At 37.7% G+C, this 118,008-nt stretch overlaps 1 pseudogene; it reads right to left on the bottom strand.

The window, feature by feature from the left end:
* Positions 1 to 2,219: 2,219 nt before the first annotated feature.
* LOC115414771 (synaptosomal-associated protein 25-A-like) lies at positions 2,220 to 105,349 on the bottom strand (annotated as a pseudogene).
* Positions 105,350 to 118,008: the final 12,659 nt, after the last annotated feature.

The raw sequence follows: 118,008 nt of genomic DNA, 5'->3' as shown, positions 1-118,008 counted from the left end.
TATTTACTGTGGATGACAACTGGGCTGAATGTGGAACCTGAACTAAAACAACTACGACACCTTTGACTCTTTGTAACTTTAGTATAGTTTTTACACTTTCCAAATTCATACTGTGGGACAAATTAGAAGCTTATATTTTCCACTGCTGTAGTGTGTCTGTGGACGGGTCCGTCCTGGTGTTATATGGGGGTGCGTTCAGTGTCATACGTTAGTGATGTGAAGCAGGTTACTCATGGGTCGGGTTGGGGCGGGTCAAAAGAATGCAAGGTTATTTGCGGGGCGGGTAGGTTTGGGTCAGAGAAGTCCACAAAAACCCCGCGGGTTGAAAAAAAACAGACTCGTGTATCACAATCAGACCTCAGAATGAGTACAAGCGCAGAGTGAACGTGAAATTTTACCGGTTCCTCTAAGCCTCCCACTGTTGTGCAGGTGTTTCCTACCTCCAGAAACTTTGAGGGGGCAGGATGTTTGCCCCCCACCACCCACCCACACCTCACTTCCTGGATCTCGTGACTAAATCTGATCCGATCTTCTAAAAAAATGCCAGATCATCAGGCGATACCAATCTGTAAATTAGATCAGGACATCCCTACTAATAACCTATAAATACTCACAACTCCAATTTTTTCTCTTTGTAAGTGTAAACATTTTCAATTCATTTTCCTGTATTTATGCTAAAACAAACCATCATTTCACGAAAAATGCAAATGCCCTGAAATGCCTTAACAGAAGTATAAGTGTGAGTTCCAGGCCGTTTTTTGAGCCTGTAAGTCACGACTTCAAACCACAACTCATGACTTTGTAACGTTCCAGGCAAGCCTCACCAAACTACCTGAGTGCAAGGAATTGTGGGAGCTAGATGTAAACCAACCAGCATGGTGGACCGTACGTTATGTTCATTTACAATCATTTCTATTGCCCAAAGGTGCTTCCTCCTTGCTTATTTAAAGGAAACAGAGGAGTAAAAAGGCAAGAGAAGCTGTTCTACCTTGATGTTGTATATTTGGATTCGTATTTGGTTTTAATTTATTCTTGCACTCATTGGACTAAAACTAGCTAACACTAGAGCAGCTGCTGATTCTGCAGAACATTTGCAGGTAAATAATGTTAGAGCAATACATTTTTTTAATAAGTAATTTGCATAAACACGGCATCCACGGGGGGGGGCGCCATTGCTACGTGACGTCAGAGCACGGAACTGGGAGAACATGGATCTAGTACGAGTTCATGGGTGGAAGTCACAGGTTTGAACATTCCAGTGCATTTTCACCAGTAGAAGGATGGAAAAACATGAGTTACAGGTTGCCTGGAACGCAGCATAATGGTACCAATATTCTGCCAGTTATTAAATGTTTATATATTTGTAGATCCACTAGTTTGTACGCACATGTGTAAATGATAAACTGAAGCATAATATTGTTCAAATTGTACTTATTTTATTAGGAATTTAGGTTTTTCATGTTTTTCACATTGTTTGACAGGATCGTTTGTAGATGTAAGCAGGAAAGTTTGGAGCTGAAATTATTTATATTACTGTTATCATTTTACTGATCCAGCCCACTTCAGACCAAATTTGGCCCTTAAGTGAAGTGAGTTTGACACCCATGCTCTAAATCTTACACCTGTTTGACTGTCAGTGAATAAAGCATGTTTTTTTTTTTAACTTTCATATTCAGAGCAGGTTAAAAATGTGACTTTGGGTGCCACATCAGAGGTCATCTCCATGTACAGACACACAGCGAGTGGGTGTTTTCAGTAAAAATCACCTGGACTGGACTGAGAAGAGCAATAAAGACAGACACGGGGACCACTAGGGTTTATTACTTTTAATCAATTCAGCTAGCTACAAAATGTCCACCACTTCACACACTGACAGGATACAGAGAGGGAGTCTTTAATATTACATGCGTTGAGGACATCAATCTCACAGTTTAACTTATTGTGTCATTCAGGTTTTAGGTATTTACTCACCTTACTCTAACTACTCGACATTTTGGCGATTTGGTGTGCATAGCTCTAAAGTACAGAAGCAACAAAAAACCCCTTTTGTATGTATTTTTTGTTTCAGAGTATAGTTATTGTTATTAATATTGTCAGTATTTTTTACCAATAACAAACCACACGAGGAGAAAAACTTACAGATACAGTCTTCTTATAAAAGTAAGGTCTCTCAGAAATATGCGTCTTTGCTTTACATTGCAAACGTTTATTTATTTTTATTTTTCAGAGCATCCAAAACCTATGTTACAGTACACAACCAGTCCTCATCTTTCAGCACATAGTCAACATCTTCATCACTGAACTGCATAATCATTTAGAAAACAGGTCATTTTTCATTTTTTGCAATACAACCCCGAGTCCTCATATGTTTTCATCTTCGTCTCACTTTTTTGATCCCTTTTGCATTATTTTACAACGAGATGGTCACAGTCGGTAAATATATCGAGACAGAAAGAGTGGCACTATTGCAAACTTGCAGGAGTATGGAACGATCAACTGTGTCCTAATACTGAGCATGCGTTGTGTCAATTTTGCTACTGACATGTTATCATTTTTTATATATTTTTCAGACAGGTTTTATTTAGAAGACTAAAATCTACCATTTGTCATGCAGAGAACGCACAATTCACATCACTTGGAATGCAATGTCTAATACAGCTACAGAGAGTCTAGTTGCACATTGTCTAAACAGTAACTCAGTATGATTGCGATGAAGGAAAATGTACCAACGACTGCCTTTTGATTGTAAGTGCTCTTTGTGATCCCTTTCATCTGTACCGTCGCTTAGTAAACCTTTACTTGGCCAGTCTTGTCTGTTTTATTGTGACAACACCAAAATAAGGAGCATGACAGTAGCCTAAATGGAATGACACAGTTTTACTAAGACGATACTGAGATACTGAAAAGGAAAAAGAATCCAAACAAACAGCTTGTATAGCATTCCTATTATATACTTGTCATCCAGAGCAGTGTACTTTTATATATATATATATTATATGATATATAATATATGATATATATATATTATATTGATAAAGAGAATAAAAACTTCACAGGTGAGCTAGAGAGCCATCAAGTCAGCACTATATACAACCTTTGGAAAGAATGATAGACGGAGTATAAGTATAAAATCATCATTTTACGAGGACAATCATCTTGAAAAAGCTCGACAGACGACACACAGAACAACATTTACAATGGGGAGGGGAGGTGATATGTGCATGTGTGCAAACCTAGAAGGTCAATACCATGATGAAAGCATGTCAGCGCCTGTCGATGTGCGGCGCGGGACGCCGGGGGGTCACGCTCTGGGCTAGGGGCGTTTAGCCACGCCCAGCATCTTTGTGGCGCGCTGGTTGGCCTCATCAATCCGGGTCTTGTTGGAATCAGCCTGAGCGAAGGAAAACAGGGAAAGAAGAGTGAGTTTTCTGGTACGGCATCAAACCATGTTTTAGAAGACAGCATGAGCTCATTTTGGGTCGTCTCATCTTTACAAACACTGTACAGGAGGCGTTTATAGTAGTGATGTCTAGGGCTGTGTGTTGGCAAGAATCTGGCGATACGATACAAATCACAACATTAGGATCACAATACGATATATCGCAATATATCATGAAACTGTTATAAAGGCAATTTTTGTTCGTTTCTTTTTTTAAATGATTATTTCTTTGAAGAATTGAATTACACCAGAATATACACAAATATTAAACCCATTTTTATTTGATCAGAACAGGATCTAACGCTATATCACTAAATTTTCCTGAATTAAAACTGAAATTCTGTTTTACAGACATTACAGTTTCAGATCCTGTTCAAATGTTCATATTCTATTATTTCATAACTAATATCAAAACATTATTTTTGTGCGATACCAAAAAGGTACGAACATTATTTGATAAGAGTGTTAATAATAAATAAAATAAAACAAAAGGATAAACACAAAACAAAAATGAACCTCCACAATATCTACATTTGAATTACTTAAAAATAGCGATACAGTACTTTTTAATATCAATATAGTATTGTGAAATGAAATATCACGATATATGCTGAACCGATATTTTCTTACACCCCTAGTGATGTCACCATCTGGATTTTTTTGCTTCCGATCTGATTTTTTTAGGATTAGTTTTGCTGATACTGATCTGATACGGAAATAATAAGGAAATATATGTGGTTATGAATTTGACACTGAAAGTAAGGAAGGGGCAGGACTAGATAAGCCTTTGCTTCTGTCTGTCCCTTCTCAAACTGTTTTGAGTTGATTCATATGTACACTTATCTTAACTTTATTGTATTTTGGATTTTTTGTTTAATGATCACTGGTGGGTGCATATGTAATTGACTTCTTGATTTTATTGTTTATTTAGTTTGTTTTTAATTTTTATTTCAAAGTTTGAGACAAATAAATAAACAAACAAATAAATACTGATCTTCCCGAGGTCTCCTCCCGGTGGGACATGCCCGGAACACCTCCCCTGGGAGGCGTCCAGGAGGCATCGAAACAGATGCCGAGCCACCTCAGCTGGCCCTCTCGACGCGGAGGAGCAGCGGCTCTACTCCGAGCTCCTCCCTGGTGACTGAGCTCCTCCCCCTATCCCTAAGGGTGCGCCCAGCCACCCTGAAGAGGAAACTCATTTGGACCGCTTGTATCCGGGATCTTGTCCTTTCGGTCCTGACCCAAAGCTCATGACCATAGGTGAGGGTAGGAACGTAGACTGACCGGTAAATCGAGAGCTTCGCCTCTCGGCCCAGCTCCTTCTTTACCACAACCGACCGGTACAGCGACTGCATCACTGCAGACGCTGCACCGATCCGTCTGTCAATCTCACGCTCCATCCTTCCCTCACTCGTGAACAAGACCCCAAGATACTTAAACTCCTCCACTTGGGGCAAAGACTCCCCACCGACCCGGAGAGGGCAGACCACCTTTTTCCGGGAGGAGACCTCGGGGAAGACCCAGGACACGTTGGAGAGACTATGTCTCTGGCTGGCCTGGGAACCTCGGGGTCCCCCCGGAAGAGCTGGAGGAGGAGTCTGGGGAGAGGGAAGTCTGGGCATCCCTGGTTAGACTGTTACCCCCGTGACCCGGCCCCGGATAAGCGGTGGACAATGGATGGATGGATGGATAAATACTGATTTTACAATGAAATTTTGATTTAAATTTAGAGTCATTATTTACAGATTATTATTCTATTATTTTACTGAAGATCACAAATGGGCTGAATGTGGAACCTGAACTAAAACAACTATGACACCTTTGACTCTTAATAACTTTAGTATAATTTTTGCACTTTCCAAATTCATACTGTGGGACACATTAGAACCTTTGACGGGCTGGTTTTGGGCTGTGGGCTGTATGTTTGTCACTGCTGTAGTACGTCTGTGGACAGATCTGTTCGGGTGTTACAAGGGGGTGTGTTCTGCGCCGTACGTTAGTGATGCAGGGGTGGGGTGGGGGCGGGTCAAATACTTCAACAAAGGCCTCCGGATTGAAAAAACCTGACGCGTGCATCACTACTGTACGTACCTCAGAATAAATACGCACAGACCATAAAGTGAAAGTCAAACATAGAGCCTTTACTCATTCGTCTAAGCCTCCTGCTGATGTGCAGCTCAGTTTCCTTTGTCCTACCTTCGGAAATTTTAATTTGAGGGGCAGGACATTTGTTTACCCCCCCCCCCTTCAAACTGGGCCCGGATTGGCCTAATTTTGTGACTAAATCTGATCCAATCTTCTAAAAAATGCCAGATCAGTATCGGGACATCCCTAGTTTATAGTAAAGTATGAAACTGGAAGACTTTTAAACAGTAGACCTTGACTAAGTCTTGCCTCCAGCATGTCACTGTATGGAGGTTTCAACATATGCACTGCAGGAAATAAACACATATGTACTGTGTACACCTCTGGAATATCAGAGACAAATGAACCAAATGGACTGCAAGAGCTGTTTTACAATATAGTCTTAATTTAATAATCAGTAATGCTTGGTTTCCTCCGGTGTAAGAAAACCAACATCAAACTGAATATAACAGGTGATAACATGACAGGTTTAGCTGGACTCATACACTGTTCACACTGTTAAATGGATGTTTACTTGGTTTGCACTGCTGCATGACTACTTTCAGTATTCTTTACCCTTCATTTAGTATATCTATTATTTGCAAATATTTCAGTTGCACATTACTTTATATGTTCTATTTCCTAATATGTCTGTATTTTATTGTGTTGTTATTTAGATGTAAGTGCACTGTGGCTGGAAGAGACCACCTGCAATTTTGTAGCACAACGGTGTAATGACAATTAGAGCTGCAACCGATTAATTGACTCAAAGTGATCCAAAAAATCATTCAACCTCAATTCTCCTGAATCAAAGCTTTGTTTCCTTCATTTCTCTGCTGTTAAACGTTGGTTCCACTGTTGTGTTTCACACGGACGCTTATTGTGACGCACAAAGAAGCTTTAGTTCAGGAAAACTGCAATAGAATATTTCCCTTCAATCAATTCGAGTCGATTAATCAAATCGGGAATTTTGCATTGGCTTCAAGCACCTAGTCGATTAATCGGTTGCAGCTGTAATGACTATTCTATTCTATTCTATTCTATTCTATTCTATTCTATTCTATTCTATCTATATGCAGATATTGACTAGCAGAGGACAGACCAATGGATTTGAGGAAAAAAAACAAACTTTTTTTTTGGTTTACCAAAATGGTGTCGGCTCAGTTTAGTCACAACAGAGCCATACATTCCATACATTTCAGTTGATGTGAATATGAGTGAATATTGTGAATATAAGCTTTGCAAACATTCTTGTTTACACAGAATTATTAGCAAAAATACATTTAACCTTAAGTGAGAAGTGACTTGTATAATGTGACTTAACATCATGGTGCAGCATTATGTTCATATAATATGCACACAAATGAAGGTCAACAGCAGTCAGATGTTTATCTTTGTCGACTACTGTTTGCTAAGCTAGCTAACATTTGTGTCTTACACTGAAGCACACAAAGCCGTTTTACTGATCAAATTAGTGTTATATTGAAAATGTAGCTCTAAAATACATGTTGTTGTCCTTTGTTTCTACTTCTCTCTGAAGTTTCTTGGCAGATTGTTTTTGCTTGAATTAAGCAAAAAAAAAAAAAAAAAAAAAAAAAATCTGCCAATAGAACGAGTGAAAATGATCTTGGTAAGATTTCTTGAAATCAGATTTTCCGGATCTATTGTCTATAAATCAGTTCTTATAAAAAGTTCCTCTTTAGGTGATTCTGTCTTTTAAGTGCGGTGAGATATTTGGACTAGAAATGAAAAAAAGACACTTGTTCAGATTTGGATTTTTTTTCCAGTGTACAGCTCAACTTTTGTTTTACTGTGAATAAAGATTCATTGATGCTCATTCTTTTACTTGCTGCTACACAGACCCTCTTTTGTATTTGCTGTGTACTTTCATCTGCAGATCATGACTGAACTACCTATCTTATACATCGCTGACGGTTGCTACTGAATGTCTACTGCAGAAACACAGTTTTGGTGTTCTACTCTGACCGAATCCGGACTCACCTTCTCCATGATCCTGTCGATCTGGCGGTTCTGGGTGTCGATCTCGTTGCCCATGTCCAGGGCCATGTGGCGCAGGTTACCGATGATGCCGCCCACCTGCTCCAGGTTCTCGTCCATCTCATTTTCCCGGGCATCGTCTGTTACCCTGAACACACACACGCAGACCCGGGTCAGGTGGAGACAGTAGGATGTTATTAATAATAAACAGCAGGTCACGCACTGGCTCGGTGACCGGGTTCATGTGGGCATCTGGGCCTCTGCTCCAGACTTCACCTCTCAGTCTGGGTCTGACCTCAGACCAGCTTTCTGCGCACAACAGTCGTGGACACTGCATAACTGTTACTAACAGTATCTGCAAGATATGAATACTGTATTTCACTGCTGAACTGAATTTTGTTCTGTTTGTTTTAAAAATGGCCTGCGAGTAAACTTATTTAAATGTACATGTTTGCAGTCACTCCTCACCCCCCAGTTACATATGAGCAGTGACGGTTTCTGGCATGTGCATTATGTGCAGCTGACAAAAAAAAATGACTATGTGAAATGGTTTTCTATGCCCCACTAGCCCCCCCCCCCCCCCCCCCCCCCAAAAAAAAAAAAAAAGTGTGTGTGTGGGGGGGGTGCAGTACGTTAATGGAAAGTGCCACGATTGACCTGTATGTGGACGACGTCACCTCCCAAAGATAAATTGGGGGGGGGGCACAAAGGGGTGTCTGCATAGGGTGCTATTAAAGCTACCACCCCCACTGCATCTGTTTTATACAAGCCAAGTGGCCTCTGTGTGTGTGTGTGTGTGTGTGTGTGTGTGTGTGTGTGTGTGTGTGCAGTCGTCCTCAAACTTCTGTCTTTTTGCTCAATGAACAGACTAGTGAAAACAGTCAGTTGATAGGACCAATATTTTGGGAGATAGTAGTAATTTTTAATACAATAGCCTTACAATCACGTTGCTATGGCCACAATGCTTTGGCGGTGACTGCTGGACAAATGTGGTACAGCAGTACGAATACACAACAGCAGAAAAACGACCACATCTAGAACCTGTGGATCCACACGGGTCAATGCATTATATAGTTACTAGTTAGATTGTTTTCATCAGTTATTATTTATTTAAAACCTTGTCCTTATTTAAAACCATGGTCTAGAGCTGCACCTATCATTATTTTTGAAATCTACTAATCCATCGATTATTTTCTTCAATTTGATTTGATTAAACAATTATTTGCATGGACAAAAAAAGAAAAGTAAAAATATGAAGAAGAGATATCTGAAAACCCAAACCCCTAGTCCTTTATTCCAGAACCAGCTGAAACAACAACCACAAAATCTAAAAGTAAAAGGATGAAGAAAAAAACCTATAATGAATAACAACAATAACATATGGTGTTAAGGCCGCATAAAAAAATACAAACACCTGTCACTACGAGAATAGAGTTGTAAAATATCGAGATAAAACCCGTAATTTTATGAGAATAAAGTCAAATACAAAAAGTCCAAATTTTATGAGAAGGAAGTGGTAATATTATGAGAATACTGTCGTCATATTCTGAGAATAAAGCCGTTAGTATTATGAGAATGTCATAATTTAAAAACAAGTGGGGAAAATCTAATAAATAAAGTCATGGTATAACCACCGCTAGCTCTGCAGTCGACCACTTCCAGTCAGTTCCTCCTCCACAAAAGAGACAATTTACTCCAAATCTGTTCAGTTCGTATGACAAAACAAACCCCAAATGTGTGCGAACGGTCTTCAAAGTCCTTCGACTAATGCTAATGTGTTATGGTGGGCGGGGCTAATAGGCTCAGTATTTGTCCTTGTGTGTGTAAACGCCAAATGAAAGTAGAACCTCACAAATGTTCACAGTTCTACATATAGGACCAGTGGGTATGCCTTTATTCTTGTAATTATATTTTTCTTGCCTGTTTTTACATTAATAATAATAATAATAATAATAATAATAAATAATAGTAATAATAGTAATGGATTAGATTTATATAGCGCTTTTCTGTGAACGCATACTCAAAGCACCCACAGTGGATTGCAAAAAATAACAGTAAATTATGGAAATACTTACATTTCCAAACCTATCCTGTAACAATAAAATATGAACAACCTGAAATGTCTAAAGAAAATTCAGCTCAATTTGAACTATTTTCTGTCTGTTCCTCAGTGTTTAGTGTCTTTGTAGATAATAATTACGACATTATTCGTGTAATATTATGGCTTATTCTCGAAATATGACAACATTAGTCTCATAATATTATGACTCTTTTTGTATCGACAGTATTCTCATAAAATTACAGATTTTATCTTGATATTTTACCACTTTATTCTCATAGTGACAAGTGTTTTTTATTCCTTATGTGGCCCTAATACGCCGTCGTAGATTTTCACTTGTTAACTGACAAAGACCAATTCATGTACACTGAAGATGATTTTCATTTGAAATACAGCGTCTTTTTCAGGTGTTAAAAGTACAACCATTATTTATAGAGGCTGTCGAAGGTATGAAGAATGGCCTTTTAACTGATTTTTTTAAAAAATATCCGCCAACAAAATATCTCATAACTATCTGTATTTACCTGTTTATTTAACCTGCAGATCAGTCTACACACCAGTGACAGTACTAAAAACCATCTAAAAGTGCAACATAAAGCTAATTATCTTAATTATAAAACATTAGAAATTTGAACCTAATAAAATGACTGATAAACTATAAAAATAAACTGACTGAAATGACCTGATCCTCCTCTGTGTGACTTCTTTTAGCTTCAAACTTTTAGCCCCGCCCCCTTTCCCCCACTCGCGTCCTCACCCTCTTACCTGCGGATGAAGCCGCCGCTGATGGCCATCTGTTCGCGTTCGTCCACGACGCGGGCGGGCTGGCTGGCCAACCACCCCGTCCTGGTTGTTCCCCCAGGCCTTGCTGGCTCCGCTCTTCATCCTGACCGCCGGCGGTGGTGATGTAGAGGAGGAAGACGAGGAGGGACAGTTACTGGACAGCTTAGACCAGCCCGCTCAGACATTTACCTCAACCAGGCTGCCTTCCAATAGTCATGTCTACAAAGAGAGCCTTGGATTTGAGGTATTTAGCAAACTGCGTATAAATATAAATCAGTATATGTAGGTGATCAGCTGACACAAAGGTGTTACTTGGTATCATGCATTCAGCACATAAATATATGGTGGGGACTAGACTAAGTCAAGCAAAGCATAGCAGGCATGGGCTGGTTGGTAGGTACAGGCTCATTCTGTTCAGATTAAAGTGTGTGATGTTATATCTGGTATAACATACTGATCAGAGTCAGGCAGGTTTGGGACGCTAAGTCACATTCCTCCAATCATGTCTGTTGGTGTCGTTAAAGCATGCAGCTATTAGCTTCCACATGTAGGATGACTCAGTGTGTCAGTACAGCCCCTCCCCCCCCCCCCCCTCCCATCCCATCTCTTTTTTTTTTTTTTTCCTTTTAAAAGAACTGACTAGCGCTACCCACCCCCCCAAAGCCCACCCTCCCACACCCACACCCACTCCCACAGTCAAATGTCCCACAGAAAACAGAGAATAGACAAGCTTTTGGCAGACACACAACACAGAGTGGTACAGGACTGTCACATTATCAGGAGGGACGAAGACTGAATGCAGAGAACAAACTGCCAAACGACAAAAGGAAACAGAACAAAACAAAACCAAAAAACAAAAAAACGGAGGAAGTTAACAGAGAATAACACCATGGTTGTTGTTGACTGTTCCTAGATCCCCAACTCCACCCACGCTCCTTTGTGTTTTTAAAATGTCACCGCTTTCTTTCTCCAGGTTGGAGCTCGGGACGTGCACTGGCAGAGGAGTGAAGAGCATGATGAGGATTTGGAGTCAGAGTTTTAGTCTCTTTCTGTATCTGCTTCTGCCTAACGAAACTGAAGTGCACTAATACAGAGGTACTTCTATGAAACTGGTCCTAAAAACAGGACGTGGGGCTAAAAATTCAAACCAGATGTAGACGAATGTATGAAGCACGTTTGGGTCTATTTAAAAAAATATTTACTGAGGTAAAAGAGAAGCTATTTTTCAGATAAAATACATTTTTATATTATTTTACATTATATTTAATACAAAAGTCCACATGTAACATGGTCAAAAGGACACAAGAATTACATATTACTATTTTTTTTTTAATATCTCTTTATTCTCTCACAGGTGCATTTTGGGAATTGAACTAATTATTGAAGGCAGGGACCACTGTTGCAAAAGCATTCGCAATTTATATGCGTTTAACTGGGCAGGTTCTGTATGTAACACCAGTGGACACGATGGGTTCCACACCAAACCTGTAATAAGACTGAGATTGATGAAAAACCACTAGGATGGACACATTGAACACAGTGTCTTTATTTAGAGTCTATAGAAGAGCATTTACACACGTTTTCACATCTAATGCACTGACACCGAGGGAGATTTAACGTCCATATTTGCAATAGAAAAAGTCTGAATCTGACCAAGTGTATCTTTCTCATTCCTAGTCCAAATATCTCATCACACTTAAAATAAGACACATTACCTAAAGAGGAACTTTTCCTGTCGTCACTTTTCCATTGATCCTCAAATTGCACGAATGTAACTTACGCATAAAAATGTACCTAATGGAAAAACGACAATTTCGCCCAAACTTTTCGATTAAAAGTTTTTTTCGCTCGCAAGACATAGTTTTTCGGGTGTAGCTCAATTGCTATATCATGCAGAACTGCAATGGAAAGACCTTTTTATGCAACTACAGTCACGTGAATTAAAACAAAAAGCAAATGTTGACGACGTTACAACAAGCAAAGAAGAAGAGTTTTAAAAGAAACATGGTGCGGTATGTGTGGACACACCAGGAAACTGAATCATTTTTTAATTTAGCACGAGATAGAGGGGTAATATATAATAATAATAATGAATATATCTGTAATCAACACCATATTTATGTTTGTCGCCATGTTTTTGGAATGACTTTGGAATGACAAATCATCGCATTTGTGATTTAATGGAAAAACCGACATTACGCACTTCTGTTTTTTCAACATTTAGTAAATATTGGTAAAGTTTTGCACAGATGTCCAATGGAAAAGCGAATAGAGAGATATAAGAATTATTTTCAGACAACAGATCTTGAAAATCTTATTTCAAGAAATCTTACTAAGATAATTTTCACTTGTTCCATTGGCAGATTTTTTTTTTTTTGTTGCCTAATTCAAGCAGAAATATCTTGTATAAATTGTTTTAAACTGGTTTTTAGAGGGGCATTTTTTTCTAGTGTGGGTCCTGTTATTGGCCCCAAAATTTGATTAAAAATGCATTAATTATGGGATGGCTCTGAACAAGAGTATAATTTTTTTTGCATTTATCTGAGGTCATCATTAAGTCCATTCTGGGGGGAAATCTGTCTACATTTACCTTTTACTATTGGGTCTAAAAAGCTGGAAAAGTAACGATACCAAATTGTCCCCAGTTTCATAGAAGCCCCCACATACAGCTGCGCTAACATCACAGCTCTGTTAGCTGTGTAGCTTTAGAAATGTCACCTTGCTCTGCTTGTCGAACTTCACACGTTGTTGCGTCGTGCGTCTGTTTTTGGCACAGAGGAGTCAAAGATGGAAGCACAGAAAGCTCTAGTTCACTGTTCAGCTGTGGTTTAGTGTCTGTGTTGCAGGAAAGTGGACTCATTTATGTTTAAGCATTTCATCTTCAGTCTTAAGCAGCTGATTGCGAAGGTGAATTGAAGCGTCTTTATTTTCTGTATTCATTCAACCACACTGTGTTCTGCGTTTGCTTGTATGGTTTGGTGTGCGGCTGAGTTTGGTATAACCTTGGAGTTGTGTGTGGATGATTCCTCGCTGCATCGGGGATGGCGCTGGCTCAGCCTCAGCCTCCTACATTGCTTTTATTAATAGAAATGGACTGAGGCAAGGCTTGGCTTTAGCTGCCCGTCCCTGCTGACACACACCAGCGTGGTTAACACACACTCTACCCTCGTCTGAGTCCTTTCTTTTTCTCCTTTCTTCTTTGTTTCTCCACCTCTTTTTCCTCTCCTACCATCACTTCCCTTCTCTTTTAAACTTCCATCTCCTGCATTTCTGCTTTCCAAAAACAGAGATCATGCATTCCTCTAATCAGCTTTACTGTGATTGAACTGAGATGATCTGATTAAATCATATGAGTCTGGCAGATCCACTGGTAAAGAGAACTCATTCTGTATAATTCATTCCCTGAGTGACCTGCAAGTTGAGCGAAGCGCTAATTAAAATAAAGAAACGGCGAAAATCTGCACTAAAAAACAGGCATCGACCACCGATATTCTGACAGGCTGCACGTGAGGGGATTAACACCTAAAGCAGTCCCGTAATCAGCATGTAAATGGACGAAATGCTATGTAGCATGAAAAAGAAGAACAACTGTTTCTTTTTTAGCTGCGTGCGTGTGGGGTTCAGTTGGACTTCAGTTCCCAGCAGGCTATCATGCCACTATCTGATATGGCTGACCTACATGTGGGCGAGTTCCCGCGGTGGAGGGAGCTTAGCGGACGGTAATGTTTGAGCAGCCAGAGCAGGATAAAGGCTAATTTAGCACAGCGCTCTGCAGGAGAGGTGGCGCCGCAGAGAAACTGCAGCAGAACCAGAGGGGACAAAAGGCAGCAGCGTGCCGGATCGCCACAGCGAGTCGTGTCAAGACAAGGGAAGCGACAGACACAAGTACACCCAGAGAAACACGCAGTGCGCAGGCTCTGAACCCACCAGCAGCTCTGCTCTGGTGATTTTCTCTTCCCTTCTCTAATGTGGCATAATGCCATTCTTTCTAGCATTTGGCATTTTTATCATGCGGTGTTACTAGGGGTGTGTATCGGCAAGAATCTGGCGATATGACACAAATCACAATATTAGGATCACGATACGATATATCGCGATATATCATGATACTGTTAAAAAGGCAGTTTTTTGTTAATTTTTTTTCTTTTTTTTTTTTCTTCAGATTATTTCCTGGGAGAATTGAATTACACCAGAAACATCTAAAAATACTAAACACTTTCTTATTTGATCAGAACAGGATCTAATGTTATATCACAAAATTAGTTTGTAAAGGAACTGCCATCTGCCTCTCAGACAGTAAAAAGTTTTTTTTTTAGGATGCTTCAAATAACCATTATTTAATAAAAGTGTTAAATAATTATAAATAAAATATAAACAATAAAGAAAACCAAAAAACAAAAATGAACCTCCACCATATCTGCATTTGAATAAATACCTAAAAATATTAATACAGTACTTTTTAATATTGATACACTATTGTGAAATGAAATATCGCGATATATTGCAGAACTGATATTTTCTAACACCCCTAGTGTTTCCATCTTCCCATTTTACCTTCTTTCCTCAGATCAACAGGGAATCAGTTTACAGTGTGTCTGTAGTTTATTTCATTACAACCAATTGAAAAATCAACAAATTACTTTTGCAGTCATCTGGAGGATGACATGAAGTCAGCTTCACATACCCTCGCAAAGCCTCATTTTTTCATTATAGTGACACTGTGACATAATTTAGCATTAACCTCCTCAGACTCAGCTATGGGTTTTCTGTCCACATTTGTGGACAAGAGTTTCACAACTTTATACAAAAAAAAAAAAAAGAAAACTGTCCACCACAAAGGACATTCCATAAAAATGTAAAAAACTGCATCTGAAAAAACTGTTACATCATGATATTTCCAATATAGGCACTTATTTAATAAAAAACAAATAAACTGGTACTTTGCTGACATTTCCTGGGTCTGAGGAGGTTAAAAAGCACTAAATCCCTGTATCTACAGACAAAAGGATCCCTTCAACAGTTTTTTGTTGTTTTTTTTTGTAAAAATGTACCGGTTTGAACCTGAACTGCTTCTACGTCTTCTGTCCCCGTTGCTTTTGTTCTTGGAATCCAAACCATAACACTTTATTTAGATAGTCCACCTACAGTTAACAGTGTCACATTTCAGCTGCTTATGCTTAGTATCTAATATTCATAATATTTAATTAGGCGACTTGAATTTGGATTTTGCTGGGCAAGATTCAAACTGTAAAAAATCTTTTCTCTAAACTTTATAAACTTTTTTTTTTTTTTTTTTTAATATATGATTTATATTGTCAACTCCCAAATAGTACATTTTTGATCTACCTCTTGGCCTTTTTTGGGAACCATGTGTTCATTTCTAATTTCTTTTTGACTGCAGTACTTATATTGTATTTTTCATGTTTGCTTCTCTACCCTTTCTTATTTTCTGTGAACTCAAACTGAACTGGTCTGTGCGTAGGTGGTGTCCACCTATCTACTGATCACCCTGGTCTACAGTTGTTTTTGACATGATCTGCCTCAGAGATTAAATGTGCTAAATGTTACGTATTTTAATCAGACTAATTGTTAAACTAATGACCAAAGTGCTGGTTTGCTGATGTTTTCCAGGTATATGATGGCGTGTTCTTCCACATATATGTTTATGTCCATTTATCCAATAGATGTATAAATGTTCCGCTGATAGAACCTGTAAAGTGAATGTATTATCATGTGCAGACAGTGTTTTGAAGTAGATCTGACACTAATATTCCTTTGGAGTTAAACCCATTCTATCGTTAACCTCCTCAGACTCAGCTCTGGGTTTTCTGTCCACATTTATGGACAAGAGTTTCACAACTTTATACAAAAAAAAAGAAAAGAAAACTGTCCACCACAAAGGACATTCCATAAAAATTTAAAAAACCACATCTGAGAAAACTGTTGCATCATGATGTTTCCAATTTAGGCACTGATTTAATTAAAAACAAAAAAAGCTGGTACTTTGCTGACATTTCCTGGGTCTTAGGAGGTGAAGTCTTGAATTTTACATTTTGAGCCCAGACTGTATCTGTGAAACTTCAGCCAACCAGCATTTAGGACTGGATTAGACTGGATCAGAGACTCACATGCGGTAACATTTCACTACTTTTATTGTGAAAGTATTTGACCTGTAGACCAGTGTCATCTAAAAGACCCTCATTTGCCCTCTAGGCTTTATACTGTTCACTGTAAATGACACCCAAAAGGATTTCTCACGTCCATCATCATCACCCTCATCATCATCATCAGTACCATCTTGATCTTAGTATCATCATGTGTAGCATTGCTGTTATGAGTTGCATCATCATGCATGCATGAGCATTCAAAGGGTCATGCTCGCGAGTCATTCCATGTCATTGGCGTTTAGTGGTTTAATAAATGGTGGTGGTGGTGGTGGCAGGGAAGGGGGTGGGGGGTGTTCAGAGAGGGGGAAACAAAAAAGTTTCGTTTCCTGCAAAAAAAGGTGAGGATCTGCTATAGATGTTAGAGCAGTGCGGTGGCAGAGATCATGCAGATGAGGAGAAGTGTCAAACAGTCCTGGACCAGGCTGACCAAAGGCATTTTGGGACCAAGATCCCTGAAGCTCCAGCTCCAGTCAACACATGTAGAGGATCTGAGTGCCAAGATGCTTTGGGAGCCCCAGCCCTGCTCTGGTTGAATCCAAGTAGTTCTACATTTGGCAACAGCGAAGGTGACGTCAGTGTAGAAGTCCTCATCTACGACTCTACAGGTAGGACTTCTACAACGGCTTCACCTGCATGTACGTGTCTCCCATTAGGAAAGTGGCAGCTTAGAGAATAGGGCACTTGGTAGAAGAGTGTTAGGAGAGGCACTTATTGGTGACCCAAGGCCTAGGCTGAGTGGAGGAGAGCTTATGTGGAGGACTGGCCTGTTTCTGCTCGGCGGCGTCTCTGATGGGCCTCACATACGTGGTTGGAGTAGGTGGAAACTGGACTTAAAAAGGGCATTATTTTGAGGCCTGGATGGGATGATTTTTTCTACATGGTGGCATTGGAAAGCTCAGTAGTACTCATAAGTAATGTGGTTACCTGGATGGGCCGTTAAAGTTTCACTGTGATGTTCTGACTTGGGAAGCACATCTTCCAGAAGAGACAGACATGGAAATAAGGTATTTACAGTCAGAAAAAAAATGACTAGACCACCCTTGTTTTCTTTAATTTCTTGTAAATTTTAATGCCTGCACTGTAAAAAAACAACAAACAAAAAACAAAACCTAAAACAACAGTAATATTCTGGCAGTAGGGACGCCGAAAAAATACTGTTAAATAACGGGAAATAACCATCTCATAAAAATACGGTAATTTTCCATAATTAAAATACAGTTTTTTGCTCTAACTTTACATGAGATTTTGCATATTTTTTTTGTTAGTTTTTAATGTTTAGTAAAGAATATTTACATGTATTAAAACAATCAAATTACACACATATATATATATATATATATATATATATATATATATATATATATATATATATATATATATATATATATATATATAATTTTCAGTGAGACTCAGTTGTCCAATCCACTGATTAAAACTGTATTTGGACAGTTTATCAGTGCTTATACATGTTATACATTCACAAAACTCATTTATTCAACATTTTCGTTGTGAAAACTCCTGTAATTACACAAGATATTTGTCAATTAACAAACAAGTCTGGTTCAACTGACAGAACAAATACTTCTGTTACAGTTAATTGTTAGTGTTTTTTTTCTCATTTTATTATTTTTTTTTTTACAGCATTAAACTTTTTTTTAAAAAAGTTAACAGTTTAATCTCATAAATAGAAAAGAAATATTTGTGAAATTACGATACATTTGCAAATGTATTTTAACTGTATTTTGCTGTGAAAAAAGAAAAAAAAAAATCTTTTAAAAAATGGAAATTTTATGGGTATTCACAGTTACAGTTTTTTCGTGTTATTTTACATTTAACATGTAAAATCACAGTCTGTTTTTGTCTTTTCATTGATATTTTCCTGTATCTTAAAAATGCAGGAAAAATCTGTAAAATAAACAGTGAAAATTCTGTTAAATTACAGGTTTTTTTTACAGTGTGGTCCAACTAAAGGTCCATTTGTTTGGACAAATACAATAATACCAACAAAAATAGCTCATAGTAGTTAAATTTCAGAGCTGATATCTATCCATTTAACATGTTTTCTTGATAAAAACCAAAATCACTTCAGTTCTTCCCTCAGTATCTGTGTCATTTTACTGATAAAAACAGTGCTTTTAGACATTCCATGTTTTCTTTTCTGTCTGTTTTAGTCACATGACACACACAGGAGTTAGGACTGGATTACATGACTGTTGTTTGTAATGACTTTGGATGGTCCAAGGTTATAACAGTTTGGGATTTTTCATTATAGTTTAGTTTTATTTAGCTTTGACTTTTTTTTTTCTCTAATTCAGTTCTTTTTAATTAGTTATTAGAGCAGGTTTGCTAGTTTTTATTAGTTTTTGTTATTTTCTAAATGCTTAGTTTTAGTATTAATTTTACTTTTTTTTTTAATATCTTTTCTTTCCTCGTCGTATTCAAATAAATCCCAGACAGGACTCTGCTGCTTTAGTCTCCATGTTTCCAGGTAGAGTGGGGACCAGAAGACGACTGGAAACCACAAGTGATGGACCGTTAAATATCATTTGGTGCCAGCAGCTAAAATTACTTGAGGGAAATAAATCGATTTCATATCAATCGACGTTGACAAAGACGAAAATGAAGGGAATTTTATCCATAATTTTTATCTGTTTTAGTTTTATAAACACAATACAGTTTCAGTTAGTTCTCGTTTTTTTCTTTTAATTATAGTTTTTATTTATTTCAGTTAACAAAAATATTTTTACAATTCTAGTTTTCGTCATTTCGTTAGTTTTCGTTAACGATAATAACCTTGGGATGGTCTAATAATTTTTTTCCACGACTGTATGTGTCATCTAGTATTTTTCAGTAAATACAAGTTGTGTAATAACTAAGGCTGTCAAAATAAGACTTACTTCAATGTATCGAGGAAAAAAAATAATCCAACAACATTCTTGGTAAGAGCATTGTACCATGCAATTTTGATTTTCTGTATCAGAACCTAAAATATCAGCTCAACACCAGGCATCCTGCAGTAAACTCAGAGGTTCAGACCTACACTGCAAAAACTGAAATCTTACCAAATGTATTTTTCTCATTTCTAGTCCAAATATCTCATTACACTTAAAATCAGACAGAATCACCTAAAGAGGAACTTTTCAGTGAGACAGAAGAACTGATTTATAGACAAGGCAATAGATCTGGAAAATCAGATTTCAAGAAATCTGACCAAGATAATTTTCACTTGTTCCATTGGCAGATTTTTTTTGTTTGAATTAAGCAAAAAAAAATCTTGAATTAAGAAAAAAAAACTGCCAATGCCATATAAAACAGTAGTGCTATATACACCTTTAAGACCGATATTTGACAGTTCACATTCTTTTTTATCACACAAAGCTGCAATAAACACTTAACTGCTTCATTTTCTAATCTGTTCTCTTGTCATGTGATGTAAAATGCAGTCTACATGTAAACCAGAAGCCCTTACAGAGTGAAAAATATCCCTTTAACATCTATCTGCATCAGTGTAGATGGGACACGTGCTTTTGTGTATTAGCAGATATACTACATCACACAGTTAAACAAAGTAACATGAATCATAGCTGAACTTATTTTCATGTATGTCTATTCTGAGATGATGTCCCCAAGTCAAAAAAAATAAATAAAAAAATGCAGTGTTAAAGCAATACTGAACCAATCAGTGAGCCCCCCCCCCCCGCCCCCCCCCCCATTAATGTTAAAGAGATTAGCCCTTGCCGATTGTGGAGCTATGAATCCTGGGTAACGGCACTGTTAGTCTGCAGGCCAATCCAGTGGAGAGGGCGCCATGGGAACCCACGGCTGCTGCATGTGCCCGCGATGGTCGACTCTATGGGTGTGTCTAAATTTGTATGTGATATGGAGAACATTTAGAGCACGGGTGTCCAACTCATGTTAGTTCAGCTCCACATTCAGCCCAGTTTGATCTGCAGTGGGCCGGAGCAGTAAAATAATACCAGTGAAAAAAGTAAAATTATATTATGATCAGGTTTACATCCACAAAGTTTCCTTAAAAATCTGAATAACATGAACAACTTGAATCGTCTTAAGAAAAACAAATGCAATTTTAACAATATCCTGCCTCGGTTTATCAGTTTATCATTTACACGTGTGCATTTCAATCACACAAAACATTTAGTAACGGGCAGAATATTGGTAAAATTGCATTTACTTTTCTTAAGACATTTCCGTTTGTTCATATTTGTTCAGGTTTGTGGAAGCCAATAATGTAATAACAACCAATAACGTAATAATGGCCGATAATGTAATAAATTTGCTATTTTTAAAATGTAATAGGCCAATAACGTAATATCTGGCCAATAATGTGATAAAAGTCCTGAACCAATAACGTAATAACTTTTGGCCAATAACGTTATAACTTATTACGTTATTGGCTCAGTTATTACATTTGCAAAGAATTTTTTTTTACCAGGCCAATAACGTAATAACCAGCCAATAAGTTATAACGTTATTGGCCGAAAGTTATTACATTATCCGTTCAGGACTTTTAATACGTTGTTGGCCAGATATTACGTTATTGGCTTACTACATTTTAATAATGGCAAATTTATTACGTTATCGGCCGTTATTACGTTATTGGCTTCTACAAGGTTATTCACATTTTTTGTAAACGTATAGTTTGGTAATGTAAACATTTTCATGTCATTTTACTTCTTTACACCAAAAAAACAAAGAGAAAATTTGGGGTTTGTCATTATTTATATTTTATTATGATAATATTTGACTGGTTCTGACCCACTTGAAATCTAATTGGTCTGTATGTGAAACCTGAATGAAAATGATTTTGACACCACTGACTGTTCATATCTTCAGTGTAATTTTTGTATTTCACAAATTCATCCCGCGGGCTGGATTGGACCCTTTGGCGGGTTGGATTTGGCCCCCGGGCCGCATGTTTGACACCTGTGATTTAGAGCATTGACCCCCCCCCACCCCCCACCCCGTGCCGCCCTCATGGGCTGTGAAGGGCCAGACTCATAGTTAGTTTGGAGCTGGAGCAGAGCGGACTATGGCTGATGGCCACCATGATGTCACTTCTACCTCGGTTACTTGGACTTGTCAGATGTGATTGTTTTGGATTTATTTTTGTATGCAGGAGGCAGGCAGGCAAGCCGCACCTACTTGTTACATGGACAGGAGCAAAGACCACAGAATTTCCCTAGATCGTTCAAATTCTTTCTGCATCCTTCATGTCCTTATTGATTTGGTCATTCCTCCTCGATGCGCTCCAGTTGCTCTGATTAAACACAAGTCATTTATCCCCACAGAACGAAGCACGAGAGGAAAGAGACAGAGAGAGAGGTAGAGGAGAGGGAGAGAGAGAGAGATAAAGAGAGGACAAAGGAGAGAAGACAACAACTTCAGACACTCACTGTGACGAAAGAAATTCAAACAAAAAAGAAAAAAGAGGAAAAAAAAGAGGAAAAACTGGACGCCACCACATATGTAAAGAACCTTTGGGGCACGTTGTCAGTACCTACTTGTTACATGGACATATGAAAAGCCCACAGCATTTCCCTAAATCTTTTAAATTTTTCTCGGCTTCCTTCATGTCTTGGTTGATATGGTTCATGCCATCTTCAACACGATCGAGTTGCTCTGGTCAGGACAAAGGGATGACAGTAGTGGAATGAATTTCATTGACTGATTGACAGAAATATGAGTTATGATGAGCAGATTCGTGTGTGTGTGTGTGTGTGTGTGTGTGTGTGTGTGTACAGTGTAAGACTGATCAAGTTTCTGGTGAGTATATCGATTTGGAGAATGAAATATGATTATGGGGAATTACTGAATCTTTGGGCCAGAAGATGATATAAAAAGCACAAAAAATCAAATAATGGCGGTGACTCTAATTAGACTGAAATCATTAGGACACATAATCTGAACATCAGAGAATAAAAGCAGCTCCTTTACAGTTCAGATGCTTTACGAACTATTTATTTACTTTGTTATTTTTTGTTATTTTGTTCATTGTTCTGGCTCGAAGTCAAAGGACAGGAGTGAGTATTTAAAATGTTATTATGTGAAGTTATTTAATGACGAGAATGGGGGTGGGATTAAATACGTTTTTCTTCTTCCCACTCCTTTTCGAGTATAGATCAATGATTTTTTTTTTATTTTTTTTATTTTTAATTTGCATGTATTCTGTAAATGCTCGAAATAAACGAATGAATGAATTAAACTTTATATTAAAATACAACACTCTGCCTCAAGAGTTGTGGTGACAGCATCACTCGCTGCTGACAGGTTTTTCTTTTCCAACTAAACTGATCTGAATTCAACCTTAACCCTGTAAAGCCTGAACCATTAAATCATTGACAGAAAATTCCAGTTCTTTGAAACTGGAGCCTTTATTGGTTCTTCTAAACAACCCCAATTTTTTTTTTTTTTCAAATATCAGTTTCCATGTATGACTTTTAATTTTGTATCATATTTGATCCATCAGGTCTCAAGCTCAAATCTTATTTTAAACAAACAAAAGCATAATATAACACAAACCTGTCTAACAAACTGGTAACTCCTTTTCTAAATGGTCACAGTTCTTCCTTCCTCATTAACCCTTTCATGCATGAATTATGAGAACCTTAATCGGGAGTTGTTTTTTTTTTCCTGAGTGTTTCTATTCCTTTTTAGGCATGAAAAAAATGTAAAAATTTTTATAAACCAAATTTTTATGGAGTTCCAAAAATGTCCACTCAGCTGGACACCATGCATTTAATTTCAGAAGCAAAGAAACGTGTATTTACTGATATACTGCGTCAAAACTAGGAAATAAAAACATGTTTAATGCTGCTAATCTGATGTTTTCTCACATTTTAACATACCTGCATGGAGATAATACGCAAAAAAAAAAACAATCTTTACAATCTAATAAAAAATTAGCAATTTTTTACACTCAAACATGTAACTGCAGATCAGGTTTATCTAGAACAGCAAATTTACAGTAATGGTATGCATGTCAGTGTATGGGATGATGCATAAGTGTCCACTGTGTTGGCTGATACGGAACTAAAACAACCAAATCCATAAGAGAACACCTTTAAACAGCTGTAACTGTAGTGACCACTATCCATGAAAGGGTTAATGACAGTCTTGTAGTGTCACTGGAAAGGCCTCTGGTGAATGAACTCCTCCCCCTGGTGGATTATCTGTGTATTGCATGTATCTAATTGTATACATCAGGTTTTTCAAGAAAAAAAATCCCACTGATCATGTAGAGGGCTTCAAAACTCATGGATCAAATATGATACGTGTGGCGTTATAGGGTGAAAGAATCAGAGCAGTACTTGTTACCATGTATGACGTTTCTGTGCTGTTATTACATATATATATATATATGGTGCTGTGTGTCACCTATATTCCAGTATCTGGCCGAACTGTATCAGATGGGTTTTGTGCATACACCTAGTCATATTGTAGAGTTTGCTGTTTCCTGGAAAACGAAAAAAATGTGGATGATTTTTTTTCTACTCTGGGGTCCATACTAATGCACATCCGATAAACAGTTTTCTTTAAAGTTTATGTCCCAATCAGGCTTTTCTGGAGGAGGCGTGGCTTCCCTACTTTATTGTTTCACAGGAACCAAATAAATATGCAAAATCATCTGCTAACTTTTTTCATGGGGACTATGAGGCTAAAGTGAAAAACACAACATTATTAAAGTCTATGTAAAGCAGTGGCAAAAATCTGGAAGTCATATTCTGTGTTCTGAGCTAAAAGTTTGGCAAATATCACAACAATCTGAAAAATATCTTCTGTCATATTTCCTGGATTATACAGTCACAGGTTAGATACAGAAGATGAGTCAGGGATTTATTGACCCCTTTAATGCAAGTTTAGTTACTAATATGTATTAGTGGCTAATGCAGGGGTCTGCACCCTATGGCTCTTTAACCTCTCTCTATGGCTCCTATTGTCAAAAAAACATAAGGAGCATTTTGAAATGAATTGAATGAACAATTACTTTTAACATTGTTTTAGGCCTAAATCAATTCTAATGTTGTCCATCAGCAAAAATGTGCAGGGTATAACTACACAGAATCAAGTAATTTGTTTTTGACAGCATCTATAGCAACTACGTTATTTTCTTGCCAAATTTAATACAAGATCCTCAGTTTGCATTTGTTAGTAGTTTAGCTGTTTTAAAGTCAGCCTATATACATGAAAGTTGAGCTTTTTATCGATTACACAATATAATTTTGTTTGGAAATAGTGTATATTATTAAAAAAACTGTACAAATCTTGAATTTTTTTATAATGTAGTTGTATAATTTCATAAATGCACCAAACATTGCATTATTGTAGTGGAAATACAAAGTTAAATAGTCAAATTACAAACTAATCACAAATAGGCTACAGAAGAACAGCCCCCTCGTGGTAAAATGTAGATGAGTTTAAATATTTTTTTTTATGGCTCCAGTCACATTCTTTCTTCTTTTTCAAATCAAGAATGACTCTTTAGATTGTAAAGTTTGCAGATCTGTGGGCTAATGTTAGCTAGCTGTCATAATATTCCACAGCCACCGTGGCTAATGATCTCTATTCTATATATCATTACAATGTTACCGGTGGAGTAAGGCTAAGGCTGCGTTCACACAGCAGGTCTAAATGCACAATTCAGATTTATGGGTGAAATCCGATTTTTTTTTGTGCGCTCGTTCATATTCCACATTAAATGTCACTTCTATCAGTTTTGAGTCTGAACTAAATGCGACCCTGAAGTGACCCACATGGACTAAAGAGGTCCTGATGGAATACCAGACCATGCAGACACACACTATGTTCACTGCAGTGACACTCCTGGGACGCAGAATTATGACATTTGTTGCATTTCAGTGAAAAAAGGTCTGATAAATACGACCAGGACATTCAGACTGAAGTCACATTGGAAGATATCAGATACATATCGGATTTAGGACCACATATGAAAGTGGTCTGGGTCAGATTTAGGACCACATATGAAAGTGGTCTGGGTCAGATTTAGGACCACATATGAAAGTGGTCTGGGTCAGATTTAGGACCACATATGAAAGTGGTCTGGGTCAGATTTAGGACCACATATGAAAGTGGTCTGGGTCAGATTTAGGACCACATATGAAAGTGATCTGGGTACTGCAAAAATCTAAATCTAACCAAGGGTATTTTTCTCATTTCTAGTCCAAATTAAAATCAGACAGAATCACCTGAAGAGGAACTTTTCAGTGAGATACAAGAACTGATTTATAGACAATAGATCTGGAAAATCTGATTTCAAGAAATCTTAATTAAATAATGTTCACTTGTTCCATTGGCAGATTCTTTTTTTGTTGTTGCTTGAATTACGCAAAAAAAAAAATCTTGAATTAAGCAACAAAACCTGCCAATGGAACCAGTGAAAAATATCTCGGTAAGATTTCTTGAAATCAGATTTTTCAGATCTGTTGTCTATAAATCAGTTCATCTATCTCACTGAAAAGTTCATCTTTAGGTGATTCTGTCTGATTTTAAGTGTGATGAGATATTTGGACTAGAAATGACAAAAATGCACTTGGTCACATTTAGACTTTTGGGTTGGATTTGAAAAAATTGGATTAGTGTTGTTCAAACTGCCTTTAACAGATTGGATACAGGTCACATATGGGCACAAAAATCGGATTTGGGCCACATTCACCTGCAGTCTGAACGTAGCGTTAGTGACTAAAATTCAAGTGAACCTGAGCTGCTTCACTGGGGGATGAACATCGTTACTGTACGTTAATCATATAAGAATGCACTGACGAAGCTACTTATAGCAGCAGAATGGGTGCTCTGTCTGGTTGTGGTAACTGAAAGGATTTTAGATGTGATTAGATTGTGGTTTATGAGCTTTGAGAGGCTTTGTCATGCTGATGTGGTGGAGGGTGGGGTGGTGAAAAGGGGAGCCAATCTTCAGCGGCACAAAGATTTCTTTTTTTTTTTCATCCTGGTTGTGATTAAAGGAAATATAGTGTGGTGAGAGTATGAAAGGGTGAGGTACAGTTAAAAAATGAAGCACATTGAGAAACTAGTTCATTGACTTTTTCAGATTTGTAAAATCCCTGGTTGAAATTCATTTATGTTAATGTATTCCACTAAGAAATGATCCTCATTGCGTCAGTGTTGTTCCAGTGAAGCAGGGTAATGCCGTGTAGCAGGCGACACGTTTGAAGACATGGTGTTTGGAAGTGGTCAGTGAAGGGGACTGAACCCAAAGCCCACCTCTGCGTTCTAGAACCATCTGTGGTACAGTCAGAGGGCTACAGGCTTTTGTTTTCTGCTCCAAAGTAGGGATGTAACGATAGCAAAATTTTATATCATGGTTATATAAACAAATGTTTGGTATCTTTTTTTTCAGCACAACTTCATCTATATCAACTGCCTGTTATTATTTTTTTCACTTTAACCGACTATAAAAACATAAAAGGACAAAAAGCACAAAAAAATAGATAAAATCCAATTTGAAAAATGTATATAATTTATTGCATAAATAACACACAGATGCTTAATGAACCTTTTCAAAGACTTTAAAAGTGAATATTGGTTCCAAATATTAGGTATATACAATTATAATTGTAATAAATTAAAACTATACTCAGATATTTGATATAAAAGCAGATCTTTACATAGGCCTTTTTTCCCCCAAAAGTGCGGTAATCAAACACAGTTATCATGAGAATTAGAATTTAAACGGTAATACTAACCGTCTGCAATTTTACCGCGGTTTATCGTTATAGCGGTAATCGTTACATCCCTACTCCACAGTCAAAACCAGAGGGTCAGAGGTGGGTTCAGGCTTCCTGCTGCCTGTGTCCAGTCAGCTGTTGGAATGGGTTTTGGAGTAGTGGTCCTATGGTGAAAAAAGCCTGTGGAGGGACACAGCGTTCATGTCCCCTGGTTCAATGCAGGCTGTCCTCCAGGTTTAGACTGGTGTGCGTTCATGTCAGACCCCCCCCCCCCCCCCCCCGTCCTCCCAAGAGGACACAGAGGAACCGTCCACTAATGTTCCTCTGGAAGTAGAATGCATGGATGAAGCAAGTTTCGGATGCTTAACACAAAGCATCGAACCAGGGATTGTACAAAGCAGCGTATGGTTGAATATTTTGTCATTACCAGCTAATTCGATCGTTTTCTCTTCGTCACCTTTTTACATTATTAACCCATAAAGTCCCAGTGTTACCTTTGTGACAGTTCCCAAATGAATTTTTCTCTTTTTTAAGTGATTTATCTCCATTTATCATAATATTATCCTCTCCATTTTTGCATTTTTTTCCAGTGAAATCTGGTATTTTCAGGTATTTAATTTACTGATCATGCACTTGAACCATCATGTTGAGATTACATTTGAGGGTTATTTTACCAAAATCAGAAAGACTGAAGAAAAAGTGACTTTTTCAGTAAAAGTCTCTCATTAACTGATCATAAACCCAGTGTGTCCATCCACTGTCACTGATCCAACTATATGGGTTTTACTGGGGAATCAATGTTGTAGAGCAGGGGTGTCAAACTCATTTTGGTTCAGGGGCCACAGACAGCAAAAAAGATCTCAAGTGGGCCGGAGCAGTAAAATAATGCCATTATAACTTATAAATAATGACAACTCCAAATCAATTGCCTTGTTTTAGTGGAAAAAAGGTAGTGACAGTATGAAAATATTTACATTTTCAAACGATCCTTTCATAAAAAAGTGAGAATAAACTGAACAACCATGTTGAATTGGAAATTTTTCAGAAAAACAAGTGCAATTTTAACAATATTATGCCTCAACTTATCCTTTATGCATTTGTGGTACAGATCGCGATGGATTTACGAAGACACAAATAATTTATATTTTATTGTTTTTTAATGTTTTTTTTTTTTATGGTTTTATTGTTTATGTACAGCACTTTGGCCAACTGTGTTGTTACTTTATAAACATAGATGGATTGGATTATATTTAGACAGATAGTTCAACAGGCATATTATTGATCAAATTTGGGAATTTGGAGTTATCATCATTTATAGGCTATTAAGTAATTAATTTACCAATCCGACCCACTTGAGATCAAATTGCGCTGAATCTGACCCCTGAACTAAAATGAGTTTGACACCCTTGACCTTTAAATTTTTAGTATAATTTTTGTTTTTCACAAATTCATCCCACGGACCAGAATGGATCTGTTGGAGGACCAGATTTGGCCCACGGGCCGTGTGTTCAACACCTGTGTTGTAGAGGATGACGGTGTTTCCACGGTAACTACAGAGCCTCTGAAAGTCCAAATATGGTCATATCTGATGACCATGAAAAGATGAAGAACTGTATTTTACACCAATTATTGACATGGATTGATAGGATTAGTGGATCAACAGGGATTTGTCCTTTTATATCACGGCTAAAATTTCCTTAGGGGGTCAAATGAGTGTCCATTTTTGTCAAAAAAAAACCCAACAGTTGTCATAAAGTCATAGAAGTGTGTGTAAATAATGCTAATCCATTTGTGCACAGACTACTGATATTCTTTGACAGTGGAAGCTCTATTTTCATAAATATTGGATTTGGAATAGCACGTGGATGTGAAAACTTTTGCTGGTGGACGGACGTGACAGTGGACGGACGTGACATTACCCATGATGCTCTGCTCAGTCCCAGTACTTTATTAGGAATAAACTTCTAGACTTCCTATTGCTAATTGTGCTCTTCTTCATAAATGTTGGTATTGTGGATCTAAAACAATCCCAGCTGACACAAAAACACTAAATGTGTCAGTGGACGGATGTGACATGGTTGTTGTGGATCCCATCATACTGATGCTCTGCAGCCATGTCAGCGTTTACACTAATGATCCCTGTGCAAAAACTAGGAGCACTATTATTTATTGGATAGTTTAGCATCAGACTAAAGAGGAAAGAACAATCTAGAATTGTTCTTTCTGTACAAAAATGCTTCTTATTGTAAAAGTGTTGATGTAAACAGTGCTGTGTGCCATTCTTCATGTATGTATTGGTGGAACAGAAGCAGGATGGATCAGCACCATACTCCAGATTGAACCTGTACAAATAAAACATGTGATATGGAGGAGAGAATCTGGGAAGAAAAACTGGGGAATCTAAAAGAAGAGAAGATTTGTTTTTCAGCTCACTTCAGTTCAAATAGAACTTGTCCATTTGTGACATGAAAATATAGCATTAATTGTGTGAAATTGTTCATTTTTGAGCTGAAAACATAGTTCATATGAGCATCAACATGTTGAACAGAACTGAAATCCTGTCCATTTGAACAACTGTCATTTACCAACACAGAGTTCCTTTGGATTCACTGAGACTGATTTAATATGAACACAGACACAAATAAGACCTCTAAGCAAATTTTAGCCGATCAGTAAATGATTTTGGTCACTGGTGGATATTTGGGTCTTTATGGGTTAAAAACCTGGTCTAACAGCCCATTTAAACAGTTCTGCTTAATCATTCATGCCAAACTGGCTGCATTTACCATCCCCTCCTATGGATAAGGTTAGGGTCGCATTAGTGAAGGTGTTCTGACTTAAATTTAGTCTGGTCGTAAACTTCTTCTCATATAAACCCAACCTTAATCTGAAAATCGGGTGGATGTGAAGAGGTTAAATGATACAGCTAAGCCGCAGAGAACTCTAAAACAGATTGAGGAACAAGGCTGGAGAACATCCCACCACCGGCTGAACCAAGGGACAAGTTCATCCAGGAGATCATTGATCTTGATGCTGATGCTGTAGGGTTTGGCACTGCAGTGGCTGGCATTTACTTCATTTTGTTGTTGGATCTGGTAATATTTTGGCACATATGATGTTACAACATGTCATTGCCTGCCTTTGATAGCTAATGAAAATTGAAAATAAAAAGCTGCTGGCAAATGAAAAGCAGTTAGGCAAACCAAAAAGAAAAATGTTAGCAAAAGGAAAAACAGGTTAAAGGAAGCTAAAAGTAAGGACATTTCCCAGAGTTAAACTGTCACAGTTGATCTTAAAGTTCAATTAAAGCATGCAATAAATAATAAATCAGAAAAAAAGTCAGGGGAAAAATGAATTAGTTTGAAGAGGCATTTAAATGAAAACAAGCAACTGCATGTGAAACCATCCATTCATTAGTGTTTTAACAGCATTACTTTAAAATAAACACTGTAATAACTTATAAATCACTTCCGTTGTTGCTAGTATGTGCAGATATTTATCATTTGTTCGTCTGATTTAATCCAAAACTATCTGCTGTCGCTGAACGAAGCTTCATTTTTAACGCCTACATCGTATGTTTCTACGTGGTTCAGCAGCGTTGGCTCATTCCAAACTTACCTCCCTGTTCGTCCAGCATAACCAGAGTCCGGATACCAGCATCTTTGCTCTATTTCCCAAAGACAAGCAGGAGGAAATGAGAGTAGAAAGAGGGAAGGGAACAAAAAGGACAACCGAGGTCAACAATGACACAGAAAAATATGGTTCACCATAAGTCACTTTCCTTAACTTCTCCATTCTTTAAAACCACGTCTTCTAAGAAATTGTTTTCTTCTCTGCCCACTTTTGTTGAATATATTAAAAAGCATTTCCAATAAAACAGTGAGTGGTGATATTAAACAGTCATCAGAGGAAGGGCAACAGAAGCTTTATGTGTGCTCAGCAGGTTACGCACGGCTGTCACTGTAGGAATTATAAAGAGAATAGGAAAATAATTCAGGTAGCCCAGTTATCTTAGCATGACATAAGGATTGGAGGCAGAGGATAATAATAATAATAATAATAATAATAATAATAATAATAATAATAATAATAATAATAACAATAACAATAATAACAATAATAATAAATAGGAATAATAATAATAATAATAATAATAAATAGGAATAATAACAACAACAACAACAACAACAATAATAATAATAATAATAATAATAATAATAATAATAATAATAATAATAATAATAATAAATAGGAATAATAATAATAATAATAATAATAATAATAATAATAATAATAATAATAATAATTCAAACTTCAGAGGTAAATATATGTTGGCTTTTACTTTTGCGGTAACAATGCGGTATCAATCTGAGTCTCAGTCCAGGTATGGTGTGGAACCCATCGTGTCCACTGGTGTTACATACAGAACCTGAACATTTAATTACATATAAATCATGAATGATTTTACAACAGCGGCCATTTTTGTCAAACACTCTGCCTTGAATATTTACTTCGATTCCCAAAATGTGCCTGTGAGAGAATAAAGAGATACTCAAAAAGATAGTAGCTCGTAGTTTTCGTGTCCTTTTGACCGTGTTACAAACAGATTTTTGTATTAATATAATGTAAAATAATATAAAAATGTGTTTTATCTGAAAAATAGTTTCTCTTTTATCTCAGTCAGTATTTTTAAAAAAAAAAATAGACCCAAAGTGCTTCCAAACCTGCTTCATAACATTCATCTACATCTGGTTTGAATGTTCAGCTCCATGTCCTGTTTTTAGGACCAGTTTCATAGAAGTATCCTGATACAAAAGAAAAATGACTGATAATTACCCTCAAATATAATAAAATAGCAATTTTTTTTTTTTCCAAATGCAAAGCATAGAGAGTGCAAATATTTGTGTTATAATGTGAAAAAAAAAAATAAAGATAACAAATAAGTGAGGGACACATATCTGATAACTGTATTTAAGTACAGTAAAGTATTTGTACTTAATTACTTACTGTCTTTTGCTTTACTTGGTTTTCCAAATGCATAAAACCTGTTTATTTCAAATCCTTTTTTATTTGGTTATCTGTTCATCCTCAGCACCCAAATGTAAACACTTCCACAGTTTTGCACTAAATCAAACACAAACATTTACACTTGTTATTACTTACAGCATATTTTTCTATTACTTTACTGGTTCGACCCCCTTGACATTAAACTGGGCCCCTGAACTACCATGACACCCCTGCTTTGTACTATCTGGACACTGCTATCTTCCTGAAGGAGCTGCATTAGAATATTTTTGCTCCCCCATCATGTGCATGTAGGATTGTATTGATTAAGGGGTCAAAGGTCATTTGGTTACTGCACCCTAAGCAGTTACCATGGAAACAGCCCCCAGGAGATTAACAATAATAACACCAAAACCAACTAGAGTTCTCATTAAAATAGGAGTCCTGTCATTGGATTTCTTTTCTACAAATGACACAGTTAATAGAAACAAACCCAAACACCCGTTCTTTGTGTTCACTGTGAGTCCAGGCCTGTTTGGACTGTTCGTCTTCTGTGCACCACAAGGTTCTAATAGTTTTGGATTTTTCATTCTAGTTTAGTTTTATTTAGTTTAGACTTTTTTTTTCTCTAATTCAGTTAGTTTTAATTCGTTTTTAGAGCAGGTTTGCTAGTGTTTATTAGTTTTCATTATTTTCTAAATGCTTAGTTTTAGTTTTTTTAATATCTTTTCTCTTCTTCTCTGTGGTCGTATTCAAATAAATCCCAGACAGGACTCTGCTGCTTTCTCCCAACTTTAGTCTCCATGTTTCCAGGTAGAGTGGGGACCAGAAGACGACTGGAAACCACAAGTGAACACAAGTGACGGACCCTTAAATATCATTTGGTGCCAGCAGCTAAAATTGCTGGAGCAAAATAAATTGATTTCATATTAATCCGACATTGACAAAAGAGGAAAACAAAGGGAATTTAACCATTATTTTTAGTTTTAGTTAGTTTTGTAAGTACATAATACAGTTTCAGTTAGTTATGTTTTTTTTTCTTTTAATTATAGTTTTTATTTATTTCGGTTAACGAAAATGTTTTTACAATTCTAGTTTTCGTCATTTCGTTAGTTTTCGTTAACGATAATAACCTTGGTGCACTGCTATTAGTGATAACTAAGGATGCACCATAAGTGGTTTTATACGACCGATACCGATGACTTCCTGCTTCTCGACACCGATACCAAACACTAATAGTTCCCATTCTTTAAATTCTTTTCTTCTTCTTTCAACCAACAACTGAACATTTTAGGTAGCAGGTAATATTTTAGGGTCTGGATCCTCTTCTGGGTCTGGATCTTCCTCTTGTTCTGGATCTTCCTCTGGGTCTGGATCCTCTTCTGGGTCTGGATCTCCTCTGGGTCTGGATCCTCTTCTGGGTCTGGATCTCCTCTGGGTCTGGATCCTCTTCTAGGTCTGGATCTTCCTCTTGGTCTCCCTTTGACCCTTTGTCTGACAAACAGTGGACTCATCCACACCTCTGCTTCTTCTTGGTTTTTATCGCGGTTACCATGGCAACAGTGTGCACTGTGTTCTGGTGAAATACACCAAATCAAAGCAATTTAGATTGATTATTATGGGCTGTATTTATCGGTGAAAACTTTAATCGTCTGAATTATCTGAATGACGTCCTTTTTTTCAGTATCGGACCGATAATTCTCATCATTCTAGTTGTTGTGCGTCCCTACTCTAACCTCTGAGTACTTCAAGTTGTGTTTTCCCTCAGATTTGAAGTGTAGCTGGTCCTTAAGCCTTCTGACTTTCATTTTAATGCCTCTTTGACTGAAAACATGTGAACAGCTGAGCCTGCATAAGCATTCACCAGTAAAGCTATTAGTCACTGATAGGCTGGGTTGGCTCCAGGTTTGGATGCTGTTAAAAAGTGGGTGAAGAGGCGAAGGATAGCGACACGGACTCATACACAACTGGTCTTCTTCTGCGCTTCTTAGAAATGCAGCATCGCCTCGCTAAGATGAGGCACCTGGCTCAGCCTGATAGGCATAAATAAGATTACAGTGTGTCAGTGTAAACACACACATAGACACACTGGTACATGCACAGTGACCCCCCCCCACCACCACCCCCTCGCCTTCTCAGCAGTTTGGGAGGAAAGCCACATCGATGTTTGAGAGGCGAGAAGGGAGCAATAAGGAAACTCTGGTGTATAAATGACTCTGTAATTTACCGAGCCTCCATCTCAGAGAAATCCCAAAGTAGTTGAAATGTGTCCCCAGGGAACGTCTGAGTGAAAATCAGCCATGATTCCATCCATGGGTGGGGACGCTTCAGTGCTTCTGCCTCCATCAACACCAGGGGTCGTAGACTGGAGCAGTATGTACGCAGTAGGCCTGGGTAGCATGGACAGTTTCCTTAATCGATTCGATTTCGATTCATAAGGTTCTGAAATCGATTAATTGGGATTTGATTCGATTTGATTCAGTATTAATTGATTGACTCAGATTCCTTTAGTGATACCAAAGTACAATTTTGAGTTGTAACTTGGTTATTTGACCACTGCAGCCATGCAACACAGAATCAATATTGATATTAGAAAGGAAATAAATCTGACATTTCATCAGTAAACAGATGAATCTGCTCTGAAATAATGAACAGACACAAACGTCCATGTTTCTCCAGTGGATCAGAACAGACTTCTTCATCTTTATTCTGTTTTATACCTGCTGCTTCCAGCCTTAAGGCACATTACCGTCACCCTGGGGCACTGACACCAATTTGCCCCCCCCCGAAACAGAATCATGTTGGGCCCTTGGTACAAGAAACTCACTGGAGGGGGAGGGTGGGCGGAGCTTTGTGATTTCCACTTTACTATTCCTCTTACTCCGCCCTCAGCCACAGATGATCCAAGTTAATATTTGTAGAACGACTGGCTTCCATGACCCGCCTCCATCAGCCAGTTCCTCTGCACTGCAGGCATGAGTTTGAGGCCTGGAGGACCTCCCACTGAGGGGTTTTCCCCACCCTTCCTCCCACAGAGGGGTTTTCCCCACCCTTCCTCCACGTTCCTCCCGCTCCAGAACTGTCGCGAGCATGGCCAAGACAAGTCTCCGAGGGGTTCGTGTGACGGAACCAGCCGCGCTTCTGCGTTTCCGGGTCATTTACTTGCGGTCCTGCTCTGAAAAATTGATTTCATCTACCGTTAATCAATTACACAAAATTTAAAAGAAATCGATCCAAAATCGATTGTTTTTTTTACCTAGCCCTAGTACCAAGGTTCTAATAGTTTTGGATTTTTCATTATAGTTTATTTTTATTTAGTTTAGACTTTTTTTTTTTCTAATTCAGTTAGTTTTAATTAGTTTTTAGAGCAGGTTTGCGAGTTTTTATTAGTTTTTGTTATTTTCGAAACGCTTAGTTTTAGGTTTTTTTTAATATATTTTCTCTTCTTCTCTGTCGTCGTATTCAAATAAATCCCAGACAGGACTCGGCTGCTTTCTCCCAACTTTAGTCTCCATGTTTCCAGGTAGAGTGGGGACCAGAAGACGACTGGAAACCACAAGTGAACACAAGTGACGGACCCTTAAATATCATATGGTGCCAGCAGAGAAAATTGCTTGAGGGAAATAAATCGATTTCATATCAATCTGACATTGACAAAGATGAAAACTAAGGGAATTTGATCCATAATTTTTATACTTCTTAGTTAGTTTTGTAAACACACAATACAGTTTCAGTTAGTTGTTGTTTTTTTTCTTTTAATTATAGTTTTTATTTCAGGTAACGAAAATGTTTTTACAATTCTAGTTTCTGCCATTTCATTAGTTTTCGCTAACGATAATAACCTTGATGCTGAGCACTGGTTGGACATCTGTGGTCCGTCTCATGTCATTTAAATGAGAGGGGGAGTCCAAACTTTTCACTGATAGTGTGTGTGTGTGTGTGTGTGTGTATATATATATATATATATATATATATATATATATATATATATATATGTATACTTATTTATTTATTTACTTATTTATGTGGCACCCCCCCCCCTTCCATTTAGAGAACTGACCATCTTTATTTTAAAGTTTACTGCAGTGGACTTAGATGACTTAGATAACCAGTGTCCTCGGACTGTCCTCCCTGGACCAGGACAGATTCAGGATCCTGTTGTTTTACTCTGAGGGTCTTCATGTGTGTTTGTACAGTGTCTGTTTAATTCTGAGGGTCTTCATGTGTGTTTGTACAGTGTCTGTTTAATTCTGAGGGTCTTCATGTGTGTTTGTACAGTGTCTCTGTTTAATTCTGAGGGTCTTCATGTGTGTTTGTACAGTGTCTGTTTAATTCTGAGGGTCTTCATGTGTGTTTGTACAGTGTCTGTTTAATTCTGAGGGTCTTCATGTGTGTTTGTACAGTGTCGCTTTGCTTCGGTCTCAGACGCTAACGCTGAACTGTGGCTTCATACCGTTCATTGTTTAGTGTAACAGGGACACTGTGCACCTGTCAGCCTCACATTTTAAACAGCAGCCCAATATAATTGTAATTTGTGTATTTTCAAGTGTTATTTCACAAATAAGCCCTGCAGATACCAGAGTCTAAGATGAACATTTTAAGAACTGAACTATAAAACACAAACAAATTAAAGCATTACACAGCTTTAGACTGTAGCTGTGGGAATGGGTTCAGCTGCTGCTGTTTTTTCTTGAATTAATTCCCTAATAATGCCTAAAACTACATAAATTAAATGTTTTCATTTGCAGTGTTTCAGTCAAATATAATTCACCTTGTCTTGAAGACACAAGAACTTTGGCTAGAGTGTATTTGATAATTAATATGTTAATCTCCCATTCTAATACTTTGTGCCAGATTCAACAGTGCATTCTATTCATTCACTGTGAATTCAACTTGAATGCTGTAATCCAAACTTATGGCTTTGTCTTACCTCTTCCACCAGCTGTAGCATACGACGAGTGCTCTCCAGTGACTGTGGAAAAATAAAAAAAAAAACAAAGTTAGTGTCCATTTTAGGTTACAGAGAATTATCAGAGATGTTTTATGTGACAAACAGCTGCAGTCGTTGGGGAGGGGGGGGGGTCATTAACCCACACCAGGTGTCTGAAGTTGACCCCTTAATGCCGACTGTCGCAATTTTGCATCATCATTTCTATTACAGAATCAGCTTACATATAAATAAATAAGAGATAAATAACACTGGTACACACATTTATGGAAACTGTCTGCTTCTGAGATAAACTTGGATAAATCTTATAGAATTTATAATAATAATAATAATAATAATAATAATAATAATAATAATAATAATAATAATAATAATAATAATAATAATAATAACTTTATTTATGTAGCACCTTTAAAAACTGAATTTACAAACTGCTTTGTCAGACAAAACAAAAGTGCGCAGTAGCAGATCAAAAACATAGAAAACAACAAAATAAAAGATAAGTACAGCAAACACCAAAACATGACGAACTGTGAATGTATCGCAGTGGAGAAGGCAGAAATAACAGAACCTGATGGTGTCAGATCAATGCAAAAATGAAGGAATGGAATAAAATTACATAATTCATGTCAATATAAATGAATAAGCAAAACAGGGTCAAATAAATATTCAACATTAACCCTTTCATGCATGAATTATGAGAACCTAAGTCAAGATTTTTTCTTGAGTGTTTTTAATTCCTCCTTAGGCATGAAAAAAACAATACGTTCGAGTTATTTTTTTTTCATGGTTTTTCAAAAATGTCCACTCAGCTATTCCATGCATTTTATTCTTGAAGCAAAAAAACATGTATTTAAAACAGAATATCAGAGTCATATGGAAATAATGAAATAAAAACATTTTTAATGCTGCTAATCTGATGTTTTCTCACATTTTAACAAATTCTAATACAAGTTATTACTCATTTCATGGAGATAATATGCAAAAAAAACCTTTTTGTTTGAAAAAAACAAACTGTTAATTACAGTCTAACAATTAACAATGTATTTACACTCAAACATGTTACTGCAGATCAGGTTTATCAAGAACAGTAAAGTTACAGTAATGGTATGAATTGCAGTGTATGGGATGGTGCCAATGTCTCTCCAAGTGTTTGTACTAGTACTTAAAGGTTAACTGTGTATACTGTATATGTGAACTAATGCTATGGAATGTGTGTGTGTGTGTGTGTGTGTGTTGACTTAATTTTTCAAATGTTTCAAATTTTACGAATGAACTTTACGTCTTACCCAGGAACAAGTGTTGAAAAATAGCTTTTTTGCTAATACTGGCACATTTAAAGAAATGTTCATTAATGTGTACTGTCCCTGATAAAAAGATAAATAAGTAAATAAATAAATAAATAAGCATCCACTGTGTTGGCTGATTATGCAACTAAAACGACAAAACCTGTGAATATACAAGAACAACAGCTGTGGAATAGCTGTCCACTGGAGTAACCACTATGCATGAAAGGGTCAAAAACATTAAAAAGAGACAACATCACATAAAGGCAAGTCTATAAAAATGTGTTTTAGGAAGTGATTTAAAAGATGTCACTGATTCCGTAAGCCTCATCTCCTCGGGCAGGCTGTTCCAAAGCCCAGGGGCTCTGATGGAAAAGCGCAGTAACCTTCTGTCGATTTAAACCTGGACCTTGGAACAGCCAGGAGTCCTCCGCCCGAGGATCTAAGGCTGCGTACTGGCTCAGAACTGACTAGCATGTCACTCATATGGCTAGAGGCCAGGCCCACTGGGGCTTTAAAAGTGATCAGTAAAACTTGGATAAGATGAACTGGAAAACAAATGATTAAACTGATTAAACGGCTAAATGTTTCCAAGATATTTAGTGAAGTTTTATTATGTGTATACATGGACATCAGTCTTGCGTTTGAAAGAATCCTTCTATCTGAAGTGTCCAAGTGCTACCCTGGAAAGGATGAAACTACAGAGGTGTCATAACTGACTGGAACTAAATGTACAAACTGAAACATCACTTAACCCTTTCATGCATGAATTATGAGAACTTGAATCAAGATTTTTTTCCATGAAAAAAACAATTCGATTGAACATTTTCTTATGAGCCTATTTTTCATGGACTTGCAAAAATGTCCACTCAGCTGGACCCCATGTGTTTAATATTTGAAGCAAAGAAACATGTATTTACTGATATACTGTGTGAAAACTATGAAACAGAAACATTTCCAATGCTGTTAATCTATTGTTTTCTCACATTTATCATGCTCTAATACTAGTCATTACTCACTTCATGGACGTAATACGCAAAAAACAGAAAAAAACTTTTGATTGAAAAAAAAAAAGATAATTGTTAATTACAGACTAATAACAATAAAAAGCAACTGCTTTACACTCAAACATGTTTGTGCAGATCAGGTTTATCTAGAACAGTTCAGTTACAGTAACAGTCTGAATGTCAGTGTATTATTATGGGATGGTGCATAAGCGTCCACTGTGTTGGCTGATATGGAACTAAAACAACAAAACCCATGAATATACAAGAGAACATCTTTGAATAGCTGTCCACTGGAGTGACCACTGTGCATGAAAGGGTTAAAACAACAGTTCTTCAGTCTGTACATGACGCTTTCTGTCTTATCTCTTATCTGTTGCTTACACACTTTGGAGGCATCTGCTTCCTCAGGTAAAAAATATGAGACAGTTTGACAAAAGTTTCACCCACTGACAATTCTAAAAACTGCTCCATATGATTTAAACCAGGGGTGTCAAACATGCGGCCCTCCAAAGGTTCCAGTCCGACCCATGGGATGAATTTACAAAGTGCAAAAATTCCACACTCATTTTCGTTCAGGTTCCACATACAGACCAATCTGATCTACAGTCAAATAATAACAGCAGAAGAACCGACAAAAAAGAATGACTGCAGATTTTCTTCTCAGTTTGATGTGAAAAAAAAAACAAAAACAAATCTTACATTATGCCTATAAATAATGACAACTTCAAATTTTTGTCTTTGTTTTAGTTCAAAAAATAACAGTAAATTATGGAAATATTTATGAATAACCTGAACAAATATGAACAACCTGAAACGTCTAAAGAAAATTCAGCCCAGTTTGAACTCTTTTCTTCCTGTTCCTCAGTGTTTAGTGTCTTTGTAGATCTGATCCAGAATGCACATGGACTAATGAGAAGTGGAGGCAGAAGATTGTTAAAATTGTACTTTTTTTTTCTTAAGAACTTTCAGGTTTTTTTTCAGATTATTCTTTTTTGTTTGAATAGTTTATAAAAGTAAGTATTTTCATCATTTAATGGTTGTTGTTTTTTTTTTTGCACTAAAATACAAAAATTTGGAGTTGTCATTATTTCTAGGTTATTCTGTTATTATTTTACTGGTCCCGCCCACTGGAGAGCAAATCAGGCTGAATGTGGAACCTGAAAGAAAATGAGTTTGAGAGCCCTGATTTAAGTCAACGCTTATCGTGGCTTATGAAATATAACAAAGTGTATGATGTGTCACAGAGGACATGTTAAGTCAAGTCAACTTTACTTACAGTGGTGTGCAAAAATATTAGAACACTTGTCAAATCTTAAGAAACTGGTGGTTTATTTTTTTCCCAGAGCCTGAATTTCACACTAAATATTAGAGTAAAATGAAAAAAAGGACTGGACTGATACATTTGTAGGTGAAATATTCTCAGTACCTTTGCCTTTAGCTTTTGCAATGGCAAAAAGTGAAATTCAGGCTCTGGGAAAGAAAAAACATAAACCACCAGTTTCTTAAGAATTGACAAGCGGTCTAATATTTTTGCGCACCACTGTATTCGTTACAAAATGTATCTTGTAAATGAATTGTCGATTTTGACTGTTTGTAAAAAAATTTTGTAATAAATTAATTGATTGATTTATAAATAGGGATGTAATGATATGAAAATTTCATATCACGGTTATTGTGACCAAAATGATCACGGTTATCATTATTATCACGGCATCGTTGAAATGTGCTCAAAATGTTCAAAAAGTACTAATACACACACTGAAATAATTTAACCAAGTTGTATTTAAAAAAAAAACAACCCAAAAAAACCCCAAATAAAATAATAGGCACAATGTACTTTCTGTCGCAGAAACATTCAAATATTAACATGTAAACATCAAACATACAAATGTGCATTAAAGACGGCACCTTATAACCGTTGTTTGACTATTTTCCATATGAAGTTTGTGTTGAAAGTGCGGTAATCAAACACGGTTATCATAATAATTGAATGTAAGCCATAACACTAACCGTCAGGAATTTTACTGCAGTTTATCGTTATACCGGTAATCACTACAACCTTATTTATAAAGCACTGTAAAAACAACACAGTAATTCAAAGACATATAAACAAATAGAACACATAAAAAATGAAAAAAAACAAATAATCAAAGTAATTATACATTAAGACAATAAAAGCCGACCCCTCACACTGAGTTAAAAGCCAAGGAGAAAAAAATCAGTTTTAAGTGACTGATGTGCAGCGGTAGTTCCACCCAAACATTAGAGCAGATGAATATGTTCTATGTTACAGAATATTTGGAGTCAGAACTTGTAGCTCAGACACATACATATTATTATTATTATTATTATTATTATTATTATTATTATTATTATTATTCAATTCATAATCATTACTTCTATAGAATTTCAATATTCGCCTTCCTGCTGTATCTTAATAACTTATCTTAATCCCTTTGGACTTGTTTTGTCTTTTTTAGGAACTGAAAGGTAAAGTTGAACTACTTTTATTTTGGGAGGATTTTGTTTGTAGACCAGTGGAATTTTTTGCATTAATAAAACCATCTCCATGTCCTGAGACGAGAAAATCTGTTTTATTACGTTTTCATTACCAGGGCTGTGTATTGGCAGGAATCTGGCGATACGATACAAATCACAATACTAGGATCATGATATGATATATTCCGATATATCATGATACTATTAAAAAGGCAGTGTTTTTTTTTTTATTGTTTTTCTTTCTTTTATAAAAGATTATTTCCTGGAAGAACTGAATTACAGCAGAAATCTGCACAAATACCAAACACATTTTTATTTGATCCCTACAGAATCTGATGTTCTATCACAAAATGTTCCTGTGTTCAAACTGAAATTCTGTTTTACAGACATTCCAGTTTCAGATCCTGCTCAAATGTTCAGATTCTGTTAGTTCAGAACTAACATCAGAACAGTATTTTAGTTCAATTCCAACAAAGGAACGAACATTATTTAATAAAACAGTGTCAAATAATAATAAATAAAATATAAACGAAAAAGAAAAACAAAAATGAACCTCCACAATATCTGCATTTGAATAAATACCTAAAAATATCCATACAGTACTTTTTAATATTGATACATTATTATTAAATGAAATATTGCGATATATTCTAGAACCAATATTTTCTTACAGCCCTATTCATTATTATTGACCATTGTGCCTGTTGTTGCAAATTTGCATCATATCCAAATTTCTAACACTGGTATATAAATTCAGGCATTAAGGAGTTAATCCAAATCCAATCAGCTCCTGTGTGTGTGTGTGTCTACACTGTAAAAAAATAAAATAAAATCCATAAAAAAAACAGTATTATTCTGGCAGCAGGGGTGCCGAGAAAATACCGTAAAATAATGGAAAATAACCATCTCATAAAAATATGGTAATTTTCCATAATTAAAATACAGTTTTTTACCCTAACTTTACTTATTTTTTGGACTTTTAATGTTTAATAAAGAATATTTTCATGTATTAAAACAATCAAATTACCTATAAATAAATAAATATATATATATATATATATATATAAATGATTTTCAGTGAGACTCAGTTGTCCAATCCACTGATAAAAACTGTATTTGGACAGTTTATCGGTGCTTATACATGTTTTACATTCACAAAAATACATTTATTCAACATTTTTGTTGTGAAATCTCCTGTAATTACACAAGATATTTGTCAATTAACAAACAAGTCTTGTTAAACTTACACAACAAATACTTCTTTTACAGTTAATTGTCAGTCATTTTATCTAGTTTTATTATTATCATTATTATTATTATTATTATTATTTTACAGTACTAAACAGTACTTACCAGTTTAACAGTTTAATCTCATAAATAGAAAAGAAATATTTGTGAAATTGTATTTTAACTGTATTTTTCTGTGAAAAAAGAAAAAAATTCTTTTAAAAAATGGAAATTTTATGGTTATTCACAGTTACAGTTTTTTCATGTTGTTTTACATTTGACATGTAAAATCAGTCTGTTTTTGTCATTTCATTGATATTTTCCTGAATCTTAAAAATACAGGAAAAATCTGTAAAATAAACAGTGAAAATTCTGTTAAATTATAGATTTTTTTACAGTGTACTGTATGTGTGCGTCCCGGTCTGCAGACTGCACAGACAGTAAGTGATCAGAAAAAGACGAGGTAATTTGTATCATCAGCAGGACGCCAAAGGATCGATATCTCATGTTTATTGACATGAGTGTGTGCGCTCAGCTCTGAATACATCCGACCTTCTGATGGGGATTTGAAAAGCAGCAGTTACAGTAAATGATTTGAAGACGTGTTATTCTGAGAAAAATTGACATTGTACTAATCCACTGAGTCACAAAAGAGCGCATCAGCTCTGCCAATAAAAATAAGCAGAGTCTTGTACTAAAAGCTCCCTTCGATCCCCTCCGTGTCTCTGGGTTCCTCCCTGACTGCTGGATGTCTATTATTAGCCTGATGTGTGCTGGTAGATACGGAGCTGCACCTTCCACTTCCTGCTTTAAGAAGCGTGAGGCTGCAGAGCACAGCTGGAGTAGAACAACAGCGGCTCGGCACGACTCGCTCTCATGGTTCTTATAATGACACAGCTTCAACTGGCTGTGAACACTGCAGACCCCCCCCCCACTGCAGATACTGGTAGGCTAAAGTGTTGAACAGGGAATGATAGACATGGACATTTAACCCTTTCATGCATAGCGGTCACTCCAGCGGTCACTCCAGTGGTCATCTATTCTCCAGCTGTTCTCTTGTATGTTCATGGGTTTGGTTGTTTCAGTTCCAGATCAGCCGACGCTCATGCACCATCCCATACACTGACATTCAGACCATTACTGTAACTTTGCTGTTCTTTTTTTTTTTGTACTTTGTTTTTTTATTGTTTTAATATGAGACACAAAACAAACAGAAATGGTCCCAGGTCCAGTCAGACATTTACAGACTGTTTACTGTCCACAGTTTGAATGAAAAAGTCCCATTTTTTCCAGTGCTTTACACCCTTGGGCTGTTGTAGGTGGAGATTGTACGTCATCATTTCCATTAAATGGATTTGGTTGACAATTTTTATCACTAAGGAAACTGAGGGAGGGTCTTTTTTAAGCCAATATTTGGTGATGGCTTTTTTGCCTGCGGCAAGCAGTATTCTAAATAAATATATATCACTTTCACATGATTCCTCTGGGGGAATGCTAAAAAACAAAGTAGCCAATCACATATGAAAATGAACACCAGAAACTGAATACATCAATTTAATTCTCTAAACATCTCTAAAAATAAAAAATAATAATAAAAAATAAATAAATAAATAAATTGAAAATTAAAGTAATAAAGTCTTGTTTTGTCTTCCAATAACACACGCAGCTTAAGTGAATGTCAGTGTATTTGTATGAGTGAACTATAAAGGGTTAATTTAATCTTTTTACATCAAGTGTCAAATCCAATATTTGATCTAAAATAGTCATTATATGAGCTGTGGGCTGCGTCTTCTTCTTTCTCTGTTATTCTGCCATTTTGTGTTTGCCCTGTGTTCGCACATGTGGTGTGTGTGTGTGTGTGTGTGTGTGTGTGTGTGTGTTTAATATTCTGCTCAGCTGTGCCAGTGTGACTCATATGTAAAGCTTAAGGGGTGTGGACTGATGCACTCTGGGACATGACTGAGGCCACTCCCCCTCCGACAGCTGACAGAACACAAGCATAAACGCACAACATAGACAATGGCTGTAGAATTCCTATACATAAAAAGACACTCGCTAATACTGCGTGTGTTTTTCTGTGGTAAACTCTGCTGTCACATGCACATACAACATGCACTACAGATTTATATCGTCTCTACACTGTTATTTTCCTGTCTGTGTTCTTTGTATTTATGTAAAACTGACTGAATTTCCTGTGTAGCTGTAGAGATAGATAGACAGACAGACAGACAGACTATTGAAATTGTAGTGCAGCAGCAGTATGACAACAGTAAAAATAGACTATAAGAATAAAAATAGAATATAAAAGTAAACACACTGTATATTATAAATTAGAAGAATAAAAAAAAAAAAAAAAACTGTAGAAAATCTGGATGAACAGGCTCAAACACTAAGGTGCAAAAATAAACTGTACTGTGTAAAGCAACATGTCATTTTTCAGTCAGATGGAGGTGGGTACATATCAATAAAGTGCATATACACTATATAAATAAGGTTACCTTTTCTGTCTGAATATAGAACTGATTAAGTACATATTAAAAAAAAACCCTCGTAACAGAAAAGTCATATTTTTGGCCAAATTGTGATATCTGTGTAACTTTACTAAAACTGCTGCTTCATGAACAAGACCTATGTATTATTATTATTATTTTTTGAATTATTATTATTATTTATTTTCTTTTCCCTTGCTCTTTTTTCTATTGTCTTATTTTTTTTTGTTTTTTAATATTGTTCTTTTATACTGGACTTATAAATGCTGTTTAAACATGCTTGTTAAAAAAAAAAAAAAAAAAAAAAAAAAAAATATATATATATATATATATATATATATATATATATATATATAATTTTCATTCTGTCTTCTCATACATTTTTTCAGTGGCTGTTTGTATCTGTTCATGTTTGGGTTCGGGTTATGTGTTGTGTCATGGGTGAATGTTGTTCAGAAAATCAAAAATCTCCTTCCTGTATAGCACAGGTGTCAAACATGCGGCCCGGGGGCCAAATACGGCCCGCCAAAGGGTTCAATCCGGCCCTGGGATGAATTTGTGAAATGCAAAAATTACACTGAAGATATTAACAATCAAGGGTGTGTGATACGGATCGTATTAAATGGGAGTTGAATGTGACTTTAAATTTTGCTCTACGATGTCAGGTGAATATCTTACATCATGAACCAAAATGGAGAAGAAAAAATGTAATGGTGCAGGTTGTTTTGCTTGAAGAATCTTTTATTTTTGCAGATGTGTCTGTCTTTGTTCTGAACAGTCAGGTCAGGTTGGTGTGTGCTGATCTGGAGAAAAGGTCAGATTCTGAGAAAAAGATCTTCTCTTGCAGCTCTGTGGTAAAAGTGAGCTGAGTTCATCTTGATTATGAACTTAGGGACTTTCTGTGGTCAAGAAGTGTTAGAACTAGACGTACTTACGGAAACTCTTTGTGGTTGAACTATGCAGTTTAAGCTAAACTGTTGGTGCAAATGTCAAACTGAGGTGTGATTAACTCAGGTGAACTTTTCAAAATGTGGTTTTTCTTAGAATTAGCTTACGTGGAGTTGTTGACGTAAACTGTGACATGTTTCATCCCAGCAACAAGTGTTCAACCAATCATTGAGATTATGAACCAAATATGGAAGTCTTCCAAGAGACTGAAGACTATAAAATGTGATGATGGGATGAGACAAAGTCAGAGACGAATAGTGTGTTTGATGCTAGACTAACTGATAACTGACTTCTTTCTTTTTTTTGTGACTTTTTCTATTTTTGGCCTGAAGCAATAAACCAAACTATTGCTTTAACTTTTTAAAACCTCAGTCTTCTTTTTTGGTGAGTTCTTCCATTTGTCCTGGTTTGGACCTTCCATCCGAAACATAACTGGTGAGTTAATTTAAATTACGCGACCCCCCTCTGGGGCAGCACGGATTTAACCGGACAGTCATTTTCACAGAAGTATTGGAGTAAGGTGGAGAAACAGCGGCGGTCATGTGTTTCGCATGGGTGCGCAGTTTAAGTCCGAGCAAAGCGAAAAGAGTACCTGGTGTACAAAATATAAAGATGTCTGACGCAGTAAATTCCTTAAGCTAAATTAACTGTGGTTTTTGTGATTTACTGTTACTGGCGTGTTCAAGAGATATTAAAATCACTTTAGGTTATTTCAGTCTAAAAATGATCAGACCAGTAAAATACTATCATAATAACCTATAAATTATGAAAACTGTAATTTTTTCTCTTTGTTTTAGTGTAAAAAAAGTTACATTACACAAGAATATTTACATTTATAGACTAGCCTTTTACAAAAAATGTGAATATCTGAAATGTCTTAAGAGAAGTATGTGGAATTTTATTAATATTCTCCCTGTTATTTAATGTTTTATGAATTTGTAGATCCACTGTGATCTGTAAGCTGTGATTCACATGTATAAATGATAAACTAAGGTGTAATATTGTTAACATTGCATTTATTTTTATTAGGAATTTTCAGGTTCATATTCCTTCATGTTATGTTCCAGTACAATTCGTAGATGTAAACATTTTCATTACGGAATTTAACTTTTTTCACTCAAAAGTTCTTATCCTATTATTTGTTATTTTACTGGTCCGGCCCACTTTAGATCCTATCGTCTTGTATGTGGAACTGAACTAAAATGAGTTTGACACCCCTGCTGTATAGTGAATGTTTTATTCATGTTCTGTTATTAATAATAAGACCTCTAGAAAAAAAAGAAGAAAGAAAACTGCTGCTTCATTTTATGCAGAAATCACAATTTGGCCAAAAATATGACTATTAGGCAGTTATGTTATGAGGCTAATGATACGCACATTTAGATTCTATGCAGGAGTGTTATTTTTATTTGTGCAGTCCAGTCCTGGGCCTGCTTCAGCTTTGTTGGTTTGGTAAAGTTCTAATATCCACACATCTACATGTCAGTCTGTATTTAGATCCAATCGGATATATGTGAAGGATAAACAGCAGGAAACAACAAAAAAGTCTGAAAAACACAAAATGAAAGTGGCGATTTTTTAGTGTGACCTCCTTTTGGAATGAACGTGTCTTTAACCCTTTTGTTCAGACAATATGACATTTATAGCATTAATTTACTGATGTTTTGTTTTTTTTTGTTTTTTTTTTACCAGGTTTCATTCAACACATGTCAGATGTTTCTAATTGTTTGTGCTGTTTCTTGTCATGGGGTCAGAGGTCAAACTAAATAGCAACTTTAACCTTTTTGGTCAAGATCTTTTTATTGAAGTTTTCTCAATATAATCCAAGTGCAGTGCTGAATGGTCCTTAAAGAAATCTGAAGTAAGCATGGGTGTAAATTAAATGCAGCTAGCACCATAGAAAACAAAACAAACAAACAAAAAAAAGCAAAACAAAGCAAACAACAAACTGTGCATAAAATAATCCCTCCTCAGTTATTGCCAGTGCACTAGAAATAATAAAAGATCACTATCACACCAGAGACCTGCGCTAGGAGGAAGTACGGCGTAGGCAGCGTTGGTAAACTGCACTCAAAGTCAAACATTTACAGGGTCTGGAATGTTTTTAGGAAGGGACCCCACACTTTCTGGAATTTCCCATTTGATTGCTGAAGTGAGTATGTAATTTTCTCCAGTCTTAAGCAGGACAGAATGGGGGTGGGGGGGTGGGGGGGGGGCATCCCTCCACCTGAACAGGATTGCTCATTGAGCCAGAAGGACAGCAAAGGTTAAAGTGTGTTGTTTTTCTGTAGGTATCTTAACTTCACCTTCCATTACACCAGTGGTCCTCAATCATTTTCTCTCGGCCCCCCTTCGGAGGATGAAAAATTTCTAGGCCCCCCTCGACCCCAACAACATTTTAACAGTGGTGCAATTATAACTTTTACTGAAAGAAACATCAGTACTGTGACAATACTTTTAGCTTTTCCTGCAATTGTTGTTGCACAAATTAAAAGTAACTTAGATTTTTGTGTGAATAATACAAATAAACTCCCCCAGACTGCTCCCTGAGACAATATTTATCCAAATAAAAATAGGAAATGTGCAATTATCTTACAACTATGACAATAAAGTTCCTTTTTTTAGAACAACAAACACATTTTGGTAACACAGATGAACATTTTAACAATGTCAGTGGCTGCAGTGAGCCTGTTTACATGCACATCTCAGAACATCAAAGTGTAAAATGTACAAACTGTGCAAAAACACAAACATTGCACATTTTTCTTTTCCAGTCCAGTCCTTGTCCATTCCCCAAACCTAAACTCTTGGTCTAGTCTAGTGACAGATCACCATGGCAGCAGATTAGTTTGGTTTATGTCCCTTAAATGAGTCCAGGGTGCTCCAATGCTAAAACATTAGTTCCACCTGCTACATGTTGTAACCTGGGGGAAAAAAAAAAAAAAAAAACACCCAGGAGTGATCCCTCGCCCCCCCGGCAAGCCTTTGCACCCCCCCTAGTGGGCCCGCCCCACAGTTTGAGAAACACTGCATTCCACCAAATAGAGCAGTCAAGGGGTTTGGTTGGAACTTGATGTTTAACAGCTGAGAAAGTGTCTGAAAGGTTTCAGTCCAGTGTTTGTTAAGGCTTGGACAGGACCAGTACATGTGGATGAGAGGAGCTCCTGCATGTATTGGACACAGTATGGGCTGATATCAGGGGATATGGAAGACAGTTTTGCTTTTGAAATGTGAGCTCTGTGTACCACCTTAAACTGTATTAAACAGTGACGTGCACAGAGGGAAGTAGAGTTCACCAGTCTGAGTACGGTAGTCCAAGTATGGTCTGACACCTGTATCCTTTTCCCATGCTTCTTTAACCCTTTCATGCACAGGTCACTCCAGTGGACAGTTCTTCTCCAGTTGTTCTCTTGTATATTCATGGGTTTTGTTGTTTTAGTTTCATATCAGCCAACACAGTGGACACTTACGCACCATCCCATACACTGACATTCAGACCATTACTGTAACTTTGCTGTTCTTGATAAACCTGATCTGCACTAACATGTTTAAGTGTAAATCAATTGTTATTTGTTAGACAAGGTTTTTTTTTTGCATATTATCTCCATGAAGTGAGTAATTACTAGCATTAGAATATGTTAAAATGTGAGAAGACATCAGATTAGCAGCATTAAAAATGTTTTTATTTCATTGTTTTCATATCACTTTCTGATATTGGGTTTTAAACATGTTTCTTTGCTTCAAAAATTAAATGCATGGATATTTTTGTAACTCCACAGAAAAAAAAACAAACTCGATCACATTGTTTTTTTCGTGCCTAAGGAGGAATAAAAACACTGAAGAAAAAAATCTTGACTAAGGTTCTCACAATTCATGCATGAAAGGGTTAAGTTTATCTGCGGGGGAACGCCTACGGTCCAACAACATGACATATAGGGCCCAAATGAGCTTCTTTTAAAGTGGATTTAAAGAAAGGACTGTGTCAACAAAGGAGGGGTCTGATATTGTAGAGCTGGAAGACTGGGAAAGAGCAAATGTCTTGCCTGAAGAGACCTAAAAAAGTTTGACTTAGGGAGGCTAAATTTTTTGCTTAGCTGCTCAAATGATGCCAAGATGTTGTCTATGAACAAATCTTTAAAACGTACAGTACCCGTCTCATGGCATTCTTGAAAGACCGAGTGCTGACAGGATGGTTTGAAGAGGTGGTTCGATGCAATGGGGCTTAAGGGAGAAAAACTGTGTAGACTAAAATGTTTCCTAAATTGGGCCCAGATTTTAAGAGAGTGTTGAACCACCGGGTTTCTGATTGGTTTAAGTGAGGGAAGTGGGAGTGAGGATCCAAGGAATGCAAGAACTGACAAGTTATCATGTGACTGTGACTATTTCCTGCATAAGGACAGTGTGTGTGTGACGTGGTGCCATCAGGCGTAGACACCGTTCATTAGTGAGTGTTGCTGAAGCTCAGTGTTCCTGGTTTGTGTGCGTGTTCCTGCTCAGTGTGAGTAAGTGTGTGTAAATGCCAACACGTCTGCGCGCTCCTCACCTCGTCGGCCAGCTGGTCGGCGCGTTGCTGCATGTCTGACAGCTCATTGCGCATGTCCGCGTCATCTGCCATGGCTGCTGGATGTGGGGGGTGGAGATGGTCTCCAACAGGGAAGAGAAGATCCTACTGGGAATCCGGGGAGGGCTGCAAGAGCAACAACAACAACAAAAAAGGAAAAAAGCTTTCAGGACAGAGCTGATGCTGCAGCACAAACAGCTGAGTGAACTGAGGCAGAAACCCACTCAGGCAACGAATGCATCACATGGATAATCTGGTGTGGAAGAGCAGTGACGTCAAAGCATCAACTGAAAACCAAATGAAAGGGGATCGGAAATAAACAGGTTTTATGCTTTTGGAAAACCAAAGAAGTAGTAATTAAGTACAAATACTTTACTGTACTTAAATACAGTTATCAGATATGTGTCCCTCATTTGATTTTTTCTTATCTTTCTTTTTTTCCCCGTTATAACACAAATATCTGTACTCTCTATGCTAAACTTTCTATTTTATTATATTTGAGGGTAATTATCATTTTCGTTTGCATCAGGGTGCTTCTATGAAACAGGACAGAGGGGCTAAAAATTCAAACCAGATGTAACTACTGTTATGAAGCAGGTTTGGAAACACTTTGGGTCTATTCTAAAAATAAATACTGACTGAGATAAAAGAGAAACTATTTTTCAGATAAAACACATTTTTATATTATTTTTGTACAAAAATCTGCATCTAACTCAGTAAGAAGGACACGAAAATTACACATTACTATTTTTTTTAGTATCTCTTTATTCTCTCACAGGTGCATTTAGGGAATTGAACTAATTATTCAAGGCAGAATGTTTGACAAAAATGACCACTGTTGCAAAATCATTCACGATTTATATGCGTTTAACTGGGCAGGTTCTGTATGTAACACCAGTGGACACGATGGGTTCCACACCAAACCTGGACTGAGACTCAGATTGATGCCAAACCCACATGTGGATTAGAAAAGCCACTAGGATCCACACATTGAACACAGTGTCTGTATTTAGAGTCTATAGAAGAGCATTTACACACATGTTTACACATCTAATGCACTGACACCTAGGTAGTTTTTCATGTCCCAGTTTTGGTCCTATTTTTGGACCCAATATTTGATTATAAATTCATTAATTTTGGGATGGATCAGAACAAGAGTATAATTTTTTTTGCATTTCTCTGAGGTCATCATTAGGTCCATCCTGGGGGGAAATCTGTCGACATTTACCTTTTATTATTGGGTCGAAAAAGCTGGAAAAGTGTCAGATACTAAAATAAACCCAGTTTCAGAGAAGCACTCATTTCTCAGTCATTTTTCTTTTGTATCAGTGTGTGCCGTTCCAACATCATAACTAAAGGCTGAAACAATAACAGAAAAAAACGACAGTCCTCTGGTGTGTCCACTGGTGCGTATCACCCAACAGAATTAGATGAAAACAATGTCAAAGACACAACGAGACACAACAAACAAGAAAGGGAGACTGAAGGAGAGAGGACGCTAAGTATGTGCACATGAAAAGGCAGCAGGAACAAGTCACATGACCTGTCTGCGACGGACCACTGCTGACTCCAACTACCACGGATGAGCCAAAAACAGTACGACTCCATGGATTACTCTCATCTCCGAACTGGTTGCGAGGCTAATTCAACAGCAGTTGCCCTCTAAATTCTTATTTATCAGTAAATAATCCATCCATCATCAAACATATGCTGTGTCTAAATGCCCTTGAGCAAGGTGAAAAGCTCCTCCCTCCCAGCAGCTTCGAGAGGCTCTAGAAAACATCCGAACGCTCAACGTGAGAGACAGACTCGACTGAATTCTGAACGGATGACGATTCAAGCCACAAGACGACATTTATAAAAACAGAGAGATGAATAAGATTTTTAATCATGGACCACATCTTTGGAATAATCTACGACCTTAACTTCAATCAACATCTGCTTTATCGTTATATAAAAAGCATCTGAAAAGGACTCTAGTTTATGAAAAAATGTAAGGCTGTATATCATTTGATTTGTATTTGATGATTTGTAATTTCATTTGTATTTCTATTGTTTTTACTTTAAATTATTATTTCAGTTACATTGTATTTTTAACCTCCTCAGACCCAGCTATGGGTTTTCTGTCCACATTTGTGGACAAGAGTTTCACAACTTTATACAAAAAGAAAAGAAAACTTCACCACAAAGGAAATTCCATAAAAATTTTAAAAACTGCATCTGAAAAAACTTTTGCATCATGATGTTTCCAACAGAGGCACTGATTTGATAAAAAACAAAAAAAGCTGGTACTTTGCTGACATTTCCTGGGTCTCAAGAGGTTAAATCTTTTTTTCTTTTTCTTTTTTTTCTTTTGTTGTAAAAAAAAAAAAAAAAAAAAAAAAGCAAAAAAAACAGTATTATTCCGGCAGCTGGGGCACCAAAAAAATACTGTAAAATAACGGAAAATAACCATTTCATAAATATATGGTAATTTTCCAAAATTAAAATACAGTTTTTTGCCCTAACTTTACATGAGATTTTGCATTTTTTTTTGTTGACATTTTAATGTTTAATAAAGACTATTTTCATGTATTAAAACAATCAAATTACCCATAAATACATATATATATATATATATATATATATACTTTGCTGACATTTCCTGGGTCTCAGGAGGTTAAATGTTTTTTTCTTTTTTTTCTTTTGTTCCTGTGTATTACACTGTAAAAAAAAAAAAAAAAAAAAAAAAAGCAAAAAAACAGTATTATTCTGGCAGCAGGGATGCCGAAAAAATACTGATAATAACGGAAAATAACCATCTCATAAAAATACGGTAATTTTCCAGAATTAAAATACAGTTTTTTGCCCTAACTTTACATGAGATTTTGCTTTTTTTTTTACTTTTTAATGTTTAATAAAGAATATTTACATGTATTAAAACAATCAAATTACCTATAAATATAAATATATATATATATATATATATATATATATATATATATATATATATATATATATATATATATATATAATTTTCAGTGAGACTCAGTTGTCCAATCCACTGATAAAAACTGTATTTGGACAGTTTATCAGTGCTTATACATGTTATACATTCACAAAAATACATTTATTCAACGTTTTAGTCGTGAAACCTCCTGTAATTACACAAGATATTTGTCAATTAACAAACAAGTCTGGTTCAACTGACAGAACTAATACTTCTTTTACAGTTAATTGTCAGTAATTTTATCTCATTTTATTATTATTATTATTTTTTTTTACAGTATTAAACTTTAAATTAACAGTTTAATCTCATAAATAGTAAATAAATATTTGTGAAATTATGATACATTTGCAAATGTATTTTAACTGTATTTTTCTGTGAAAAAAGAAAAAAATTCTTTTAAAAAATGGAAATTTTATGGTTATTCACAGTTACAGTTTTTTCATGTTATTTTCCATTTGACATGTAAAATCACAGTCTGTTTTTGTCATTTCATTGATATTTTCCTGCATCTTAAAAATGCAGGAAAAATCTGCAAAATAAACAATGAAAATTCTGTTAAATTACAGATTTTTTTTTTTTTTTTTTACAGTGTATTTATTTCCATGGAGGTATTCACATCAGCCTTTTTTGGCTTCTGTCCTCTCCTGCACAATGATGTAACTTGTTTGAATCTTGTTGTTTTTTTTTTTTCTATTTTTCTCTTGCTGTTTATGATGTGCAAATACATAAAATAAAATGAAATAAATAAAATAAAATAAAATAAATAAAACCCAGCCAATCAGGAGCTGCCGTCTGCAGGTCCTGTTTACAGTCGCACTATCATCGCAGATTAAGCAGCGTGTGTTTATTTGTTTGTTGGTGAATGGGCTGGAGACGAGCGGCTGATGTTTGCAGAGGAATGCCAGCGTCACACAGACCAGGCTGACTGGGATTTGGACGGATTAGCCACAGAGACACAAACAGCCGTTAGCCCTGGAGTAAAGCAGCCTGTCCTTTCCTCTGCAGGTCAGGACAGGTGAAGCTGCAGTTCAACATGGAGGAACAACAGCAGCGAAACCAGAATCATCAGGAAACAACTGGATAAATTACACATAATCAGTGCATGTGTGGATAAAACATCCCTGCTGAGTCCAAAGTTATCTGACAAATGATTTCAACACACATTGAAATACACTTTTAATAGATGTGTGATAATCTGCTGAATAAATGACCTTTCACTGGGATGAAATAATATCTTGTAACGTCCACTGTCACAGTACTGTGGCACCAAATATGGGTGTGTCTATTTCCACAGAGCCAATCAGATGTTCTCATTTGTCCTGGTCCAATCAGCCTTTTCACCCAAAGCACTTCCCAGTATTGATCCATTATTCATTCACTCTCACACTCACACTCTGGTGGAGTTCAACTCCATCTGTATCCACAGACTGATGGAGGCGTGGCTGACAGTTCGCACCAAACGGCCCCTCCCACACACACACACACACACACACACACACCTCTGTGAGTGAGGTTGAAGTGTCTTGCCCAAGGACACAACAGCACATGACTGGGACAGAGCGGGATTCGAACTGCAACGCTTTGGTTATTGGACAACCTACTCTACCTTCTGAGCCATGGCCCCCCCGTAAGTAAGGCCATGTGTCCACAGTAGCCCCCCCCCCCCCCCCCCCATTCACCCCACAACCACATTATGTCAATCCTCTACATCACTGGTTCCAACCTTTTTTGTCTCCTCACCCCATTTTAACATCACAAATTTCTGGCGACCCCAGACATTCAAAACAGAGACTTTTTTTTTTTTTTTTTTTGCTAAAATTAATTTGTTTTTGATCATGTCATAGTTTGCTATACTATGTTCCACATAAACGTTAATGTTAGAGGACATTTAGTCTATATAATGTATATTATTGTGGACAGAGGCAGTAAATCCAGGTGTAGATTACTGCACAAAGAGAGAATGTGATTTTCCTTGGTCAGGATCTGTCCAGTCAGTCCAGCTGTGATTTACAAGGAGGACAATTAATACTGAACAAACAAGAACTGAAACTATGAATTATGAAAGAGCTGCAGCATCTGAAAGTGACCACAGTGAACATCTGACAGATAAACAGAACCACAGTTTGTCTGGTATGTATGTGTTTGCCTCTGTCAACTCACCATATATTTTTTTATTAGTAAGTTTTTTTTTTAATTATTATTATTTTTATCAATTATTAGAAATTTCAGGTGACCCCATTTGAATTCCAGGTGACCCCACGTGGGGTCCCGACCCAAAGGTGGAAAACCACTGCACTACAGTTTACTATGGTTTGGGCCTTTGGTCACATGACACCGGCGTTGTCAGTGCCAAACCCAATAAGAATCCGTACCAAACGACAGGTGTTTTGGATGCCAGTGTTTGCACCACCAGGACATAAGAACATTTTATAAAATATCAAAACTTACGGACTCAGAAGTTCTTCTGAAGACCTGATTTCTTATCAGTATTGGACTGGATTTGTCAATAATAACAAAAAAGTATTATAGACTTAATTAAAGGTTAAAATCTTTATATAAAATATAATAATTTCATCTTAAGCATCTCTGTTTCCCCACTTGGCCTGAACTGCACAGATACTGTAGCTCAGATCCTTCCATATTTACTGCAGTGATTAATGTTTCAGCATAAACATTGTTTGGTCTAAATAATACCAGGGTGGATATGTCCTGAAATCAGATCTAAAGGTTGTTTCTCTATGTAAACGGCCCTTTTTAGACTGGTATTCCACTGGGTTTAAAGTAGAATTTTTAAAGAGCTACACTGTCTAAACTGGGTAAAAATAGTCCATGTACCAGGACACCTGAGGTAAACACACTGGTGCAGAAGTGTCCTATAAACCCAACCAGCAGCTGCTCCAGTCAAAGCCTCATGTCCTCAGTCCACTAACAGGACTACTAGGAACCAGACATGCAGGACTTGAACGCATTAGGACGTTTAAAACTCTGGAGTAAACTGTGAAAGGCTGTACTGAAATGGGAGCTGGAACGTCACTGTGTTCTGATCACACCGTTAACGACAAAGAGGTGATGAAAGGAGGAAATCTGTGACATTCATCTGCACAATCAACCTGAGAAAACTGTTGCCGCTGTATGTTAACGCATTAAAGTGTTAATTCAAAGTAATCTGTAACTGAGAGCTCTGGTGTTTTCTGTTAGGGTTCAGAACTGTACTGCAGACAGGACTGGTTCTGCACCTTCAGACTGAATGGAAGTACTTCATGGGTACCTTTAAATAGTAAGAAACACAGTTGTAGCTTTTCCATTGAACATCTGCGCAAAACTTTACTGATATTTACTACGGCTGAATCCCAAATCAGCCCTTGGCCCCTCCCCTTACCCCTCCCCTCGTGTACATCTGAAGGGGTAGTGTTGTCCCACTTCCCAATTAGACAGAGGGGAGGGGCTAAGGGGGAGGGCTATACAGGGTGGGGAAGCAAAATTTACAATATTTTGAGGCAGGGATTGAAAGACAGTGTATGACTAATTAGTTTATTGAAAGTCATGAGAATTTAAATCTTCAAATCATATTTTACTGCATTTCTAACGCTCTTGTTGTCTGCCTCAAGCTCAATTGCCATTTTTCTCATGGATTTGGTTGGATCCTTTAGGATTTTGGATTTGAGAGCTTTAATAAAAGCTTTGGTACGTTTTTTGTTGCTTCCTCCACTTCCAGACTTTCTGGTAATAGTTTTGCTCATAGTCATTCTCTTCTTTCCATTAGAAACAGTCTTTATGGACACTCCAACTATTTTTGAAATCTCCTTTGGTGTGACGAGTGCATTCAGCAAATCACACACTCTTTGACGTTTGCTTTCCTGATTACTCATATGGGCAAAAGTTTCTGAAAAGGTATGGATAATAGTGTTAGGTATGATTATGACATCAGTATATGTTTGGTTTCAAAACCACTGACGTAGTGCCTGCTGAGAAAAAACAACTAAATGTTCATTGTACATTTTGCTTCCCCACCCTGTATAGGCCTTGAAATGGACACTTTCCAGGACCACACTACAAACACAGGGGTAGGAGAAATTTCCCATAATTCAGTTCCACTCATTGGTCAGATGGAGGTAAACACAGACAACAAAGTGCACCAGTGATGAAAGAAACACACAGATGTACGGATTTTCTTCATTAACAACTTAATTATTTGATAGACTGTTTAATGCCGTTTTCGATGTGTTATAGATCGCATTTCTGGGGTTTATAGTTGATAGCAAGGTTCTAATAGTTTGGGATTTTTCATTATAGTTTAGTTTTATTTAGTTTTGACTTTTTTTTCTCTAATTCAGTTAATTTTAATTTGTTTTTAGAGCAGGTTTGCTAGTTTTTATTAGTTTTCATTCTTTTCGTAAATGCCTAGTTTTAGTATTAGTTTTAGTATTAATTTTAGTTTTGTCGTATCGTTTAGCTTCTTCACCATCATATTCAAATAAATCCCAGACAGGACTCTGCTGCTTTCTCCCAACTTTAGTCTCCATGTTTCCAGGTAGAGTGGGGACCAGAAGACGACTGGAAACCACAAGTGAACACAAGTGACGGACTGTGAAGTTCCGTACGGTGCCGCTAGCTAAAATTACTAGAGCAAAATGAATCGATTTCATATCAATAAAGCACTGACAAAAGATGAAAACTAAGGGAATTTTATCTGTAATTTTTATATGTTTAGTTAGTTTTGTAAACACACAATACAGTTTCAGTTAGTTATGTTTTTTTTTTCTTTTAATTATAGTTTTTATTTATTTCAGGTAACGAAAATGTTTTTTCAATTCTAGTTTTCGTCATTTCGTTAGTTTTCATTAACGATAACAACCTTATTTGATCGACATAAAAAGATGTCCAAAATGCCCGTGGAACACAGATGGTTCTAGCTGCTGACGACATGGGGAATACTGTCGGAAACAGAGTTAGAACATCTGTTTATAGTGACATCGATGACTGATGATGACGGAACAGGTGTGGAAGGGTTGGACCATTTCAGAGGAGAATGAGTACACCACTACCCCTGAAACCTGGGGTTAAAGGGGTAGTGTCAAGTGCAAGGGCCAAGGGGGAGGGGTAAGGGGTGAATTGGGACTGGGCCTAAATGTTGAAAAAAACAGAAGTGCGTAATGTCGGTTTTTCCTTTACATCACAAACGTGATGATTTGTTCATTTATTATCGGGAGATGACACGAGAAGTTATTCTATAAACATGGTGATGAATGTAAATATGGTGTTGATTTACAGATATATTCATTATTATTATATATCACCCCTCTATCCCGTACTAAATTCTAAAATGATGGGGTGTCCTGGTGTGTCCACACATACCACGCCATGTTTGTTTTAAAACTCTTCTTCTTTGCTTATTGTAACATCTGTCAACATCCGTTTTTTTGTTTATTCATGTGACTCTAGTTGTGCAAATAGGTCTTTCTATTGCAGTTTTGCGTAATATACCTATTGTGCCACGCCCAAAAGAAACACCTTTTGCCAGCGCAAAAACTATTAATCTAAAAACAAAAGTTTTGGTGAAATTGTCGTTTTTCCATTAGGTACATTTTTATGTGCAAGTTTTATTTGTGCAATTTGAGGGTCAGTGGAAAAGCAACTATTGTAAGTCACTTTTTTAAAAATCATGTTCAATCAATCAAATCATCAAATTTTAAAATCACAAAGTATGGTATCTTTACGTCACTCTGATGAAGTATTGTCAGTACCGAAATCCAACCTTAAAAATAATTAACACTATAGACCAGGGGTATGTAAATCCAGTCCTCAAGGGCAGGTATCCTGCATGTCTTAGATATTTCCCTCTTCCAGTTCACCTGGTTCAATGACTGATCAGCTCATCAACATGCCCTGCAGAAGCCTGATAATGATGTAATGGCTTCTAGGTGTGCTGGAAGAGGGAAATATCTGAAACATGAAGGATACTAGCCCTTAAGGACCGGATTTGAACACCCCTGCTGTAGACTATAATAGAGCTGTCAAACTTATTTGAGTTCAGGTTCCACATTCAGCCCAAGTTGATGTCAAGTGGGCCGGACCAGTAAAATAATAAAACCAGTAGCTCACCTTCACCCAGTGTTTTTCAGCCTTGGGGTCCAGTTATATGTTGAGTTCACAGAGACAATCACAAACATAAAAGACAAACTTAGTGTGAAACTGCAGCACTGTGGTTCTGTTTATCTGTCAAATGTTCATTTCGGTCAGTTTCAGATGCTGCAGCTCTTTCATAATTCATAGTTTCAGTTCTTGTTTGTTCAGTATTAATTGTCCTCCTTGTAAATCACAGCTGGACTGACTGGACAGATCCTGACCAAGGAAAGTCCAGTTCTCCCTTTGTGCAGTAATCTACACCTGGATTTACTGCCTCTGTCCACAATAATATACATTATATAGACTAAATGTCCTCTGAAATTAACATTTATTTGCAACATAGTACAGCAAACTATTATAGGAACAGAAACTAATTAATTTGAGCAACAAAAAAAAAGTCTCCATTTTGAATGTCTGGGGTCGCCAGAAATTTGTGAAGTTAAAATGAGGTCAGGAGACAAAAAAGACTGGAACCACTGCTTTAACTCATGACAGTCAAATGAAACGATGGTTCGAACCAGAGCCACTGGTTCAAACATACAGCTCAGATTCAGGTAAAAGCTGATGACGTCCCACGATGAGTCTGTGTCTCATCCTCGACAGACTGTTCTGTCCACATGGACATGGACATGGTCTGCCTTTGTAGGTGTCTGTCCTCTGTGTGGGTTCACTTCACCCACTACTGTGTCCATGACAACGTCTGCTGGATACACATGCACAGGATATGAAGCCTTTTATTACTGCCACGGCAACATTATTAACCCTTAAAGACCTAAACGTCCACCTTTAACCCTTAAAGACACAAACGTCCACCTTTAACCTTTAAAGACCCAAACGTCCACCTTTAACCCTTAAAGACACAAACGTCCACCTTTAACCTTTAAAGACCCAAACGTCCACCTTTAACCCTTAAAGACACAAACGTCCACCTTTAACCCTTAAAGACCCAAACGTCCACCTTTAACCCTTAAAGACCCCAACGTCCACCTTAACCCTTAAAGACACAAACTCCACCTTTAACCTTTAAAGACCCAACGTCCACCTTAACCCTTAAAGACCCAACGTCCACCTTTAACCCTTAAAGACCCAAACGTCCACCTTAACCCTTAACGACCCAAACATCACTGTTAACCCTTAAAGACCCAAACGTCCACCTTTAACCCTTAAAGACCCAAACATTCACTGTTAACCCTTAAAGACCCAAACGTTCACCTTTAACCCTTAAAGACACAAACATTCACCTTTAACCCTTAAAGACACAAACGTTCACCTTTAACCCTTAAAGACACAAACATTCACCTTTAACCCTTAAAGACACAAACGTTCACCTTTAACCCTTAAAGACACAAACGTGCACCTTTAACCCTTAAAGACACAAACGTCCACCTTTAACCTTTAAAGACCCAAACGTCCACCTTTAACCCTTAAAGACCCAAACATTCACTGTTAACCCTTAAAGACCCAAACGTCCACCTTTAACCCTTAAAGACCCAAACATTCACTGTTAACCCTTAAAGACCCAAACGTTCACCTTTAACCCTTAAAGACACAAACGTGCACCTTTAACCCTTAAAGACCCAAACGTCCACCTTTAACCCTTAAAGACCCAAACGTTCACCTTTAACCCTTAAAGACACAAACGTCCACCTTTAACCCTTAAAGACACAAACGTCCACCTTTAACCCTTAAAGACACAAACGTCCACCTTTAACCCTTAAAGACCTAAACGTCCACCTTTAACCCTTACAGACCCAAACGTCCACCTTTAACCCTTAAAGACACAAACGTCCACCTTTAACCCTTAAAGACCTAAACGTCCACCTTTAACCCTTACAGACCCAAACGTCCACCTTTAACCCTTAAACCATCTACTGATCTAAACTGTTTAATACCTGCTGATCCATTAATCCTATCAATCCATGTCAATAACTGGTGTAAAATACAGTTCTTCATCTTTTCATGGTCATCAGATATGACCATATTTGGACGTTCAGAGGCTCTGTAGTTACCGTGGAAACACCGTCATCTTTTACAACATTGGTTCAGCAGTAAAACCCATGGGGTTGGATCAATGACCAATACTCGGATCAGTATTTGATATCTGGATTTATCAGATTATTCCAGTGATCATGTAAACGGGATAATCTGATAACAGCAGTAATCTGATTATGAGAAATCAGATTAACACACTTAGATTTCTCTCCAATCCTCCAGTGTCTTCCTGCATGTATACAGGTTAAGCTGATTTATGTTGTTCATTTACGTCTGTGCATGTGTAAACACAATTAAAAATAGTCGAGAACAGAAGTTACGTAGTCAGACCTGAGCAGAAGACAACAGGAAGTTTAACTCTGTCATACATATGTACTTCGAAACAAATCCAATAATGGACTGGAGCGTCTCAACCTGGGTTTTTCGATTATCGCATTTCTTAAGTGCATGTAAATGTGTTAGATCTGATAATCATAATCATCTGATTCCTCCCAGATATTGGACTTTTCTGTGGATGTAAACAGGCTCAATGACAGTGGGCGGACACACTGGGTTTGTGTTCAGTTACAGATAGATTTGACTGAAAAAGACACTTTTTCTTCAGTTTTCTCTGTTTTTGATATAAAAACCCTCAACTTTAATCTGGGCTTTAATGAACATCTACATCAGGGGTCTCAAACATGCGGCCCGGGGGCCAAATGTGGCCCGCCAAAGGTTCCAATCCGGCCCGTGGGATGAAATGAATTGCAAAAATTCCGGAACTCATTTTAGTTGCGGTTCCACATACAGACCAGTCTGATCTACAGTCAAATAATAACAGCAGAAGAACCGACAAAAAAGAATGACTCCATAGTTTCTTCTTGCTTTGATGTGAGAAAAATATTACACTATGCCGAAATAATACAAACTTAATTTTTTTTCTTTGTTTTTGTGCAAAAAATAGTATTAAATTATGAAAATATTGACATTTCCAAACTATCCTGAAACAATAAAATGTGAATAACCTGAAGAAATATGACCAACCTGAAATGTCTAAAGAAAATTCAGCACAATTTGAACTCTTTTCTTCCTGTTCCTCAGTGTTTAGTGTCTTTGTAGATCTGATCCAGAATGCACATGGACACATGAGAAGTTGAGGCTGAATATTGTTAAAACTGCACTAAATTTTCTTAAGAAATTTCAGTTTTTCAGGTTATTCACATTTTTTTTGGATAGTAAGTATTTTCATAATTTCATTGGGTTATTTTGCACTAATACAAAGACAAAAATTTGGAGTTGTCGTTATTTACAGGTTATTATGCTATTATTTTACGGGTCTGGCCCACTTGAGATCGAATCGGGCTGAATGTGGAACCTGAAAGAAAATGAGTTTGAGAGCCCTGATTTACAAGATCAGTGAATTAAATATCAGAAAAAACATGATTTTGACTGAAAAAATGCCAACTACAGAGGATGATGTCATAATAAATGGTGATAAATCACTTAAGAAAGGTTAAATATGGAGCCCAGTCCATTTGGGACCTGTTATAATAGCAGCTGTGGGTCTGTGTGGGTTCAAAGCTCTGTGGGTTGTATAGATTCATGTGTATTGGTGTTCATGCATGGATGGGCTGGTGTACGTGTCGGATCAGCAGCTGTGTTGGAATGATTAAGTCTCACACCCTTTACAGGCTCCTTTAGAACGTTCATTCAGAAGCTAATTTACAGGAAGGTCTATAGGGATGAAAACTCAAACACATTCCTACATCTCTCCAGGATTCTCCACACACTTGGATTTGTCAGACCACCCCCCACACCACACACTGTATCGCCTCACCACAGCGGCCGCCATGTTGGGTTACATAAACCTCTGACTGGACTGTGCAGCAGCGCAGCGTTTAATGTCTGAATCCAGTCAGATTCTAACGCTCACAACAGCGACTTGCTGAAGGAGGAGGGGGCGTGGCCTCGCCTGGGCCTGTTATGTAACTAAATTCAGGACAATTAAGTTTTTACAGGCCACACTGACCTTTTACTTTACGTTTCAATTACAAGCCTCGCCTTTTGCATGTTGGCTGTCCTCTGAAAGGCCTTCATCTGCTGCACCAGAGGAAGTTCATCTGTGAAGATGCAACACGCTGGTGCAGGAGGCGTTATGTAACTGCAGGCTTTTAGAAGCCGATCAAAGCATTATGCAGTGTGTGTGTTTTAGGTTCCATCACATTAGTTGAACTAAAGGAATGAAGAAATGTGTCTGTTGAACCACATTTAACCCAGACAGACCCAGCGCTGCTTTAGAGTCAGTCACCAAATGACTTTTTCTACTGTTTAACCTTTCAGTGGTTTATCACCTTTTATCAGTGTTTCTCAACCTTCTGACCAAACGCCCCCTCATGTCATCATGAGCCTTCTGACCAAAATAATTTTTGACGGGGGGTGGGGTTTAAGGGGGGCTGGGGGGACAGTTCTCCATAATACTGTGCTGGATGTTAACATGGAAGAACGGCGTGGGGGGTGGGGGTGGCTCTATAAGTAATTCAACTATATAATGCATGTTCTGTGTCCATCCCATCGATGTCTGATCGACTGGGAGGGCGTTTGGGTGCAATGCCGCTGTTGCACCACAGGAGGATGCTATCGTACAATGGCACCACGGGTACAATGCCGCTAGTAATACTAATGGATTAGATTTACAGAGCACTTTTCTATGAACGCATACTCAAAGCGTACAGTGGATCCATTATTCATTCACTCTCACATCCTCCCTCTGGTGGTGGTAAACTACACCTGTATCCACAGCTGCCCTGGGGGGGGCAGACTGACAGAAGTGTGGCTGTCAATCCACCTCTGACCACCACCCAACATTCATACACCAGTGTGAGTAGTAGCACTGGAGGCAAGAAGGGTGAAGTGAAACCCAAGGACATAACAGCACATGACTAGGACAGAGTAGGATTCAAACCGCCAACCCTTCGGTTATTGGACGACCCACTCTACCATCTAACATGCTGCTTGATATTGATACTTATACAGACAAATGCCACGTTTCCACTACGTGGTATTGGCTTGACTTGACTCGGCCTTTTTGCGTTTCCGTTATGCAAAAAGGACCTGGAATCTGGTACCTGGTACTAGTTTTTTGGTATCACCTCCGCCGAGGTTCCAGGACTGGGGACCAGATACTAAAGCGTGACGTGTAAACACTACAGACCACTGATTGGTCAGATAGTTGTGTCTGTGACCCGCTGTTTTACAAAAAACAGATGCAGAAGTTGACAGTAAATATAGCGGTAGGTTAATCCACATGATGACAGCCTGTAAAACTACACCATGGTTTGTCCAGGAGGTTCAGACATAAAAATTCAGCATGAGTTTGACCAGACAACACGCAACGAGCGAGTTTATCAGCAACTCTGAGCAGACGACACGGAAGTAATGCGCCGCATTGCTATGACGACCAGGTACTGTGAAGTGGGTAGTACCCTGTAAAGGAAACAGTCTGGAATAGGACCTGGTACCAGAGCCGAGTCGAGCCGGTTCCATGTTGTGGAAACGCGGCATAATTCCCCTCGTTTGTGTCTCAGCACCCCTCTCTCAGCCTTTTTGTTCCACATGCTCCCCAACAGTGTGCCAGTGCCCCCTGGAGGGGCAGTACCACTCCTGTGGAGAAACACTAATTTATCATAATATTATCCTCTGCAGTTTGCATTTTTTCAGTGAAACTCCAGTGTTATCCTGCATTTAATTTACTGATCATCTACTTTAATCATCATGCTGAGATTACATTTATTATAACAATAAGAGAGAAAACTGAATAAACAGTGTCTTTGTCAGTCCAGTCTGTCATTAACTGAACATAAACCCAGTGTGTCCATCCACTGGCACTGATCCAACTCTGTGGGTTTTACTGGTGAATCAATGTTGTAGAAGATGACGGTGTTTCCATGGTAACTACGGAGTCTCTGCATGTCCAAATTTGGTCATATCTGATGGCCATGAAAAAATGAAGAACTGTATTTTACACTAATTATTTGCATGTATTGATAGGATTAGTGGTTCAGAAGTTATTAAACACTTTAGATCAGTAGATGGTTTTGGTCTGTCTTGGTTTTAACTAGTTAATAATCCAAATGAAAAATCACAAAAACACTTAAAGGTCAAGAAAATTCATCCAGATACACCAATTATTGACATGTATTTATAGGATTAGTAGATATTAAACACTGACATCAGTAGATGCCTTTGGTCTGTGGCAGGGCTGTCAAACTCATTTTAGTTCAGTTGCACATTCAGCTAAATTTGATCTGCAGTGGGCTGAACTAGGAAAATACTAACATACTAATATATAAATAATGTCAACTCCAAACTTTTCTCTATGTTTTAGTGTGAAAAAAAAAAAAAAACTTACAGTATGGAAATGTTTGCATCTACAAACTGTCCTTTCAAATAATGTGAATAACCTGAACAAACTGGAAAAAAAGTGTAATTTTAACAATACTATGCTTCAGTTTATCATTTACACATGTTCATTATAACTTACAGATCACAGTGGATCCACAAATACTCCAAACATTTAATCACAGGCAGAATATTGGTACAGTTGCATGTACTTCTATTAAGGCATTTCAGGTTGTTCATGTTTGTTCAGGTTATTCAGACATTTTTTGCAATATTATACTTTGTTTTAGTGTAAATACAAGAAAAAGAGAAAAATTTGGAGTTGTGAGTATTTATTGGTTATTATGACCCACTTGAGATTGAATTGTTCTGAATGTGGAACCTGAACTAAAATGATTAACATCTTAGTGTAATTTTTGCATTTCACAAATTCATCCCAAGGGCCGGACTGGACCCTTTGGAGGGCCAGATTTGGCCCCCAGGCCCCATGTTTAACACCTGAGGTCTATGGTGTATATTTGGGTCTTTATGGGTTGATGTTTAGTCTTATCCCTTCATTGTCCTTCTGGAAATGCTTCCATTATTTCCCAGAAGAATCTCAGATCCCGAACACATTGTTCACAGACAGCGTAAAGGCCGTATTTTACAGATTTAGTCCCTTTTACCTTCAGTGACTTGTAGCAATGAAGCTGACAGAGACAATTTGACCCAAATAAATGGCCTTTGTTCGGCGCTGGGATGAAGATGACACTGGTGACCTTTAGCAGACACCATCCTCTGTCATCTATGAACAGCCCAGGCTGAAAGGACACGCACATTTATCTGGAGATTCCAATCTGCTGAAACACTGCACTACTAAACACAGAGGTGTTTTTAATCCCTGCCTGACAGGAAGAGTCTTCAGTCTGGATGTGAGCATGAGGAATATTCACCAGCAAACCCAAGAAAACATGTCTGCAACGTAACAGGACTGGGCCCCAAGATAAGTCTAATCCAGTGGTTTTCAACCTTGGGGTCAGGAGCCCATGTGGTGTCGCCTGGAATTCAAATGGGGTCGCCTGAAATTTCTAGTAATTGATAAAAAAAAAAAAAAAAAAAAAGACTAATAAAGAAATATATGATGAGTTAAGAGACAATCCCAATCCATAACAGACATGACAAACTGTGAATGTGAAACTGCAGCACTGTGGTTCTGTTTGTGTGTCAAATGTTCATTGTGGTCAGTTTCAGATGCTGCAGCTCTTTCATAATTCATAGTTTCAGTTCTTGTTTGTTCAGTATTAAGTTGTCCTCCTTGTAAATCACAGCTGGACTGACTGGACAGATCCTGACCAAGGAAAATCACACTCTCCCTTTGTGCAGTAATCTACACCTGGATTTACTGCCTCTGTCCACAATAATATACATTATATAGACTAAATGTCCTCTGAAATTAACTTTTATTTACAACATAGTATAGCAAACTATTACATGATCAAAAACAAATTAATTTTTGCAGAAAAAATGTCTCCGTTTTGAATGTCTGGGGTTGTCAGAAATTTGTGATGTTAAAATGAGGTCAGGAGACAAAAAGGTTGGAAACCACTGATTCAGATGCAGTGTTTGTCTGCACTGCTTTAATCCACTTTAATAGTCCACACACTGGACTGTCTGTGGAGGCTTTTAACGGCAGGTTTTTCCAGCAGTTGCAGCATGATTTTTTAAAATAGCCTGTGTATCTATAGCAGTAATCTATATAATAATACTGGAAGGGCTCAGAGTGTGTGTGTGTGTGTGTGTGTGTGTATCTGCACAGTTCTGGGAAATGCAGATGTTTTTATCAGTCCAGTTTGGTTCCTACAGTTGAGGAATAGTCCCATCTCCACATTAAATATCTCGGCAAGTTGATCGGACCAATATTTTGCTAGATATTAGTAGTTTTGTAATACAATATCCTTACAATCATGTTGCTATGGCCAGAGCAGTTTGGCGGTGACTGCTGGACAAATGCGGTACAACATGCGTGAATACACAACAACATAAAAACGACCAGATCTAGAACCTGCGGACCCACATGGGTCAACGCACTAGTCAAGAAGAAAACATGGACTGATGGAAGTAAATCTGTTTAATTCAGACTAAACCAACCAAACATTAGAATAGTCTTAGTCGGCCAAGTTCTGATTGGTCGTCTGGTCGCAGGTAAAATAAACAGATTCAGTGTTTTCTTTTGTACTTATTTGTGCTCTCATTTGTCCTTTTTTTTGTTTGTTTTGTTTTTTTGGGGTCTCTTTTGTTTGTCTTTGTCTTCTTCTTTTTGGTTATTGTTACAATTCTACATAAAACTCCATAAACCAGGGCTCTCAAACATGCGGCCCGGGGCCCAAATGCGTCCCGCCAAAGGTTCCAATCCGACCCCTGGGATGAATTTACAAAGTGCAAAAATTCCACAGTCAAGGCTGCGGAACTAATTTTAGTTCAGGTTCCACATACAGACCAATCTGATCTACAGTCAAATAATAACAGCAGAAGAACCGACAAAAAAGAATGACTCCATTTTTTTCTTCTTGGTTTGATGTGGAAAAAATATTACATTATGTCTATAAATAATGACAACTTCAAATGTTTTGTCTTTGTTTTAGTGCAAAAAATAACAGCTGAAATAATGAAACTATTTACATTTACAAACTCTCCTGTACCAATAAAATGTGAATAATCTGAACAAATGTGTCCAACCTGAAATGTCTGTATTAAATTCAGTCCAGTTTGAACTCTTTTCTTCCTGTTCCTCAGTGTTTAGTGTCTGTAGATCTGATCCAGAATGCACATGGACTAATGAGAAGCTGAGGCAGAATATTGTTCAAATTGCACTGATTTTTCTTTAGAAATTTCAGTTTTTTCAGGTTATTCACATCTTTTTTGTTTGGATAGTTTATAAAAGTAAGCATTTTCATAATTTAACGGGGTTTTTTTGCACTAAAACAAAGACAAAAATTTGGAGTTGTCATGATTTTTTGGTTATTCGGTTATTATTTGACTGGTCCGACCCACTGCAGATTAAATTGAGCTGAATGTAGAACCTGGAAGATGAGTTTGACAGCCCTGCAATAAAGATTTAAGTTACAAAAAAATAAAAAATAAACAGATTCAAAACAATTAATTCCTCTTTGGTAAAGAGGACAATCTGACACCTGCTAATACTGTGGAACATGGTAGTAATGTTAGCTGTGTTAGTAGGGAATGGAGAAGATAAATAATGTAGGTTCCTTTCAGTTTCATTGAAGTTACACTGTCCAACATGTTCAGAAACATTTGTGCATCTGCTCATTAATTCTGGTTTTGTATTTCTGTGTAACTGCATAATGTGAATAAGTGACTCCTTCATACCCACTGAACATGTGCTACACAGGTGGTCACACAGCACCCTGATGGCATTATGGGAACACAACACACACAACACAACACACAACACACACAGCACAAGTGTTCAGAGAACGCAAACCTCCTCCTTCACCCTGAATGGTGTGCATGTGTGGATCGACTGTTTCTGTTTAAATTCAACAGTTTCCAGGTTGTTCCATACAGTCATGTGTCTGTCCAATTAGATTCAATTCACATCAATATTTGTTGGTAAATGGGATTTTCAATGTTCAATGTAAACGTCCACAGAGTCCACATTCCACAGTGGATGTGGACAATTTTGTGCCAGAAACAAGAGATTGTTCTAAGCTACAGGTGGGTCCAACTGGAGGAGAATCGGAGTTGTTTTGAATTTTTGATGAATTTTTAAAAATGTCTCGATGATGACAGATGGAAAACTGTAGATGTTGTGACCTTGCTGTGACCTTGAACTTTGTCCTACTGGGACCAAAATGGACTGGGTTGGTCCCAGGGCCTAGGCCTATCTGTGGGGAAGATTTGGGAAAGATGGGTGGAAGAGTTTTACACTAAAGTTGCTAACAAACAAACAAACAAACAAACAAACAAACAAACAAACAAACACACACACACACAAACAAAGCACAGTGATCAGAATACTTCCTGGCAGAAGTAACTAAAGGGAAACCTGCAGCTACCAGATCTACTGCTTTGTTCGTCTGAAATAAATGCTGCTGTGTTGACGTACACAGTCTCATCCTTCAGCCCTAAGTTTGTAAGCGCTGACGTTTACAACAGGCAGGGGTAACAACTGTGACCTTTGACCTCCAGTCAACAAGAAGGCAATAAAAGAACTGGAAAGCAGAAGAAATATGTTTGGAGTTATTAAACGTACACACACACACACACACACATGCACCCATTTACAGTGTATGTGGATGAACACACACACACACACACACACACACACACACACACACACACACACACACACACACACACACACACACACACATACCCAGAGGAGCAGGTCTGCTGATTAACTGTGATTTAATTTCCAGCTGTAGAAAAGCTGCAGTAAACTGTGATTTATGACTGAAGTGTCAGTTCACAGGTTTAAAAACAAGTGATGGAAGCAGGAAGAAGAGTGGAGTTCAACAGCAGAGGATGGAGAGAACGAAGGAAGAGAAAAGACACAAAGATCTGCTGCTTTATGGACCTGTGGATGGATGGAGGAACAGCCAACCAACCATCCATCCTTCCTTCCTTCCTTCCTTCCTTCCATCCATCCATCCACAGTACAGTATATAAACCTGCGTTCTTCTCCTTCAGAGGACATACTTCACAGCTCATCCCTTCTGTTTGAAAGTATCCCCCCCCCCCCCACACACACACACTTCATCCTCTCTTTGACATCTCTCTCCGTCCTCCATGTTTTCTGAGTTTTACCTTCTCTTTCCTTTCTCTCTGTTTTTCCCTCCCTTGTGTTCTTCTGTATCATGTGACCTTTGGCCGGACCCCGGCGTGCCCACAGGACGCTTCAAAGCATTCAGAATAAACGGACAAAATGAGTGGATTTTACCTGAATCCATTTTTCACACACTGTGACTGCATCGCACATGAAGAGCTTCAGAAGCCAGAGGGTTAAAGATAAGGAAATGTGTGTGTTAGTAGGATCCTACCAACAGCCTGCGCTGCATATCATTTTCTCATCTTTCCTTTTCTTTCATGTCTTTAAAATGAACGTACTCCCATTCATTCATATATGATGTCATATTATGTATGACTGCGTACAACCACTGACTTTGCCGCATATGCTGCCAATAGTCGCTTTTCCATTGACCCTCAAATTTCGTGAATATAACGACAACTTCACCAAAACTGTAGTAGTAGTAATTTATTTGTCCATTTAACGGAACATAATATATACATACTAGGGGTGGGAATCTTTTACTATCTCATGATTCGATTCGATTCCAATTTTGGGAGCTACGATTCGCTTCAGAATCAATTTTCGATTCAAAACGATTTGATTCATAATTATTTCGGCTTCAGTCTGTAGGTGTGCAAAGGATCCTCATGATCTACTCTAAGACAGGATGACAGATGCAGACATTAAAATGTCTTTTTCACATTTACTAAGTTTTAAACCTGTATCCATGCTTGGCAGTGTGTTTGGTGATGTACGCAGTGTGCGTTGGTGTTCCTCTGGGGTCTGGCTGTGTCACCGTGTCCTTCAGTTCTGGCTGATGCAGACAGACTGAGCTCAGGAAATTGCGTTGTATGTGACGCCAGTTTATTGCATTTAGCGTGCTATATGTACACATTTTCATCTTTTCGTGTGTTATTTAATGCCATTTGATGGCGTGTCAATACGCTAGCTGCTAATTGTGCTAATTGCTAATTGTTACCAGTAATTGTGCTAGCCACTAATCGCTAATCACTAACCCTAACTGCTAATCGCACTAGCCACTAATTGTGCTAATGGTGAGCAGAATGCCGGTGGATTTGTTTTATTTTTTTAAATCAATTTTTTGACATGTTAAATCGATTCTGAATCGTTGTAAATGAGAATCACAATTTTTATATGAATCAGTTTTTTGGCACAGCCCTAATACATGCATACAGTTTGGATTTGTATATTAAACATGGGTGAAAAGGCGAAGGCTGAAGGAACAGCTCATTTATGCCTACCCTATTTACAAGAAAGAAAGCTGCAGAAACAAAACGAGATAACAAGAAGGCACAGTTTTAAACAATAATATAAATAAAACAAATAATATAATCTTAGCAAAATGTTAGATTTACACTAATAATAAAGAGATCTCTATAGAGATTATAAGGAATAGAGATTGGGGGTAGGAGTATATACATTTTTACTTCTTCCTACTCCTTTTTGAGCATGTATAATTTCATTTCATTTATTCTATTTTATTTTTTTTTGTTTACTTATCAACCATTTATGCACCCTTACTGACATTTTGTTGGTTGATTTTTGTTTTGATTTCACTGTCTACATGTTCGAAATAAAGATTTCAGAATAATCAAAACACAAAAGTACTTGGCTTACTTTATCCTAATATTTTATATTTACTGAACACCTTAGTTTAAACATCCTTTTAAATGTTGTGACTGATGTGCATGGTTTTAATTCTTTATCGAGGTTATTCCATAATTTCACTCCAGTTACACGTATACATTTGCCTTTTGTGTTGGTCCTTGCCTTTGTTTTCTTGAATATACTGGTCCAACCCCCCAAAGATGGACTGGGTCTAACTGAGATCAGCTCCTGTCCAAGGTTCGAATAGTTCGGGATTTTTCATTCTAGTTTAGTTTTATTTAGTTTTAACTTTTTTCTCTAATTCAGTTAGTTTTAATTCGTTTTTAGAGCAGGTTTGCTAGTTTTTATTACTTTTAATTTTTTTCTAAATGCTTAGTTTTAGTTTAGTTTTAGTATTAATTTTTGTTTAGTCGTCTCTTTTCTCTTCTTCTCTGTCGTCGTATTCAAATAAATCCCAGACAGGACTCTGCTGCTTTAGTCTCCATGTTTCCAGGTAGAGTGGGGACCAGAAGACGACTGGAAACCACAAGTGACGGACCCTTAAATATCATATGGTGACAGCAGAGAAAATTGCTTGTGGGAAATAAATCAATTTCATATCAATCGACATTGACAAAGATGAAAACGAGGGGAATTTCATCCATAATTTTTATCCGTTTTAGTTAGTTTTGTAAACACACAATACAGTTTCAGTTAGTTATCGGTTTTTTTTTCTTTTAATTATAGTTTTTTATTTATTTCAGTTTACGAAATTGTGTTTTCAATTCTAGTTTTCGTCATTTCATTAGTTTTCGTTAACGATAATAACCTTGCTCCTGTCTGCAGGTGGAATTGGGCTGTTATAGATGAATACAGCAGTGTGGAGGTGGACCACATCTAATAATGTCAGAATATTTGAACTGATGAAAAGTGGAGTGGTTAGTGCAAAACAATCCCTCTGATTTATAATCCTAATGTCTTGCTTTTGCAGCATGAATATTGGTTTGATGGTTGTTTTGTTTGTGCTGTTGTCGTTTTTGCGCTTGCAAGAGGTGGTTTTTCGTAGTGAAATCGATATATCGCAAAAACTGCAATGGGAAGACCCTTTAGTCCAACTAGAGTCACATGACCAAAAAAAACCAGATGTTGATGGATGTTAGAACAAGCAAAGACGAAGAGTTGAACCCAAACGTGTGTGTATGTGTGGACACACCAGGAAACCACATCGTTTTAGAATTTAGTCGGAGATAGAAGAGGAACCAACATTCTAGATTCAAAAGGTTTAAAGGGCTAGCGTACAGAAGCTCAAAGTTGCACAGAATGATTCCATGAGAACACTGTTTAAAAAACCTGGACCAGTGCAAGTGAGTTATTCTGCAAAGCAGGAGTGAACACTTTTCAGGCTCTTATGAGAAACTTAATGTACAAATTTATTTGTTGATTGAACGATTCTCAGAATTCCATCATTCAGCTTTTGACTAATCCCAGTCATAGTTGGGTGCGGAACCAGTCATCCTTGTGGCGACACTGGTGCAGTTGTCTTTTATAATATTGATGATGTTTTGTCTGTATATTTTAACCTGTGATTTTAAATTTATTCTATTTGTTGCTTGTTTGTTTTTAAATGGACTCCTAAGTCTGTAAATAAAGATGATGATGATGATGATGATGATGATGATGAAAACAGACATTTTTGTTCATTGACATGTTTATGGAATGACTTGAATAAAGAAACTAATTGTATTTGTGATTTAATGGATAAACTGACATTATTCACTTCTGGGGTTTTTTACGTTTAGTAAATATCGCTAAAGTTTTGCGCATATGTCCAATGGAAAAGCGACTAATGATGTGATATATTAGTATCGTCATTTCAACTATACACACAGTTTTTAGCCTAATCGTTCTAATCACCTCCTTTCAGCTGGATGAAAATAACCAAACGGTCTTAATTCACTGATTCCACATCATTTTCCATTACTAGAGATTTAATTTACTCTTTTAATGACATTGTCTTGCTACGCTTCACTTCTAATAAAACCCCTCATGTGAGTAATATCTTTATATTTAACCTAATTATGTCAAATACCCAGTGTAATTTTTCCAAAGCCTAAAAGGCAAAAAAAAAACAAACAAAAAAAACTGTTTATTTTCATTCCAATCTGCAGTGCAGACGGTGGCTCTGGGGAAACACTGACTTACATTTTTTCACCATTTTTCCAGATTTAATTAATCAAGAAAATAACTGATAGATAAGTTTACGATGAAGTCCCATTTTTCACCCTTTGTATTCGTAGAAGTGAACTACTGTTGTATTGAACAGAAACACCATAACATACATCCTCTGCATGTGAAGATATAACTTTAAAATAACCTACAAAATTTACATGCACATATATTCAAATATATTTGTATGGCCTAGATAAATTCTAATGTCTGATAGTTTTTACATATATGTTTTCATTTTATATGTTCATATAAACTCACTATATCACAGGTGTCAAACATGTGGCCCGGGGACCAAATCTGGCCCACCAAAGGATCCAATGTGGCCCGTAGGGTGGTTTTGTGAAATATCAAAATTACACTGAAGATATTAACAATCGAGGATGTCCAAATCATTTTAATTCAGATTCCACATACAGACCAAATAGATCTCAAGTGGGTCAGACCAGTAAAATACTGTCATATTAAACCTATAAATAATGAAAACAGCAAATTTTATCTGTATTTTAGTGTAAAAAAATAAAATTACATGAAAATGTTTATATTAAAAAACTGTTATTTTACAAAAAAAGTGAAAAACCTGAAATGTCTAAAGATAGTAAATGCAATTTTACCAATATTCTGCCTGTCATTAAATGTTTTGTGTATTTGTAATTGTAATGTAAGTTGTAATGCACATGTGTAAAGGATAAACTAATAATCTGAGGCCGAATATTGTTAAAATTGCACTTGTTTTTCTTAAGACATTTCCAGTTGTACATGTTATTCAGATTTTTGTAGATGTAAACATTATCATAATTTAACCATCCGGTAGCCCTTACTAAGCACCAAGTGTGCCTTTTTAGCACACTTATGGAATAATGTCAAAAAAATTTTCATACAGTTTGTTTTTAATTCTTTTACACTTTTTTCTATTTCATCAACTTGAGCCATAAATAAAAATATCAAATACTCAATAACTGTCACATTTTTAACCCTTTAAATGCTGTGTTTGTAATGGAAACAAACCATTTTTTTGGATGCAAAAACACAAAAAAATTCTTTTTTTTCAGTATACTACATAAAAAGTGGATCACATATTATTTGATTTTTTCATCCTGGCATATGTCAATGATTAACTCCAACATTGGTTAATTTGCATTATTATTTTCGGCGCTAGGTCAAATGTTCAAAAATAATAGCATCTGTCACCAAGTGTGTGTAAAATGCACACCTATAAATCAAACTATTAAATATTATATATTGATTTATTTTTTTGCTCTAATTTGATTTTATTTTTGTAAATCCAGATCAGTCCTAATCATACAGATCAAATGTTAGAAATAGTGCGTTTTATGCACACTTGGCAGACAGATGCTAGTCTGGTCATTTTCTTTTGTTTACAATGTGCACATTTTAGTTGGTGGACAGAATTTTAAAGATCATGTAAAAATGAACAACTTTTGAATTCTAACCTGATTTAAATTGTGAAAAATAATATGAAGTTTTTTAACACCAAGTGCAAAGTGTGCCTAAAAGGCGCACCTGGATACCAGAGGGTTCATTTAATTTAGTTTTTTCTCTGTCATTATTTGACTGGTCCGGCCCACTTGAGATCATATTGCTCTGAATGTGGCCCCTGAACTAAAATGAGTTTGACACCCCTGCACTATATGCAGATTTATATTTACACATGGATTCAAATGCCCCAAAGAACAAACAACAAATATAATTTAATAATAATAATAATAATAAAAAGTTTCAGTGCATTGCATTACCTGACTCAGGTTCTGTCAGTACATGTATTTTATTATTCTAAACCATTCCCTTCTTCCTTTCACAATGCATTTCATACCAAACTGACACTATTTCTGCAAATTGTCTGCTATTGTTGTAACCACAGACCTATTTGTGGTCTATTTTTGTTTGAAGCCTGCGTACTTTTCAAACACCTGAGAGCTGCACGTATCGATCTGAGACACAGTATTCCAGTGGAAGGAACTCAAAGCTTTTTTGTGGCTTGTGGCGACAGAAAGAAGAGATGTTCGTTTGTCTGTGTTTGATGTACGTGGAGATGGATGTGTGAGGTTCCGTCTGTTCTTCTGTGTGTGTGTGTGTGTGTGTGTGTGTGTGTGCAGGCGTTGGCTGCCATTTTGTTTGCTCTCCAGCTTCCACTTTTGCAGACTACACTTTCTCCTGACATCAAATGTTTGTGTTTTTTTGTCTCTTTTCTGATGACAGATGTCTGATGAATGCATGGAGTTGAAACAGCTTGGTGTACATTTCATAACATTAAACAGCGAGACGGAACCGGATTGTCGGAGTTAAACATAATCTCTGTGATTTGCTCAACTGCACAAACTCAAACGGGCCGAGCCAAATGATCACTGCATTCATATTAACGAGTGCATTAACCCTTTCATGCACAGTGGTCACTCCAGTGGTCACTCCAGTGGACAGTTCTTCTCCAGCTGTTCTCTTGTATTTTCATGGGTTTTGTTGTTTTAGTTCCATATCAGCCAACACAGTGGACACTAATGCATCATCCCATACACTGACATTCATCCCATTACTGTAACTTTACTGTTCTTGATAAACCTGATCTGCACTGATATATTTGAGCATAAATCAATTGCTAATTGTTATTAGACTGTAATTAACAGTTGTTGTTTTTTTAAATTAAAAGATGTTGTTTTTTTGTTTTTTTTTGCATATTATCTGAGTGTGTAATAACTAGTATTATAGTGTGTTAAAATGTGAGAAAATATCAGATTAGCAGCATTAAAAATATTTTTATTTCATAGTTTTCACACAGTATGTCGCTTCAGAAATGAAACACATGGTGTCCAGCTGCATGGAGATAGTTGTAACTTCATGAAAAATAGGTTCATAAAAAAATTTCAATCACATTGTTTTTTTCATGTCTAAAGAGGAATAAAAACACTCAGGAAAAACCAAAAAAAACTTCATTAAGGTTCTCATAATTCATGCATGAAAGGGTTAAAGGTCATCGCTGGGCACTGCAGTGTCACAGTGGTCACCTGGACACAGGAACACTGGGCTGTCAAACTCATGTTCTTTCAGGTTCCACATTCAGCCCAGTTTGATCTGCAGTGGGTCAGACCAGTCAAATAATAGCAGAATAACCTATAAATAATGACAACTCCAAATTTTTTACATGCAAAAAATAACATTAATTTATGAAATCATTTACGTTTTAAAAACTATCCAAACAAAAAAAGATGTGAATAACCTGAAAAAAACAAAAAATTCTGAAGAAAAATAAGAAGAAATAATACGAAAAATCTGATTAATATTATGCCACAACTTATGATTTCTACATGTGCATTACAGATCAGATCTACTAAGACCCAAAACAGGCAGAATATTGTCAAAATTACACTTATTTTTCTTTAGACATTTCAGGTTGTTCATATTTGTTCAGGTTATTGATGTTTTATTATTAAAGGAGATCAGAGTTTAATGTTCTTTGCAGTAAATCCAACAGAAGAAATTGGAGTTGCCATTATTTATAGGCATAATGTTGTATTATTTTTTCACATTAAACCAAGAAGAACATTTGGAGTCATTATTTCTACGTTATTATGCTGTTATTTTTGAGTTCGACGCCCTTGACTGTTAATATCTCCTGCATTTTGCAAAGTCATCCCGCGGGCCGGATCAGAACTCTTGGCGGGCCGGTTTTGGCCCCTGGGTCACATGTTTGACACCTGTGCAGTAACAGATGACAGATAAACCTGAACTGGGCTGGTATAATAAATCTTGTCGGGTTCCTGCAGCTCTTCGTGTGTTACAGCTGTTATTGTTCCTTACAGAAAAGCAATGAAATGTAATGAAAATAGTGGGTTTTTAACTGGACACGGCTGAAAATGACAAAGCAGTAGGTACAAAAGATGTCATATGCTGTAAAAATCCCACATCAGCCATTTTGGGGCTCAGTGGAACAGTGGACGTGTTGTAAAAGCGTTCTTATTTTTTCACTTTCAGCGCTGACAATAAGACGACAACACCCCTCGAGGAAGAAAACCAACTGTGATGTAACTTTACACAACCAGCGCATGTGTCACTACGAGCGGGGCTCTTCCTGCACAGAGGAGCCGGCGCTAAGTGTTGAAGTGACATCCCACCGGCCCAACGTAGAAAGGAACGCCATGCATTATTGACCTGAGAAGTCCAAGACCCCATCACTTATTCATCCAGCTGCACTGTACCTATCCACATCTGAGGAATCCACAGCTGAAGAGCAGGAGGCGGGGTGGAGGGGATGGGGGGGGCAGGGTAGATGCAGTATTCAGACAGAGCAGACCATAATAACCCAGCGGACCACATGCATAGTGCTCTGTTACGGCGCATCAAAAATCACTTTTCTCTTCCGATCACGGTGTTATTTAAACCAGTTAATCTCCAACATGGTAATAGTCCCCCCCCCCAAAAAAAATTCAGCAAAATCTGTCAACGTTTGACACCCCCCCCCACTACCACCACAAAGTATGAAGGGCCCGTCAAAAACACCAAAAATGCTCATTTTAACCCAGAAAATTACATATAATCAGGTCTTAAATGTCCACAAATTGTTTTTTCTGGTATTTGACAGCGTCCCTGTAATATCAGCTTCATAGGTTATCGTATCAGGTGATATATAAGTGAAAATAAGGTGATTTTAAGATAAAATAACTCAATGATAGGCTAAAAACTTGAAACAGAAAGAAGTTCAGAACAGTAAATCTAGTTGAACACCATGTCTATTTTCTAAACCCCCTTTTCAGCAAAATACAGGTTTGAGTTAAAGACAAATAGAGCTGAACACTTAAATAATAAGGATAAAAACAAGATTTAAGGTTGTATAAATCAAAGACTTTAATGGTGACATGGTTCTGATAATCTGGACATACTTTTATACATGTGCATTTCACAGTTTATTCAGATATTACTCGCTCTATAGTTTCTCTTCCATTTGATTCTTGACAAACTCTGGTAGTTTGACTCTGTGGGAACCAGAGTAAAGCGGGTCGTGCCAAGGAAAATATTGCTAAATTAGTGCTGGCTACCTCTGGAACCTGATTGGTCACCTCCTCAGGTGCCAGTGCCACCCCAGTTGATTGACACGTCACAGCATGTCTCATTGAAAGATGTGCGATTATTGGAAATGCGAACAAGAAAGGAAGAAGAAACGTCTTTCAAATGAGTGACACTGAGAGAACCTACTTTGATGAATCCATACTTGTGAGGAAAGTTTTAAGGTGGTTTCAGAATGAGTCACTGTTTTAAACGACTGGAAATATGACTGCACATTTAGAGAAGAAGAGATGGGGTCACCGGTAAAACTGAGTGAGTAGGCTAACATTATGAAAGGCTAACGTTATGAAATGCTTACGTTATGAAAGGCTAACATTATGAAAGGCTAACATTACAAAATGCTAACGTTATGGAATACTAACATTATGAAAGGCTAATGTTATGAAAGGCTAACATTATAAAAGGCTAACATTATGAAAGGCTAACATTATGAAAGCTAACATTATAAAAGGCTAACATTATGAAAGGCTAACGTTATGAAATGCTTACGTTATGAAAGGCTAACATTATGAAAGGCTAACATTATGAAATGCTAACGTTATGGAATGCTAACATTATGAAAGGCTAATGTTATGAAAGGCTAACATTATGAAAGGCTAATGTTATGAAAGGCTAACATTATGAAAGGCTAATGTTATGAAAGGCTAACATTATGAAAGGCTAACATTATGAAATGCTAATGTTATGAAAGGCTAACATTATGAAAGGCTAATGTTATGAAAGGCTAATGCTATGAAAGGCTAACGTTATGAAAGGCTAATGCTATGAAAGGCTAACGTTATCCTATGTTTGCCTCATGTTGAATCCATTTCCACTGTGTATCCAGTCAAACCTACAAACTGCTCCTGATCAAGTCATGATAATTTTAAAATAGTCAACAAATACAACTGATGGATTTAAGAGTAAAATAAATAGAGTCGTCTGACATGTCACTGTTTCTAAAACAATGTTTTTCTGGACTACTCTAAGAAAAAACAAAGGGGGGGGGCAAATATTGTGAGTATCCCCACTTCTCCAGGGACCACTCCAGCCCTGGTTAGCACAGTTAAAGTGGACCAGTGAGACTAAACAGCAGCTACAGGACCGTTTCAACACAAATGACTGGAGTGTTTTTGAAGCTGCATCCAAACTCAGTGAAGCGACAGATACTGTCACATCTTAAACCTGCTACATACTCCACAACAACTGAGACATTTCTTCTCGCCCCCGGGGCTGTGAGAACAAAATGATGGTAGTTTTTTCTTGCAGCCCCGGTTTGGAGTTTGTTCTCGCAGCTTGTTCTCGACACACCATCCGGGCTGAACATTTTTCTCGTGCAGCGTTCAAGAACTATAGTTCGATCGGTCAGAAATTCAAAGTAGGTGTAACTGATGTGAAAAGTGGAGGACCTCCCAGGAGTTTGGCTCTTGAATTTCTCATGTGTGAAATCTCCTGACCAGAAAAACTTTGTCCTTATGGTGCATTCCAAAGTGCTCGGAGGTGGGAGGTTTCAGACGTCCAAGTAGATAAAATGCATTGGAACGCCCATGGAAGATGGAGGTCCTAGTTGCAAAGTGGGGCCAGATCAAACTGCCCCCACCTCATTAAGGAATCTACAATGTGACGTCAACATAACAACGGCGGTGCACAGAGAATGAGATTTCAGTGGAAGTTCGCAAAGAAAAAAAACTTCACTTGTATAACTGCCTGATCTGTCGTTCGGCCTCTTCCACTGTCACTGCCTCTACAGTAGGAAAGCAAACTGCAGCTTAGATGGGTTTGTTGTTTATGTTCAACATGGATGGTCTGGAATGCTCTGAGGTGGGATGGAGTTAACTCCAGGTGGGATGTACACTATATATCCAAAAGTATTCACTCACCTGCCTTGACTCGCATATAAACTTAAGTGCCATCCCATTCCTAGTCTATGGGTTCAGTCTGACGTGGCTCCACCCTTTGCAGCTCTAACAGCTTCAACTCTTCTGGGAAGGCTGTCCACAAGGTTTAGGAGTGTGTTCATGGGAATTTTGGACCATTCTTCCAGAAGCGCATTTGTGAGGTCCCACACTGATGTTGGACAGAAGGCCTGGCTCTCAGTCTGCGCTCTAATTCATCCAAAGGTGTTCTATGGGGTTGAGGTCAGGACTGTGTGCAGGCCAGTCCAGTTCATCCACACCAGACTCTGTCCTCCATGTCCAAATGGACCTTGCTTTGTGCACTGGTGCACAGTCATGCTGGAAGAGGAAGGGGCCGGCTCCAAACTGTTCCCACAAAGTTGGGAGCATGGAATTGTCCCAAATGTCTTGCTTCAGCTTACCAAGAGATTTTGGACAATTATGGTATATAGAGTTTCTTTTGTCTTAATTTACTTCTCTGACATTTTTGTTTATTATATCTTGTATTTATAATTTAGATAATTTTTTTTTTTAATCATTGTGGGGTTATTTTCAGCATCAGTGACAATGAAAATCTGACCTGACAGAGACATCATGTCCACAGATGAGTTACATTTAGTGACTTCTCTTCACATTGTTATTTCATTCTACTGAAGTATCTGTGTATGTATACAAGTTGTTCGACCTGTTTTAAAGCAGAAAAAAACAAACTCTACAGTGATGCTACTACTACTGTCACAAAAAACTTCTGAGTTCTAGGAACTGATAAAAATTGGACGCCATGTCCACAGATGACTATGCCTTATAGTTTATAAATGATGCTAATACACAGTGGTTGTCAGTTTGAATACTAAAGAAGAACATTTGCATTAAACACAATGTTTTATCAGTGACTTAATGATCTGTTTTGGAAATTATACAGAAAATGAGAATCAGTGTTGAAGCAATTTTTAATGCTAAAAGAAACAGAAATGACCTACAAAGAGAGAAAAATATTCAGAATATACATCTAATGTATTCTAATACAGCCATGAGTGTGTATTCTATTTACAGAAATGCAAGCGTTCAAACAGAATCTGCTCCTAGCGCCCTACAAGGCATGTTATACAACATGCAATTAATCCTACAAGACATATCCTACCCATGCCCAAGGCGACTTCCTGGGCTATTTAAAGGGTTACGTGTGAAGCAGAGTCAGGAGGCAGTTTGTGTACTGTACGCTGAGGCTTCTGCGGTGTTTTAAGGTCATTTGCATGTCGGTGGGGGGGGGACTGCACCGACATGGGATCATTTATAAAGAGGATTAATTTATGGCTTTAAGTTATGTTTTGAACAGAGCTTTAAACAGAAGACAGATGACATTAGATCTCATCAATTCAGTTCTTTTAGAACGGTGACCCTTTTAACCCTTTCATGCATGACATCCACATTTGTGGACACAGTGTAACTTAAAGCTGCGGGAGACCTTCATGACCAGTTTTTCCTCAGGTCTGTCCATCCTCACTCATATCCTCAGTATCATGAATCTGTTCGTCTGTCTGTCATTACTCAGCTGAATCTCTTGCATTATGGTGAACAGTTTCTTAGTTCCATCCACCACAAACAAACCATGTGTTTACACTCAGAGCCAGGAGGGAACTCGGGCATCTTCGGAATTTTGTTGCGACGTGCATTGTGGGAAAAGGAGGTTTGTGCAGCCGCCTGACAGCAGCAGCAGCAGCAGCAGCAGCAGCAGTGCAACCATATGGTATTATATTGATGAAACACGACACGGAAACGCGGAAACGGCAGGAGCCCCCTTCCCTCTATGCATATTCCTCCTGCCGTTTCCGTCTGTTGTCCGTCGTGTCAGTTCCAGCTGCTGCTGTCAGGTGGCTGCGCAAGCCTTCGCTTCCCACAATGCACGTTGCAACAAAATTCCTCAGATGCCTGAGTTCTCTCCTGGCTCGGTTTGTAAACACATGGTTTGTTTGTGGTGGATGGAACTAAGAAAGTGTTCACCGTAATGCAAGAGATCCAGCTGAGTAGTGACAGACGAACAGATTCATGACACTGAGGATATGACTGAGGTTTGACATGTCACCTCGCGATAATAAATAAACAAATCATTGTATTTGTGGTTTACTGGAAAAACCAACATTACGCACTTCTGTTTTTTCAACATTTAGTAAATATTGGTACAGTTTTGTGCAGATGTCCAATGGAAAAGTGACTTATGATGGGAAGTGTTAGATATTCTACCTGTTCTCATAAAGTCCTTCCACATGATGACCTGTGTACATGTGAATGTGGGAAAGCTGTCCAGTGAATCCAGGGCTGTCAAACTCCTGTTAGTTCAGCTCCACATTCAGCCCAGTTTGATCTGCAGTGGGCCAGACCAGGAAAATAATAACAGTGAAAAAAGTAAAATTATATTCTGATCAGGTTTACATCTAAAAAGTTTCCTTAAAAATCTGAATAACATGAACAACTTGAATTGTCTGAAGAAAAACAAGTGCAATGTTAACAATATTCTGCCTCAGTTTAACAGTTTATCATTTACACATGTGCATTTCAATCACACAAAACATTTAGTAACAGGCAGAATATTGGTGAAATTGCATTTACTTTTCTTCAGACATTTCTGTTTGTTCATATTTGCTCAGATTATTCACATTTTTGTGAAAGTATATTTTGGTAATGTAAACATTTTCATGTAATTTTACTTTTTTAAACCAAAAAAGAGAAAATTTGGGGTTGTCATTATTTATAGGCTATTATGATCATATTTTACTGGTTCTGACCCACTTGAAATCCAACTGTGTAACTGTAACTGTAATTGGACTGTATGGGTCTGTATGTGGAACCTGAATTAAAAGGATTTTGACACCACTGATTGTTTAATATCTTCAGTGTAATTTTTGCATTTCACAAATTCCTCCCATGGGCTGGATTGGACCCTTTGGTGGGCCAGATTTGGCCCCCGGGCCGCATGTTTGACACCAGTGAGTGAATCCATTCTCAGGTTGTACTTGAGTAAAAACGTCATCTTCCTGTTTATGGCTGCTTGGAGGTGATGTCAGAGCTACATTTACTAATAGAGAGGAGATAGAGGAGGGTGAAGACAAGGGCAGGCCTGGTGATTTAAAGCAGAACAACCCCCTCCCCCTCCCCCACATCCCTCTTCCTATTGGTTCTTCTTATCAGCCAGCTCCCTGCTCCTTGGAAACAAGCGACAAGTGGAGCAAAAAGAGACAACAGTGGAAACCCCAGGAACCTGTCAACAGGACTGTCTGAGCTGGGCCACAGGACAGGAGGGACGAGGCTAAGACCTGTTTGAGTCCGACACAGACGCAGGAGGACCTCTGCTCATGGGACGTCCTCTGCAAATACAGAGGGTGAGAATACAAAGGATAAACCGAGAAACAGAGGCACAGCGTATGTCAGACTGAGTGAACGGAGCTTTTAGGACCATGTGACACCTTACATGACAGCGCACTCAGGTGAAAACGACAAAAGATTTGATCAGATGTGCATTTGGTTTAGACGCCAGGTGTCAAACATGCGGCCCGGGGACCAAAACTGGCCCGCCAAAGGTTCCAGTCCGGCCCACAAGATGAATTTGCAAAGTGCAAGTTAGGGCATCAAACTCAAAAATAATATCATAATAACCTATAAATAATGACAACACCATTTTTTTCCTTAGATTTAGTGCAAAAAACATTAAATTATGCAAATATTTACATTAAGAAACTATCCTTTAACAATAACATGTGAATAACCTGAAGAAATATGAACAACCTGAAATGTCTAAAGAAAATTAAGTGCAGTTTTAACAATATTCTGCCTGTGACTAAATGTTTTGTGCCTTTGTTGATCTGATCTGTAATGCACATGTATGAATGATAAGTCAAGGTATAATATTGATAAAATTGTACTTACATTTCTTACAAATTTCATTTTTCAGGTTATTCACATCCTTTTTGTTTGGATAGTTTGTAAATGTAAATATTGGCATGATTGAATGTTATTTTTTTGCACTAAAACATTTTGGAGTTGTCATTATTTATTGGTTATCATGTTATTATTGGACTGGTCCGGCCCACTGCAGATTCAATTGGGCTGAATGTGGACCCCAGAAGAAAATGAGTTCAACACCCCTGGTTTAGACACTAACAGCATTTTTGGGGGTAGAAAAAGCTCCACTCTAACGTCTCTGTTGTTAAGCTGCTATTGTTTTAGATCCACAATATTAACATTTATGAAGAAGAGCAGAATTATCAATAGTAAGTCTATAAGTTTATTCCTAATAAAGTACTGGTACTGACCAGAGCATCATGGGTAATGTCACGTCCGTCCACCAGCAAAAGTTTTCACATCCACGTGCTATTCCAAATCCAATATTTATGAAAATATAGGTTCCACTGTCAAAGAATATCAGTAGTCTGTGCACAAATGGATTAGCATTATTTACACACACTTCTATGACTTTAGGACAACTGTTTTTGTTTAGACAAAAATGGCATTTGACCCCCTAAAGAAATTTTAGCCGAAATGTACTTAAAATGTTACCAAAGCTTAAACACGATGATTCACAATAAAAATATAAAAAATAAAAATATTGAAACGTAATAAAATGAGAAGTGTTAATTTTATTATATGAATGTGTTTATTGTGTTTATATTTCTGCATTAATTCTCATTATTTATTTTGTATTCAGGATATGATTTAATGCTTTTTTTTTTGTTTGTTTGTTTGTTTATTTTTTAACGTCAAGTACCCCCTGGGCTTCTTCCAAATACCCCTGGGGGTATGCGTACCCCTATATGAGAATGACTACCATAGTGAAATGTTTCCACAGCTACAGGAGTGGATTTATCCTCTGGGATTGAAGACAGTCAAATGTATATTATTATTCTGTCATCACATGCTATGTATGTACGTGGACCTGCACCTAAGGACTAATTCAGTATACATGCATACATACACCAGTGGGTTGTGCCAACGCCCTCACAGCCTCCTCTGAGTGGAAACACGTCCTGGCTGCATCACCCCCCCCCCCCCCCCCCCCACAGAGTCACCCAGGGGTGCATTTATTACCACACAGCTATTACAGATGACGTGCACGCTGCCAGAAGGCTGTAAAGATACGCTGTGTGACACGTAAAACACGACAGGTAGGGCTTGGAGGGGGGGTTTATGGTGGGGGTGGGGGGGGGTCTGTGAGCTGGGGGGGCAGATGAACACCCCAGCAACAATCACCCAAGCAATCAGCTCTGCACAGGCAACACTCGGCAACATGTTTGGAATTAGACGCTCAAGCTCCCTTGTTTTACGATGTCGTAAATCTCAGTGTGTGGAGATGGAAAGGCAGCAGATGTGTTTTCTTAGATCAGGTTTGATGGAATCCCAGCAGGGAATGTCAAAGCAGCAGCAGCTATGTTCTTCTGCATAATCCTGTCTTTGATTACACCGGTCGCAGATTTTCGTCTTCTTACATTTTTCATATTTATTTGGATGTGGAGGTTTCAGTCTCACACTTCACTGTAAAAAAAAATCTGTAATTTAACAGAATTTTCAATGTTTATTTTACTGATTTTTCCTGTATTTTTCAGATACAGGAAAATATTAATGAAATGACGAAAACAGACTGTGATTTTACATGTCAAATGGAAAATAACACGAAAAAACTGTAACCGAATAACCCAAAAATTTGCATTTTTTTAAAAGACATTTTTTCTTTTTTCACAGAAAAATACAGTTAAAATACATTTGCAAATGTATCGTAATTTCACAAATATTTATTTTCTATTTATGAGAATAAACTATTAATTTAAAGTTTAATACGATTAAAAAAACAAAAAACAAAAACGAGATAAAATTACTGACAATTAACAGTAACAGAAGTATTTGTTCTGTCAGTTGAACCAGACTTGTTTGTTAATTGACAAATATCTTGTGTAATTACAGGAGGTTTCACAACAAAAATGTTGAATAAATGTATTTTTGTGAATGTATAACATGTATAAGCACTGATAAACTGTCCAAATACAGTTTTTATCAGTGGATTGGACAACTGAGTCTCACTGAAAATTATTTATATATATTTATAGGGAATTGGATTGTTTTAATACATGTAAATATTCTTTATTAAACATTAAAAAGTAAAAAAAAATCTGCAAAATCTCATGTAAAGTTAGGGCAAAAAACTGTATTTTAATTTTGGAAAATTACCATTTTTTTATGAGATGGTTATTTTCCGTTTTTTTCCAGGATTTTTTCGGCACCCCTGCTGCCGGAATAATACCTTTTCTTTTTTTTTTTTTTTAACGTTTTTTTTTTTTTTTTTTTTTACAGTGTTCCTTCACAGTCGTCAGTTTCATGTAACAGTCTGTACAATATCTGAGACGTCATAAAAACAAAGCCGTTAGGTGGACCCAGAGGATGAGGAACACCTCTGACCATAAAAAAATATCCAATTAGCAGCACTAACGGCCTCTTCTGAGCCACTGCACAAACGGAAAAATTAAAATTAAAAAACTGTAATGGAGATCTACTGCTTGAACTTTTCTTAGAACACTAGTGAGGGTAAAAGATGAACAGCAGGCACATTTAATTCATTTGTTTAATTAATTTGAGTTTAATTTGCTTTTTAATCTTTGTTTTTGCTGTTTTTATGAAACGATGAGAAAATATTCAGGTATAGCTGGACTCAACCGTTGCCTTTTGTGCAGAATTATATATATATATATATATATATATATATATATATATATATATATATATATATATATATGTATATGTATGTATATATAAACAGACTAGTTTGAGCGTTTTAGTTTAATTTAACGTCAGTGTTTAGTTTTAGAAAAAGCCTGGTCTTATTTGATCCTATAGATAAAAAAAATGCATGATATCAAATGCAATGTTTATTAAATGTCTTATAATGTGCAAAGTTATTCTTGTTTGTGAATCATTAATAGAAAATAAAATTACACAGATATGACCTGCAGTTGTATTTCATGTTTATGTGGTTGTTCATTGTAGTTGTTTTTTTTTTTTTTTTAAATGGAATTATCCTATCATTTTTATTTTTATTTCAGTTAATGCCATTTTTTCTCCACTGCTCATTTTAGTTTTCATTTTAATTTAACTCAGAGGTAGGACTGCATGATTTCAATATCAGCCTGTGTAACGATATAATCACATAAGACTCTAATATAAAAGTCCAAATATGTGAAGATTAAGGATCATCTAATTACAGACATTTACACAAAAATACATAAATTAAACATAACCCCTGTTTTTTGGTGATATTTTAGATTTAGTGACACTGAGCAGAGAGAAGTACAATGTAAAACCTCATGAATAAAAGTCACTACTCAACGTATGTATTCGTTTTTGTATTTTTTCTTCTAGTTTAAGTTTGTATGTTAGAACTGAACGTGCTAATTTGTTGCTAATCTGCATTTTCCTCAAAAACCAAGCAATTAGACACGAATCACAAGAGCAATCGCAACCTGTAATACTGCAAAATGTAATAACTGCAATCTGAGTTTTGCACCAAATACTGGAGTCCTATCCAGAATGTACAGACTGAAGAGCTTCTGTGTTTGTGCATTAAAGCTCAGTTTGAACCGATAAAACAAAGCAGATGTGGGTGATTCAGACCAGAATGTTCAAGTGAGTTGGTAACTATTAAAATGGATCAGATCATTTCTGATTCTTGGCTGATTTTTGATTTTTGGGCTTGACTGAAGAAACTGGACGGCGCACGGTGACTGATTTGGTTTGATTTTTTTTATATTTGTGTCACAAAGTACACAAAGCTGCATCAGTAATATTTAGGGCTGTGTATCGGCATGAATCTGGCCAAACAATACACATCATAATACTAGGATCATGATACGATATATCGCAATATATCACGATACTGTTAACAAGGTCACATTTTTTGTTTTGTTTCTTTTTTTTTAAAGATTAATTTCTGGAAAAACTTATAGTGCAGCATTTAAATAAATAAAGTTTTAACACGTGGCTTTACCAGTACAAAAAACCCCACAAATAAATAAATGAATAAATAAATAATGTTATACACATATTACAGTGTGTTTTTCAACCTTGGCGTCAGGACCCCATGTAGGGTCGCCTGGAATTCATATGGGGTCGTCTGAAATTTCTAGTAATTGATAAAAAAAACAACAACAAGTAAATAAATTACTAATAAAAAATATTTTTTTAATGATTCAATATTATATATATATTTCATGATAATTAAAACACCACACATTTTTCCTAATAAAAATCAAGTTCAAATAAATCGCAGCCTGGTCCCGCTAAGACATCTCCAAGAGAAAAAAGTCTCTGTTTTGAATGTCTGGGGTCACCAGAAATTTGTGATGTTAAAGTGGAGTCATGAGCCAAAAAAGGGTGGAACCACTGCATTACAGTTTCAGATCCTGCTTAAGTGTTCGTATTCTATTGTGAAAAGAATCCATAGTGTTCAGTCCCTGAATCATCCAACGTCACAACATTATTTTTGTGCATTCTCAATAAAAAACCCAAACATCTGCCTCTTTCAGACAGTAAAAAGTGCTTTTAGGATGCTTGAATTATCCATTATTTAACAAACAGCGTTATCAGTTTAAAAAAATTACATTTACGACCTGCAGTATCACAATAGTACATTTGTAGTAAAAAAACAACAGAGCAAAAAACCCATGTGAATATAGAAATAAAAGAGCTGGAAAAACAAACAAAAATGAACCTCCGCCATGTCTGCATTTGAATAAATGCCTAAAAATATCGATACAGTACTTTTTAATATCCGTGCAGTATCGTGAAGTGAAATATCGCAATACGTTGCGACACCGATATTTTCTCACACCTCTGATAATATTTAAGTTCAACTCATAAAATCAAAGTTTCATTCACTTTTTCAGTCTGAGACTAAACACTGGGTCTTCTTAATAAACACAAATATAAACAGATATTCCTCTAGTAAAACACAACTCCAGTTTTTGATTCCCAAACAAGAGACCAAAAATCTCTGACACATAGGCATAAATGTCATTTTTACTGTAATGTCAGGTATAGTAGTGTACTGTCCTTTAAATAGTAAATGTTTCTTTTAGTTCTCCACATGTACTACATTGTAGTGTATTGAACTGTTCTGTTTTGCAGTGTATTACACTGTCTTACTCTGTACTGCACTTATTACACTGTATTGTTTTGTTTTGTATCGCACGGATCTCTGTTATTTATTATGTGGGGACTGCGGATGAAAATTAGCATCGGCGCTAACTTCAGCATATTTACATGTTTATACTGAAATGGAATGTATAAATGTGTTCATTAAAGTGCACTGTCCCGCCTAAATAAAGAGACACACAAACACAACTGGACAACATCTTTTCAAACAATAATTCTAAAAAATCAGACACGAAACCTTCATCATCATGGATAAAATGCAGCCAAAACAGCCCAACAGAACATCTGCGAGAAAACATCATCCAACTATCATAACATTTAGCAAAACATTGAACATTTTTCAGTGGATTAGCTACTTTTACACAGAGATCCTGGAAAAACGGTCAGATGTTGATCTACCTTTTTTCTCCATTGTCTGGTTTCCACCGAAGGAGGAACAGAGGTGAGACAGGCTGGACTTTCACACAGCGGAACTGTGTTACGGAATTAAAGGGGCGGAGACGCAACGCTGCAGATAGTGGGACGTAGAACTTCCGCGTCGGAAATACCCCGAGCGTAGCGGTGTTAGCTCTAAAAACAACAAAGGAGGACGGACAGAGCGCAGCCATGTTTGTTTGATCAGCGCAGATGTGAAGTTGAATTCAAACTCAAACCGAGCGTCTGAGCGTCTTCTCGGCGTCTCCTCAGTTCCACATCTGTCTGGTGGCGTTGGTATGTAGGGCTGTTAGAAAATATGGGTTCTGCAATATATTGCGAGATTTCATTTCACAATACTGTATCGATATTAAAAAGTACTGTGTCGATATTTTTAGGTGTCTATCCAAATGCAAATATGGTGGAGGTTCATTTCTGTTTTCTTGGTTTTCTTTATTGTTTCTATCTTATTTATTATTATGTAACACTGTTTTATTAAATAATGGTTATTTGAAGCCTCCTAAAAGCATTTTTTCTGTCTGAGAGGCAGATGGGAGTTCCTTTGTTGGGATTGAACTCAAATAATGTTCTGGTGTTGGTTCTGAACTAATAGAATCTGAACATTTGAACAGGATCTGAAACTGGAATGTCTGTAAAACAGAATTTAACACAGGAAAAGACTGTGATACAGAATTAGGTCCTGTTGTGATCAAATAAAAATGTGTTTAGTATTTGTGCAGATTTCTGGTGTAGTTCAATTCTTCCAGGAAATAATCATTAAAAAAAAAAAAAAAAAAAATTGCCTTTGTAACAGTATCATGATATATCATGATATATCGTATTGTGATTCTAGTATTGTGATTTGTATCATATCGCCAGATTCTTGCCGATACACAGCCCCACTGATATGTTTGTTTACTGTACACGGCTCGTGCTCATTTTTAAATCCCTCTGGTGCGGAGGTCGCACACGTAATACGTCATCAAAACGTCCCACCTTGGTTGAAACCAGAGGTGTTCCTGTTACATAGTGTTCCTGAACCCTGAGTCCACCTTTAGCAGGGCTCTGTTAACTCCAGAGGATTACATCATCATAATAATAATAATAATAATAATAATAATAATAATAATAATAATAATAATAATAACTTTATTTATGTAGCACCTTTAAACACTGACTTTCCACAGTGCTTTGACAGATGAAGCAAAAGTGCACAACAGCAGAATAAAAACAGAGAAAACAACACAATAAAAGAAGTACAGCAAACACCAAAACATGAAGAACTGTGGATGGATCATAGTGGAGAGGGCAGAAATAACAGAACATGATGGAGTCCGATCAATGCACAAATGAAGGAATGGAATAAAACTACATCGTGTATGTCAGTCTAAATGAATCAGCAAAACAGGGTCAAATATAAAATTCAACATTAAAAACATTAAAAAGAGACAACATCAGCACCCCCCCATAGCCATATTAATTTTTAAAAAATCATATAAAATCAAACTGATAGTAATTGATACAAATACATTATTACAAATATTAAATTATTTAACTTGTTGTATTGTTGCTGCCTCCGCCGCTACAATAATACTAGCAAATTAGACTACTGGGATTATTATTTTTTATTATTTTAATTTTGCCTTTTACAAAAACTGTTATTACAACAGTCCAAATTATACATGAAAAATACTTTATTGAATAAAATATCACAATCTACTGTATTTTGGGATAAATTAGCCAAAAATCTTAGGGATAAATTAGGGGGCGGGATAATAAGGATATTTTTAATATCTTGGTGTATTGAAGTTCCCATAGGGCAGTGGTTCTCCAACTTTTTACAGTGGAGTACTCCCTGAAAAAAAGAGGCTAAATTTGTTCCTGTGCCAAAGGTGTCTGTTTATATTTTAAAAACTCTGTAAATAAACAACATACATTTAACTTTGATATATTTCAAATCACAAATCTTTATTAGAAAATTTTGTTCAAAATATAAACTGATGATGATGATGATGATTATTATTATTATATTTTTGTGTTATTACAATTATTATCTACCCCCTCTCTCTTTCTCTCTTTCATTCACACCCCCTCCCCTTTTCCTTATCACCCCTAATCAGTCTTTATTGTTTAGTTGCTCTTTACATTTATTATAATTTTCACTGTAATATGATGACGTCGTTGTTGTTGTTGTTTTTGGTTTGTTTATTTGTTTGATTTTCCTTTTGTTTATGTGTTGTTGTTTTTCAATCCACAATGTCTTGTTAACTATCACTAATTAAAAAAAAAAAAAAGAGACAGCATCACACGATCCACCATTTTTCATTTACACAGACGACGGTTCAGAATAAAGGTGGAATATTCCCAGAACAGGGGCTTATGGAAACAAATCCCAAAAGAGAAAAGACTAGATAAAAATATATATATTGCAAAAATGATCCTTATTGTTTTACTGCCCAGCTCTATTCCAAAAACATGATGAAACTAAGTGTAAAACCTAAACAGGAGGAAAAACGGCAGTGTCAGTGTCTGCAGAGCAAACAGTCCACAGCAGATGCATCACAGACCGGATCAGCCGGCTGTGGAGCCCATGCATCCTGTACTGCAGCACTCAGACCGCATCCTGTTCAAAGCAGACCCGCCTGTGTTCCACCAAACTGGGAATCCATGACCCTCTGAAGACTTCACTGCTGCAAAAACACTGCAGAGGTGAACCTGCAGCCGCTAACCCTCAGCCAACTGCACTGCAGCATCATAAATTTAACCCACCCACCTACCCCCCCACCCCCCCGAACGGGCATCCCACAGCAACACCACACCAACAGGAATAAAAAAAACAAACCAGAACAAACCACTGAACTGACCCTTGAACCACAGTCCGGCGGTGTTTGCAGACAGCTGATTGGTCCTCAGGCTCATTGTCCGAGCACCTGAACACACAAAGCCTGTAATCGACAGAGCGGAGGGCGTATTCATGTTGACCCAAGCAGACGAAATGACCACTTTATGCTTCACTGACGCAGGGATAAGATGACTATACATGCTTTTATTCTGAAAATGGAGGCTAGGGTTGGTGTAAAGATGGTTTCTACAACAGCACCACTGAGGACCAGTCTAGTTCAGCGGTGACAGTGACACGTCTGAGGATCGATATGAAACCCATGCACTGTGTCTGCAAAGCTTAGGTACAGAAGAGATGAAAAGGCTAAGGATTTCACTTCTGTAAGTTTCAGTCAAGGCATCTCCTTCCAGTACACCGTTAAAAAAAAAAAAAAAAAAAGTAAAAAAACAGTAATATTCTGGCAGCAGGGATGCCGAAAAAATACTGATAATAACGGAAAATAACCATCTCATAAAAATACAGTAATTTTCCAGAATTCAAATACAGTTTTTTGCCCTAACTTTACATGAGATTTTGCTTTTTTTTTTTGACTTTTTAATGTTTAATAAAGAATATTTACATGTATTAAAACAATCAAATTACCTATAAATATATATATATATATATATATATATATATATATATATATATATATATATATAAATAATTTGCAGTGAGCCTCAGTTGTCCAATCCACTGATAAAAACTGTATTTGGACAGTTTATCAGTGCTTATACATGTTATACATTCACAAAAATACATTTATTCAACATTTTTGTTGTGAAACCTCCTGTAATTACACAAGATATTTGTCAATTAACAAACAAGTCTGGTTCAACTGACAGAACAAATACTTCTGTTACCGTTAATTGTCAGTAATTTTATCTGTTTGTTTTTTTTTACAGTATTAAACTTTAAATTAACAGTTTAATCTTATGAATAGAAAATAAATATTTGTGAAACTACGATACATTTGCAAATGTATTTTAACTGTATTTTTCTGTGTAAAAAGAAAAAATTTCTTTTAAAAAATGGAAATTTTATGGTTATTCACAGTTACAGTTTCTTCATGTTATTTTCCATTTGACATGTAAAATCACAGTCTGTTTTTGTCATTTCATTGATATTTTCCTGTATCTTAAAAATACAGGAAAATCTGTAAAATAAACAGTGAAAATTCTGTTAAATTACAGATTATTTTTTACAGTGTAGATGTCTGTACTCCTCTTTTTTCCCTTCTATCCCCATGAAACCCTTGGTATCATAACAAAAAGTCAGACTATTAACACAACTATTATGCATCTGACTCTTATTTTATTTGTCTTTTTTTCATGATAAAAGACAGTCTGAGTGCCCCCTTTCCTCTCTGTCTCTCTTTTAGGGTGGGTGGGGTTTGGACTAGTTTGGACTATAGTTCATATGTCCTATGCTGATGTAGATGCTTATTTGAAAATTGGAAAATAAAGTCTAAAAAAAAAAGTTTAAAAATTCTGCAATAAATCAATAAATAAAGCTGTCTGTGCATGCTCTTATTCTGAAAATGGAAGCTCCAGTCGGTGTACAGTTTCTAAAACAGCACCACTGCCGACCAGTCTAGTTCTGTGGTGAAAGTGATACGTCTGAGTCTGAGGATCGATATGAAACTGATGCGCTGCGTCTCCATTTCTGCACACAAACGTGTGTTTTGTAAAATATGGGCTTGCATGAGTCCAGGCCTGCCGTCTATTCTTAGACATGTGACATTTACCACATCATGTCCTCGCAGGCTGGACGTGCAGGCGGCTGTTGCATTGATTCAACCTGGCAGCCCGTCTCTCTGTCTGTTTTTTGTTTCTTGAGTTGCGTTCCCATTTTCTGCCCCCCCCCCCCCCCACTTCTAATCGCCTTCCAGGACGATGACAGCACCAGGGGATCTGTCGCAGAAATGTGGCTCAAAAAAAAGCTAAAACAACGGAGGGTTTGAGTGTCGCCGCTCCAAAACCAACTTCAGAAGCGTCACTTGGAAGGTAACGTTCTCTTGCTGTCAGAGCAAACAAGGTAGGATGAAAAAAATCTAAATTTAGAGGCTTTGTTGTGAGAACAGAAGAGATTTGTGACAGTTTTGTTGACCTGTGTCAGTGAACGACCGGTTTGAACAGGATTAAAGCGCTCCAAACACACTGAACCCCCACAACGCCGGCGAAGCGCTGCAGAGGCCTTCAGACCCAAGCTGGGAGTCAGTTTAAGATGCAACGGCCGGCTCCTCATGGGCCTCGGGAGCAGCCATTTTGTTTCTGTGTTTTTGTTTACATGCAGAGTCACTGACGACGTGGTCCGGAACTGCAGCTCCGCCTCCAGACTTAACCCAGTCCAGTAGTACGTTAACGCGTTCCAGTCGTGTGTGTTGTAGCGGTTCTGCCTCTGCTCAAAGGCCCCGTCCACGCCTCGTCCTTTTCTAAAAGTGTTACTTCATGTGGGAAGTGTAAAACCTGACACTGAATGCATCTCTTTCGAAGCTTAAACCACGTGGTCGCTTGTGCTGAACAGACACGGCGCTTTGTCGACACCAAACAGCAGAAGGCCAAGGCTCCGTTCAGACTGAAGGCAAATGTGACCTGGATCTGATCTGTGACAGAAACAGCACTACTCTGACCCAGACCACTTCCATATGTGGTCCTAAATCTGACCCAGACCACTTCCATATGTGATCCTAAATCTGACCCAGACCACTTCCATATGTGGTCCTAAATCTGACCCGGACCACTTTCATATGCGGTCCTAAATCTGACCCGGACCACTTTCATATGTGGTCCTAAATCTGACCCGGACTGCTTTCATATGTGGTCCTAAATCTGACCTGGACCACTTTCATATGCGGTCCTAAATCTGACCCGGACCACTTTCATATGCGGTCTTAAATCTGACCCGGACTGCTTTCATATGTGGTCCTAAATCTGACCCGGACTGCTTTCATATGTGGTCCTAAATCTGACCCAGACCACTTTCATATGCGGTCCTAAATCTGACCCAGACCACTTTCATATGTGGTCCTAAATCTGATATGTATCTGATATTCATGTTATTCCCTCCACCAGGAGGTAATGTGATCACTTTGCTTTGTTTGTTTGTTTTTATCAACTTTAGTGTAAAACTCTTCCCCCCATCTTTCCCAGATCTTCCCCACAGATAGGCCTAGGCCCTGGGACCAACCCAGTCCATTTTGGTCCCAGTAGGACAAAGTTCAAGGTCACAGCAAGGTCACAACATCTATAATTTTCCTATCTGTCGTCATTGAGCTAGTTTTCTCATTTGCAATACGACTTCAGTCTGAAGGGCCAGATTACATTCATCCGACTTTTACATCATTAAAATGCGATAAACGTTACAATTCTTCGTCCCAGGAGGAGGAGGAGCAGAGGAAAACCATATTTCCTTTTGTAAACACAGCGTGTGTCTGCGTGGTCTCGTATTTTGTCAGGACCTCTTTAGTGCATGTGGGTCACTTCAGGACCTCTTTAGTGCATGTGGGCCACTTCAGGACCTCTTTAGTGCATGTGGGTCACTTCAGGACCTCTTTAGTGCATGTGGGTCACTTCAGGACCTCTTTAGTGCATGTGGGCCACTTCAGGACCTCTTTAGTGCATGTGGGTCACTTCAGGACCTCTTTAGTGCATGTGGGTCACTTCAGGGTCACATTCAGTCCAGACTCAAAACTGATAGAAGTTGCATTTAATGTGGAATATGAGCGAGCACACAAACAAATCAGATTTCACCCAAAAATCTGAATTGGGCATTAACACCTGCAGTGTGAACGCAGCCAAAAAGAGCACCGTGACAATGTTGGAAAAAAAAAAAAGGATTTGGATGTAATAGTCAGGTCCCGCTGGTTAGTGATCCCAAAAAGGAAAATTTCCAAAGCAGGAAACAATAAAAAACCCAGTTTCCTTCATTACAGCAGGACAGACGTCAGGAGTGAAACTGCTGTGATGACAACAAATGACAACAACAAAGGCTGTGTGTCCGTTCTGTCCACACCAAGGTTCTAATAGTTTTAGACTTTTCATTCTAGTTTAGTTTTATTTAGTTTTGACTTTTTTTCTCTAATTCAGTTCGTTTTAATTCGTTTTTAGAGCAGGTTTGCTAGTTTTTATTAGTTTTCATGTTTTTTTCTAAATGCTTAGTTTTAGTTTAATTTTAGTTTTTTATATCTTTTCTCTTCTTCTCTGTGGTCGTATTCAAATCAATCCCAGACAGGACTCTGCTGCTTTAGTCTCCATGTTTCCAGGTAGAGTGGGGACCAGAAGACGACTGGAAACCACAAGTGAACACAAGTGACGGACCCTTAAATATCATACGGTGCCAGCAGAGAAAATTGCTTGAGGGAAATAAATTGATTTCATATCAATCTGACATTGACAAAAACAAAAACGAAGTGAATTTTATCCATAATTTTTATCTGTTTTAGTTAGTTTTGTAAACACACAATACAGATTCAGTTAGTTAGCGTTTTTTTTTTTTTTCTTTTAATTATAGTTTTTATTTATTTCAGTTAATGAAAATGTTTTTACAATTCTAGTTTTGGTCATTTCGTTAGTTTTCGTTAACGATAATAACCTTGGTCCCTTCCTGTCCCACTGTCCTAGACTTCCTCAGAAACAGTCGTCTGTGTGATTCCCAGTTGGATCCATCTTCTGATTCCATATTTTGATCTTGTCCAACTCTCTAAACCTCCAGATGTTGAACTCAGCTCTATTCGACATCACCTTCAACCACCAATATTTCCCCCAAAATCCCATCAAAGCTCTGATGTAGTTGGATCCACTTCTATATCATTCATACATATAATAGTGAAATAGTGCCTTTAATCTGTATTCAGCTCCATAGAATGACCTAACATGACCTTTGACCTGAACTCATTTGAATATCATGGTGGAAAATCCAGTCACATCATCAGGTTGGACTTTTCAAATCTAAAAGAATATTCTGGTCCACTTTGGAGATTCTATTGGTGTAAATATATTCAACACACTATATTTATCCATCAAATCTATCAGCTGTGGAATCTACGAGGAGGAACAGATGTTCAATGAGAAGGACGACTGAGAAGGTTGAACACTGATCCATTCCATGGAGAAGTGAATGGACCATCCACCTGATCACCTACACATGTCTGACACAAATATGAACAGAATAGAGTTTAGTGGTTTCATAAATGTCACATGTCCTTTTTGTTTCCATCCATGGTTTTATTCCTTACACTGTAAAAAAAAAAACAAAGTGTAAAAAAAAAACAAAAAACAGTAAAATTCCAGCAGCAGGGGCGCCGAAAAAATACTTTTAAATAACAGAAAATAAGCATCTCATAAAAATACAGTAATTTTCTATTATTAAAATACAGTTTTTTGCCCTAACTTTACATGAGATTTTGCATATTTTTTTTTTGACTTTTTAATGTTTAATAAAAAATATTTTCATGTATTAAAACAATCCAATTCCCTATAAATATATATATAAATAATTTTCAGTGAGACTCAGTTGTCCAATCCACTGATAAAAACTGTATTTGGACAGTTTATCAGTGCTTATACATGTTATACATTCACAAAAATACATTTATTCAACATTTTTGTTGTGAAACCTCCTGTAATTACACAAGATATTTGTCAATTAAGAAACAAGTCTGGTTCAACTGACAGAACAAATACTTCTGTTACGGTTAATTATCAGTAATTTTATCTCATTTTATTATTATTTTTTTTTACAGTATTAAACTTTAAATTAACAGTTTAATCTCATGAATAGAAAATAAATATTTGTGAAATTACGATACATTTGCAAATGTATTTTAACTGTATTTTTCTGTGGAAAAAAAATCTTTTAAAAAATGTAAATTTTATGGTTATTCACAGTTACAGTTTTTTGTGTTATTTTGCATTTGACATGTAAAATCACAGTCTGTTTTTGTCATTTCATTGATATTTTCCTGTATCTTAAAAATACAGGAAAAATCTGTAAAATAAACAGTGAAAATTCTGTTAAAGAACAGATTTTTTTTATAGTGTAATTTTACAGACATTATCAGGATAAAGGCTCCATTTGGAGATGATGGATGTGACTGTTTTCCTGCAGGAACTGAGTCATGCATCAGTGAACATGGACCAAAAGGACACAGTTATGCATTTGACTGAGACACACACCTATTTAGAAAACAAATCCAAACAGATAGGAGACCAGAACATGTTCTTACAGCAGGTTTGTGTAGATCACATTTTGTATTGAACACATCAACATTTGTTCCAGTAAATGTGTAAAGGTTTTTTCACCTGGATTTTTTGAATTAATATCAAAGTCTGGTAAATAAATAAATAAATAAATAAATAAAAATAAATCACTAGAACAGGCTCATACTTCTACTTCTTTCCTCCCATTGCAGGTGTTTCTTTTACTTTCTTCTCTCGTTCTCTGTGGACATTTAAGGCCTACAAACACTAATGTTCAGAAACTAATCATCTAGTTTCACAGTTATCATCAGATTTGGAAAAAACTATGTAAAATCACATCCTTTTTCTGATTTTCTAATATATCTGATCAGTGGTGGTCATGTTGTTTCAAGTAAAGGCTGAGGATTTGTGACCGAATTCTTAACTAAGATCATGTGACACTATTTATGTCCGAGGCGTTCAGTGTGTGTTTGTTCTGTATGTTTGTTTATGTTCGTTACAGCTGGGGTTCATTTACTCACAATTCACTGAACAAACATTAGCTGACATTTTCTTGTGTCTTTTTATTGTTATTTATTATTTTATTTAATTATTCTTTCTCTATCTGTCTCTTTTAGTAGAACTGGCCTAAAAACAGTCTTATCTTCTGTGTTATGTGTGTTTCTCTACATGTCAAAACATGATTCAGAAACAGTTTTTTTAGTAAATCTATGAAATATAGTTTTCACATGTACAATGGAAATAAACAGCAATAACCAAAAATCAGCACATACCAGGGGTTGGTGTGCATTATTGGTATGAGAATAAACACTGTTTGAAGTCAAATAAAGCACCACAGAAAGGCAAAACAAATACAGAATCCATCTATTAGAACAGACATGGTGCTTTTGGAAATGTTCAACATGGACATCATGCAGAGGAAGCAACAATTATGGGTTTGTTCTATTCGCTTTTATCAGGATTTTTTTTAAAGAACTCTCTTTATTGAAATTAGAACTATGATGAGAATATTACATATATACATTTATCTCTTTCTTTATTTCTATTATATTGATGCATACTGTCTTGTGCTGCTGTACACACTTGAATTTCCCCCTTGGGGGATCAATAAAGTATATCTTATCTTATCTTATCTTATAAAAAAGTCATAGACCATATCCAATATATGTGATGTCAGAACAAGAACACTACACCCGCATCCACATGTACACACACAAAATAAAACAAAACAAAACAAAAAAGAAAAGAAAAGCTTTGAGTGAAAATGTGATTTTGTCCAAATGTAAGTGTTGCATAATCAGTGTCTTTCAACATGAGCCTGATGAGTCGGATCAGTTTTGTTCTTCCAGTTTCTGCTGTCGTGACCCAAACCTCACACCACTCCTCTGTTTGGTTCTCAGCTCCACTCCTGTTGGTTCCACACCCAACATTATAGTTACTGGATCTGGAGGGAGCTGCGTCTTCATTTTGTCAGGATTTTTAATTATCAGAAATTTAATTAATTCATTTTTTTCTATATTTTTCCCATTGCTCCCAGGTGTATTTATCTGTATGTGATGTATGATCCTGTTTCGTCCTGTAAATGTGCACCATCACACCTGTGAAGCTCACTGACATGAACTGAAAGTTTTTGCTCTTGTTAAGGACTTTTCACTCCATAAATCCTCTTCAACCATGACGTGGCTCTATGTTCTCATACATTTACATTATTAGGATTTGATGATGGAAGTCTATGGTGACATTTAATCATGAGGGTAAAACAGAGCAGCTTCCTAAAGAGGACCCATCAGACCTGTACCTGCACCTAAACACACACTGCGCAGCCAGTCGACTGAGTGCTCCCCAGCATCGCTCTTTTTTCAGAGGCAGCCGTAAAGACGGCCCCATCACACCAACAATGGCCGGGGTGTTTCTGGGAAACAATCAGCGGATGGTGATGGTGTTGTGAGTCACCATTTATCCAGCGCTGCCCCTTCACAGTGTGTGTCTGTGTGTGCAGTGTAGGCCTGACCCCCACCATCACCCACCCAACCACCCCCACCCCCACCCCTCCCTGTTTCTCTGTGCCTCTCTCCCTCTCTGCAGTCCAAACAGTGTAAGACGCATAAGGCGATATGGTATAGCGGTCATGGCAACTGGAGCATCCTGTGGAGGTTTGGCCGTGTTCGCACACACTGCAGGCGACGAGCTGCCACTGTCATCAACACACAGCTGTCAGCGTCCACAGCCTGGTGGGTCCTCTGGAGCCACAGCAACGCATTTACAGCTGCCCTCACAAGGAAATCTACTGTTTGAAGGTCACTGTTTGGTATCACACAATGACCACAGAGCAAAAGGAAAGGATATGGTTTAGAAGAACTGGAGTCAGAACTGGAGTCAGAACTGGAGTCAGAACTGGAGTCAGTATTCCAACATTCAATCAGCCTCAAGAGACAACATCTGTCAGTGACCATCAGTCAGCCACTACCACCATGGACAGACAGACGGATAGATAGATAGATAGATAGATAGATAGATAGATAGATAGATAGATAGATAGATAGATAGATAGATAGATAGATAGACCCTCTGGTTTCATTTCTGTATCAGACTCTTCTACTCTGTCATGTGTGACAGGCAGCTCAGGGACTCAGTTCATGTCCCCAAACCCTGACAGGATTGTTTGCATCAAAATTCGACCTCATTTAAAGGACAGATTTGAAGAAAAACAAATCCTGGACAAAAGATGGACAAAAATGGTTTTACTTTAGTGTTTAGTTGAACCCTGCATCAGAGAGTCTGGTTCTGCAGCTGAAAATGTGGCTTTGAAGTGTTCCCTTCAGCCCATAAACCACAGCTGGAACCATCATTACTGTTTAGCTCACGTTTTCTCTCTGCATCATAGCTGCACCACTCCGCTCCTGTCAGCACTGGAGCTCTGCTACCAAATTAGCACAGCCATTGTGCGCCATGCGTAATTGACAGACAGCGTGCGCGGGACTCATTGACAGCGATGTGCGTCGCCACGGAGACGGACGGATGGATGGATGTGCGGGTGTGGGAGGAGGAGGGGTGGGGGTGGTTGGGTGTCATAGTGCGGGTTTCACCGCGGTCCTCCCCGGCGCTCTTCTTCTCACCCCCCATTTATAGCCTGAAGCCCCCCCCCCTCTCTACCCGCCCACCTTGCTCGTCCCTAAAAGATATTTTCGAGCTTTTTCTTCAGTCCATGTCTTGATCACGTAAAAGTGTGGATTCCAGGCGCCTGTGATGCAAAGACACTGCGTAAAAAGAAATAAAGAAGAAAGCGACGCATTCGTGGAGCTGGATCATGCCCCCTCCCCGTCCTCCCCCACCCCCCTCCCCCCTGTTTATATCGGCTCCCTCCCTCCCTCCGACTTCACCGTGGCGCAGTTTACTATTACATGACACTCTCTCCATCAGATCACATCCACTGCAATCTGACCGAACCCACCCTGCCAGCCCAGATCCGCCGCAGATGCTGTTTTTCCTCCTCAGTGTTTTTTTTTTTTGTTTCCCACTTCCACAGCTGACATGGGTGCGACACATGAATTCACGAATCACAATCTTGCTGCGACATCAACCCTCCACCTGCTGCCTAAAACCAGCTCTGAGGGAGAACCTGAGCAGAACCTGTCCACCACACACAGCACCGACAAACAGCCCTCCCCAAAATGGCTGTCCCTTCCAAAAACCAAAACCCCCCCCCCCCCCCCCACACACACACACACACACACACACACCCCTTCATCGGACTTATTTCAGTCCGAATGTTCGCATTAAAGCGCGCCTGTGCTGTGTCTCTGTCCAAGGTGCTGAAAACGCCCACAGTGAACAGACGCATTGGAGCGCAGCGCATCCATCCATCCACTGCGCGTGCACATTTCACACCCAGGAGGTCACACTCTGCCTCCCCTGCCCTCCGTCCACCTACCCTATCCTCTAAAAAACCATCCGAAAACACACAGGAAGAGTAAATACGCTCTGTGTGCCTCGGTGGCGTTGAAGGATATAAGCAGAAACAGCAGTCCGGTGAGTCACGTTTCACCAAAAACAGCACATTTGGCGCAAAAAGACAAACAGAAAACAGCCTCGGATGGAAATGGAGCAGAATCTGAAAGGAAATGTGCGTCCTGTGCTTACCTGTGCCTGATGTCGGTGCCCCGCAGTCAGTATGGGAGGAAATGTCTGCGTATTTCAACAGCGAACCGATCCCAGCCCCTCTCTCTCTCTCTCTCTCTCTCTCTCTCTCTCCTCTCTCTCTCTCTCTCTGTATATGTCTGTGATGGTGCAAAGGCACTGCGCGTCGGCTGATTCCTCCTCAGCTCTTCTTCAATGAGGGGAGGGAAAGAACGGCACAGTGCAGTTCTCCTCAAAGATGGCGGACACTTTTGACGTCAGCAGCAGCTTTTAATAGATATCTGTCAGAAAAAGAGAGAGAGAGAGAGAGGGAGAGAGAGGGAGAGACTTGACAAAGTCTGTGTTATAATGGGCAGCTGCATGGACAACAACAACAACAACAACAGAATATTTCAGCTGATCTGGGAACTGTTACACATGTCAGCCCGTAGATGGGATGTGGCTAATTCCTGATGAAAGCATATCAGTCATGTGTTAATACAGGCCCACTGGTTTACAGTCTGCAGGATGATCCTATTTGGTGGATCTGGGTTTAATCCTCTAATTAATTCTTCATTCTTTCTGTTATTTGGTTTAAGCATTTGTCAGTGTTAAGTCGAAATCACCGCTGCAACAGCAGAACAAAACGACAAAATTATCAATAAAGTGCTGACACACCAAGTGAACCTAGAAATCAGAATCAGAAACATGATCAGTAGGGATGCACCGGTACCACTTTTTTCCAGGCCGAGTACAAGTACAAGTACTTACATTTGAGTACTTGCCGATACCGAGTACCAGTATGAGTACTTAATAATACCCTTACAGTTGTTAGTTCCTTTTGTAAATGTGCTTTATTGTCGTTGTCATTTGTCTGACTGGAACAAAGTGCTGCTACTGACATTTAATGTGTTGGAATGAGTCAATTAATCCACCAGGGGGCGCCGCTCTGAATTAACCATACTAGACAAATACCACGAAGAAGAGGAAAGTTTAATGAAGAAGAAGAAGAAGAAAGTCAGTAATAACAAACATGGAGCCGACAGAGGAAACACTACTGTGATACTAGTGTTGATATTTCTGAGGGCAGTTGTCCTAAATGTGTCAGTAGTTTTCCTCTAACTTCCACAGTGGCTCTTTGAACACATCCTCTACCTCCACAGTTCTGCTGGTATTCTCTGTCTGGGTACTCATCCGCCAGCACCTGGAAAACAGATGGAATGTACGCAGCGTCTGTGTCTTTAATGGAACTTTTGTCTCCATCATTTATTTCGTTCAGTCTCCACTGCTGACGTTACTCCTCCTCCTCGTACCTGCTGCACTGAACTGGGAATGTCACTCTGCTGTAAGTGGTATTGGCGTGGTTGTATCGGAGTACTTTTATGAGTACGAGTACAAGTACACACACTGAGTATTGGACCTGATACCCGATACTGGTATTGGTGCGTCCCTAATGGTTAGCATGTAATAATAATAATGTTGCGCCCTAGTCTAGGGGTACAAAAGGGCAGAACATAAAATGACTCCCACTCAAATCCCACTCCCAAAGATGACTGTGACAGTAGTTGTTAAATCAAAACAGAGCAGCAATTTATTTATTTTAGGGTGAGCAGTGGCAAAATAACAAACTAGAACAGCACTCTGAGAGCATAGGCCTCCACCAAGACAGATCAACCGCCCCCCCCCCCCCCCCCCCCAGATCACCACCAAAACTTTATAATTTGTTTCTTGTGCCAGTATCATTTCCTGAAAATTTCATTCAAATCTGTCCTTAACTTTTTGAGTTCTCTTGCACACAGACAAACAAACAACTGAAATGTCCACAGAGTCCACATTCCACAGTGGGTGTGGACAATTTAGTTCCAGATACAAGATATTGTTCTAAGCTACAGGTGGATCAAATTAGAGGCTAATTGGAGTCGTTTTGAATTTTGTATGAATTTTCGAAAATTGCTCAATGTTTATAGATAGGAAAATTGTAGATTTTGTGACCCTGTTGTGACCTTGAACTTTGGCCTACTTGGGCCAAAATGTAATGGGTTGGTCCCAGGGCCTAGGCCTATGTGTGGGGAAGATTTGGGAAAGATGGATGGAATAGTTTTCCCGTAAAGTTGCTAACAAACAAACAAACAAACACACAAAGCAAAGTGATCACAGTACCTCCTAGCAGAGGTAACAAAACCAACTCAAACACTCTAAACTTCCCAAATCAAAATAAAGATATACAGAAGAACCTAGAAATAATGACAACTCCAGAATTTTGTCTTTGTTTTAGGGTAAAGAAAAAAAAAACCATTAAATGATGAAAATACTTCTATAAACTATCCAAACAAAAAAAGATGTGAATAACCTGAAGAAACTGAAATTTCTTATGAAAAATCAGTGCAATTTTGACCATATTCTGCCTCAACTTATCATTTCTCCGTGTGTATTATGGACCAGGGCCTATATTCCTACACATTCTGAGAATCCTCTCACAGCTCCTAACTTCACCTAAAGATTCCTAGCAGGACTCTGAGCTTAGCAGTGATTCCGGAACACTGTCAGAACTCTGAGCAGGAATGGACAGAAACTCCTGTTAGTGAGGGGGTGTGGTCCACCCCACTGACAGGTATGAGTCATCATTTCAAAAGCTGTGATTGGTTGATCCTAAAAACTAGGAAAAAAAATACTTTTAGTGATAGTGGGCAAAGGATGGACCCTCAAATGGATAAACTTAATCATAGAATCTAATCTGATGAAGACTGTGTAATTGTAAATAATATTTCACATAAAAGAAAATATCTGTTAAATGAACAGTAAGCTATACTTTACAATTATTCGACAAAATGTGTGAAAAAACTCAGGCCCACTGGCACAGTATTCACATAGTGATAGTTTTATTTATTTGCTCTTATTAATTGGCACACTGTAAAAAAAAATCTCTAATTTAACAGAATTTTTACCGTTTATTTTATTATTTTACAGATTTTTCCTGTATTTTTAAGATACCGGAAAATATCTATGAAATGATAAAAACAGACTGTGATTTTACATGTCAAATGTAAAACAACACAAAAAAACTGTAACTGTGAATAATCATAAAATTTCCATTTTTTAAAAGAATTTTTTTTCTTTTTTCACAGAAAAATACTGTTAAAATACATTTGCAAATGTATCATAATTTCACAAATATTTATTTTCTATTTATGAGATTAAACTGTTAATTTTAAAGTTTAATACTGTAAAAAAAAAATAAATAAATAAATACAATGAGATAAAATTACTGATAATTAACGGTAACAGAAGTATTTGTTCTGTCAGTTGAACCAGACTTGTTTGTTAATTGACAAATATCTTGTGTAATTACAGGAGGTTTCACAACAAAAATGTTGAATAAATGTATTTTTGTGAATGTATAACATGTATAAGCACTGATAAACTGTCCAAATACAGTTTTTATCAGTGGATTGGACAACTGAGTCTCACTGAAAATTATTTATATATATATTTATAGGTAATTTCATTGTTTTAATATATGTAAATATTTTTTATTAAACATTAAAAAGTCAAAAAAAATATGCAAAATCTCATGTAAAGTTAGGGCAAAAAACTGTATTTGAATTATGGAAAATTACTGTATTTTTATGAGATGGTTATTTTACGTTATTTAACAGTATTTTTTTGGCGCCCCTGCTGCCGGAATAATCCAATTTTTTTATGTTTTTTTTTTTTTTTTTCTACAGTGCAATCTGTAGCGTTTAATGAATTCACTGTCATGCAGTGTTTGCAGAATCTCCTCCTGACTCTTCCATTTGGTCTTCTGCTTAAGGAACTCCTGTTCCCCTTAAAAGTCCTCTTCCTGCTCTGAACAGATCTGACCTTAGCAGCTCTCTTAAGGGTTAGGATTCTGTAGGAATAGCTGTTATCTGTACTAGGATCTACTCTTCATTTTTAGGGAAAATTCTAAGAAAACATCATGAGTCTAAGAATTTTCTTAGAATTTGGGCACCAGGAGCAATTCTGCACTAAGAATGTTTAGGAATACGGGCCCAGATCTACAAAGACACTAAACACTGAGGAACGGGCAGAAAAGAGTTCAAACTGGGCTGAATTTAATACAGACATTTCAGGTTGTTCATATTTGTTCAGGTTATTCACATTTTATTGTTATAGGATAGTTTGTAAATGTAAATATTTTCATAATTTAACGTTATTTTTTGCTTGAAAACAAAGAAAAAAATTTGAAGTTGTTAAAGATTTTTTTTGGCTTAGAAGATTTTTTTTTTTTTTTTTTTTTTTTTTTTGTGCTTAATTCAACATTTTTTCCTTAATTCAAGCTAAATTATTATTATTTTGCTTAATTCAAGACTGTGGAATTTTTGACTTTGTAAATTCATCCCATGGGCTGGATTGGAACCTTTGGCCCCCAGGACACATGACTGACGCCCCTGGTCTACATGGTGTCCTTTCCTTGGAGTCCATCCGACCACATTTGAGTCCAGGATGACACCAACAGTGCACCTCAGTCCCCCTTCATAACCTGAACCTCTATCCCAGACTTGTATGATTACAGTTTTTAGTTTTTCAGAGTTTTCAGTTGGATGTCCTGTGTGTCTGTCTGTGCAGAATCATCTTCAACAATACTGAATAAATCAGCACAGTTACTGCAGCACCGATGGGGATAAACTACCTGACAGATCAATACTGGTACAAGAGGCCATGTTTTATGACCTCTGCATTCGAATTAGTGCAGAGCTGTGTATGCATATGAGCAGGACGACGGAGGTGTTCACATCAGAAACGGCCAAAACAGGACACAACCCCAGCATAAGATTATACTGGTATTAAAACTCCACTGACACTCTGGAGGATAAAGCGGCTCCGAAGGTGAATGAAAGAAAGTAACCCTTTAACCCTTAACGACCAAAACGTCCACCTTTAACCCTTAACAACCCAAACGTCCACCTGTAACCCTTAAAGACCCAAACGTCCACCTTTAACCCTTAAAGACCCAAACGTCCACCTGTAACCCTTAACGACCCAAACGTCCACCTGTAACCCTTAAAGACCCAAACGTCCACCTTTAACCCTTAAAGACCCAAACGTCCACCTGTAACCCTTAACGACCCAAACGTCCACCTTTAACCCTTAAAGACCCAAAAGTCCACCTTTAACCCTTAAAGACCCAAACGTCCACCTTTAACCCTTAAAGACCCAAACGTCCACCTTTAACCCTTAAAGACCCAAACGTCCACCTTTAACCCTTAACGACCAAAACGTCCACCTGTAACCCTTAAAGACCCAAAAGTCCACCTTTAACTCTTAAAGACCCAAACGTCCACCTTTAACCATTAACGACCCAAACGTCCACCTTTAACCCTTAACGACCCAAACGTCCACCTTTAACCCTTAAAGACCCAAACGTCCACCTTTAACCCTTAAAGACCCAAACGTCCACCTTTAACCCATAAAGACCCAAACGTCCACCTGTAACCCTTAACGACCCAAACGTCCACCTTTAACCCTTAAAGACCCAAAAGTCCACCTTTAACCCTTAAAGACCCAAACGTCCACCTGTAACCCTTAAAGACCCAAACGTCCACCTTTAACCCTTAAAGACCCAAACGTCCACCTTTAACCCTTAACGACCAAAACGTCCACCTGTAACCCTTAAAGACCCAAAAGTCCACCTTTAACCCTTAAAGACCCAAACGTCCACCTTTAACCCTTAAAGACCCAAACGTCCACCTTTAACCCATAAAGACCCAAACGTCCACCTGTAACCCTTAACGACCCAAATGTCCACCTTTAACCCTTAAAGACCCAAACGTCCACCTTTAACCCTTAAAGACCCAAACGTCCACCTTTAACCCTTAACGACCAAAACGTCCACCTGTAACCCTTAAAGACCCAAAAGTCCACCTTTAACCCTTAAAGACCCAAACGTCCACCTGTAACCCTTAAAGACCAAACGTCCACCTTTAACCCTTAAAGATCCAAACATCCACCTTTAACCCATAAAGACCAAAACATCCACCTTTAACCCTTAAAGACCAAACGTCCACCTTTAACCCTTAACGACCAAACATCCACCTTTAACCCATAAAGACCAAAACATCCACCTTTAACCCTTAAAGATCCAAACGTCCACCTTTAACCCTTAAAGACCCAAACGTCCACCTTTAACCCTTAACGACCCAAACGTCCACCTTTAACCCATAAAGACCCAAACGTCCACCTGTAACCCTTAAAGACCCAAACGTCCACCTGTAACCCTTAACGACCCAAACGTCCACCTTTAACCCTTGAAGACCCAAACGTCCACCTGTAACCCTTAACGACCCAAACGTCCACCTTTAACCCTTAAAGACCCAAACGTCCACCTTTAACCCTTAAAGACCCAAACGTCCACCTTTAACCCTTAACGACCCAAACGTCCACCTTTAACCCTTAAAGACCCAAACGTCCACCTTTAACCCATAACGACCCAAACGTCCACCTTTAACCCTTAACGACCCAAACGTCCACCTTTAACCCTTAAAGACCCAAACGTCCACCTTTAACCCATAACGACCCAAACGTCCACCTTTAACCCATAACGACCCAAACGTCCACCTGTATTGTATAACTGGTGAAAAATACAGTTCTTCATCTTTTCATGGTCATCAGATATGACCATATTTGGACGTTCAGAGGCTCTGTAGTTACCGTGGAAACACCGTCATCTTCTACAACACTGACTCACCAGTAAAACCCATGGGGTTGGATCAATGACAGTGGATAAGATCAACAAAAATGAATAACCCCCCCCCCCCCCCAAAAAAAAAAAATTAAACAATGTGAAACAAATTAGAAAAAAATGACTAAAATAAAGTTAGAAATGAACAAAAATACATTTAAAAAATCAACAAAATAATAAGTAACATGAAGAAAATAATAATAATAATAATAATAATAAATCAATTAAATTGAAGAAAGAAAGTAATAAAATTGACAAAAATGAATAAAAAAATGTAAACATTGACTCACCGGTCAAACCCATGGAGTTGGATCAGTGACACACTGGGTTTATGTTCAGTTAATGACAAATTGGACTGAAAAATAATTTTTTTTCTTAAATTTTGTCTATTTTTTATATAATAACGCTCAAATGTAATCTCATCATGATGATTGAAGTAAATGATCAGTAAATTAAATATCGGAAAATACCTGATTGTCACGGAAAAATGCAAAATATAGCGGATAATAGTATGATGTATGGTGATAAATCACTTAAGAAAAATTAAATATGGGCTAAAACTAATTCAGGGGAGGAAAAAGTCCAATATTTCCCTCTGAGGTGGACCAAAAGTGTGTAAAATGGAAATTATCAAATAGTGTACAAGTACCTCGATACTGTATTCAAGTACAAAACTTGAGTAAAAGTACTTAAAGTTTTTCTACAGTTAAGTCCTGGTTAAAGGGTTCCAGCCACTGTAGGTCTGAATGCACAGTTCAGATTTTTGGGTGAAATCTGATTTGTTTGTGTGTTGGTTCATTTTCCACATTAAATGCGACTTCTATCAGTTTTGAGTCTGAACTGAATGTGACCCTGAAGTGACCCACATGCACTACAGAGGTCCTGAAGTGACCCACATGCACTAAAGAGGTCTTGAAGTGACCCACATGCACTAAAGAGGTCCTGATGGAATACCAGACCACGCAGACACACACTGTGTTTACTGAAGGAAATATGGAGGATGCAGAACTGTGGTGTTTGTCACATTTTAATGACGTAAAGGTCGGGTAAATGCGACCTGGACGTTCAGACTGAAGTCACATTGGAAAATATCAGATACATATTAGATTTAATTCCACATATGAAAGTGGTCTGGGTCAGATTTAGGACACACACATACACACACATACACATACACGCATACACACATACACACATACACACACACACACATACACATACACGCTTACACACATACACACACATACACACACACGTACACACACAAACACACACACACATACACACACACCTATACACACACACATGTACACACACATATACATACACTTGTACACACACACAAACATACACACACATGCACACACATACACATACACACACGTGCACACACAAACACATACACACACATGTACACACACAAATACATACACAGGTACAGACACAAACACACACGTACACATACACATACACACACATGAACACGTACACACACGTACACAAACACATCCACACACATCCACATAAAAACACTTACACACACACACCTACACACACACCTACACACACACACACACACACACACACACACACACACGCACACACTCATATAGTGCTCAGTCAGCAGGATGCAGGAACAGGCTGCCATATTGTAAATTAGTTTTGGGAATGACAGAGTAACTCCTGAACACAGTGTACACAGCCCACCGTTACCATGGTTACACAGCATTTTCAGACTTCACATTCATCTATGATACAAAAAACAGAACAAACACAACCATAAACAAAGAAGATGAACAGGAACTATACATTTAATGACTTTCAGTTTTACAGAATTTCACAGCTCAGATGAAACAATGCACTAATAACACACACACACACACACACACACACACACACACACACAGGGTCCACTTACCTTTTAAAATATGAGATACATGTTGATAAATCACTTAAGAAAAGTTAAATCTACAGAAACACAGCAGGTCTAAAGGCACAATTCAGGTTTTTTGGTGAAATCCAAATTTGTTTGTGTGCTGGTTCCTATTCAACATTAAATGTGACTTCTATCAGTTTTGAATCTCAACTGAATGTGACCCTGAAGTGACCCACATGCACTGAAGAGGTCCTGAAGTGACCCACATGCACTAAAGAGGTCCTGAAGTGACCCACATGCACTAAAGAGGTCCTGAAGTGACCCACATGCACTGAAGAGGTCCTGAAGTGACCCACATGCACTAAAGAGGTCCTGGTGGAACACATGACCACACAGACACTCACTGAGTTTACAGAAGGAAATGTTCCTGCCCCTCCTGCCCCCCCACCTCCTCCTGCCTCCTCCTGCCCCTCCTGCCCCTGCTGTCCCTCCTCCTGCCTCCTCCTGCCCCTCCTGCCCCTGCTGTCCCTCCTCCTGCCTCCTCCTGCCTCCTCCTGCCCCTCCTGCCCCTGCTGCCCCTCCTCCTGCCCCTCCTCTTGCCTCCTCCTGCCCCTCCTGCCCCTGCTGCCCCTCCTCCTGCCCCTCCTGCCCCTGCTGTCCCTCCTCCTGCCCCTCCTCCTGCCCCTCCTGCCTCCTCTTGCCTCCTCTTGCCTCCTCCTGCCCCTCCTGCCCCTGCTGCCCCTCCTCCTGCCCCTCCTCTTCCTCTTAGCTCTGTAACAAATGTGTCTTGAATTGCTCTGAAGTGAACCTGTCTCCTAAATTAATGATAATGATAACTTTGCATGAAAAATCCATTTGGAGAGAAGAGCCAGAGGAGGGGGGGTGTGGGGGTGGGGGGGTGTGTGTGTGTGTTGGAAGCCTGTACAGCTGTGAGTGTGTGTATTGTGTGGAGTGTGTCCTCAGACTGGTGTGTATGTGCATGGACAGCACAGATAATGAACGTCTGCTCATTCATTTACTCACCTCCAAAACAATATTACAGGAGTATAACGAACTCCAGTAGGAAGGGATGGAAGTGGAGGCCTGGGTTTGGGTTCTGTTTGAAACTGGCCTGGATCAGGTTAGACGATTGGGTTTACAAACTGAGGACCGCAAACCCCAGGGGGTCCCAGGTCGGCCCAGGCGGTGCTCCACCAGAACACATCAGATATTTGTGCTAATATTTGACAAAACTCCTCAGATCAGCACACATCCATGAAATCACAGTTATTATTATTATTATTATTATTATTATTATTATTATTATTATTATTATTATTATCATCAACTAGTTGTTTGCACATTAACATGACCTTATCACCATACTTTCAGTTGCCAGATATTTATTTGCAGTTCACCATATTTTTACCTAAATATTACTATTAGTGTAAAATGTTAAAGTAGTTGTTAAAATATGCTGCAAAGGAATCACTAACGAACACAGTCATTGGTTGAAGTCTGTAAATGGTAGGGCTGTGTATCGGCAAGAATGTGGACATACAATACAAATCCCAAAACTAGGATCACGGTACGATATATCATGATATGTCATGATACTGTTAAAAAGGCAATTTTTTGTTTGTTTCTTATTTTTTAATGTTTATTTCCTGGAAGAACTGAGTCGCACCTGAAATCTGCACAAATACTAAACACATTTTTATTGGATCCCAACAGGATCTAATGTTCTATCACAAAACGTTCCTGTGTTCAAACTGAAATTCTGTTTTACAGACATTCCAGTTTCAGATCCTGTTCAAATGTTCAGATTCTATTAGTTCACAACTAACATCAGAACAGGATTTTTGTGTGATACCAACAAAGGAACTAACATTATTTAATAAAAGAGTGTTAAACAATGATAAATAAAATAGAAACAATAAAGAAAACCAAAAAACAAAAATGAACCTCTGCCATTTTTGTATTTGAATAAATACAGTACTTTTTAATATTGATACACTATTGTGAAATGAAATATCTCTATATATTGCAGAACCGATATTTTTTTACACCCTTAGTAAATATACAAAGAAATAATTCATCTAATGCTGCGTTTGGATTTTATTTATACATTTTTGTATATGCACAGTGACTCAGCATGATCTGGAAAAAAAAAAAAAAAGAAAAGCATCCACTTGTCCTTCTGTCTTCTCCACCAGTTTGAAGACGAGTCAATATTACTCAGCCTTAAATCGGGTTAATCCAGCTTTAAATGCTTTTCTGTGAACAGGCTGAGGACTTGGAATGACTGTTATTTTTTTAGGACAAGGTTATCAGCCGTCTGAACCAACCAGGCATTGTCAGCATCTTTCTGGAAACTTCCCCTGGCACTTCTGCTGCTTATCGTTCACACTTTCTCCTCTGCAGAGCAGCTCCAGACTCATGAAGTCTTAACCCATAAAGACCCAAACGACCACCGGCTGATCGAAACTGATTAATACCTGTTGATCCACTAATCCGATCAATACATGTTAATAATTGGTGTAAAATCCAGTTTGTCATCTTTTCATGGTCATCAGATATGACCCATTTGGACGTTCAGAGGCTCCGTAGTTACCATGGAAACGCCGTCATCTTCTCTAACATTGATTCACCAGTAAAACCCATGGAGTTGGATCAGTGACAATGGATGGACACACTGGGTTTATATAGATTAAATAATAATAATAATAATAATAATAATAATAATAATAATAATAATAATAATAATAATGATGATGATGATGATGATGATGGTGATAATAATAATAATAATAATAAATAATAATAATAATAATAATAATAAATAATTACAAAAATAAGCCAAAGATTACTAAAATTTAGTTAAAAAGAACAAAACAATGATAATAAAATGACCAAAAACGAATAATAAATCAATAAAACAATAAATAACATGAACAATATAAGCCACAAACTGAACAAAATTGAGGAAAAAAAATTCAAATAGGCAACAAAATGAAGAAAAACAAATAAAATAATAAATACACTATATTTCCAAAAGTCATGTCTCCTCCATCCCAATACTCAGACTCAGCTGTTCCAGTCCCTTCCATGTCCACAGGTGTATTAAATCCAGCCCTAGGCATGCAGACTGCTTTTACAAACATTTGGGACAGAATGGGTCTCTCTCAGGAGCTCAGTGAATTCCAGCGTGGAACTGTGATAGGATGCCACCTGTGACACAAATCCAGTGGTGACATTTCCTGGCTCCTAAATATTCCACAGTCAGCTGTCAGCTGGATTATAAGAAAGTGGAAGTGTTTGGGAACGACGGCAACTCAGCCACGCAGTGGTAGGCCACGGAAACTGACGGAGCGGGGTCAGCGGATGCTGAGGCGCAGAGTGTGAAGAGGTGGACGACTGTCTGCAGAGTCAATGGTACAGACCTCCAAACTTCATGTGTCCTTCAGATTAGCTCCAGAACAGTGCGCACAGAGCTTCATGGAATGGGTTTCCTGTGGCCGAGCAGCCTGCATCCAAGCCATACATCAGCAAGTGCAATGCACAGCGGTGGATGCAGTGGTGTAAAGCACACCGCCACTGGACTGTAGAGCAGGGGAGGAGCCTTCTCTGGACTGACCAATCACACTTCTCCATCTGGCGATCTGATGGACGGGTCTGGGTTTGGCGGTCTCCAGGAGAACGATACTTGTGGGAGCGCATTGTGCCGAGTGTAAAGTTTGGTGGAGGGGGGGTTATGGTGTGGGGTTGTTTTTCAGGAGCTGGGCTGGGCCCCTTAGTTCCAGTGAAAGGAACTGGGAATGCTTCAGCAGAACAAGACATTTGGGACAATTCCATGCTCCCAACTTTGTGGGAACAGTTTGGAGCCGGCCCCTTCCTCTTCCAACATGACTGTGCACCAGTGCACAAAGCAAGGTCCATTTGGACATGGAGGACAGAGTCTGGTGTGGATGAACTGGACTGGCCTGCACACAGTCCTGACCTCAACCCCATAGAACACCTTTGGATGAATTAGAGCGCAGACTGAGAGCCAGGCCTTCTGTCCAACATCAGTGTGGGACCTCACAAATGAGCTTCTAGAAGAATGGTCCAGAATTCCCATGAACACACTCCTAAACCTTGTGGACAGCCTTCCCAGAAGAGCTGAAGCTGTTAGAGCTGCAAAGGGTGGAGCCACGTCAGACTGAACCCATAGACTAGGAATGGGATGGACCTGACATTCATATGAGAGTCAAAGCAGGAGAGTGAATACTGTTGGATATATAGTGTAGAATGAACAGTCTTCTGCAACACTGAT

Source organism: Sphaeramia orbicularis, chromosome 24 (genome assembly GCF_902148855.1).
Source record: "Sphaeramia orbicularis chromosome 24, fSphaOr1.1, whole genome shotgun sequence".
In the NCBI taxonomy this organism is placed as follows: Eukaryota; Metazoa; Chordata; class Actinopteri; order Kurtiformes; family Apogonidae; genus Sphaeramia; species Sphaeramia orbicularis.
The sequence above is the reverse complement of the archived record's forward strand: the minus strand, read 5'-3'. Positions and strand labels throughout refer to the sequence as shown.